At 45.9% G+C, this 143,191-nt stretch overlaps 8 protein-coding genes across 13 annotated transcripts; 3 read left to right on the top strand and 5 right to left on the bottom strand.

Moving 5' to 3' along the window:
• Positions 1-1,752: 1,752 nt before the first annotated feature.
• Positions 1,753-13,607, top strand: LOC133347826 (tetraspanin-9-like). The gene is made up of 7 exons (XM_061560481.1): positions 1,753-1,907; positions 4,286-4,573; positions 5,396-5,467; positions 7,250-7,348; positions 7,630-7,728; positions 9,657-9,740; positions 11,055-13,607. Exons 1-7 carry the CDS (start codon positions 1,854-1,856, stop codon positions 11,163-11,165), a joined length of 807 nt encoding a protein of 268 aa, XP_061416465.1. The 5' UTR covers positions 1,753-1,853; the 3' UTR covers positions 11,166-13,607.
• A 4,625-nt stretch (positions 13,608-18,232) lies between these two features.
• Positions 18,233-26,393, bottom strand: LOC133347825 (ER membrane protein complex subunit 8-like). Of its 4 annotated transcripts, none has more exons than XM_061560478.1 (7): positions 26,261-26,393; positions 25,349-25,496; positions 24,030-24,233; positions 23,851-23,927; positions 22,767-22,836; positions 22,053-22,147; positions 18,233-21,596 (listed from the first exon to the last, which is right to left on the bottom strand). In XM_061560478.1, exons 2-7 carry the CDS (start codon positions 25,424-25,426, stop codon positions 21,443-21,445), a joined length of 678 nt encoding a protein of 225 aa, XP_061416462.1. In that variant the 5' UTR covers positions 25,427-25,496; positions 26,261-26,393; the 3' UTR covers positions 18,233-21,442. The 4 variants fall into 4 exon arrangements, with proteins under 4 accessions (XP_061416462.1, XP_061416463.1, XP_061416464.1 ...); XM_061560479.1 differs by having other exon boundaries at positions 26,143-26,262; XM_061560480.1 differs by lacking the exon at positions 26,261-26,393 and adding an exon at positions 26,006-26,118.
• Positions 26,394-29,594: 3,201 nt separating this feature from the next.
• On the bottom strand, positions 29,595-56,662 carry LOC133347408 (doublecortin domain-containing protein 2-like). The gene is made up of 10 exons (XM_061559653.1): positions 56,503-56,662; positions 53,170-53,490; positions 46,740-46,806; positions 46,054-46,130; positions 44,932-45,063; positions 44,227-44,373; positions 42,202-42,247; positions 41,703-41,778; positions 33,681-33,784; positions 29,595-32,786 (listed from the first exon to the last, which is right to left on the bottom strand). Exons 1-10 carry the CDS (start codon positions 56,574-56,576, stop codon positions 32,235-32,237), a joined length of 1,596 nt encoding a protein of 531 aa, XP_061415637.1. The 5' UTR covers positions 56,577-56,662; the 3' UTR covers positions 29,595-32,234.
• Positions 56,663-57,034: 372 nt separating this feature from the next.
• LOC133347824 (poly(U)-specific endoribonuclease-A-like) lies at positions 57,035-66,047 on the top strand. The gene is made up of 7 exons (XM_061560476.1): positions 57,035-57,183; positions 59,254-59,353; positions 61,295-61,406; positions 61,704-61,833; positions 62,264-62,371; positions 64,387-64,540; positions 65,164-66,047. The coding sequence occupies exons 1-7, from the start codon at positions 57,137-57,139 to the stop codon at positions 65,440-65,442; spliced, it is 930 nt and encodes a 309-aa protein (XP_061416460.1). The 5' UTR covers positions 57,035-57,136; the 3' UTR covers positions 65,443-66,047.
• A 162-nt stretch (positions 66,048-66,209) lies between these two features.
• Positions 66,210-75,660, bottom strand: INTS12 (integrator complex subunit 12). 2 transcript variants are annotated; one of them, XM_061560474.1, is made up of 7 exons: positions 75,524-75,660; positions 73,734-73,965; positions 71,963-72,085; positions 71,149-71,414; positions 70,751-70,910; positions 69,695-69,856; positions 66,210-67,972 (listed from the first exon to the last, which is right to left on the bottom strand). In XM_061560474.1, exons 1-7 carry the CDS (start codon positions 75,580-75,582, stop codon positions 67,247-67,249), a joined length of 1,728 nt encoding a protein of 575 aa, XP_061416458.1. In that variant the 5' UTR covers positions 75,583-75,660; the 3' UTR covers positions 66,210-67,246. The 2 variants fall into 2 exon arrangements, with proteins under 2 accessions (XP_061416458.1, XP_061416459.1); XM_061560475.1 differs by having other exon boundaries at positions 75,520-75,654.
• A 717-nt stretch (positions 75,661-76,377) lies between these two features.
• SSNA1 (SS nuclear autoantigen 1) lies at positions 76,378-82,155 on the bottom strand. The gene is made up of 3 exons (XM_061560473.1): positions 81,963-82,155; positions 78,762-78,961; positions 76,378-77,674 (listed from the first exon to the last, which is right to left on the bottom strand). The coding sequence occupies exons 1-3, from the start codon at positions 82,012-82,014 to the stop codon at positions 77,573-77,575; spliced, it is 354 nt and encodes a 117-aa protein (XP_061416457.1). The 5' UTR covers positions 82,015-82,155; the 3' UTR covers positions 76,378-77,572.
• Positions 82,156-86,044: 3,889 nt separating this feature from the next.
• Positions 86,045-131,680, top strand: LOC133347821 (transforming growth factor-beta-induced protein ig-h3-like). The gene is made up of 16 exons (XM_061560471.1): positions 86,045-86,193; positions 89,563-89,661; positions 98,062-98,126; positions 102,714-102,871; positions 104,015-104,179; positions 105,146-105,292; positions 105,906-106,047; positions 113,328-113,546; positions 116,017-116,154; positions 116,950-117,098; positions 118,393-118,532; positions 126,199-126,329; positions 127,984-128,114; positions 129,418-129,514; positions 129,689-129,792; positions 130,009-131,680. The coding sequence occupies exons 1-16, from the start codon at positions 86,078-86,080 to the stop codon at positions 130,093-130,095; spliced, it is 2,088 nt and encodes a 695-aa protein (XP_061416455.1). The 5' UTR covers positions 86,045-86,077; the 3' UTR covers positions 130,096-131,680.
• A 6,763-nt stretch (positions 131,681-138,443) lies between these two features.
• Positions 138,444-142,291, bottom strand: LOC133347820 (3 beta-hydroxysteroid dehydrogenase/Delta 5-->4-isomerase-like). Of its 2 annotated transcripts, none has more exons than XM_061560469.1 (4): positions 142,248-142,291; positions 140,951-141,213; positions 140,012-140,173; positions 138,444-139,326 (listed from the first exon to the last, which is right to left on the bottom strand). In XM_061560469.1, exons 2-4 carry the CDS (start codon positions 141,156-141,158, stop codon positions 138,503-138,505), a joined length of 1,194 nt encoding a protein of 397 aa, XP_061416453.1. In that variant the 5' UTR covers positions 141,159-141,213; positions 142,248-142,291; the 3' UTR covers positions 138,444-138,502. The 2 variants fall into 2 exon arrangements, with proteins under 2 accessions (XP_061416453.1, XP_061416454.1); XM_061560470.1 differs by having other exon boundaries at positions 142,244-142,275.
• Positions 142,292-143,191: the final 900 nt, after the last annotated feature.

Raw genomic sequence — 143,191 nt, 5'->3', positions numbered from 1 at the left:
TGTACCAGGCTAGGTGCAGTTTGAAGTCAGGTCATGGGATAAAACCCAGGTGTTATGGGTTTACTGACCAAGATGACTGTCAAATGTTTAACCTGCGCCAACAAATCCACACACATCACACAAAACGTGTAAAAATATATTTGTGCATTATGCAAAAACATTAATTCCAGGTCGCCATCAAATTACATGTGAGTAAATTTCCATAACATTTCCATTTCTGTACCACTGCTGCCTGTGAGTTGGTCATATTTACTCAAGTTTACTTCGTAATCACGACCCTGGATCGCGTAATCGTTGCACCTGTAATGTTTACCAAACGCTCAGCAGTGAGTGGCAGTGCTGTTATATTGATACATATGTTAATGGGAAATGCACTGGCAGCATTCTTGACAGTTCAGAGCACACCCTCAGCTGTCAATACAGTCACGCACACTTGGGTAATTAATTATAAACATTGCATGAAGCCAAAGATACACCCGTATAGTCTTCTCAGGCTGTAGTGGCATGCGCAATTGGCCAGCACTACACGCCCGTGCGCCTTTACACCCCCAATGCTGATGTTTATACACTGCATCAGGTACTCAATTGAGGCCGAGTCAGAGCAGAGGCGGGGGGCAGGACCGGTTCACAGGTGGTCGAACTCAGGACGCTCGGTTCGCAGCGGAGTGCTCTCACCACTACAATGCCGGGTCCTGCACAAACACATTCGCAACAATCAACACTCGCCGTTCGCCACTAAGTGGAGGTGACGTCACCACGGCGCCTGTGCCAGGCCAGGTGCACTTTGACGCCACGTGAAGTGTCGAAGGCTCGCCAACATATCACGGGACAGACCCAGCAGGTACCATGGGTTGACTCACTGAGATGACTGGCAGATGCACCAGCTGTGCCCTCTACTGTGCCAACTTGCTGCGTTTTAGCTGCCCGGCACAACGCTCGTTGTTGTGAGCGTGGGCTCATCTGCCCTCCGTTGTTGTTGAAGGGTGACTGCCTCCATCTGCCCAGTGGTGTCCTGCACGAGCCTCCTCCAAGCACACCCAGACGCACGCAAACCAAACCACGCAGCCACATCCTCCACTAGACACGCAGACACAGACATCCACCCACGCAGGTTCTCACACGCGCTATCTCGTGACTAGCCTTCTCTTAGTTCTGTGACTCACCAAGTGGACCTCTTTTTGTTTTAATCTCCGAATATATATATTTTTTATCGCTTCAAAGTATCAAAGATAGTAGGGGGGTTTTAAAAAATGTTTTTCTACCCCCGTAAACTACCCATTGACCCTGAGTTGACTCTTAGTGACATGTTCATGACTCATACAGAACAATTGACGTGTTACTTCCCCTGCGCTATTCCTTGCAGTGCACACCATTGGTTTACGTCAAAGATTAAAAGCGCTGAGAAGCAGAAGTCAGACGCATCGAGGGGACTTTTTTCCAGCAACGGATTGATCATCGTTGACGATGATGATGATAAATTTCTATCCGTCTTGTCCACTTTGAAAACGTTGAGCCCAATAAATTACACTTATTAGAATTCAAAATTTCAGTTAAGACCACAGGAATAGAGGGACTTATCACCTCGGGGTTACAAAGACGGTGGGTAGAGAGGGAACGCGGAGTGAGAGGGTGTAGTAGTATGTATGTTAAACTTCTTTCGTGCGTAGCCAACCGTGCGAATCGGAGGGGGAGGAGGGTAGGAGGGTAGGAGGGAGGGGGAGAAATGTTTCGTCACGAGGTAGAGGTGAGGGAGGGAGCTGTTTAGGCAACCCACGACCCTTCCTATATTAATCGCCGATCCGAGCTCACTTCACTATTCGCGCTCGCAGAGACTCGAGGAGAGACAAGAAGCGATGGGGGTGTCCAAGCTCACGATAGCCACGCTTCTGCTCGGACTGGGTTTAGCGGTAAGCAAGCCTACTACTACACACCGCTCCTCGCCATAATTGGACACTTTAACTATGCCTGCTCAATTAACATCAATTATCTAAAAATGCGCCCGGGTGGCTTGCCGGTTAGAACACGCTCTGATCATAACATTAGGAAGGTGGTGGATTTGAAAAAAAACATTCTTCAGAGCCGTTAAAATAAGTGGCAATTTGTTGGGAAGGAAAGAGCAGCGGTTATTTTTTAATGGACTGGCTGATTTCGAGCAATTAAAATAAGGAATGTCCACCACTAATTCGTTTAATACATATCTCGTTGTATAATTAACCAGGCGATGGAATCAGATTGGTAAAATAATGTTGCCTGCTTGAGATTTTCCGGCGTTGCTGCTCGATCATTTAAAATGGTTTGTTCGTGAAAATGTGATAATGATAATAGGTCATAATCAGCGCTCGCTCGCTCGCTCGCATTGCTCAGCCATTCAGTATATCTAGAGATAAAATAGAGGCATGTCGTTTAAAATGTGCTTAGACCGTACATTGCATTTCGAATGCTACTTCATTTGGTCGAATCTTTGTGGATTCTAACTTGGCTGAGGAATGTCGACGTCTCGTCCGAATAAACATTTTCAGGAACAATTCGCTGTAACGACGACGTATTGAATGGAGACGTGTCTCGGTGCGTGCATGTGGCGCGTGAATGTGATTGTGTGTGCACTATATAGTACTGTATGTGTACATCTCTACAGCCACGTAATATTCAACAATAGATGCATATTTAACACGTGGGCTTTCGCGACTGATAGCATCCATAATAGAGGTTTTTTGGGGTTATAAACTAGTTGTAATTGCTGGCGAAACGTCGTACTCAGATTGTAAATGTTGTGGCTTGGCTCTCCAACACACCGGTTAGTGCTGTACTAGTGACGAATTGGCACGTTCTGTTTACGTGACAACCCTTACTAGTTGGTTGTGTCGGGTGGTGGCGGGTTTTAACGACACATTTATATATTTACGCGATCTAACCCAAAAAAAACCTCGATTATGAATATATGCCTATGTTTGACGTTTCATTTTGTATGTGAATCAATGTGTGGTCTGTGAATATATGTATTGCGTAATTGACACTCATAGTTTCCAGTCACATTAATCATCCGCTGTTGAATGAAGGTTCCCACCCGCGCGGGGAGAGTCTTGGGGATTATTTGACCAAACTTTTCAACGCTGATCACTGCGTATGAGAATAGAGTACAACAATAGTTACATTGATGATTCTATGGGACATTTTTTTGGCAGTTTCAAAATAATGAAACAAAAGAATAGGCTTTTACCCTTTCCGGAAATAATACTATAAACTAAGCTAAAACTATTTTTTTATTTTCTAGGTAAGGCCCGCTGAGCAATATAGCTATTTTTCAGAAGAGACTTGGCCACAAATTATAGCTCAACGAAGTGGCTGATCACGTGGAAATGTATAGCAGCCAAATACGCTAATAGCATGATTCGAAATGTGGAGGGAAACCCCAGAGGGCCCGGGTATAAATCCACACGACCACAGGGAAAACATGCAGACTCCAAATATACAGGCGTCAGAGTTGGGATCGAACCGACGACCTCCTATAAACCTGGCGAGGGAATTAACATCTCGTCACTCTGACGCCCCAATGTCAAAACACCAAATAGACACCCATTACAAGGCATCAAGTTTTCGTTAACCACACACGCTTGTGGCAAAACATGCAAACAAACATGCTCTGATTATAATATATGCGTTTTCTTTTAAACTAATTAGCCCACACCAGAGCCAGCCTTCTATGTGACCTTGTCTCACCAGTGCTCGACCAGAGAACGCCAAAAGGCGAACAGCACAAAGACAACGCAAATATCAAAGCATTAATAGCTCGCGTTGAGAAGTTATATCTATGGGACTCACAATCTGAAGGTGGCGATTTCAAATCCCGATTGTGAGAGCGAACTTAGCGCATCATTCCTCTGGGGTTTATGAAAGCACTAATGCCATTTCATTCCAGGTCAACGGTGGGTTTTTTTTATTCGAGACTGGCCATGCTATAGAAACGTAAAATTTCCACAGAGTATTATCTCATCTTGCGTGAATGTGCATGTGACACTGAATTAGTCACTGGTGTATACACAGCTCTCATATTGAAACAGCGTGAGCGGGGCCAAGTGGGCTGATAAAGGCCCTTGTGTATAAAGGGGCTTCCCCATCTAACATCATAGCCAATCTACACGTATCATAAAAAAAATCCCCTATATACATTAAATAAGCTGTTGAGTTAAGTGTTGCTTGCAAGCACATATTAAGGATGCTGCAAGGGTCAGTAATTTGAACAGATAATAACGTGCGTGTGTGTACGTGTGTGTGCGTGTGTGGGTAGGTATGCGCGTGTGCGCTGGTGGGCGTGGGCGCCTGTCTGCCCGTGCATAGCTCAGTACTGGAGACTCTGCTGGGGTCAAAGATCCTCATGTCGGGTAATAGTTCTGACATTCTGGGGTCAACCTCAAAGTTACCGGCGTCAGGATCGTTGGGCTCAGGATGGCTGACGTCGGAGTCTCTGGGACTGGGGGCCCGGGTCGCCTGTCTTGGAGGTGCTGCTCTTCTCAGCCTCATCGCCCTGCTTCTCGTGGTGGCCGCCTGGTATCAGCTGTGGCCCCTCCTGATCCTGGTGAGTGCACCTATGCGGAGAGAGGACATTAATAAAACACGTGCAGACGTTTCCGGCTATTAATTCTAGATTTGAAGCTTTCGTGACTGCAAGGATTCATATTCTTAGGTTTTTTCGGTAAAGTCACGTAGGTAAAAAAATTAAATTAAAATTAATTTAATTTTAAATTTAATCGGTAAAGTCACGTAGGTAAAAAAAATTAAATAAATTTAATTTTATTTTTTTACCTACGTGACTTTACCGAAAAAACCTAAGAATATGTTTCCGGCTATGTTCGGAATCAACATCACGATCGTCGTCAGCATCATCATAGGCGCCATCTATTCTAGTCATCATCATAGTCAATATCAGCATTGCTGGGTGTAGGAGTGATTTAGCAACTTGGAAGTGAGTTGGCAACTTGGAGGTGGGGGTTGGTGGATTGCAAAGATACAGAGCATGCGTGGTCCTTTCAGGGCAATGCAGCATGTGGGTTCACCGGAGTCAAAACTGTATAGGGAAGTTGGAGTGATCTAGTTTTCGTGTGAGGTTCTTTTTAAGGTAAATGCTGTTTTCATTCACAACTAAAATATGTTTAAGGGAATTAGCAAAACATCCAAAAGCAAGGTGCTTCTGAATAGATGTCGTGAAAAAATATGATCAGAAAGACAAATCAAAATGGACTAATATTTAGCTCTGATTCTCGGAATGATGCAGTATGGCCTAGCATGCTTCGGGTCTGTTCTACAATGCTTATGGACAGAGCATGAATCATGTGTTACCAATGGCAGTCGGTGATATCACTGATGACACCTGGTGATGCCTGCGTAATTGTGTGTGTAGTTCATGGCGATTGCTGTGATCCTGAGTTTGTCTGCAATCGTCGCTGCTCAATATTTCATCCCAGACACCGAGGTAAGTTCATTACAATAACAATTCTAACAACAATCACTGCCATGATCATGATTTTTTTTTATCTACATGAACACCAGCTAAGCAAACACGCAGACAGACGCAAAGGATAAATATACACAAATACCATATAGTTTACACTAAAGGAGAATGATTATGGAAGCACTTAATAAAAGTGTAACCACACAAACACAGGCCCACAGTTACTGTGACGTGTTATATATGGCAAATTTTACGTCATCACTTTACGAGGATCAACCTTTTGCCTTAACAATTGCACGCCTCTGCCAAACTGGCACTCACTGTATAATTTTGTCAGATATTGCATCACAATGAACACAGCAAATTAGTGACGGAGGGACACACCTTGAAAACACAACATAGTAGGTAGATTAGAAACAAACTAAATAAATAATGAGGTGATTGATGTCAAGTAACAGTGCTTTTGGAAAATTACACTTGATAATGAACAATGCATCTGAGTAAATAATTGGGAGACCCAAGTTTGATTTCTCGCCAAGAGTAACGTCAGTGGCGAGTAATAACTGAACCATTCCTGCCACCCCTCCTTCTTTTACCAACCCACACTGACCAGTGTAGTGAAGATTGGTCAAACAAGCCCACAGTGACTGACATAGATGGGGAGGCCTTCATCCATGAGTGTAGGGACAAGGCTGTAAACCCAAACTCAGACAATAAATGTACCATCAATCCAGTAAGAGCGCTCGACTCACAATCTGAAGGTTGCAAATCCAAATCCCAATTGTGAGGGTGGACTTTGCGTATCATTCCTCTGGGGTTGATCAAATAAGTACCACTTTGAGGTCAGGAGTGGTTGGATTTTTCAAATGGAGAGACTGGCACTGCCAAAGAAATGTAAAATTTCCACCGCTGTCCCACCAAGAAGCACTATCCCATTGTGCATGAATGTGTTCATTCTAGATTTGAAGTTTTCGTGACTGCAAGGATCCATACTCTTGGTTCTTTCGGTAAAGTCACGTAGGTAAAGAAAATAAGAAATAAAAATAAAATAAAAAATAAAAGATACAAATAAATAAAATTAAATCACAACGTTTCGATTGCAACACAAGCAATCATTGTTGATCATTAATGATTGCTTGTGTTGCAATCGAAACGTCGTGATTTAATTCTATTAATTTTTATATTTAAATTTTTTATTTTATTTTTATTTCTTATTTTCTTTACCTACGTGACTTTACCAAAAGAACCAAGAGTATGAATGTGTTCGTGACTTTCCACGCGAGGTGGAAATAATGTGTTACGTCTTGAGGGCTCAAATATCGAAAAGATATCGCACCTGGGCTTCTGTTACCGGTTTTGAAACGACAACACTGGGGTTTTTTTTTATTAAAGGAAGCCATGGATGATATCTCGCGTCAGAAATGTGTCGTGGCTGTTTGTGGTCACGGAGCAAGAATGGAATTTGGCGAATGGCCATGTGGGCGGCTAACTAGAGCACAGAGTGCGTATATCGAGAACTTGGCATCAAACCGGGTTTAGCAACTTCGGTATGGCGGGGTGGAGGGGGAGAGACATTTTTTTGGTGATGTTTTAAACACACAGTAGGGGTCAGTGCTGGATGGCGATAGCTGATAAATGTAGAGTGCGTTTAATGCGTCAGCATGTAAGTATTCTGCGATTAAAATAGATTCTACTGCTCACAATACATGCAACTAAATGTGCGTGCCAGAATAGGTGGTCACAAACAGCACTTGCCAAGTCATCTGCCAGGCTAACAGGGTTTCCTGTGATTCGTGTGTGCAGCTGATTGCCTGGATTCGGGCGCGGGGCTCAAAGCTTCTTCGGCACGAGTTTGAATCCAACCTCGTGCTCGCGTCGGCATGGAACCATGCAATGTCAGAGGTACAGCGCGCACCTATCTATCCAGACACGTGTCCATATACAGACACTCACGAACATAGACACATGCACAAAATACACTCATGCAAACAGACACAACCGTTCCTGCATATCCACACACCCATTATGCACATGGTAATACACGAGACAATTGCCGCCGATTTAGTGATCATTCAACCCCAATTACCATCCTAATTCATGTCAGCCCGAAAGGCACTGACCTCACTCGTCCTGGAACGATGTAAAGAGTTAACCATTGTGATTGTGTTTTCTCCTCTCTGCAGTTTCAGTGCTGTGGGGTCAGCAGTGCCTTAGATTTCGACACCATCCCCAAGGCCTGCTGTGGGCCGCATCTCAACTCAACCTGTCAGCCATACCCACAGGTGAGAGGGGCAGCGGTCATGGTCGGATTCGGGTTGGTGCCAGGATTAGGTTAATTTGGATCATGTAAATAGGTGATTGTAAGAGATAATTTTCGTGTTATTGTTAGAAATATGGCTCCCATTTTTACATGTTCAATAGTGCTCTATTTATTAACATAAACATACAAAAAATACTTTGATGTCGAATATAATTGCCTTGATGATGATAAAGTCTGTTCCTGTGTCATAGATTTACCTTAATGTGTGTCGACCTCATGTTAGGGTGGAGACATATGTGGGATCATTGTTATTGGCTATTGATGCCTTAGAGGCAGCACCTGTGCATCCAGAGGCATGTGATACTACTGCCTTCAGTTTTGATGCCGATGCCTTGATACTAGTGTAGTGTCAACGATTCAGAGACAGAGTTTATAGGTGGCACTTTATTTATTAACAACTTTCACGGCCTTGTCTGCACACTCTCCACAGTAGCTCGGCTTAGCCTGCACACAACACCAGCCGTCTAACACTGACGGCACTGACTGAGACAGCCAACTATTATCTTTTGTAGCGCAATATCTAGCGGAGACGTTTAGTGACGACGGCGACGAGACGACAGCAACGATGAGACAAGTCCATTCTCACAACCCGCACGGCCTGGGTCCGCCCTGACCATGCCTCCCTTCTCGAACTGCTAGCAGGTTTCAGGGGCCTCCAGACAGTGTCCTCCGTGAGCCTTACCCTAGTTCTTCCCCTCTGCCAACCTACCATGCACACCCTCACCTGCGTGTCTACTATCTGTCCACCACAGTTGCCGCTGCTGTCCACCAGAAGGCTCTATTACACTCCACTGGAATCAACGATACAATTGATACTCTTAGTTATTTCGGTAAAGTCACGTAGGTAAAAAATTTAATAAAAATTAATAAAAATAAAACAATAAAAATCACGACGTTTCGGAGGCAATACAAGACGGAAGCTTGTGTTGCCTCCGAAACGTCGTGATTTTTATTGTTTTATTTTATTAATTTAATTAATTTTTTACCTACGTGACTTTACCGAAAGAACTAAGAGTATGAATCCTTACAGTCACGAAAGCTTCAAATCTAGATACAATTGATATCTATATTTACATATTCCAATACCACCACTGTAGAGTGTTTATATCGCTTGTTGATTGAGTCTGAAATATGTATGTGGTGTTTTAGTGTCATCCAATATGCATATGAAAGAGCGACGTTTCAGTTTATTGGATCAAACCCTCTCAATGTTTCGGTGTTGATGTTAAGTGCTGAAAATGTCATTTTAATTTGTTCACATTTACAGGTTGCTTAGAATCCCCTCGTCTTCTTTGCAGCAACTTCGGGTTGAGCAACTTGTAAATATTGAGGATTGTATATTAAGCTTCAGCTTAATAGGCAACTGGATACAACCAGGAAAAGTGACCTTGAGTGGCATCCTAATGTGATGTGTAAACATCAGAACTAGGGAGACAAAGGCAGATGGGTATGGTCGCCATGCCGGGCCTTTGTGTCCCATGCCTGTCTGAACGGGGGGCCACAACATTCTCAGGTGTGTGGGGTCATGATAGCCGGTGTCCACCACCATCGCTACTGTTCATGCATATTGCCCAAATTATCTGGAATGTGCCCGACCTTGTCAGAGCTCAGACGTTAAGCTGGATTGAGTTCTTGGATAGGTGACCAACTTGCATCAAACTTGGTTTCGTTGGGAAGATTAGGGCAGTGCAGCAAAATAAATTATTGCACTGTACTTCTATGCCCCCACGTATATGCTCCGTCTTCACCAACCTGCACTAATCAACGCGGTCAAGTATGGTCAATATACTTGTACAAGATTAGGGTGAAGTCTCATTTCAATGCCTAATCTTTCCCCCCCCCCCTCTCACCCATCCCCTCCTGGCATGTATCTTGTTTCAACTCTACTAGGGCTGCCTGGACAAATACATTGACATCCTGCAGGACCACAAAAGAGTCTTCATCCAAGTCGCCATAATCTCTACACTCATGCTGGTGGGCACAGATACAATGACGCACACTTGTCTCCCCGGGGTGTGGCATGGCTGGCATGGGCCCTGGTGCAAGGAAAGAAACTCGAACCCCTATCTTTCTAACCCAGTACCAATGGCCATCCGACCCGTGGGCATCTCTGTGCAGTTCCATTGTCTGCACACCAGAGGTCGCAAACAGGTTTTAATTCCTTACCCTTACCCGGCCGCACCAGGGTCGCAAATGGGTACCTGTACCCGGCCGGGTACGGATAACCGTTCCCTACCCGTACCCTACCCGAAATGAGTAACAAACGGCTACTCACCAGTGACTCACGGCCTACCCGTACCCGTACCCGGCCGCACCAGGGTCGCAATTTTCTACCCGTACCCGACTGGGTACGGGTAGCCGGGTATCCAGTAGGGTACGGGTATCGGGTACCCGGTTGCGACCTCTGCTGCACACTCGATAGCTGGGCCACTGCTGAACACAAACACCATGGGGCAGGCGTGATGGTACAGATCTGTGATCCAGTGCTTTGGAAGAAAGGATTGGTGGATAATGTAGGAAGTTGTGAAACTCTAAAATCTGCTGCCCTGCGAGATGGCCAGCAGATGGAAGCAGGGTAGATGAGTTCTTAAATCCTTCTGTTTGGAACTTTGAGGTTTATTCCATTGTTTGTGTTGTGGGTTTTATCCGGTCATTCTGGTGTCTTCCCACATGCAAAACACTCATTAATGGAATTGGCTAAACAATCCAATACAGGACCTTCTTGGAAAATAGTCTTCAGAGTCAATGAGGCTTTTCTAAATAAATACATGGCATTATCGTTGTCATGACAAATACTCCATCCATGTCACAACCCTCTCTCTCACTTGACAAACATCTCACAGCCTCATCACCAACACTGAAAGCTTTTACTTTTTGGATGTTCACCAGGGACACAGTGAACTGGCAGCTCCTCCCGATGTAAGCCCCATCCGCTTTTCAATAATCACGCCCACTGCACCGCTAGCCCCGCCCACACAGCCAGTGGCCTCACTCTTTCTGAGATTGAGCCACCTACTGGTCACAGGCACTGCACACTTTTCTGTCAACCCCACCCACTACACAGGTTGCTCTGTCCTTTGTATTATGAGTCAAGCAACCTTGGAAAACATCCTTATTTTCTGAAATTCTTAAGGATGTTGCAGCAGCCTATCTGAAACCGTGACTATGGTTGCCAAAGCAGACATTTGGTAACTTTAAAACATTACCTTAAATTATCATAAGCCTGCGCTCTATGCTTAACACAATGCCCATTATCCAGTATTGATGTCTATGATGTTGTTCCTGCAGGCTGTTGCAGTGGTAATGTGCAGCCTTCAACTCTACAAACTCAGCAAGGAGATGACGAAGTCTCCGCGAGACGTTTATGTGTCCTCAGAAGACGTAGCTCCATTGCTCTAACGGGATTGCCTTCCCTACGCTCACATAAACAGTTTTAGATGGCGATTGTTTGTATGTTATGACCAAAGACCATTTAAGGTTTTTCGCAATTAGATATGTGTCGTATTATATGATTAATACATAATTTATTTCTAATCAATTTCTTCCCAAAATCAGTGATTGTGTATTACAGTGTTATTTTATAACAGTGTTATTTTATAACACTGTAATCACTGAAATACATTAGCTGAGTGTGTGACTGTAGTGGTAATCGATTATTGTTTTGTAACAATCGATAGTTTTACATTCGATATGTTGCACAGTGGTTAGAATACTGTGATATGAACCCGGCAACTTGAGTTCGATCTTTTTGATTTCGATAATATACAAGTTGTTTCATAATACGTACACAGACAGTTAAAATATGCCATTTGGTTTGTACGCTCTATTAAGGGCGATTTGGGGTGGTGACATGGGCTAGTAGTAGCGCGTTCGCTTGTTGTTGCAGATGTTCACAGTTCTAATCCAGTGGCCACCCTGATTAATACTGCAGGTCTATTAGCCAAAAGCATGCTCCATCTACTTCACAGTGAATGTTGAAGAACCCCTGATGTAATTTGCAAGTAAATTGATTGATTTGTATTTGTTTACGTGGGTAAGAAACAAACTATTCTACAATAATGTCCCGCAGAGTAGCTTGGTGAAAAATTAAGTTACAGCAACGTATAAAGCATAACATTGCAACAGTGAGTAGCAAACACACTCAAGAAACACGGCCAACACCTAAAAATAACACCAACACGCACAGGGTTCGCTACCCAAATTTACAGGAAAAGGGAAATCTTAAATCAAGGAAATATTTTTTAAAGGTTAGAGAAGGGAGGGATTTAAGCTGAAACCACAAAGTGAGCTTATTCCAAAAGTGAGGAGCGGCAACATGAAGACGAGGCGCTTGTGTGCCGACATAAGGGTAAACATTTACCAACAATTCAAAAATGACGCAGCAAACTACTCAATTGGGACTATCCACAACAATCATGCCCCCACCCTGTTCTGCCAAGTTCGTGGGGGGAGGTTGATAGCACCTCGGCCTCCACCTCCCGTGATGCTGCCTGTGGTGCGCGGGTCACTGTGTTATAATTCGTGTCCAGAGACTCGACTGCAAGAAGCAGTCAAGACTAACTTAACGTTGATTCCACGACGCGAGGTTTTGGAATTACTATCCTGAGGCTCTGTCTCCAGGAGGTGTAGTTTAATCATCAGTGTATTGAGATGAATTTGACAATGTCCTCAGCCTAATAGGACTATAATATATTTGCGTTTATGTACAATAATACCCCGATCTTGATTTGAAGCTTTCGTGACTACAGGAATCCATATTCTTTGGTTCTTTCGGTAAAGTCACGTAGGTAGAAAATGAATAGATCACGACGTTTCGACCACAACACAAGCAACCGTCATCTGGCGAAGCAAACACAGCAGGAGAACTGCTACGTCACAAGTTCTCCTGCTGTGTTTGTTACTATTAATTTTCTATCTACGTGACTTTACCGTCTTCCCCTTTTTAAATCCTTTATATTAAGTTTGCTTGCGTGCTTGCTTGCTTGCTTGCTTACGACCGTGCAAATCTTTCGGTCGTTTTTTAACCCACTTCCCGTGATCCAATCGAGCTGACATTTTCCACACAGACTCGTTGTGCGTGACAATACATTTTCGTGAAAAAATTTTCCAAAATTTTACACTGTTTAGGGAATTTTGTAAAAAAATATTTAATTACCAATTGCTTAATGCTGGCAGACAATCATCTGACCCATAGGTGGCAGCCATCTCAAGCCAGAGGACGAGAGGACTCTAGCCGCCACGTAGATAAAGGATTTAGAGTGAAATCTTTGTTTTTACGGGTAAATTTTACCTTAATACCACTACCTGATTTCCGTCGTCTCAACCCACACTTACGTCGCTGACAGCATCCGGTCCTTGTATGCATCGCTTCGGCCTTCGCTTCCACCTACCCTGTACATTACTTTGATTGATGTCGTTTTGATATTCGTCCTCGCACCTTTCACGAACATTCCCGAAGTAAACTGGAGTATTACTGAACAATAGAGCGGCTTAGTTCCTCTTTGTAAATATGAATGCAGTCCTTGTATATGTTTTAATTGCCATGAAATGCAACCATGTAACAGTGTTCTTAAACCGTGTATTTTGTAACATTTGTAATGTTAACTTTAAACATGTTAAACCACGATTCCCTTTTTATTCAGGAAAGCCTGAATCAGAGCTCTACTTTTGAGAATGTGTTTTTTTTATTCCTTTGATTGTTTTGCATATGAACTGTATTTATGTTGACAATAATCACAAGTGTGTATTATGACTTGGCAATTTTGATATTTTTTTTTACTGTGATGAAACGACTTCAAATATATGGTTTCTTACCGAAAATTTACTTTCGAAGAGAGTCTTTGTTTCGGATCGCATCACATCGACACATTATCCTATCTCATTCATCGTCTCATCTCATGGCCAGGGGTTGTGTTATGTCCGTTCTATATAACTGATGATCAAAAAAATTATTCTCAAACTCAATCTCATCAGTGTATCTCCTTATCTCATTATTACCAATACCTCATCAATAGGTCATGTGATATTCCCACCCCATCTGTTGTTATTAACATATAATGCTCATTTCTCTTTAACATGCTAATTTTCACCTGGCAGCCCTTTGATTCGTGGAAAACCAACCACCGTCGGGGTGGCTGCTAGGCCTCAGCAAGGTAAGGTAAAAGTGTAAAAAAAACACGAGCCTACCTTTACCCTACCTTTTACCTGACCACAATACAATCACTCTACCCTACCTTGTACCCTTTAGCAGGTAAGGTCAAAGGTAAAAAGCAACGAGCCTACCTTTACCCTACCCTTTACCCTTACCCCTTGGCATGTCGACACCTTTACCTTTACCCTTTTACCCGGTAAAAAGGGTAAATTACCGTACCTTGCCGAGGCCTAGTGGCTGCCGACCACTTACATTATCATTGGCTGCTGACATTTGGGCTTCGCCAATTTCAAACTTTTATAAACATTTTGCTTTGGAAGCTAAACCCTCCTTTTCCTGAAGACGACCGCTTGTGTTGCCATCGCAATGTCGTAGTTTTTTTGTTATTTTTTGTTATTTTCTTTGAACCTATCTACGTGACTTTACCGAAAGACCCAAGCAGATGAATTCCTGCAGTCACGAAAGCTTTAAGTCAAGATTTAGGTGGTATTTTGTCTGCTCTTCCACAAGACGTCTTGGAAGAAGTGGAATGTCCAAATACTTTGTTCCACTACACGTGACCTGCCGAATGTCTTACTGTGGTTTACTCATTTCTACTGCCGAGTGGACAGATGCGGGGGTATTTAAGGAACGTGTTCCATTATTTCAACTGCCTCATCAAGAGAACAGATCAGACATATGCGTGCAGCAAACAGTTAACCGGTTTTTACCGAGGTTTTTATTCTGTAACCAGTATCGCAAAAAATACTTAAAGACGTGACTTTACCGAAAGAACCAAGAAGATGAATCCCTGCAGTCACGAAAGCTTTACATCGAAAAATATACTTAAAGAACTCGAGTCGTGAGTTGAACACTTTTAACACCGTGCTACCCAGCTGGTATACGAATTAACATGGGGATTTATTTGTGATGTTGAATTCTATACTGACTGCATGTAGTATTTTATATTTTGTGTACGTAAATACTTTTTTTGGTTTATATCGCGTAAATATTAATGCCATTAAAACCGCCACCACCCGACACAGCCAATTAGTAAGGTTTGTCACGTTAACAAACTATACCAATAAGCTACTCCTTCAGCACACCCGTGTGTTGGAGAGTAAACCCACATTTACAATTTGAGCACAAAGTTTCGCTGGCCATTACAACCAGCTTCATTATGCGAACTAACCCCCAATAAGTATAACCAGTAAAAACAAAGTTTTTCACTATAAATCCTTTATATGCGTGGCGGCTAGAGTCCTCTCGTCCTCTGGCTTGAGATGGCTGCCACCTATGGGTCAGATGATTGTGTGCCAGTATTAAGCAATTGGTAATTAAATATTTAATTTGTTTTTCCTAAACAGTGTAACATTTTGGATTTTTTTTTTCACGAACATTAATTGTCTCGCACAACGAGTCTGTGTGCAAAATGTCAGCTCGATTGGATCACGGGAAGTGGGTTAAAAAACGACCGAAAGATTTGCACGGTCGTAAGCAAGCAAGCAAGCACGCAAGCACGCAAGCAAGCAAGCGAACTTAATATAAAGGATTTAAAAAAAACCTTTTTTATGGATATTAGTCGCGACAGCCCACGTGTTAAACATTTTATGTACTTCAAATTTACAAATACAAAAACAAGCAAGTGCCACGTACTTGCTCACACGTGTATGTGGCTCGGAATTTAGTCGTTTGGCACGATGTACATTGCCCCAAAAATGCAGCTTACTGAGCTTAACCTGCAAATCATGTGCAGATCTGACATGTTGGCCTCGGGCGCCTGCCCTTCATGACAAACTGGCATGATCACATTGGCCATTCCATCCAGATACCTGACACAGAAGGTAACATCAGCACATCACTGATGCATACAAATTGTAACCAACAACGGAGCGTATAATCAACACTATATTATTAATAGCTGATGATGCATGATGATCCATTGGCTGATAACAGCATACCAGCCGCTGTGTTATTTACTGTGTGATGGCGTTTGTTGTGCACAACTGTCAGCTTCTGGGCTCAATCACTGGCAAAAAATGTTGCTCAGCTGCCAGTACTTGAGAGTGCAGAATGAACAATATTTATTGTGACTGGAGACCGTTTGCATACGTTGCAGACTTTGGTTAATTGGCAATAACAGAGACTCGGAGCGCCAGACCGAAACCCTTAGGAACTTTGTGTGTCTATGTTGTGTCCCTCGCTCTGCTTGTGTCTGTCTGTGTGTCTCCGTGTCTGTGTTTTGTCTCTCTCTCAAATTTAGTTCTATCTGATGTCGGTTTCTTGTGTAATGTTCTTGCAGGAGACGGAGACCTCTTAGAGGCCACACGCTTTTATTCACCAATACTTGCTACACCTAACACAAGGGGTATACGGTCCCCTTACCCGTTATCCTGAGGAGCTACAGACTCCGGACTTGCCGGCTATCTCCCCCGCTAGCCTAGCGTCCTCCGGCTGGGACCTAGGGGAGGCACACTGACCCGCTGCCGGGCCGGCGGGTCCCCGACCTCTTGTCGCTCGAGACCTTCGCCCTCCCAAGGGCGGGAAGGCTGGGAGCCAGGGTCCTATCCAGGACCTATCTCCCCTGACCACTGGTGACACTGAGCCCCAGCCCTGATAAGGGCGGGAAGGCTTGGTCCAGGGTCCTAGCTGTCTTCAGCCGACTTGGGTCTTCGTGTAGCAGAACTTAACCTAGAGCTCTCAGCGCTCCGGCTTTTATACCTGTTCGTGGCCGGGTTAACCAATCCCCGGCCACCTCTTGGACCCCTCCGATTGGTCCTTCCCAATCTGGCGTTTGGATCCTACCTCACCCCATTTGACCCTGTTTGATTGAGCGAGAAAACCTTGTTTACCAACTGCTCTCTCACAGCTTGCGAACAGCGAGTAGTTATCACCACTACACTTGTGTTGCAATCGAAACGTCGTACCCTATTACTTTATTTTCTTTCTACGTGACTTTACCGAAATAACCAAAGAGTAATTCCTGCAGTTGTTGTTAATCCCTGAGGCTCTAGCCAGAAATAATGTCACGTCCCTAGTGAAGCCTAGTTCACTTTGAGCTTACTTGCAGTGCTCGGAATGCTGTGGATGCAGCTACTGGGAGCAAGCAGATTTCGGTGTGGGGTCTGGAACTGCGAATATAAACTGGCATCTGAGGAATCCACTCCTGCAATCATGGAGTTACAAATATTGGTTTTACCCTCTCTGGCAATAAAACAAGGGTTAAGATGTTGCCAGAAAGGTAAAACTAATTCTTATATTTTGATACTGGCAAGGTCCCATATTCAGAGTTCTCCACCGAGTAGGGTTCAAAGTCGGAGAGCAGTGGTGATGGTACTGTGAGTGGCAGCGCCTCCAAAATAACATCGGGGATGAGGCATTAAGAGTCGGTCGCCACTCAACTGAGTCTCCACACAGCAATGTACATTGAATAAAGTGTGTTAGCCAGGTTAATTAATCAATGTTTCTATAACCAATTTAGCGTAAATAAAATATCAGTAAATTACACATTCCTTTTAGCAGAGGCAAAAAAATATTTTCATAACACAACCACTGTTGACTTCCACAATGCAGTATTCATGATTTGGACATGAAATGTAGAGCCAAGCTCAGTTTCCCTCAATGAGATTCTCTATCAGATGAGAGTTCGGTCTTGTAAGAGATTGGGAATGTCTTTTATTACGAGGTTTATGCTTGCCATTAATAGTAACCTGTTTAGTTAACGTCTCTAAAAGACAAACATCCCCAGGACCCTATTGCGTGTTTCCTCACCCCGTCATTCCTGCCAACCTCCTGCATGCAAATACATTATTTTATAAAGCTAAACATTAATTGCACTGCATTCCACTGGGTGCTGCTGTGGTTGTGCTCTTCATTCGTATGAATGAAAAACAGCAGATTAAAGATGTAACTTTAGATTTATCCTCTCAGTTATTTGTTTATAAGCAGAGCGGTTCTCATCCATTCCTCCTTGAAAGGAGTGAAGACAGCTGATGTTTACAATGTGGTCAATTGTTTGGGATTCATGGCTGCACCCGCAGGCCACCGAGTCTTTGATGTGTTATTTGTGGATCAGGTGGCCGCATTGGTCATGCTCGGTCCTGATTTGGTTGATGATCGACCATTGGTGGCGTGGAAGGTTGAAACCCGGTAGGTTAATAGTACTCCACTCTCACTATAAGGGTCCCAGTTCAAATCCCGATTAAGTAAACAAATAGCTCATCAAACCAAGGAAGGGAAATAATGAACATCGCTTTCTTTACTATTTTTGCCCCCCTCAGGGCATAACCAAATGCATCTTTCTGCGATGACATCCACACCATACGCAACCGACAAGTCAAAACAGATCAAGTTTATTAGTCTAGATTTGATTGAAGCAATTCACATACAATAAACCTTTCCAAACATTTGCAGAATAATTATATGGAATAGAAAATAACAATTTTGATTACCCGACACAGGACCTGTTGGTCAGGTGTGTTGGCAGATTCACCTGGAACACAGCGACTAGATTTTGGCAGTGACACTATTTAACGTAGGGGTGGGAACCTTTAATTTAATGACCATGTAGGAATTTCATCTATCTTTGGCAGGCCACGCATTACCACACCTTGTCACTGCAAGAGACACTTCTTAGAAGTGAAAGAATGTGCATTAATTAGAAACTGTTGCGAGAACGAAAATATTCCCCTTTAGTACTCGAGGAGGCTAAGATGCTTGCAGTGACAAATATAATTTGAAGGCTATTTAGAAGTGGTAGACCACATAGCCGCTGGCCACATGATATGAAGTTGTGGACCAGGTAGTATGGTCCACACCCCTGGTTTAATGAAGAGGGGTGGGGGCTGACTGATCGTGGTTCAGGGCAGGGGGTATAGATGTCACTGCAACGTGTTGCTTAGTGCTATGAATAAAAACGCTTGTGGCTAAGCTGACACTGTATCCCAGGGGTGGGAAACTCGATAGCTACACTTTGCATACCAAGGAGAAGGTTAAATAACTTTAATCTGATTAGAATGTGCTTTTCGTTAGTAATTTAATCACATTTTTTTTTAAGTGGTTTATTGAAAAAAATAATGGATCGTAACTCGGTGCTAGGTATGTATGAATATTCCTTCCTCAGGATTCCAAACACCTTTCATAATTCGGTGGTTGTTATTCAATTAAATTATCTCTTATGAGTTCACATTCAGTTGCATGCATAACCGTTAGCAGCTTCAGGGTTTGTGATCCAATTATAACATAGAAGTTAAAATAAGAGATCTCATATGCATTATTTTCTGCATGCATCGTAAGCATAAGAATCGATTTTAATCAATTCATCTATGCATCATTATTCCTGCCAGGTATCAAACTCGTATGCTTGGCATGTCAAGTGCGACCCTTGGTGTTTCACCCCTCGACTAATCCAACTCTCATCTGCTTTTGTTACATGAACTATGTATAGTTCTTTACATTGTGAACTTTTGATTTTATCAGTAAAAAGTACAGAATAAGTATATATTACATTCAGATTAAGTCCACTGGCTCCTATACTACGATAGGTGTAATAATGCATACATTGAATTCAGCCAATGTGCTTAGGTTGGTGTGTTCAATGGGTTCACGCCACTGGTGTATCCACTAGAGGTACATCCACTAGTGCTACCATTCACTACAATGTTAATAAAAGGAAAAGATGATTTGATCAAAACCATGACCATTCATTGACTCACCGATTGGAGGTCGGGAGTGAATCGTTTAATCTCTGAGTTTTCTATTTCGGGATGAAAGCCCCACAGTAACCTCCCCCAGGTTGCCAGGTGAAAAGATGGTGTGGAGCAAGAGACACCCCTGAACCACCACTTAAATGAAGAGGGGTTGACGAATCATCCTGAGATGGCGATTGAAAATGACAAATGGATTGCAGTGAGTGTTCTCTCCGTGTGAAATTTCTCCAGGCACTACAATGTATTTGCTCACAAAAATACCTCAAACAGAAAGCGGCAAATCACTCCTGCAGGAATTTGCTGAAGAGTCTTGAAACCTCTACGAGGTATCTGAGTTTAACATGGATAGAAACAGTGGCATAACACGGTTGGCATTGGCCCTGTACAATGAATGAACGGGTCTGGGACCACTGCCCAATTTTTCCTCCTTTTCATCACCTGGGTCCCTAAAGCTTGTGGGCCCTGGTGCAGTTGCACCAACCGCACATTCGATTAGCTAAGCAACTGAATAAAAGTATACAGGAAATGTCCCTCCACAACGATGATCCAAGTCTTTTTTGAGATGAAAAACGTGAATGACCTCTCACTGGCTTAAATAAAACATATACAACATTAACGGAATCAAAGAAAACATCAAATTATCACCCAAGCTAGCACTAAATTATAAAACAATTCGATCAACCTAAAGGTATTAATGACAGAATCTGCCTAGATGACTGAGGTCCCTTGTAAAGATCTCCATTACAACCACAATTAGGCACGTAAAGATTCATTGATTAAAACTGATTATGTTGCTCATGATGCAAGGACCAAATCAAATGTGTACATCGAATATTTACGCTTATTGCAATTTTTACGCAATTGTATGCGCATGTACATTTAGACTAATGGAAGGGAGAAGCGATATTGAGACAGACAGAACATTGGAGTCAGATAGCAGAAATTAGTATGAAAAAGACAAAAGAGCACATACAGTACAAACAGGGCAGTGGCTAAAGAGAATTAACATATCAATACAAAATAATCAACTCTTTGATTGAATCATAACCAAAATCGTGGCAGTTCTTCAATTTACCAGAGGCAGCGACACATTACATGCCCAATCACAATCATCTTTATTGTCACCACTGTCAATGAGATTAGAACTGTTCAGTCTTTTGGACAGGCAGTTCCACCCAGGTTAGATGGCAAATGGGCACAATTTAACAAGTAGGGCTTTCGTGACCAATATCATCCATAATAGAGGTTTTTTTGGGTTAGATCGCGTAAATATAAATGTGTCGTTAAACCCGCTACCACCCGACAGCCAATTAGTAAGGTAGGAGCGGTCATCATGTCAGGACACTTCAGACCAAAGGCTTTGGTTGGTACCCTCCTGATGTGGGCCAAGTCATTCAGCATGTGACCATGTCTCAATTCAAATAAATTCTTACTCTATAGCTACATGCACCGAATCATGCGTGTAACAAACAATTGTTTCAAAATTTGTGGATGTTGTATGTAATGGGTTAGTGTAATTCCTGCAGCCATACAAAGTGCTACATTTACCGCAAAACATATGTTTTGAAAAGAAGAACGGAGTCTTTAACGGCATCAGGACCATGATCGTGATGGGGAAAAAAATTGTTAGATGCCTACAGGTTGCATCTTGTACAGTCAGCGGGAATGTAGGAAGAGGTGGTTGTGAGTGAGGTCAGATCAGTTCATGAAGAGTTCATGTTCAGGTTGTTGAAGGTCCAGTCAGGCCAGACCAACAACTGTCCAGTGTGGGTCAGGTGTGGGTTGATTAATTGGATTAGAGGAAGCGAAGGTTTAGGGACAAGTCAGGTTAGCTCTGGTCAGCAAGAGTCGAGGATGAGGCGGTTGAGCACTGGGTTGGCCCAGTCGAGGGTTGGGTTGTCCAGGTGGTTGTCAAAATCCATGAGCTGCACGTGCGCTCTCTGTATCAGCAGCCCCGACGCCACACCCAGGCAATCGGGCTCCAGACACACGCTGCGTATGGAGAGCATGGTGATGGGGGGAGCACAGAGAGATGAGACACATTGAGTACAAATTAACGCAGGAGACAAAGGTGATACAGGAAGTAGGGGACATGGAGTGAAAAGAGAATAATCAAAAAAACAATATTATGCTTTTCTGCCAATAGGCAACAGTACAGCAAGTGTAATAATGCTGATGATCCATTTTTTTGTAAAAATAGATGAGATGTGGGGCGTGGGAGGTAGGAGGTGGTATGCATGAGGTGAGAGCTGGGATTGTGAGACATGTGAGGTGGAAGTTGATAGATATAAGGTGAGATATAGAATGTGGGACATAGGTCATATGATGTGCAATGTGGCAGGTGGCATGTGGGTTGTATGATGTGGATTGTATGAAGTAAAAGCTGGGACTATGAGATGTCTGAGGTGAGGTGAATGAGATGGTGTCGAGCTGAGAGCTGTCACGCACAGGCCTGGCTGCTTGTTATGCCACTGTCCACCCGAGTTGTGGTACACGTGCAGTGCCGACTTGGCATGGTCACGGATCATTTGACGATTTTCAATCTGCACACAAACATATCGGTCATGACATCTATCAACTTTTAACTCGTACAATACCACACGCATACCGAAAGAGCCAAAGAGTAAGCATACATACTCATGCACTGTACGAATATACTGTATTGTACATATACCGATTTATTAAACACTGAAGCAGGCAATGGTTTGCACAATTGTGCAAAATATCACAATTACGTGCATACTAGGCATGTTCAATTCCCAAGTTATTTTATGACTTTAACTCGATTCCCCAATTATTGTATTAATATTAATGATTTTGGGTCATCATTCAATTCAATAACCTTTTACTCTCATTTGTATATTTTTTGCCATCTCGTTGACGTTTTAGCTTTATTAAATGATCCTGTTAATGAGATTAAAATAGCCTGTGCCTCTCTTAGGTTGACTCAGCCAAAACACAGTATCTGCTGTGGTGGGTTAACATATGCATTGCAGAAACAAAGATGGCCCTGTCTATGCTGCTGGTCACATCATTCTGACCTTAAGAGATGCTCATTGACAGAACTTACACTGACAGTCCATAAAGTGAAATGGTAGACTACTGTGAATGTAACTGTATGTGAGAGTATGAGCCTGTGTGTAAATGAAAAATTCCTCTCACCATGATTAAAACAGCATCACTATAATTCTCCAATATGAGGTCAGAGATTTTGTATGCGACCTGGTTAGGGCTGATATAGAGGCAGACAGGGAGAAGAACACATATAGACACACAGATGGATATTATTAGATTCCATGAATTACCGCGATTCAGGATCCCAATTCAATTAAAAACTCAGTCCCATCTGTTAACATTGTGATGAATGGTAATGCCTCTTGTGGCCGCAGGAGTGACAAACCCATTAGACACAGCATATATGATACGAAGAACAAAAAATATTACACATGCTATTCGATGCATGTATCGCAAACTAAGGAAAGATTATGACCGACGTATTGAGAGATCAATCCACCAGTACTCGCAAGTGAGGCTTGGGTGACAGTGGTCGTGTTTTCACCTGCATATCTATACATATAAAAGGGAAATTTGTGAATGTGTGTCTGTTCAAAATGTTTAGCATACTTGCCGACATGCAACAAACTTGAAATTTGGCATGTGGGTAGCTTCCAGACTGTACACAATGCAAAAAGTATATTTTGGGGGGGGGGGGGGGGGTTGCAATAATGGATATCTTTTGCACGGCAAGTGAGCGGTGACGTCACATCTGTGATGTCACCCGCATGCGGCAGCGTCACAAAGTGTGCCTGCTGACGTCACGCATCCCCCCCCACTCTCCGCGTAGGCCGTGTATTCATCCAAGACAAGAATCCAAGTCCCGGGCGAAACCGGGTAGTAAAGCTAGTAGATTTAGAAATTGGTGACACTTTCAAATACAGTGCAGCACTAATGCATAACGTACACGTACAGCCCTTTTGTTCATCCACTGCTGAATCAGAGCTGCCTCTCACTGTCTGGATCGTGGTGGTTATTTACAAACTTCGGTCATGGGGGTGAGTGCGGCTTGGTGAAAGGGTGACCCAGAGCTGTCCAGGATGAGTTCAGATATCAATGGCCACTGATGTTAGCGATGGCTGGGAATCAAAACTCAGTTGGGTTCAAAGCACAATAAGCAAACCACTGCAACACCGCTACCCTATCTTTTGTATAGAATATCAACCTCAGAGCTGAGCTGGGGGGTTCTTACCTGACGTCGGTGTAGCTCTCGTTAGCTTGGTAGTACCCAGCAATTACAAGATCTTTCTCTTTGGCCCACATGTCCAACTGTGAACCAAAATAAAATAAAAAAATCAACATCAGCAACATCCCCAAGTGAGGTCTTCAACACCACCATTTCTATTGCCGATGGAAAAACAGGGCCCTCACCTGGGCAAAGGCCACCTCAAGCATGGGAGCGAGAGGCAGCGCCAGGTGAAACAGCGGCACGCAGTCCGTGAGCACTACGCGTCGACTCCCGGCCAGGCCACCTCCACCACCATCGCCTCCTCCGGCTTCACTGCCCCGCCGACTGCTCCCGCGACCTGGATTCTGCTCAGCCAGCAGCAGCCCACTGATGGCGCGCGACGGGTACTGTGACCACACAGACACATGCCACTCAATTTGACTCAAGAGTCTCGGGTGTGGACCAATCAACTTCAAGGACAGTGCATATCATTATCATCATCAGAGTTGTTTCTTTTTGTTTGCATTTTGACTGCTTGAGTTGTGGTTATTGCAAACATGATGCCTTGTATAAAGGTGTCAGTTTTTGTACCAGTTGAAAGGGTAAAAACCTATTACTATAATCAATTTTTGTTTAGTTTGTACATATAATACGATTGTCGTCTCGTTTGCTCCGTTAGTCTAAATATAATATTCGCATAACATGCGTAAATTAAAATAATTTCATTATTTGATGCCTGCATCTTAAGTGTAATAACTAATTGTAATATATGAATCGATGCATTGTTACTGGCTTTGGGTATGCGCAGGAGCTGTTTGCAAGTGCCTATTAAGGCCTGCAGAGCACATGAGGGAATGGTATGTAAAACACCACTTGTTAAAGTATTTATTCACCACCCGTGGTTCACAGCGTTTCCAGCTCACACGCTGTGCATTTGGAACCACACAGCAAGACTATTCTAAACCACCACAACGTTTTCCTCTCTTTTAAATAACTTTAAAAGCATCTTGGAAATGGGCACTACAATGCACTAACAGTGCAAGCATAATATGTCAGACATCATTTAGTGTTAGAAAGCTATTTGCATGTGACAAGAGTAGTACTGGATATTCTAAAGGTGGCCATATCTGGCATACGAAGGCTTTTGAAGTGGCCCGCCAAGAAATAGCTCAGCAATAGATATGGCTTGCTGAGGAATAAATATAAACATTAATGAGAAGAGATAGAGGTAAGGGAACTGTAGACCAGAGATGGAGTTTAATGAGATGAGTGAAATAAATAAACCTTGAGATGAGAGACCTGGAGTTAAGAGGTAAATATTGGTAGTCATATTTATGCTATACACTGGAATGTTTGACAAATAACATCACGTGGCCTGTCAGAATATGCTTATCATGCAAATACTTGAAGAAACCTTTAAGTAGTAGTAGTAAAATATGAACACGATTAATCGGCATAGCATCTGCCTGTAGAAAAAATTCATAAAATGTTGGCCAGAGTGAAAAGTGTGGAGATTATTCACCTTGGCGGCGTGAAGGATCATTTTGCTGTAAGCTTGCACAGAAATCTCAACCTCCGCTTCACCAATGTTGTTCTGCATTTTCCCTTTTGCGTAATTAACTTAACATTAAAAAAAGTTGAGTTTTAGTTAAATGTCCGTTCTGTCTTGCCTGGAGAATGATCAATACAAAGTCATATCAGGTCAATAAAGACAAGTCAATATAATTATGTACACACACCACACACATCCATGCAGTGGCAAGTACACAAACTTGCATACTGTGTGTAAACACATGCACAAACATTCTCCCCAACACATATATACACTCGAATGTAAAACAAAAAACCAAAGATAGTCAGCTTAACCTTAGAGCTTAACTCCACTATAGCATTTAATAGACCAAACACGCTCACTCATGCACCCTCATTCATTCACTCTCTCCACTCGATGCGGTGTCGCCAAGCTTCTACGGCACACGAGGTTGATGTGCAAACCAGGCCGAGTAGACCTTGAGGAGACCCAGGACAGGTTCAGATGAATTGTCACTTCGCGTTGGCCGTGAGCGGGAATCGAACTTTGGTTACCGGGTTCGTAGTGAAGCGAGTTCGCTGGTAACAAAGACAAAGATCCCCCGTGTAGCCTTCACAGATTGATGGGGCAAGTGCTGTTAGCGAGCACCTATTAAGGCCGGCACGGCACACGAGGGGGTGGGTGGCCAGCACCACGCCCGACCGCCTTTGTCTCCCCAGTGCTGGCGATGATTACTACACACCGCCTCGCCCACGGGACACTCCACCACCCTCACGCCGTCTCACCCCGCACACTCTCATCGCCCTCGCAGCCTCACGGAGTCACCCGGAGTCACCCTCGCAGCCAGTCGCACGTTCACCGTATCACCCCCTCACACACACACACACGCCGTGCCTCTCTCACCCTCCCTCAGCCCCTCCGCCTCCTCTCGCTCCAAGCAGCAGCGGGGCGAAGGCGTCGACCCGCGGCCTCCTCCGCAGCGCCGCGTGCGACTCGCGCGGCGCACGCGGCGGCCATGTTGGGTGGGGGAGCGCCCCGCCCGCGTCTGTCCATGACGCGCAAACGCCCCCCCCCCTCCCCCCACTCCACCAACCCCTCCCCTCTCGACCCCCCCCCTCCACCTCCCCCTCCACCCCCTCCACCAACCCCTCCTCCACCAACCCCCCCCTCCACCAACCCCGCCCCCTCCACCCCGCCCCCCTCTCCACCAACCGTCCCCCTCTCCACCAACCCCCCCCCTCCACCAACCCCTCCCCCCCTTCACCAACCCCCCCCCCCTCCACCAACCCCTCCCCCCCCTCCACCTTCCCCTCCCCCACCACCAACCCCACCCCCTCCACCAATTCCCCCTCCCCCTCCACCAACCCCCTCCACCACCTTCCCCCTCCACCAACCCCCCCTCCACCTTCACCCTCCTCCACCAACCCCCTCCACCAACTCCCCCCCTCTACCACCCCCCTCCACCCCCCTCGCTCGGACGGCGCGACTCCCCACCCAACATGGCCTCCGTCTCCCCCTGGCCCCGCCCCCTTTGTATTGATGACGCAACACAGAAATAAAACTTTCACCCGAGCTCACGGGTGCGAGGGTCGAAAGGTGCTGCGGTGTTGTTATTTACTTATCAACAACTTATCAACAACTTTAATCGGCTATAAAAGCGGGGGCCGTTTTGGTGGCGACTTTATTGACGTTGCCTTTTATTGATTGAGCTCGGATATAGTTGCAATTAATGTTCTCACGCATTTTGAGGACCTTGAGTGAAGCTTCACGTAAAAAACAAAACTAAATAACATTTCACGCCTTATAAACCTTTATTATCTTAACTTAAAATAACTACCATTTGTGAGCTATCCATTACCCCCGTTTTAAACTTAGTTGGATCTATGACATTGCTTTTATAACTTTATTTTGGTGATTTCGAAAACTTTTGGCTTAGCCATATTTGTTTGTTGTAGTACAGAGTTCGACTGATAACTTTTATACTTGTAGGAACCTCCTGGTTCCACCAGGCCACACGGGATTATTGTATCCGTCCGTCCGTCGTGCATCCAAAAATAGAATTTATTGTGTTTTATTTTTATAAAACAATAAAATAATATAATAATATAACATAATATAACATAATTTATTGTGTTTTATTTTTATTATTTTATTCCCTTCTACGTGACTTTACCGAAAGAACCAAGAAAACTGTACAAAGTGTCTTGGTTGATATTCTTAGGTTTTTTCGGTAAAGTCACGTAGGTAAAAACATTAAAAAGTAAAATAAAATAAAAATCACGACGTTTCGGAGGCAACACAAGCTTCCGTCTTCAGGTGGAACCGTCACAGCACGACAGCTGCATCAAGTAAATGAGAGATTGCAGGAGCTACCACTGCGTTTATTATTATATAAACGTTTATATTATTATATAAACGCAGTTTCCAGCGTCAGGTCGGGGCGCCACGGTGACTAGGAGATGTCAACCACCTCGCCAGGTGTACAGGAGGTCGTGGATTGCGATCCCGACCCTGACGATGCCTGCTGCTGGAGTGTCCCTCCAGTTTGTCCCTGCACATTTAGAAACACGCGTTTAGAGTATTTGGCTGCCGTACATTTCCACACGAATAGCCACTTCGTTGAGCTGTGGCCGGGTCCCTTCTGAAAATGAGCTTTATAGCTCAGTGGGCCTTGCCTGGTAAAATTTTTTTTATAGATTTTGTTAATGAATGACGTCCATTTCGCCAAGATGACGGTATTGTGGTTAAAGTAACAAGAACACATAAAAGGTCGAGCCACTGCGCGATGGCTACCACCCATCTCCCACCCGCATACTGTCGTCTAAACCACCGCAGTCTGCACCGCCTTCAATGGAGGAACGGCAAAACGAAGAGGAATTCTCTCACGAAGCCATCTTGGTCGTGGCTCACAGACCTCGTGCATGCAGCTCCTGAACATTTGCCACACGCAAAAGTAGACACGTCAGGCTTAGCCTCCCCGGGTGGGTGATGGTGGCACAACAGAGATCAATTTACTCCGCTCCGGGAGGATGCGGTTGTGCCCATACATGTCAACCCATACAATCTATCCGTATTCTTGTACTGAGAAATTGAGCTTTCAGGTCCACAGGGTGTACAGCCGTTTCAATACGTGTTTCTCCCTTGTGATGGGACTTTGTAGGATTAACTTTGAGATTTGTAAGGGCACGGGGTGACCAATCAGGTCTATTAGTATATGTTGGTACTGGCAAAGGAGGTCCCATGATGTAGCTGCTCACCCCGAGCTCTCATTACTCTGATAGTGCGTTGTCTTTGAATTGTGCGCCTTTTGGCGTCATCTGGTCGAACACCATATGAGACTAGGCTCTAAAGCAGGGGTCGGGAACCTTATTGCCTGGGAGAGCCATAAAAGCCAAATATTTCTATATATATTTCATTGAGAGCCATATAGTATTTTTAACGTATAAATTAAATACGTCTTACTTTTAATGCGACTTCTGGTGCTGCGTAATTTTGCTGACGGCCTTGTAGTCTGGTTCGTACGCGGTGGTGAGGTTTGAGCTTCGTGCAGGCGTGACCCGTGAACTTTATCTTCAACCACGAATTTCTGTTTACTTTAAAATGACGCACTATTATTAAGCAATATCACAAGTATTTTAAAATCAGTTCCAAACTGATTTTTTTTCAACTCAAAATTGTCTGGGAGTCATATGCCGTCACCGGAAGAGCCATATATGGCTCGCGAGCCATAGGTTCCCGACCGCTGCTCTAAAGAAATCTGTCTCTGGTGTGGACCAATCCGTTTCAAGGACAATGCACACATCAGAGTATTGTTTTTTGTTTGCATTTGACTGCAAGTATTGTGGTTAATGTCAGCATGATTCCTTGCAAAAAGGTGTCAATTTTGTTGCCAGAAAAAAGGGGGAAACCCCTATTAGTATAAGGTCTGGATTGGTTTGTAATGAGGTAGGCACTAGTAAGGGGTTGACAGGTATGTATACAGTACAGTACTGCACAGTTTCGATAGATCTAGGGGACTTTGTCTGGGGTTGGTCTATAACGAGCAGCAGCTTCACATGCTGGTGCAGTCCAACAATGAAAATGTTTCAATTGCAATCAGTACTTAAACATAATTTACGTGCTTACAATTATAAAGGGTTTAAATCTTTTATTTGCGGAAATACTTTTTCCAGGGGAAAAATCCACCACAAGCAAAGAAACGTTACGAGTCTACATGCAGCAAACCAAAAAACTCCAGTTGGGACTATAATGATGCATAAATCATTACTAATATCGGTTCTTACACTAATATGTGCATCAAATCATAAGTGTAATCATGCAAATGATATGCGCACGTTACATTCAGGCTAACAGAGTTAACAAAACTGGACAAACGACACGGAACATTAAACGATATAAATGAGACGGTAATAATGGGACAATAATCAATTCTTCAATCAAACCACGACCAAAATCGTAACGACTCATCGAATCGCTGGGAGTGTGAATCTATACACAACCAACATTGTGGAGCTGAGACCAGAGGAGATAGTGTATCCTTAAACCCAGTCAGATGAGTCCCTGCTAATTGTTTTTGTGTGTCCAACAATGCCTCAACGCAGTGTATAATGTGGATTTTCACTGAACAGCCAGTCACCCTCCTTCGCTGTCATTCCAGCTTGCTCTGCTCCCCCCCCCCGAGCGTGTGTGGTTACTGCCACCTCCACCCACGGTAGCTCTGAATGTAGCCCTGGTGCATCTTCCGTAGTGGTGCTGCCAACGCGGATGCCAGGGCGCTAGTTGCATGACAAGCATGCATTGCTTTGAATTTTTTTAAGCCACAGCCAATCACCGGCTGCTGCTAAACAAGAATGGGAATTTGTTTTTTTTATGAGTAGTCGTTAAGCTCAGACCAGATACGTCACTCGTCGGTACTAACTGAGGTGACACAAATATTGTGTGTCCAATTTCTTGATGTGGCAAATACAAGTGAATTAAGTGATAACAATTTGAAAGTGATTGCCTATCAAATAATTCACTCAGCCATACTCGCAACCGTTTACCCAGAGCACACCACAAGAGCCAAGGGAATTATGTAAGGAAGACAAAGGACGGAGAAAAAGAAAGTGCAAAATAAGAGGAAAAAGAAAGTGCAAAATAAGAGGAAAAGGAATGGAAATTGTAGACTACGAAGGGTCAGGATAGATGGTAGGGAAGAAGAGGCTACCTAATGTCCTGGATACTCCACAGCCGTGTCCGTTCTCACACGGGACGTGGAGAAGGGAGGGAGTCAGTATGGGGATGGTCGCACATGTCACGTGATTTATGGGAGGCTTGAGCTAACGTATGTTCAACATCTTTCAACAACAATTTTGCTTTGGCCCATGATCTGTCGTGGCCGATAACTGTGGCTGGAGCACCCGGCTTTGTGTGAGAAGTCGCAGCAGTGATGAGCTTCACGCCCGTAAAGAGTATGTGTTCAATAACAAGTTTGACAGTCACTCATGATTAATACATATTTAAATATAAATGTTTCCACGATACCACAGTAAATATTGCAGCACTGCATCTCAGAGAGTAAATAATTATATATGTATAGCTAGTTAAGACACGTCTCTTTAAATAGCAGACCTTTTCATTAGACGTTTTAAATATATTTTGGAATCCATAAGTAATCAAATTTGGAAAAGCTCCTGCACCAGATGGTATAACAATGCACATCATCAACGAGTAAGTGCTTGCTCTGTATGTATCAATTGACATATTGGGCACCCTCTCAAAGCATTATTATCCAGAACAAATATTTTGATGACTACAATAAAAATCAGGGCCGTCTGGAACATTAACAGATTTGTTCATGGCATGTTTACACTTAAATGACATACCACAATCATGGAATGATGCCTCAAACATTTGCAGGTTAATTCCATAATTACAACTTTTCAGAAAAGTCTTGGGCAGGACAATTTGCTAGAAGGTATCATGGCCAATGATCAATAATAATGGCCTGGGAAGCCAAGGAATCAAATACATCTGATAACACATCCACTGAGAAGATGGGAGGTATGAAGTCAAATGTGCAGGTGGATCTTAGAATCAGCCATGAGAAATCCACGGCTTCAGCAGTGGATTTCTCATGGCTGTTAATTATGACAATGGTTGTTCAAATAATGGCTGCACTACGCGGTTACATCCTTTTACAAGGGCCAAGGGTTTGCCAAGTGAGAGGAATGAGCCAGCGCCATTGAATTTTGGGTTGAAATATTTTTTATTGGTTCCAATTGTGTTGTTATATTGGCATCATGTTGTCACGAGATGATGGAATAACTATTCAGAGCTTCACAAATAGCAGTGGAACATCACCCTGTTAGGAGAACAGCCTTCAGAAGATGGACATCACAGACATTCTAATGAGATCCCTTCAATGCATATACTATTGGTGGATAATATATTAATTGCATGGCATTCATATGGAAATATTTGTTTTCAGTGATGGAATGTTTCGTGCCAAATTAACTAAAAAAACTGTGTTTTTGTACAGTTATTGGTGTTTGGGATGAGACTATAATCTATACTTGAGATCCGAGATAAATCTTGGGTGGCTTTTACCAAGATTTTAACCCAAGATCTCCAGAAATACAGCTCAGTGCTCTCAAGCATGATTGGCCCCAAGCTATACAGCCGCCTCTGGGCTGAAGTCTGTGTCTTCGGGACTGTCATAAAGCAAGGAGCCAGGAATCAAGTGTCAGATACATTAGCGAATCATTTAGAGTGAGTGGGATAGTCTCGGCCCATTCATCATCAAGAAACATAACAACTAACCCATGAAACAATACAATTTGAATTGTAGTTGATTCAGTTCAGTGTTGGCCATTGTGGACCGAGTGAGGAAGACACATCAGTACACGGAAGAAGCGGCGCTGACGGGGCGAGAAGGGGAATCACGTAGTCCTCTTCTCGGAGAGTCACGCGCACGCTCACGTGGGGAGCTACGTGGGGAGTTGCATGGAGACTCACGCTGTGCCCTAGGAGATTCACGTGGATATTCACGTGGGCTCCTAGTAGGAGAGTTATGTGGAGACTTCTGTTGGGAGTCACGACCGTTCCTTTTCGGAGAGTCACGCTTGTGGTGATGTGGGGAGTTACGAGGTGAGTCACGTGGGGAGTCACCTGGGGAGCTACATGGGGAGTCACGGAGACCCCTTCTCGGAGAGTCATGAGCGCGGTTATGCGGCGAGGCACGAGCGTTGTCACGTACGGAGTCGCGTACAGAGTCGCGTACGGAGTCACGTAGATAGTTACGAGCGCAGTCTTTTGGGGAGTCACGTGGGGAATTAGGCGGGGAGTCATGACGGGGTCTGGCAAGAGCGCCACGTGCGAGGTGACGTGGAGATTTCCGTCGGTCATGACATTCCTCCTCCATCTCCTCTTCCACAATCTCTGCCACGAGCTGTCAACGCAAAGTGGAGTGTTCATGAACGCAATCACTGCATGGGAGGCACTGGCAGTCACGAGTGTGCAAAACTTCCATTACTGCCATCCACGTCACATCATTCCAGCATTAATGGGCATTTGATAACAGTACATGCTCCCACAGTGAACCACAATTAACTTGGTACTGTACTTTTGTTTTTGTGGAAGCACAGTGTATTAATTCTAGATTTGAAGCTTTCGTGACTGCAAGGATTCATACTATTAGGTTTTTTCGGTAAAGTCACGTAGGTAAAAAATATTAAATTAATAAAAGTAAAATAAAATAAAAATCACGAGGTTTCAGAGGCAACACAAGCTTCCGTCTTCAGGTGGAACCGTCACAGCCACGACAGCTGTATCAAGTAAATGAGAGATTACAAGAGCTACCACTCCGTATGTATGTTTACTTGTAACCATACTGGGCTTCCCTGCTTTCTATCGGCTTCAGCATTTCACTCAATAGGGTGTTTAGCATGAGACTTAGAGAAAATGTAGAGAAATGTAGAACTTTAAGCTGGTCTTGACTATGAGTGAAAACTGTCATTTTTAGAGGACCAAATTCGCGAAATTAGCTTTTCAGAAATATTCCAGTCATAAGCACACTCGACTATACCTGTGCCAAATTTCAGCCTTCTAGAAGTTCTAGATCAAAATAAAAATTCACATCTCTCAGTTACGATCAACTAAATGTATGGTATAATTGTGGCCATTCGTGCATGCAGGGTCACGTGAACTAATGTCATTAAAATATACAAATTTAAAAAAACATCAGTTATTACAAGCACAACTCGATTAATATATTGTGAGCTCAATAATTTATATGAATCGATGATCTAATGCATCGTTACACGTGTGTTAGATATATATGTACCTGGTCAATAGGTAGTTCAACTTTTGTGTCTTTATCTTCTGACACCTCTGTAACTTCGTTATTATCTTCTCTGCTTTCCGATGCTTGGAAGACACTTCTGTCTTCTGAAGAAGGGACATGTGTTATCATCATCATCATCATGTCATCAACATCTTCATATCAACACCAGTGACAATGAGAAACCACCAAACAAGATGTGTAGCTTCAAAATAATGTCATAATTTAAAGTAATTTTAACACGTAGGCTTTCGCGACCAATATTATTCATAAATCAACGTTTTTGGGTTTAGATCGCGTTATTTATAAATGTGTCGTAACCCTCCACCACCCGACACGGCCAATCAGTAAAAAAGTGTCACGTTGACAAAGGACAAATAGTTCCCTGCTTTAGCCCACCGGTGTGTTGAAGCGTGAAACCACAACATTTACAATTTGAGTACGACGTTTCGCTGGTAATTGCGATTTAAAGGTTTTTATTAACTTCTCAGCGGGTACAAGGAAAACCAAAGAGAGTACTGAAAACCGCTCCTTCGCGGGCGCCCCGTTGGCCCCTTCGAGTCTCCGTCACATCCGCGGGCTCCACCCACATACAATGCAACAAAAAAAAGCTCGCCGCCATAACGCACACCGCCCCGTTCCCCTTATTTACATTCATCACCACCATTCACCCATGCGCTGCTCCATCACATCGCCTTCCCCCGATCGAACACGTACATTCCTTGCCCACACGACTTAGCAGGCCGGCTAAAATGTGCATGGCCATCCTTTACTATCCCTTCCCTATACCCGCCGGTCCCCTCGCTACCCCACCCCGGGTAGGGGCCACTTCCACTTCACACCTGCGGCCTTGTATCCCAGCCTAACCCGGTCTACTTCCATCACCCTTTCTAGCAACCTCCTTGCCCAGTAGCACACCTCCAACGGTGATATAGGGGACCCATCCAACTCTTTTCTGCGAGCTCCCCACAAGGCCTCCTTTGTCGCGCCTATTATGGCCCACATTCGATCTCTGTCATCTCCCCGCACCTCCCTTAAGACTCCCCACATAATGTCCCGACTTATCACCTGCGACGGGTAAAACCAGGACAACAGCGGACTGCTCAGTCTCCACACCTCCTGTGCGAAGGGACACTTCACCATGACGTGCACCGCGTCCTCATCTGTGTTGCAGCCCCTCGGGCATTTGGGCGAACGCGCCATTCGGCGAGAAAACATGAAGCCCCTCGTCTCCAATCTATCCCACACCGCCAACCAGGACAGATCTCTCTGTTCTTTTGTGAGCGCCGTTGATGAAGTGTTCCTCCACACTTGACGGTACATAGTCCTCTTCGCGCCCATCACCCCCTCGCAGGCCTCCCCTTCGTTTACTTTGGCCAATACCTCCTTGGAGTTCCACGGTCCCCCTCTCTGACTCAAATTGTACACTTTTATGTAGTCACCCACCGCCGCATTCAGCCATCCTTGTGGCCAGGCCAAGGGCGTGCCCGCCGGTAATTGGGTCATCCCAAGCCCCCTCAGGAGCCACATCAGGCGATACCTTAAATAACATGCGGCCTTCCCCCGGGGCTCTTCGGAAAAGAATAACCTCAAAGTGTTGCACACAAAAATTGAGGACAGCACACGTGCAATATTTGGGGCACCCTTCCCCCCGTTCTCGACGCGTTTACACATCACCACCCTCTTCACTCTATCCATCCCGCCTCCCCAAATGAATTTAAACAACAGCGATTCCAGGATTCTTGCCTCCCTCCTACCTGGCGGGTACACATATGCGAGGTAGTTGAGTGTTGGTAAAACCACCACCCTCACTACCAGAATCCTCCCTTCCATCGTGAGCCGTCTCCCGGCCCACTTGCCTAACTGTCCCTTTACCTGCTTTATCCTCCCGTCCCAGTTTCGTTCCGCCGACCTCTCTCGGCAAAAGGACACTCCCAAGACCTTGACTTCTTCCGTCTTTATCCCCAACTCAGGCGGCCGGCCCTCAAATAGTCTCGGGTCCCCGAAGGCCATCAATTCGCTCTTCCTCGCATTCACCTTCAAGCCGGAGGCCAGGCCAAAGCGGTTTGTCTCCTTCATGGCCCCCCACACTGATGCCACGTCCCTACATAGCACGACTACGTCATCCATATATAGCGCCACCTTCCCCTGTTCCTTATTCCCGGGGATGGTCACTCCCTTAATCTCCTCATTGTTTCTTATTGCCTGTGCAAGGGGTTCCATACACATTACAAATAGAACCGCGGACATCGGGCACCCCTGTCTCACCCCTGACTCTACTGGAATTGTCCCTGAGAGCTCCCCATTTATCAGTAGTCTGGTCTTGAGCCCTTGGTAAAGACGCCTCACCCAATCGACCAAGGGTCCCCTCACTCCTATTTTTTCCAACACTGCGAACATATACTCGTGCGAGAGGCAGTCGAAAGCCTTCCCAAGATCCAGGCTAAGAAGCCCTAGGGGGCATCCCCTCTCTCCTTCTACCTCTATTGCCTCCCTTAATAAAATCAGGGAGTCCGAAATCCTTCTTCCTGGCACCGCACACGTCTGGTCGGGTTCGACTACTCCCTCCACCACCTTCCCCAGGCGCGTCGCAGCTATTTTTGCCATAATCTTGTAGTCCGAGTTCAGGAGCGTAACTGGACGCCAGTTTCCCAACTCTCTCCGGTCCCCCTTCTTATACATCAGTATGATGAGCCCCTCACACACTTCTTCTGGCACCAGTCCACCCTCCAGCATTTCCCTATACATCTGCAGCATGTCCCCTGTCATTAAATCCCAGAATGTAATATAGAATTCTGCTGGAATTCCATCCAGTCCTGGCGTCCTATTCTTATTCTGCCTCCTCACTGCCTCCTCCACTTCCTCCATCTGGATCCTCCCTCCCAGTACCTCTGGGTTCTTAACTTCATGTCTTAGCTCCCCTAGTAGTGCCTCCCTTATTCCCCTATCCGTTCCCTTCCTCCCATACAACTCCCCATAGTACTCCTCCGCTATCTCTATCATACCCTCTGTCGTTGCCTGCCTGCCTCTGACCGGACTCACCAATTCCCTAAGTGTGTTGTCTCCTGCCTTGCATTTCTTAAAGAAGAAACTCGTACATTTCTCTCCCTGTTCCGTTGCCCTGACTCTTGCCCTGTATGCCATTTGTTTGACTCTTTTCTCCAATACCGAGGATAACCTTCCCTTCAATCTCCGTATATCCTCACCCACCGGGAATCCCAGCTCAAGTAACCTGTGCTTCTTCTCGATTCTAGCGTTCCACAGCTGCAGTTCCCTGTTTACACTCCTCCTACTATGTGTCTGGAAGAGGGCCTTTATCCGGCCCTTCACCATGCTCCACCACTCCACCCTCGTGGCAAAGCATTCCTGCAGGGTCGTCCAGTCTTCGTACTTCCTTACAAAGTCTTCCACGACCCTTCTGTCTTCCAACAGGCTTACATTCATTTTCCAGGTTCCCTTCCCCATCTTCAGGCCACCTGGAATACCGAGCTTTGCCTTCACCAAATCGTGATCTGACAAGGGGAAGGGTTCCAGGTCAGCTCCATCCACCTTCACATTGGCAGACACAAAGATGAAATCTATTCGTGATTGCGTTCTACCACCCTTATCCGACCACGTGTATCCCGGTCTCACCGGGTGTACCTTTCTGAAGGTGTCAGTCATTTTAAAATTCTCTATCAGCTCCTTCAACTTCCTAGAGGAAGGGTCCAGCCTCCTCCTCCCAGCCACCGATAATAGGTCTGCCAGGCACAACGGGCAGTTAAAATCACCCCCCATTATGACTTGCCTTCTCGTCACGAGCAGGGTCGCTACATTATTCCATAGGTCCACTCTTTCTGTGCACGTCGTGGGGGCGTACACATTTATTAGTCTCAGGTTTGCCTCTCCATAAGACACGTCCACATAATGGAGGCGGCCCGGGATCACCTCTTGGGACCCGACTATCTGTATACCCCTCCTGCCTAGGAGGGTAACCACCCCCGTGCATCGATTTTCATTACTCCCGGACCAAAAGTAGTAGCCATCCCAGCTCTCCAACAGCTCCTCCCGGCCCAGGGTGTATGGTAGGTGGCATTCCTGGAGGAAGACCACCTCCCATTTGGTAGCCTGTAGCAGTTGTATTATTGCTCCTCTCCTCCCCTTTCCCTTCAAGCTCCTCACATTTACGGACGCCATGGAAAGATGTGTCTCAGTCCGAAGCGGCCTTCTCCGCTCGCCCTCCATAACCGCCTTCATTCGCCAGTTCCCGCAATTTCATTTTGCCCCTTGTTCTCAAGGGTTTCCCCCTGCGCCGGCTCTCCACCCTTTCCTCCATCCCCTCCCTCGAGGCCTCTGTGTCCAGCGAGGAGTCCGAGGATTCCGTGCTGCCTAAAGGGGCGCCTCTTTTTGGGGCTCTCCGTATCCTCCTTTTCCTTCCGATTGGTCCCTCCCATGTCTCGCTACCGCCTTCCTCCTGCTGTCATTCCCCTTTTCCTTCATCCTCCTCCACCGCCTCCGCCCAGTCTTCCACAGTCGTCTCGGAGATGCTGCCCATGCCGTCACTCCCCTCCCCCGCCAGCCCCTCTTCCTGCTCGCTCGATGTTGATTCTGCTCTTTTTGCATGCCTCTCCCCTTCTCCCCCTCCATCCGTCGCTGGTGGCTGCTGCTCAGCCACCTCCCCACGTCCTTCCCTCACCAGTTCCTTATCCAGGTCCAGTTTGGTCCCACCCCCTTCCTCATCCCTCGCTCCTCCTACCCTATACGCCCTAACCTTGTTGGCGTACGACTCCGGACAATTTTTGTACAGGTGTTCTCGGCTACCGCAGAGGTTACATTGTGCCGGAACACTGCATTCTTCTACCTCGTGGTCCAGTGCCTTGCATCTATAGCAGACTTTTGTCTTGCACACTGCAGCCAGGTGACCGCTGCCCCCACACCTCCTACACAGTTTAGGTTGTCCGGCATACACCACATATCCCCGGTTGCCTCCTATGTTCAGGGCACTCGGGATGTGTCTCAAGGTCCCTCCCTCTGTTTTCAGCCGCACCCTCCATTGTCTTGCCCCTGTCCATATCCCCACTGAGTCCCTCACCTTTTTACAGCCCGACAGTACCGAGCAGTGCTGTCTTAGCCAGACCTCCACGTCGTGGTCATGTAGGGCTTCATTGTATAGGAAAATAGTCACCACCTTCGTGTCCAGCTCTGATAACAGTTGTAGCTTCATTGACATCAATGGCTTCTCCTCCGCCTTTTCCTCGAAGCGGGTCATAAATCTTTGTAGCAGGGGGCTTGAGTTGAAGCTTACATCAAACGCCCTCCCTCCCGGCAGAGTTATCAAACAGTACAAGTCTGTCGGCTCTATTTGTAGCAAGTCCATCATTATTGACCGTACAAAGGTCGCTCGGTCGATGGTCACTTCTTCTGCTACCTCGTCCTTCATCATTACTCTGACGCAATTATGTCGTTTGACATGAGGTGGTGTTAGACTCACCCCTGCCCCGCCTCGCCATTGCCCGTCTCGTTCCCGGGGCCTCCCAGCTCCCACCGGTCCAGCGTCCACTGTCGCGTTCTCCCTCCGGGCCTCCCCCTGCCCCAGGGTTGCTGGCGTCTCTCTGGCTTCGTTCCCCACCCTCCGCTCGGGGGCACCCGCATCTCTGCGTCCGGACGCCGTACCTTTTTCTCCTCGGCCTCCCTCACCCACTCCATCAACTCCCGCCCTCCCATCCAGTTCCTCCATCCTCTCCTTCTGCCGTGCCTCCGCCACGTTCCCCTCCATCCATCTCCATGCCTCCTCCACGCATCCCCCTGCTGCCAGCGGGTCGGTCTGGTTGCCCCAGTCCCCACCGGCAGCGTAGGTGGTGTCGGTGGCCCTCTGCTTTCGCCGCGTCTTCTTCTTGTCTCCTGCAGTCACCGTCTGGCCGACTCTGTCGTCCCAGGCTCCCTCAGCATTGCAGGTGGCATTCATTTCTTTTGACGCACTCCCTGCTTCCTTTTCATCTGCTGCGAGCATAAGCTGGGTGGCTCGGTCATCCCGGTCTCCTTCAGCAACTCGGGTGGCCCTCGTGGTCCTTGACTCTCGCCATTTCCCCTCTTCGTCTGTTGCGATTTTCGTCTCCATTCTCCAGCAGTCCCCACTTCTTGGCAGCGTGGTCATCCCTGGCCACACGGTCAGGGCCCTCGCAGGCCTCGGGGCTGGTGGCTAGGTCTCACTTGAGATCCGGACGGGCTGGAAGGATCACCTCGATGCTCCTGGTGTCTCCCCTGGCAAGCCAGGGCGGTTTCCCCCTCATCGGGCAATTCGCCAGAATGGCGAGGCTCTGCTCTGTCTCCCGTTCTTATATAGAGCAGCAGCAGGGTGACGTCATCATTAACTCATTAACTCATCAGGTGCAAAGATTTGAGGGGGGGTTATTGTAATTATATACTTGATTAGTAATCAGGATATTGTTACGATGCGAGTTGTAAAGATATTTCTCAATCTACTGCTGGATGAAGTTCTCCCCACACCTTTCGGCCACAGGGGTTGTTTGATCATATTTCACCACACTGGTTCAATGTGGGTTGATAAAGGCGTAGGTGGGAGCCAGAACCATTTTGGATATCACTCGTCGCAGATTTTACTTGGGTCACTGGTTTCATAGGGCGGTGTGTTAACCACTGCACCACCGCTCCACCCACACAAGATAGCTAACAGTCATAGAACAGCACTTAATGCTATACTCCATTAGCATAACTTGAACTGGGCAATTCCAGCAGGAATCATAATTCGTCAATGGGCGATTCCATGTAAAATTGACATTCACTTGAATAGGGTTACAAGACTGAATCACCCTGAATGCAGTCGTCTTGTCGGAACTCAGAATGTAAACAGGTTTGAGCCTGGTTATTGCTCGGATGGAAGACTGCCGAGGAATATCAGGTATTGTTGATTGTGATGTGGCTAGGAGGTGCCACTACAGCAATATATTCTTGAATATATTGCTGAATATATCTTTGAGAGTATGTGTGGTGGGTTTTTTTTCTGGATAGTCCTCGAACATTCCAAACACTCAGCGTAGGTATTGATCAAGTAGCATAATCCAGGACCCGAGTGAAAAAAAAGAGTTGTGAGACTCAGTGTGACTTTCCTGACCAATACAAATTATTATTACAATTGGGATCACCATTGAGTTGAACAGCGATCTTATCGCAGGGGTCTTCAACTGTGCGCCAGATGTGTTCTGCCATTGCTCTTGTAGCGGCCCGCCGATTAGATTAAAGAGAAAAATGAAAAAGAGATGACATGAGTGACCTCTCAATTCCTGGCTACCTTGTAGGCCAGTGAGTGTGGACGTTTCACAAATCCGTGTGATCCACCAACATTCTGCTCTCGAGCTTAGGATCACAAGCGTTTGCCACCACGCACCACTAATGCGACCACCAGGAACTTATTCACTCATTATGCAGTGATAACCAATGCATGTGTTGTTACATGGTGCATAGTCTTGACATGGCTATTATTAGCCTCTGATTAGGGACAATAATACACCTAAGCCTCAACACACGACACTCATTGTTGCTGACACGAGCATTAAGGGCATGGTACACAAAGACAATTTCAGGACACTCAGCTTAGGCATTCGTCACTGACAGGTTGCCGTATCATTTAATATTGTAAAAAAAACATAGCTATCCAAATTTGGACAAATCGCTGCTGGATTGGTGCTTCCTCCAAGTCGGCAACAGGGATGGCACCTTCCAGTCAGATCATAGAGAGAGACCACATGACTACCCGGGGTTGTGTGCGATGTAGACGACTCTTTTTACATTCAACACAATTGTATAAATACTCAATTTTAATTGGTTAAAGGCAATGACGTCTCTCTATGCCATTGGAATACTGTACTAAGTTGCCATAGCTGCTCAAAGTATACAGGAATGTTACGGGTGATGCCCTACGATGGTACTAGTTTGTCATGACATTCACGATCCTCCTGAGAGACTGAGGCAGATGACAACGATGCCAGATAATTACGATGAAGTGATATGAAGAGGGTGGATTCTCACCGTCACCAGAGAAAGCTCCCTCCCGCTGGGAGGATGTCTCCCTCAAGTTAGCGGTGTGATCAGATCTCCCAGACGTCTGCCAAGGGGAGACACACGTGCATCCTCTTCATCACCATCATCATCTCCATAATCACCATCTCCATCCATATCACCACTAGCAAAATCATCATCATCACCACTACTCGGTATATAACAATTCAACCCCTCCAGCTATTGAATGGATTTTTATGATTCGGGGTCATGATTTGATTCAGGAATTTACTTTTTTCGGTCTCATTTATATTGTTTTCCTTTTGTTACGTCTCAATGTTTGTATAGTTTTATTCACTTCATTGGCTTTCCAATAACTGTATCGTCACCATTATGACCATCAGTATTATAATTTTTACTCACTGTGCCAATGTCCTTTCATCTGCTCTGCCAATGTTACACCTCTAAACACAAACCAGAAATGATTGGTATAAATATGTATAGGCATTACAATGTGCACTCCACTTACTCTCGATAGCTTCTTTTTAATTGGAGGCAGGAACAGAGGTTTGGGCCTGCAGAAATAACAGATTCCCACAAAAGAAAGTCAGGGTCACAGGGCATAGAAAATGTTAATGTTTTTAGGGCAGCCGAGATGCTCAGAACACTTAGACACCACACTAAGCCAGTACCTTCGAGGGCCCGGTTCAATTATATATTGGGCCTGGGTGTCTCAATGAACTCACAATAGCCAAATTGGGGACATTAATTAGAATTGCTGTGACCCTTCATGTAGTGCTTTTTAACTATTTAGATTTTTCATATTACTTTTGACTACAATTGTGCTATTGTCATCATGCATGAGATGAAGGGTCCATTGGGAATTACCGTAGAGCTGTGCATCGCACCGTGTGGCTGAGAGAGGGTCACGCTAAAGAAGTTAACTGCTCCTGAGGTTTCATCAAGTTAACTTTTCATATTCACACACTTTGTATGGGTCACACTTTTCCATATACATCCTGCGATGTATATGAAAAATGATAAGAGGTTTTACCCTTTTTGGCAATAAAACAGGTGTTAAGATGTTCAAACACTAAATAAATACCTTTTGCAAGGAATAAAGTCTGCATTAACCACACGTACTTGTGGTGAACATGCAAACAAACATGCTCTGATTATAATATATGCATTGTCTTTGAAACTGATTGGCCGATACCAGAGACAGCCTTCTTTTTGTGTAGGCCAGTCAGTGTCAAAGACAATGCATATATTTTTCGATTTAAAGCTTTCGTGACTGCAGGGATTCATCTTCTTGGTTCTTTCGGTAAAGTCACGTAGAAGGGAAGTAATAAAATAATACAAATAAAACATAATAAAATAAAATAATAATATTTTATTTTATTATGTTTTATTTTTATTATTTTATTTTATTATGTTTAATTTTTATTATTTTATTACTTCCCTTCTACGTGACTTTACCGAAAGAACCAAGAAGATGAATGCATATATTATCAGAGCATGTTTGTTTTCATGTTCACCACAAGCACGTATAGTTAATGCAGACTTGATTCCTTGCAAAATTATCTATTTGGTGTTTAAACATATTACCATAGTACCCCGGCTCTCACATAATGTCCGTGATGCAGTAAAGTTTAGTCTGTTGATGGTCGGCGATGCGGCAATCGACTCATCTCGACGAGCTGTGCACGATGCACCACCACGGTGCGGACGAGCGTTTAGGGTTTCAGCGCAATAATCGTCTTCGCTGCGTTTCGACATCGCGGAGTAGCACCAATTTCGGATTGATTGGTACCCCAGTCGTGGAAAAAATGGTGTCCCAGAAATAAAATATTTAATTGCCTTGGCCATTTAGTATTATTTGGTACCCCAGAGAACCGCCATAAGGATCACTTGTTTGATTGCCAGAAAGTGTAAAACTTATTATTATTTTTCATACTTTGAAACTGGCAAAAATTCTCATGAAACATCACTATATGGCAATGAAATTGATATTCTACATTTGTAGAAGTGGAATTGACCTAAATTAAGTGAAAAAAAATAGTTTATTTGATAGGTTATTTTGTTGACTGAGTTGACATCAACTCAATAAATGTAAAAACCAGTTTAATCCTGACCCCTGAGTCACCCGACCACATTTTATTTACTATTTGTATAAACCCAAATATTGATATCAGGTTTCCTTAACGAACGGGTTATGCTATTTTGTGATCTTTATTCAAATAACACCATGTATCTGGACTACAGCTACCATACAGCTGTCGTTAGTGACTCTCGTGTTGCAGAGGAACATTTCACTTACTGGGGGCCAAAGGTAATCTTATATCATCTTTGGTGGGGTCATACTTGACACGATACAAATCTTTGATAATGCTAGGTCTGTATGCATTGACTGTGAGCCTGCGAAATATAGAAACATAGTGGTTACAGGTCCAAAATATTCCCCTCTGCTACCAAATTAGTGCACTTAAGATGCTTGCAGTATTGGGTACACATTGTTTTTGTGTGCGTGCATGCATGTGCACTCGCCACGCACCCGTTCGCTGGCTGGGGGAAGTATTTCGGGTGTGGAACTTCCCCGTAGGGAAGATTCCGAAACTTTTCTTTGCCGACGGCAACATAATGGAGGCCACTCTCCAGGAAAGATCCGCTCAGGACGGCGGTGCCGTCCAGAGTGCACAGCCTAAGGGACACCAAGAGGATGGAGGTGAGAGGACATAGGCCAGGGCGATCACCACTGATGATCAACACTGGAAAAGCATGCTGCTTCCAGATTCCGCGCCCACACTCATAAAACACACCACCCCAACACTCCGACAGTTCATCTGGCTTCCGATCCAATTAAAAATCACAACATCTTCAAGTTCCTACATGGTCTCGTCCGTGCCTACCTTTTTCCTCTCATTGCACTCTACTCCCCTCCACTCACTCAAGCAGCCAAGACTTTCAGTAGACAACTTTTGCTCAGTGGCAGGTCACTCGTGTTCCTCTGTTGACCCGAAAGTTTGGAACTCCCTTCCCAGAGCCATCCGTGCTTTTGGCTCCCTGTACCTGTTGCAGTCCAGGCTCAAGACCTTCATTTTTTCTCTGCTTATCACTTACTGCCTCTCTAAAATAAATATTCACAGTTACTCTACAGTGTCGTGTGAGCTTACATGTATGTGCGTACATATGTGTGTGTATGTGTGTGGCTGTATACGTGTGTGTGTATATGTGTGCATGCATGTGCATTTGTGCAGACCTGCGAGCAGCCCCAGTGCGTAGGTCGACCCTGTCTGTCACGACCTTGAGCACATTCTCCCAATTACCCAGAATCCTCTGCGTGAGGAGTATGCGGACTGCAGGCCGGACTGCGTCTCCGTTAGTAAACACACTGCATACACATACACATACAATGATTAGCCTGGCCGCCTTTGTCTACCCAGTGGCAATGTTTACACACTGCACCAGGTACTCATTTTAGGCCGAATTGACCAAGGGGAGGCCCAGAACCAGTTCAGATAATCATCACTGGTATTGGCTGTGAGCGGGAATAGAACCCAGGTCACCATGTTTGTAGTGAAGTGAACTAACAGCGACAACTCCGGTTCCCCACACATATAAAAGAAAGACCCCCCCCCTACCCCCTAGTTTAAACAGACTTTTGGAGAAAGTGCTGTTAGCGAGCACCTATGAAGGCTGGCACGGCACACGAGGTAGTCGGTGGCCCTCACCACACCCAGCCGCCGTTGTCTCCCTAATGACAGTATTTGCACATCACACCTCATTTGAGGCTGATAGACCTAGGGGAGGCCAGGAAACCAGTGCAGATAATGGTCACTGGTGTTTCCGTGAGCGGGAATCGAAATTTGGTCGCCGGTTTCGTAGCACGGCGCATTAACCGCTGAACCACTGCTCCCCACACACACAAAGAGACTGGTCACTCATCAAGTGAGCGGCTATTACGGTGAGCAAGGTGGTACATGTTAATAACACAATAAATAATTAAATGGGCTAAACCACACCAGTGATGAAGTCATATATCAAACATGCTGTCAATTATTGCAAAGTCATTTTTGGAAAGCACTCATTTTATAGGTAATAACAGTTATTTATTTAGAACTTTAATTATTGTGCTTTTGTTATTTAATAAATATAAAGAAAAAACATAGAGGAGCCGAGATAAGCACTATATAACAAACTATTTTCTCACGATAATAATATCGTAGACTTTATATCGTCGGTAGATCATTGTCATGCCAAATCATGGCAACCCTGGATTGAACTCACGCCCTTATTGGGTGTGGGTGAGTTTTCTGGGTCGCACGACCTCTGCTCGTGATCGACATTCAGCAATTAAACTGGAGCCAGTCAGTGTCCGTACAAGATGGTGATAGGCTCCTCGGTCGGCCTCTTCCAGCGTGAGGAGACGACACGGCGGCGAGGCTGGGGCGGCAGCTCCTGACGGAGTAAAGAACAAGCTGATAGGATTTACAATCATTGCGCGAACCACTGCACCAACCGCTCCACCCTCAGGCATCATTATGGGGTTCTGCAAAATGTTGAGGAGTGTGCAGTGGGTCTCAGGCACCGAGTGCAGGATTTGTGTTAGATCTACACACTCACACCCCACTTCATGAGCATCCGTGTGTTATACACTGTGTGTGGCGAGTGTATTTCACTTTACTGTAGAGTATAGGGTGTTCACACAATGTGCATCGAATAGCATACTGTGCATGGGTGTGTTGGGCGTGCATTAGGAGAGCAGTGGCACAGTTTGTTAACTCACTGCGCTACAAAACCGGTGAACCAAATTTGATTTGTGCCACGAGCAAAACGAATAGCGAGCATTATTATATCTAGTCTTGGAACTTTCCTAGATTGACGAACGTTACATGGATACCTGATGTGGTAAGTTAACATCAGTATTGGGGAGACAAAGGTGGCAAGGCATGAAGCTGACCACACTACTCATTTGTGCACGTTTCCGGTTGTAATCAGTGCTAATCACACGGGGGGGGGGGGGGATCTTTGTGAGAAAGAGACAGAGTGTGTGTTTGAAACACATACGGATTTTTCCTCTGAGTTTGTCTCCTTCCGAGGAGGGTTTTCCTTCTTTGCTCCATTCTGCTTGTACCTGCACAACGCAAGCACACACCACATGATGGGTCCTATTTACAAACCACGCCACACTGATGTAGCACCGGGTGGCATATATTTTTCCTCAACTCCAGTCCCAATGACCCCTTGCCAACGGTACAGCTTTCCATGATCACCAACCATCAGGTGCATGCAATGTGATGGAGCCTATTGTGCATAAAAAAGATTGATAATCATGAAGAGGTGGACTGTGGGAATTTTCGAGGACTGGAGTTGATAATCGCTGGTCTTGAGACAGTTTTGCTATTGGAATCATCCCATGAGACAAAGTGTCTCTTCGCAATTTTCGCAGGGTGGTGCATTACCCCGTGTGAGAGAACGGCTCGTGGAAGAAAGGCAGATATCACAGAATTTCCGAGTTCCCTTCAGATGCCCTCTTTTATACACAATCGAGGCAGTGAAACCAATATTTGTCATTCTGAGAGCTGGAAATGGGCTAAATTAATTGAAAGACAAAATGAAAGTGATGTTTTTGTGTAGTCATTGGTGACTGGCAGAGAACGTGAGCTTGCTACACTCGAAAACGCAGTTTAGTCACGTATGGCTGACATCCATGTTTGAATGAAGGATGTCAGCGATGCCAGTTCTGTGCTCTTACCACCTCTAGCGCTGTTTTTAAAGGTAACAGTGGGTGGTCGAAAGGGAGCACTGGATAGTGAAGCACAAGAGAGATGGGTGGCCTAGACTCTAGAGGGAGCACCTATGGGTTGAAAGTCACAGAGGTGTGGACTCGAGTCATGTGACTTGGACTCGAGTCAGACTCGAGTCATGAATTTGATGATTTCAGACTCGACTTGGACTTGCATAACAATGACTTTGTCCCACCTCTGAGGTGTGGACTCGAGTCATGTGACTTGGACTCGAGTCAGACTCGAGTCATGAATTTGATGACTTCAGACTCGACTTGGACTTGCATAACAATGACTTTGTCCCACCTCTGGAAAGTCACACCTTTAGACACCGGTCCCAGGCCTCAAATTCAAGTCCTTAGAGAAAACTGACTCAATTATCTGATGACATGCCCATTATAGGCCCGAGTGGCACCTAGTTGTATTAACTACGAATAATTGGTAACCTTCTCAACTAAAACCAATCACTCTCCAGGGGTTGATATTCGAAATATTGGGTTATCACATTCATCTAGTTATATGCATTCACTTTATATTTCTACCAAACTTGATCTTCGAGCCCTTCTAGAACATCATTAGAATATGCATCACTCAGTAATGATCGTCTTTACATTTTAGTTGCAGCCTTTGTTCAAACCGTCCAGACATTGGCTCTTTTAATTAAAATTATTGCTCAACTAATTCTCCTGAAGGTGACCACAATTAGTCATTAGGAACTGGTCCCCTTCCAGTGTCATTCATTAAAAACAAACACTGACACAAAGAGACGTAGTTAAGCACACAAAGCCATCTCGGATTGTTTTCCCGTCATTTGATCTTTACACGCATCACTTAGAAATGTGACACGAGACACCTGTCCGAGTGTTATAATGGCCGTGTCCTCACAAAGCACGAGCAGAGCCCATACTCTGTGAGGACCAAGGTTGGAGTCCTGGTGCTGGGTGTCTCTGTCACTCAGGGGCTCATATAGGCGACAATGTCCGAGGACTGAGACAGAAACCTTGAGGCAATGTCTAAGCGTGAGGGCCAAGAGTTTATCCCTTAGGCTCCTGGTAAGGTAAATGTGAAGCCCTACAAAATCTTGCTCATGCTTCTGCTGATGGAAGGGCGCCTCCACTATTAGGAGCTCTAGAGAATTCCTTGAGCGGGTATTTGGCCTACTCTTCCTTGCTGGCTCGAGGTCTTGGAAGAGGAAGGGATATCTACATGTTACACCACCATATGCGACCTGCCCATCGACTTTGGTGTAACCATTTACACTGCTGGGTGGTCAGAGGTAGGGGAATGTAAGAAACTTGACTATTGTTTAAAGAGCTATATTGGGAAATCTAACCAGCAATGTCCAGTGTGCTTACCATTACACCTCAGCTGCATTCGTAACCATAGGAGGCAGCAAATGTAAATGGTCAAAGCAGACTCTTAGAAATAATCAAAACAAATCTCCAATATGATGAACATGTACAGAGGACGAGCATTGGTGACAGGATGCCACTGCACACGGTGCTGCGAGGATGAGCAGAAGGTTGAAGAATAGATCAAGAAGAAGCCGGTCAACTGATATTACATTTAGGCTAATGTAGCAAAGGACATCGTAACAAAGCAGACAACAAAACACAATAAACACCTTAAAGGAGGCAATCAAAACGAATCGCATCTATTAATCGTGAAAATCGTATTGCTTTGGCAGGGTGGGGAGGCGGGGGGTGGTGAATCATTGCATGGCTATAATAATTTAAACACATTCACGAGTTACTTGAGAATGGAAACCCCAAGAAGGTTTGCGGGGGGCGGGGGGGGGGGACGGAATTTACCGCCTTCTCAGCCCAGCTCCACGATCCACTACCATGGGTGACTAATGGCCGATAAATAATGCACGTGGCGGGGCGCCAATGGCGTGAAGATTGACGCGAGGCTTGACATGGCCCCGGCATCGTCTCCTGAAAGGATGATACCTCCAGGCCTCGATATTGAGATACAGATCCAGTTTCACTCGCGAGAAGGGCGATGCTGGGGAACTAGAGTGATGGCATGAGCGGGTAGAGTGGATTCGGAGGAGCTGTGCCGACCTCCGATGCACGGGCCCCGCTCTGGAAATCCTCAAGGCACCTCAGCGAGCCCTTTACTGTCAAACGAGCCATCACATTAACCGTGAAATTCGTGCCATATATCTATGTAATGATGCATTGAGTCATCGATTAAAATCTATTCTTACGCCCAAGATGCGTGCATTGAATCGCGTGTGTGGGTATTGATTATTTATAGTTTTTGTTAATTATAAGCAAATGTAATGCTTTGGAAAACACAACACTGTCTAGGAAGTGTCTTCACTCTTCTACCTTCATGTACATCTCAACTCTTTATGTGGCTCGTGTCATTTCACCTCATTCCCTGCTTTAAAACCTAAAACATGTGAACGATGTTTAAACGCCTCTAAACACAAGACGATCGTGTTACTTTATCTGTACGGCATCTTTAGATGCGTCCACATTTCGTCATTTCATGAATTAAAATTGTATTGTATTGTACCTCGTATCAATAAACACATATTAAACTTTCAAACCAATGAGCGAAGTAACTGACTTAAGTATAAAATAACGTTTTTAAGTTTTTCACTTTCTTTCAAGATCCTACCCGCCCCTTGCCCAGGAAAGGTGCTCCCTCCCTGGGTTTATAACGAGGCCAATATGCGTGAGATAAAGGAAGGTTAGCGTGGGAGCTAAGCAGCCCACGAAGACAGGGGGACGTGTCATTTCACATCAAACAAGTAAACCCGTAAAAACAACGTTTTTCACTATAAATCCTTTATATGCGTGGCGGCTAGTCTTGAGATGGCTGCCACCTATGGGTCAGATGATTGTCTGGCAGCATTAAGCAATTGGTAATTAAATATAAAAAAAATTCCCTAAACAGTGTAAAATTTTGGGGAAAAAATTTCACGAAAATGTATTGTCACGCACAACGAGTCTGTGTGCAAAATGTCAGCTCGATTGGATCACGGGAAGTGGGTTAAAAAACGACCGAAAGATTTGCACGGTCCTAAGCAAGTACGCAAGCAAGCAAGTACGCAAGCAAGCAAGCACGCAAGCAAGCAAGCAAGCGAACTTAATATAAAGGATTTAAAAAATGCGGGACTTGCTGTGCAGCACGACGTTTTACGAGGACCGCATTAATATTTGCCCGTGTGCCATCACTTGATTTACGTCCACGTTGTCTGCCTACGCACGACGCTGGTCGCATGTAATTATTATCGCTCCTGAAACGTGACCTGAACAGAAAAGAACACAACAGCCTGGCAGGGACGAGCCGGGTTGGATCGCGCCCAGTATCGGGCCGTTCCACGTTTCTGTGCGCCTCCGAGGCTCGATATGTTTACGCGTTGCTAAGCAAGGAACGTGCCAGACCCATCACTGACACGTGTCTCCTCCTGCATTACTTATTCACGAGGGAGGCATGGGGAGGGAGGGGGGGGGTTAAACGCGTAACTGGCGTTTCCAGTCACACTGCTGTAGATGCGTACCCCGGACAAGGGGTCATTGGCAACGCGACCACCGCAACCACGACCTCCACGGTGACGGACAACCCAGCAGCATAAAATATTGTCGTGGGTGCTGCGGGATCTGTTTAGAGCCTGGTCTTGCCAACTCTCACAAGTGGAACATTGCCTAAGGAACAAGTTGCTCGATGCTGCTAGATCGACCTTCTAAAATCGTCAACAATGTCACTTAAAAATTTACCAAGCACTGCGCAAAATAAATTGATGCAAGATTCTGAATACACACCTGGAATTGTGGCTCACCAGACAATTTACCGAGTTTTACACATAGTGTCTACTGACACAGGATCCTTAATAAATGTCTGTAATCATGTCACTCACTGATCATTCCACGAAACCAAGCACTACGCAGAGTAAACTGATACCGGATTCTTATTACACACCTGTAATAGCTCCTAAATCTGCCATCAGTTCATTGTCTCGGAACGTCGCAAGAATTGACAGCATATAGTTTCGAGGTAAATCCAAAAAGTCGCTAGAACTAGCAACACAATCGATAACTTGGCAACACTGAACTCAAGAACAGATGAATGCCTTTGCTGCAGTGACTTTATAAATGCACACGAACATTTGGTGATGGAAAAGAGTGTAGACGTCTCCGCAGCCTGTATGAACTTCACTGCAAGGGAAATTGGAGCCATGCCTCCTCTTATCGGCACTGATGGGGCACTATTGGCGAAGCCTGTTACCCACGTTTATCCACGCAGTCAAATGTCGATGAGTGTGGATCAGAGGATGAATCTGGTGCAATTTGTGGATGATTCCTCTTATCTGCATTTTCACAAGGAGACGAGGATAAGAGTTTGCAGTCACGTGTGATGATAGACCGGGTCCTCAACACGAGGGGAGGAATGGGCGAGGGAAATACACAGGCACCGAAACCATCGTCGTAGCGCCAGAAGTGACAGTTGAGTGAGTGACTGGAGTAACGGTGGTAGTCATGGTAGTAGTAGTAGTAATGGTAGTAGTAGGTGGTGGTATTTATGGTAGTAGTAGTGGTGGTAATGGTAGTAGTAGTAATGGTAATAGCAGGTGGTAGTAATGGTAGCATTGGTAGTAGTGATGGTAGTAGTAGTTGGTGGTAGTTATGGTAGTAGTGGTGGTAGTAATGGTAGTCGTAGTAGTAGTGATGGTAGAAGTAGTTGGTGGTAGTTATGGTAGTAGTGGTGGTGGTAATGGTAGTAGTAATGGGAGTAGTAGTTGGTAGTAATGGTAGTAGTAATGGTAGTCGGTAGTAGTAATGGTAGTAGTAGTGATGGCAGTAATAGTTGGTGGTAGTTATGGTAGTAGTGGTGGTGGTAATGGTAGTAGTAATGGTAGTAGTAGGTGGTAGTAATGGTAGTAGTAGTGATGGCAGTAGCAGTTGTTGGTAGTTATGGTAGTAGTGGTGGTGGTAATGGTAGTAGTTATGGTAGTAATGGTGGTAGTAATGGTAGTAGTAATGGTAGTCGGTAGTAGTAATGGTAGTAGTGGTGGTAGTAATGGTAGTCGTAGTAGTAATGGTAGTCGGTGGTAGTAATGGTAGTAGTAGTGATGGCAGTAGCAGTTGGTGGTAGTTATGGTAGTAGTGGTGGTAGTAATGGTAGTAGTAATGGTAGTAGTAGGTGGTAGTAATGGTAGTAGTAGTGATGGCAGTAGCAGCTGTTTGTAGTTATGGTAGTAGTGGTGGTGGTAATGGTAGTAGTTATAGTAGTAATGGTAGTAGTAATGGTAGTCGGTAGTAGTAATGGTAGTAGTGGTGGTAGTAATGGTAGTCGTAGTAGTAGTAATGGTAGTAGTAATGGTAGTAGTAGTGATGGCAGTAGCAGTTGGTGGTAGTTATGGTAGTAGTGGTGGTAGTTATGGTAGTAGTAATGGTAGTAGTGGTGGTATTAATGGTAGTCGTAGTAGTAGTAATGGTAGTAGTAATGGTAATAGTAGTGATGGCAGTAGCAGTTGGTGGTAGTTATGGTAGTAGTGGTGGTAGCAATGGTAGTAGTAATGGTAGTAGGTAGTAGTAATGGTAGTAGTAGTGATGGCAGTAGCAGTTGGTGGTAGTTACGGTAGTAGTGGTGGTAGCAATGGTAGTAGTAATGGTAGTAGGTAGTAGTAATGGTAGTAGTAGTGATGGCAGTAGCAGCTGTTGGTAGCTGTCTCTGCTGCTCAGTGGGACACTCACGGGAGCTTCTTGAAGCGCTCGGTACCCGTGGCCACGTACTCGCCGCCGCTGCTCAGCTCGCCAAGCGCTGAGAGTCGGTGTCCTCCGCGTGGCGTGAACACAGAGCGCACCGCACCAAAGTTGGCCCCGAGACCTCGAGTGAGAACCCCCAGGAGGTTCTCGTAGGAGCCGACCTGCTTGGCGTTCACCACGAAGCGCCGGCCGGAGAAGTATGCATCGCCGTTCTTGTACACGGTGATGTGCTTCACAGCCGTCGTCGACTGTTGCTGTTGTTGTTGTTCAGAGGAGGAAGCGGCTGATGAGATCTCGCTCATGGTTGCGCTGAGAAGATCGAAAGTGGACAGCGAGGAGTGGACACAGAGACGCGTTCAGAGGATTGCCTCTCGGCGGTGGTCTACGGATTCACTGACCCCGCGTTTCAGGGTCGTTAACGCGTGCCAACGTATACATTTAGAGATATACATAAGCAAATGATAGATTATTCTGAAATAACTTGTTTGGGATTATGAACAGCAAGCATCGACCCCCTCCTCCTGCGAAAAAACCTGGCAGGACCCTCCTGACAAAGAGTCAGAAGACTCATTGAGACTTTCCTGAGTAAACGAACATTAATATTAAAAAAAAAAATCATACACGCACCATTCCATACCTGCTAAGATCATTTATAGTCATCGATGACTTACCACATCGTTAACCTCTTTATGAATAAACCACCGTTACCTCTGTAAGAAGGCGCATATGCCGATGCAGTCCATTTTATTTATTTAAAACAAATCTCATAGCTTATTGTTTGTGAGGGAGTTGCGTAACGCTGTGTGGAAGCTCCCTGGTATGTCGCTCTGCACGAAGCTTCAGGTCTTCTCGGCCACAGTCATTCCCTCCCTTCTCTACGCTTGCGAAACGTGGACCCCCCCTAATGGAACATCTTCGCCGGTTAAAAACATTTAGACTGGCCTGCCTACGATCCATCCTGGGTTTAACCAGGCTGGATTGTGTGAGGAGCTCACAAATCCTTTAAAGATCTGGACAAAGTCCCATCGGTGAGCTCCTCCGGCAGGCAAGGCTGCGTTGGCAGGGTCATGTAGCCCGCATGCCCAGCCACCGCATGCCTAAACAGCTTTTGTTCGGCCGGATCGAAGGGGCTAGAGAAGAGATGGAGTGATGTGGTACAGGAGGACGTGGAAGCTGAGTGGACTTGCCGATGACTGGTGCCAGCGGTGTCAAGATCGGCCTCTGTGGAGGAGACTCGTGAAGGACGCTACTGGGCAGTTAGAGGCAGTCGCCCTCCAACAACAACGGAGGGCGGAGGAGCGACGCTCACAACAACGAGCGGAGCGCCGGGTGGCTAAAGCACAGCAAGTTGGCACAGTAGGGGGCACAGGTGGTGCATCGGCCAGTCATCTCGGTCTCCTCAGTCAGTCGACCCGTGGCACCTGCTGGGTCTGCCCGTGACCTCCTGCCAGCGGGTGTTTGACAGTTCACGTGGCCTCAACGTGCACCTAGCCTGGCATAAGCGTCGTGGTGACGTCACCACCACTTAGTGGTGAATGGCGGTTGTTGTTGTTGCACAGTGGTCAGCACACTGCACTATGAACACACAGACTCGAGTTCGCTTCCTACCCACGACTAACATCAGTGGCAAGCGATGTATGAATCAGCTCTGCCCCAACTCCCGGTCTCCATCCCCCCCGCCCGCCTTCACCAACCCGCACTGACCGACGCGATGAAGTATGGTAAAACAACAACCCCAATGACCGATGTGATGTGTTGGGAAGCTCTCATCATTTACTACATTGATGAATGGCTGTAAACGACTGTCAGCGAACACGAACTCAGCGTTCCTTTAACGAAGGGATCGTCAGTGTGCCGGACACCACGAGTGTGAAGGTTCGAGACCCGCTCGAGTCGCCGCTAATCTCCACGCGGCTTTATCATTACGTTACGCGAGTAGCCAGCAGCGTGTTTTTGCCCGCTCTCTATGTGCGTTAACGTGACTATCACCATCATAGTCATAGTGATAGTCAACCGCAGGCAAATTACTCCATTTACGAAGTTCGCTGATGATGCGTAGCGTCTATTTGTGCAGTTTATTTTACGACGAGACTTTACGCAATGTAGACCTTTATGCTGACTCTGCCCTATGAGTGAAAGCAATCAACCTCGGGGGTCTTAATTGTTGGTTTTCGATGACATTTCTCCAGTGATAAGTATAAATTCAACTCGCTACGCAAAATGTTAGCTATCTGGCCCGCCTAAAACACCATTAGAATTGGCATCGGTCACGATCACCGTGATGAATTACAGTTTCAGCGCGAAACATAATTCGGGACCATATTCACTCGACAAAATTTCGCGTTTCCAAGACGGAATAAACCCCTTTAGTACGCGACTAGTGTGGCTAAAATGATCTCTTCGTGATCCATCAACCCTGCCTGATAGAGCACTGCTATTGGACAAAATGTCAAATATAAACGAGCCGACGACGAAGCAGGCGATTTAAGGCAACACACACAACACTGTCGCGCTCCAAGACCACAGTGATCCCAACACATTGGCGGACCACTCTGGTTACCCGGTGGTGTAACGTCACCGTTTAAGCGTACACGTTTGATGGAACTATTTTTTGTTGTAGATAACTGTGACCAAAAGATATTACGCATGCGGTTCTTGGTGTTGGTGAGCTGCGTGGTAAGTCGTGGCGAGAGGTTCGGCATGATTGTAGTGTTCGTGAACACGAGAGAAGAGTCTTGAGAGGTACGTAACGTCTCATCATCACTGCCTGTCAGCTCCCTTGAAAACACCGCGTGTCGCTGCTTTTAAAATCAACAATCATCAACGGACTCTGTGATATAGAAAACACTTGCATGTCTAAACTCTTGACTGGACAAAACTTTTATTACAGTAAGTGTGTGGTGATGATGATTTTTATGATGAATATGACTATTTTGATGACGATAGCGATGAGAATAGAGATATGGCGTTTTTAAATGTGCTGCTGATGGTGGTGATGAAAACACCCAATTTGTAATCATGATAAATAGGGGGATTTTTTTCATCACTTGTCTGAAATTGTCATGGTGATTTCACGGTGTTGATATCAATGGTGATCAAATTACTGTATGGGTATTGGTGATTTTCATGATGCTAGTGATAGTGGGTGATGTTCAAGGCAATGATGATGCTGATAGTGATAACGATGCTGATGTTCATGATGTTCATGATAATGATGCTGAAAAATGCTAACCTGGTCGCTGTTCCTGATAATGATTACAAAGATATTGATGGTAATGTTGACGATGGTCGTGAGAGAGGTGATCACACACACACACGCACCTCGTCTGGGCTTGTCCCGATGTGGCAGTGCTGAAGTCTGGACAGCACCCGTCCTTTAACATCATCGCAATCATCCTCCAGCACAGAGTGGGGGGGGTGGGGGGGAGGCTCCAGGAATAGGGGCGGGGCTTCAGTTGAAGTAGGCTGGGCCTCGACAGGAGCCTATCTCAATGGGTAACTAATAGGTAACTCTTCACTTGCCAGTTTAAAATAACTGTTCATCAAGGCACACTTTGAAAATGTGATTCTTATCAGACCACATGGTGTAAAGTGCAGCCCCCAACTCTTCACCACTCTATCTCTCTAAAGGGTCATTGCCCGAAACATCGCCGATTGTTTTTCCTTTTTAAGGCCACGTGCTTTTTGTTTGACTGAAGGGCCATTGCCCGAAACATCGCCGATTGTTTTCCTTTTCAGGCCACGTGTTTTTGTCTCATTTGGCGTGGTCTCGGGAAGGGGCGGGACAGAAGTGGGCCGGGGTCTAGCGAAAGGGGGCCGGGCTCGGTTTGTGGGGCGGAGCTTAGGGGAAAGGGGCGGTGCCACATAAAGCTTCTTTTGCTTCAGATCATCATCATCGGCGTCCGCTATTCCCTATCCACTGCTACATTTGAGACAAGAGGGCGTTGAGGAGTGTATGCACACGCGACAGTGCCTGGCACCTCCGCTAGCTGTAATGTCAAGGTGAGTTCGTCTTCTCTGGTTCTGTCACAGTCCTCAACTCAGAAGTTAATGAGTGACATGCGTGATGATGACAACGGTCGACGCACTGAGCTGGTTTGATTAGTAAATGAAATGACCATCATGGCCATCACCGGGTGTGCCGTGTCTGAGTCGATGAGCCGAGAAACAGGACCATAATGGCCATCATGGGCTATGCACTGCAGAGAGTCCGATTGCCAAATTTAGAGTGGGCAACTCAAAATAGACCAGGCAGCCGCCATGCGTGCGGTACGTCCCATCTGTGTGCACGTGCTGTTTGTGTCTAGACTGCAGAGGATACATTATACGGATGTAACTTTCAACAACTTGTCAACTTCATGATGCACTAGTACTAACTGGTAACGCACTTCTCCGCTTTCAATTGTATGTAGCGTCACACTCCACAGAAAGCGAATTATTTAGATTATTGATAATTAACCAATATGAGAGTTCGATTCGCCGCTAATGCCCGCATGGCATCTTGATTACTTTCAAGCACTATGCTAATTGCAAAGTGCTGTGCCAACTTTTGTTATCGGCTCAACTGGAAGAGAATCTCTGCAATTACTGATGATGTGAGCAGTGCCTTTGTAAGTGTCTAACACGAAACGTAAGCAAAGTATAACTTTAGGTTGACCCTGACCGATGAGTGAAACCAATCAACCTCCAACCTAATATTAGTGAGCCCAAAGACTAAATACATGTACCGGTAGTTATTTTTCGGGCGGGTCTAGTTATTATAATATACTCGAATGCATTTTTGCCAGATTTAATATTTCTAGCCCTTCTAGAACGTTAGAATGTACGTTGTCGATACTTGCAGCGGAGCAAAGAATCCATTCCCTGCAAAGAATACAATGCCAGTAAGTGGAACGTGGTCTGAAAGTCACCGTAAACGTGAACACAATCAGTTAAGATCCGAAATGATTTATTACGTCCTTCCAATGATTGCTAAGCCAGAATCCATCTTCTCGGTTGAAATTGTCTCTGTGTTTGTATATGTGGATCGCCTCATGAACGAATCTCTCATGGTGCCAAGCCTGGTGGTGTTCATTCAGACGCTGTTTTTCTGATAGACCTGTTCTTCACCTGAGGACGGCTGCTTGCGTTGTGGCCGAAACGTCGTGAGAATTATTTTATTATGTTTTATTTTTATTATTTTATTATTTCCATTCTACGTGACTTTACGAAAGAACCAAGAAGATGAATCCCTGCAGTCACGAAAGCTTTAAATCGAAAAAAAGACACGATAGTAGTGCAAATTACAGAAAAGGCAAACAAATCACCCAAAAACATGACAAAACTAAACCATCCCCGTCTTACCAGGAAAGGTTCACTGAGGTATTACCTTATTTTTCAAAAACGACCTGGTCACAAAGTGGCTTATCATGTGCAAATGTATAGCAGCAAAATAATCTAAATAATTTCAATGCATGTTTCGAAATGTGGAGGGAAAAACCGGAGGACTCGGAGATAAAATCCAAGCGACCACAGTGAGAACATGTAAACTCCTAATATACAGCAGGCGTCAGGATCGGGATAAAAACCCCCACCTCCTTCATACCAGGCGAGGAAGATAACATCACACCACCGTGGTGGCCCTGAAATAAATACTATATACATATATATCAATTCCCAAGTTTGGAAAAGGCAGTAAAACAACAGCAACAACAGTCCCAGACCACATCACTTACAATACCCGCCTGAAATTGAGTTGAGGAATTCGCTTCCCTGCGCACAATTACGCAGCCCTTTTGACAATCCACTGCAGGACGAGGGCCGCCATACGCCGTGCGGGTCGTCTGGGTTATTTGACGATGCTTCATCACGCTGGTCAGGGCAGGTAGGCGCATAGTATAGCACAACAATGGATTTAACTCCACTCCCCTCTGCTGCCAGCAATGTGGCGGAGCCCTGCACACCCGATGGCAACCAGGCTCACATTTGCTTAGCTTGCGAGTTCAGACGAGATCTGGTCATAAGGCTTGCTATAGGCACAGGGCTCTCGTGTATTGAAGAGATATGTAGAGGGTCTGGGTGTGTGCATTGCAGCCGCGTGCAGCTGTCCGAGCTGGAGGGGGTGCTGAACGAGCTGTGGAAGGCGGACGCGAACCGTTTAACTCCTGGCACTCACTACGCCATCTCTCCACAGGTGATAATACCTACATAGACTCATCCAGGGATGTCTGTCCTTAACGCTCGTGACGTCACTCAACATCGACCAGCCCCCCTAATGAATATTCATGAGTAGATGACATCCTCCAAATGGACACCCCCCCCCCTCCATTATTATTAACGACTATAATGAGCCAAGGATGTCTGTGTGTAACGCTCGTGACGTCACTCCACGTCGACCAGCCCCCCTCATTAATAAGCATGAACAGGTTACGTCTTCCACATGGACCCCCACCCCTCATTAATAATCATGAGCAGGTGACGTCACTCCACATCGAACAGCCCCCCTCATTAATAATCATGAACATGTGACGTCCTCCAAATGGACACACACCCCCCCCCCCCATTCATAATAATTAGCGGGTGACGTCACTCCACATGACGGACCGAGGCGCCTCCTCCCCCCTCCTCGGCGTCAACTCACAACCCTCACTACAAAGAGTAATCCCTGCAGTCACGAAAGCTCCAAATTAAGATTCCACACTACAAAGGCAGAACTCTCACGTCACGCGATCTCTGTCACGCTGTTGAGACATCAAAGTAAACAAGTATAACCCGTAAAAACAACGTTTTTCACTATAAATCCTTTATATGCGTGGCGGCTAGAGTCCTCTCGTCCTCTGGCTTGAGATGGCTGTCACCTATGGATCAGATGATTGCATGGCAGCATTAAGCAATTGGTAATTAAATATAATATTTTTGTCCAAAAAAGTGTAAAATTTAGGGAAATTTTTTTTCACGAACATTAATTGTCACGCACAACGAGTCTGTGTGGAAAATGTCAGCTCGATTGGATCACGGGAAGTGGGTTAAAAAACGACCGAAAGATTTGCACGGTCCTAAGCAAGCAAGTGAACTTAATATAAAGGCTTTAAAACAGTGGTTCTTAACCTTTTTGGAGGTACCGAACCCCACCAGTTTAACATGTGCATTCACCGAACCCTTATTAATTGGAAAAATAAAATATGATTTTTTCAAATTCAAAACATATGTTTTACTGGTGCACAATCATACGAGTCGGGTGTGTGTCTTAACCTCCGCCGAACCCCTGAGACTGACTCACCGAACCCCTGGGGTTCGATCGAACCCAGGTTAAGAACCACTGGTTTAAAAACACGTCGTGATGAACAAGGGATTATAACTTTTACATAAAATCAGTCTGTCACCGGGGCATTACAAATTGCACACGAATGCAATGAATGTCACGTCGCAGTCTGCTTTTCGCTTGCAAGTTTCAGATTTACTGCAATACACCCGTCCCTGGAAGGTCAAAAGGCTAGTAAATAAATAGGGACGCAAGGGAATACAGTACGCAAGTTATCACTATTCAATTATAACGTTGCGCATATGTGCTAGATCATACAGTACATTTAATGCACAACACAGAGCGCTTCATAATCATGTATGGTTACCATCGTCCACCATCAGTCATGATCAATCCACTGCTAGATGGTTCTCGTCAAGCCCAATTATAACACACATTTTTACCTGACCTGAATCTTCCTTTGATGCTGGAAAATCTTAAAAGTCAAAACTAAAAATCAAACATTCAGAAATACTGCATAACATTGTTGCTTTAGTTGTGTAATCAGTTATTACGCATTAACTTGACGTTTGAGGTGTTAAGTATGTATTTATATATATTTTTTTATTATAAACCTCATATGCTGGTAGAGCAACACGCACAGTTGATAGGTCTGGTAGGCGTTACATGACAAAGGGTTGGAACCACTGGTCTACACTATAGACTAACCACTGCGCCTTTTAGAGTGAGCATGTATGTTTGTCGTACACGCTTGATATCAATGTGCTCGACTGTAAAGATAGACCACTGGTTGTTCTAAGCTGTAGTGGCATCGCTGTTGTGAGGTCTCGTTGGGTTCTGTCGCGCTGTGTATCGGGATGTGGTTTCTCACAGGGCAGAGCGGGGTACGTTCCTCCAGGGAGCGACTCTGCAAGGGACTGTGCCGCTCGCCCTTTGTTCATCTTCGTGGACGAGGCTGCGCTTCAGAGCCGAGACACCTACAGGAAGTGAGAGCCCATGACAATAAGTACACGTGCTGCCCCTACCTTATGTCGTGCATTAAGTGTTTTTTTTTCTAATTGTCAGCCCTGCTTAAAAGTTTCTGGACAGCCCACCCCTCCCCTCCTCCCACGTGACTTGGGAAGCTTTTAGCTCTGCTTTTGCCTTCATAGGTGCTCGTGACGCCACTCTACATCGACCAGCCCCCCTAATGAATATTTTGCCTTAATAGCACTTGCTCCAAGAAGCTGTATAAATATTGGGGGGGGGGGGGGTCTTTATCTTTATGTGCGTGCACTGCCAGCTTTCATCGCATTACTCGACAATTACGAGGAGCAAACGGGCACCACCGAGACGGTGACGGCCGAGGAGGTGCGGGAGAACCATCGCTTCCTCGACGCCGTCATGCAGACGGCCGTCATGAAGGTGGGAAGGCCCGCCGGACTGGGGGTTACCAGCAAATGTGACATCACAAATTCATCGTCAACCGTGACTAATCCACTGATGGATAACATACACAATACAATACAAAGCGTATTATGTTGAAATAGCGGGGATGGCTGGAATGGGGGAAAGGAGTTATAGACTCCGAGGGCAGCAGAGGAGGATAAGCAACCGCCCGCTGAACAAAGGTTGACTGCGAGATATGACAGAAATAATAACGGAACGCAGCGTGGTTTCCATTACTTTTAACGTAAAACAAAACGAAACGCGCAGTTGTTTTGGGCTGTCATCAGTGGGAGAGATGGTTGAGATGGAAAAATTGCTTCTGTATGAACGTCAGAGTAATGGGGACAAGGTTAATTTAACGAGAGCCGAGCGTAAGAACACGTGGAAATGTGTGCGGATGCAATGCTTGTGTAGATTCGCCCACGAGTTCCTGGCGAGCAAAGGCATGGCGAGCAAGGATGCTGGAAAGTTCAAACAGCACCTCTACCGCATCTGGTTTGAGCTGTACTCGCGTGGAGGCTGGTGAGTGGACATGTATGGATTAACCGATTAATTAAAAATGTTACACTCATGTGCGTGGATCTAAACCCAGGGATATTCCTATTCCCATACTATCGGTGGTGCAACTTGAAGCTACATTCTTTTTTGCCATGACCATTTATTTTTTGGGGAAATTTCCCCCAATATTATCCCGATTGTGTTCTTGGTGTCATGTGATGTGACACTACTTCCATTTGGATATCTTGCAGAGCAGTTCAACCCTTCGTGTTAAGAGAGTGATCTAAATAAGCAAATACCAGAACTACCGGTGATCTTTTGATTTAAAGCTTTCGTGACTGCAGGGATTCATATTCTTGGTTCTTTCGGTAAAGTCATGTAGAAGGGAAACAATAAAATAAAAATATAAAACAATAACATTCTCACGACGTTTCGATTGCAACACAAGCAATCATCAGGTGTGAAAACCACAGCAAGAAAATTTGGTTTTCACACCTGATGATGATTGCTTGTGTTGCAATCGAAACGTCGTGAGATTTGTATTGTTTTATATATGTTTTTATTGTTTCCCTTCTACGTGACTTTATCGAAAGAAACAAGAATACCTGTGATCTATTCAAGTGACCTGTGGTCCACACAGTCGAGGGCAGTACATGGCCACCGACTATACATATGATGTTCGTCACGTGACAGTGAAACCAAAATATTCTCAGCAATGGAATTTAGCCAAATAAAGTTGAAAAGCAAATTTTATCTCACGATTGTTGTCGTCACTTGTGAGTAGGCTGAGACCATCAGAACCGTTTTCTTTCTGTCAACTCCTCAAGTTGCCCACTCTCTCGTGTTGTGTGTACATAATTGCATCTCCTTGGTGAACCCAGCGTCTTGTCCTCAGAGACGTTCGGTGGCAGTCTACACTGCTAGGTGGTGGGACATTAACGCCTATAGTGGGAAGCTATCTGTCTATTAATGGGACAACTCTTCTCGTAAATTGTCATCACGGTTGAAATTATGTCTGTGTTTGTATATTGGTTTGTACACGAAGCCATACAAATATAGAAACACAGAGATAATTTCAACCGTGATGACGGTTACAAACTGAGTAATCATTGGAAAGATGTGATTAACCATGCAAAAAAGATTTAACTACACTTATTTGCCAATCTTATTCGACAGACAACTATTACAGGTTTACCAGGTTTAGTGGTTGTCTCCTTGTCACAGGTTGAGTCACAAACCGTACCTCTCCATAACAAAGCCTCACCCTCTTAAGCCTCACCTTACCATATTAATAAAAAGTGTGCTGTATTTGGCCCTTACCCCCCCCCCCTTCTCCAACCATTATATAAACGGAGTGGTAGCTCCTGCAATCTCTCATTTACTTGATACAGCTGTCGTGGCTGTGACGGTTCCACCTGAAGACGGAAGCTTGTGTTGCCTCCGAAACGTCGTGATTTTTATTTTATTTTAATTAATTTTAATGTTTTACCGACGTGACTTTACCGAAAAAACCTAAGAATATGAACCCTGTGCACGAGTTAATGTTATCGGCCCATCTCTGCAGTGAATTTTTCTTTTGGCATGTTTTATTAGTCCACACACCCACACTGCACGTACAATTAAATTTCCGGGAAAGTTTAGAAGGGGCATTTTGGAACATCTGGCACACAGCCCAGCAGGCCCGTCCAGAAGTTCATAACGGCTGAAGCACAAGTGAATTCCATGCGAAGCCCCTTTCATGAGTGGCATGAAACCAGACCGTTGCAGGGTCCTATATACCCGGGGCAGACTTCCCCCTTTGCCTCCTACTCTCGACGGCCCTGCAGTCTGAACATAGCCACTTCAAATGTGGACGTTTGTGACTTGTTGATACAGGTGTATGTTAGTGGAGAGTGACTGGACAAAGTCGTCATGTGGATGCAAACAAATGTTCTCTGAAAATAACTACCTATTTAAACACCCGTCCACGTAATACGGACTTTCAACGACATGAATAAAATCGCCGTCATCAAACTTGTGTTTATTTATGCTTGTATTAGCGCCGACTCGAGTGGCTTCGAGCACGTGTTTGTGGGCGAGACGAGGCGCTCTCGAGAGCTGCTCGGATTCCACAACTGGGTGCAGTTCTACCTCCAGGAGAAGCGCGGCAACGTCGACTACAAAGGCTTCGTCGCCCGCAGATACAAGGACAAGGTCAAGGCACAAATCCGTACACATGCTGGTATAGAGCAACAGCCAGTGCTCGAGCCAGACCGGACAACCCCGGGAATAAGATCTATACACTCCAGGGCTACCTCGAGCGCAGTCCACGCATACCACACAACCCTCCCCGATCCATGTTTTTCATTTAAATGAAAATGTTATTCATGACAAACTGCACACACCCGATGGTTTGTATGATGGAAGGCCATGGGGAGGGGAAGTGAGGTACCGACATTGAGTACTTCTCTCCACCACCGAGTGCTACCACTGGACCTTTCAGTGCTAACTCTAGTTAGCACAGCTCGAGCTTAACCTATCAGCCACAATGATCCCCCTTATCTTACTCCATGCACTCGGCACTTAAAATCTCCCTCGTCTATGCCCATCTGTCAAGCAATGTTTCCCCGTTATCTGTCTGTATGTCCTCATTTCTCTCACTGCATCACCTTTTATCAATTTGGTCTCACTCGCCCTTTTGTTTCCCTTCGGAGGTGATGCCAAGCGGCGTCATCTACATTGTATTCGCCATAACCTCTTGACTTTTTCTTCTTCTGCACCCCAACTCTATTCTTACCCCTATCGTTTTTTCCTCTCTGCTCCCACCCCCCGCTCAGCCTGATGAGGACGACCACCTGCTCACCCTGCAGTTCAGCTGGAAGGCAGCTGTAAAGCCTGCGGGCAGCTCCTTCATCGGCTGCAGCCCCGAATTTGAGCTCGCCACCTACACACTGTGCTTCCTGGCTGGCGGAGGCAGCCGGGATGGGGAGCGTTCATCACGATATCCCCTACGCCTCGATGAATTCCGCCTCGAACTCGTATGCCACCGCCATGGCTCACACATTGGCACAGTCTATCCGGTGCTGCTCGAACACAACCTTGACACTCAAGCCTGAGACACGCAGACTCCAGAAGGCCAGATCTTAGGATCAATGTCTAGGGTCAGGGCTCCAGGGTGAGTGTCTTAGGGCCAGGTTTGAATTTAATTGTTTTGCAATTCGACTACTCATGATAGGGTTCGAGGAACTAAATATTTCAGAGGAAAATGGGTTTCAAGACAATTATCTTAAAAAAGTGTACATTGAGACCTGAATATATGAGATGGGGTTTCAGAACCAGGGTAATGAGACGTATCCACAAAGAACCAGGATTTGGACTAGGCTACAGGCAAACAACCAGCAACTCTTCAATTTCTGGCTCCGAGTAAAGTTTAAACGATATTCTGACATATGGCAAATTGATGGTCCCAGCCCAGCCTAGTTAATACATGAAGATGGACAATCACGGTTATTAGGGTGTATTCACGATGGGGGCATAACGCATATTTTCATGGTTGTGGCAAGGCAGACCTTGGAAGGATGTTTTCAGAAGATATATGATTGCTTGGGACCCCGGTTAGGGGAACCCAATCTTGTGGTTGTTATAAACTACCCTTGAAGGATGTGGAGGAGCAAGGTCTATGCTATTTCACTCTGCTGTCACTCGATAAACGTAGGAGTTTTTAGAATACTTTAACCTGTGCCCAGATGCCAACTCACAAATTTAAAATGAGTGTAAAGTTGCTTATAAAGTGGAGATGGTCTATTAAAATCAACCTGTCAGCCCTTCCTCTGGGTGTAAATACAAATGTTGGGACTGGTAATCGTAAATATTATCAACACGCATTTCATTTCAATCCCTTTTTGTATTTTTATCACAGGACAATACTTGATCGCTTATTTTGGCGACAAAGTAAAGATTGTGCCATAAAATTGTGCCACTGGTGTGATGGCTGGAAGTGTGTGTTAGACTCGTTACCAAAAACGATGCATTTAATTAAGTCACAATGCTCCTTAAAGTACAACTATTATATGGGCCTTTATCGGTGACTTATCAGTGGGAGACTGCAATGCCATTATTTTATGACTAAATCTCAAGTATATGACCAACAGTCTCTGGACATTTCAGATGTCCTTTACTCAATTGTTATTATTGCAATCAGGTTGTCACCTGGCTAAATAAAAGGTGTCATTCGTCTAATTAAAGGTTGTTCTGAATGCATCTGTATAATCTTTCAAGCTTTCCAGGTGTTTGTTTTTCACTTGAAAGGTGTCTTTGAGGTGGCAGACATACAAACTGGTAACTTTACAATGGCGAATACCAATATTAAAATACATCCTAGCAGACTCGAATATAGTTTTATCATTACAATAAAAGTTGACGCAATTGCCTGAGGATGTTGCATTTCATTTAGAGTCCCAGTTTCCTATGCAGGAGATAAAATAACAGCATTTTTTTACTAAGTTCCTACAGAGTAGTCTTCTCCTCCATCGCAATACCATTCTCTTTCAAGTTGGCTCATGGGATGAGACCAAGAGAGTGCGTCAAGTCGACTGAGCACGGAAAGAGGAGTCAGAGAGAAAAATTTAAGAAAGATTAGTGGGAGTGATAGTGTTGAGTGTGAGCAAAAACGAATGCAGGAGAGTCGTAGTGAACATGAGAAAGGTGAGAGGATATAAAAGAGAAAGAGAGATGTAAATGGAAATTAGAGAGATTTTAATGTCTGAAGGAGAGAGCATGAAAGTTACAGCAAACCAGGCTGAGAAGGTGATAATGAGAGAATGAGTGTTACATGGAAAAATAATATGAATGGTGGAAGACAGAACGGAGTGTGAGTGCCAACCGGAGATCTTTTGCGCTACCCGACCAAGCGCCATATTTTCACTTCTTTAGCTTCTTCTGAGCCGCCTTCTTCTTCACGAGGTGCAGCCTCCGCAGGGCATTCATCTGCGACTCCTGTGACGTCGGCGCCTTCCCCGCACCATTCCCCGAGCTGCTGCTTCCCCCACTGCCCGCAGTGATTGCCGAACTTGGCGCTGCAATCACTGTAGCAGTAGCTGCCCCCACTGTCGCACCAGCCCCAATGCTACCAGTTCCAACACCGGACATTCCCGCTGTGCTGATGGTGATGCTGATGCCACCGCTGCTGTTGCCGCCAGCACTAGTTTTCCCCAGGCTGCTGCTGCTGCTGCTGCTGCTTGATTTAATGGACGGCACGGCCATGAGGCCTGCTGGGGACACCGGCCCACTACCACCTCCTGTTGCTGCTGCTGCTGCTGTTGTTGTTGTCCCCACTGAGGAGGCTGAGGGCGACGCCTTGAGGAGCACCTTGACAGAGGGCAGCTTAGAGGCCTTGGTAATCTGGACTCCAGGAGGGGCAGCTGTGGAAAATGACGAAGAAGAGACTGAGGGCATCTGCGATGACGTTGATGACGACGATGGTGACGACGACGATGACGACGACGTTGAGGATGACGATGATGTCTTGGTGTTGAAGTTGGCGGCCCACCCCGCGAGTCCACCTGCCCCCGTGGGGCCGGCAGCCGACGCTGCGGAGCAGGAGGCTGGAGTCGACTGCAAGGGGGCGACGGCCGAGGAGGACGTACCCTAAGTGCAAAGGAACACAGAGCAAGCCATCCATATATACAGGCAGACACAATTTTCACCGAGAGGATGGTTATAAACTCAGCAAGATGTCATAAACCACTTTGGGTCATGACATGATTTGTGCTTTCTTGTCAACCTCCAATGTCAGCAGTGTGGGTGTGTGTAGCGAGATGCAATGATTGCCTGGCGGCCCTTTGATTGATGTAGTTGCTTGTCTTCTCCTACATTATTAACAACTTCCCCGCCCATGCTGCTGACACACTTGGGCTACGCCCATCTCTAAACCTTTATAAACAGTTTGCCTTTAGAGGCTAACCCCCCTTTTCCTGATGACGACTGCTTGTGTTGCGATCGAAACGTCGTGGTTTTTGTTTTTCATTTACTTTTTATTACTGAAAGAACCAATAATAAGTCTACATTATAGACTGGCAGTACGCTCACTCAGGTTAAGATCCAGGCTCCAGTTTACATAATAAACAGCCAGTACACTCACCTAGGTTAAGATCCAGGCTCCAGTTTACATTATAGACTGCCAGTACGCTCACTCAGTTTAATAACAATTGCTACAGTCTACATTATAGACTACCGGTACAATCACCAAACTTAATAACCAGGCTACAGTCTACATTATAGATTGCCAGTACACTCACTCCGATTAAAATCAGGCTTCAGTCTACATTAGTGTTTTTGTTTATTATTATTTTATTTTTATTCACTTTATTTTTTTATCATAAATTTTCTATCTACGTGACTTTACCGAAAGAACCAAAGAATATGAATTCCTGCAGTCACGAAAGTTCAGTCAAAATTTAACGCAGAGCAACATAAGAATCTTATTTCTCACAAGGAACACCACAAAGGTAGGCAGGTATTGCAGGCTTGAGACTGCGAGGTGGCCAGAACAGGAGATGGCCCTATAGCAATGGCTTGAGTCCACAGGTTCAACAGATTGGATGTATCGACAGATTGACTCTATGAGCGGAGTTTTCTGTATTACCCCTTGTTTGCATGCCTCTTCTCTAAGTACACTGGTTTCCTCCTACATGCTAAAAAGTTCATAATTCAACTGGGCAAACATCCCAATGCAGCACATCCCAAACAACTACAAAATCTTCTACAATTAAAAAAACTAGAAACCTAACAACATTAGTCAGTTCTCATTAACAAAGCTTTATACTCGTGTCAGACAGTCTGGGGCACAAAGCCTAGGAATGCACCTCGAACACAATGAGCTCTTAGTTTTTTTTTAGATTGTGCTTTCCTTATTAAAAAACATTTTTTATAAAAACTATGCAATATCACATTATGCCTCATTATCTACAGGTCCCGCAAAAATAACAATGCCATGAGCATGTTAAGTTCATACATTATTTCTCTGTAGGAAAATTATGAGCATGTAGATGTCGCAAAAAAAATCCTGAATAGTTTAATGAGAAAAGTTCTGTTAACTCAAGTGAGGCAGCATGGAATGTGAGCACTCGTAGAACAAGATGTGGCACACCAACATATAAGTTGACAATTTAGACATTCAACTTCAGTAAGTGGTGTGTAGTCTGAAGATTACAAAAGTTGGTGTGCCCCTTTCTGTTTAATTGTAATGCATCTGTTTACTTGTTTTTGCCGTAACCAATGTAACACGTCCATGGAATTACCCAAACACAGTACAATACTACGTATCATACGCAACCGTAAAGGTGATTTGGTCAGCTCATGGCAGTGCACCTTGAGTTCGGAGCGCTTGAAGGCCTGGAAGGAGAAGTCCGATGGGCTCTTGTTTTCTGGCTTCTTCACGGCTGCTTCCTTGCTCACGTAGGGGCTCGGTGCCGACGACAGCGACATCGAAGCTTTGGCCACCACCTTCTGCAGTTTGTGGGACTGCACGGCCTGCAGACGCACCCACCGCACGCACACACGCAGGCACACGTGTACTTATAACCTTACACACAACCATCACCATCCGTTACGAGCACGCAGTGGCAAGACATAATGGGCATGGGCGCTCTTGCAAACAATGAAATGGGGCCCCATGTCTTAATTTCTTATCTCACAGTAGCTGGTGCCTGGGCCCCTCCATCCCTTGGGCTCAAGTGCAGTTGAACTGCCTGCACACTTGATAGCTTATGCCAACACGTTCTCGCATATAGCCAAATCTGTACGAGTTAGTCGTCATGCACTCCTAAAATTCAGTGAGCTGAATGTTTGGAATGGTTCATCACACAGAGATATAAACATTAATAATATGCATGTAACAAAGCTGTGATTAATTGATTATGATGAATTCTCACAATGCTAATTTAATAGTTAGGAATATTATATGGAAATTACATTGTTAACAAGTCTGTATAAAGTTACGAAATAACACATTAGAAATAATACAAATTTAATCATAAACGTGCGACCAAAAAGGAAACTCCTGAATCGAATCGTGACTCCGAAGCGAATTAACTGATCGTTCACTTGTGGGGGCAGGAAAATCGTTACACGATTAGTGAACATTTTTGAGACATGCATCTGAAAATATACATTAGAGGTACATATTTTTTTAACATTACATGCACATTAAGAGTATATACAGGTCGTGGCAGTCCTGGCACTCAACCAGCTGGAAAAAGTGAAAAGTGTGAATGTTAAAATGAGATTTCACCTGCAATAGATTCTTATCATGTAATTAAATGTATTTGTCAAGACGGCAACAACATTTTTTGTGGACGTGTTGCTCCACCCTCGCTGTTCTGCGTGAGAGCATGTGACCATGTGAGAGTGTGTGGGCGCTCGTACCATCTTCTTCATCTGCTTGGTGCAGCGAGCACAGTACCATACAAGGCGGGGGTCAGTAGCCTCCTTGTCGGAGACGCCTGGGCGGTGGCATTCCTGGTGATACAGGTCGTGGCAGTCCTGGCACTCGACCAGCTGGTTCCCCGGGCTCACCGTCATCTGCCTGCTCAGACGCAAGCACACCGCACAGATAAATGAACTCGCGCTCTATGGACGTGTGTAAAAATCGCTACTTAACCCTCTGAACAGGGGTGAGGAATCTTTTCCTTTCAGAGCGTCAAACAAGACTTTCACATACCTTTGGTGGGCTACACAATAACACATCTGACCAACTCGTGACGAGTTTGTTAAAAAATATACGTATACAATAATAAACTCCACAATCCCCCTCATACCCTCACCGGCACACAACGCATGCCAGTCCCATCTCCATGGCAAAATCGTCGGCGTTGGTTTCATCAGACAACTCGGGGCCTCCGGTGACGGGGGCTTCCTGTGCCGGGATGTCGGCCACACGGCTCGGGGCCGGCTGCTGCGGCGCATGCAGCAAGGGCAACAGCGCAGGGGAGTTTCCGCCGCCACCAGCGCCATTCCGGCCACTGTCTGCTCGCTCCAGCTTCGGCTTCTTGGGATGCTCATGAGCCACATCCAGCCCCTCCGGCCTAGCCTGTACAGTCGCATCCAACACCATTTCACTTGGTGATGATTCATGGATTAAAAAAAAAACATTTTAGAATCGATTAATTTGTAGGCATTTAACATGGAGAACACAGGGCATGCGGCCTCCTAAACATTCAGAATTCACTGCAGTGCGTGGCCAGCGTGACACAGTGATGACGTGATCAATCCTTCCTTACCTTGACCTCGGGTCTAGTGCCATTCCAAAGCTTCACTCAAGATTAACCAGAGTAATAGTAGCAACTATTAAAATTACTATCAACAAACTCTTGCACTTAAAACACATATTTGAAAATTATATGTGTAAATTGTTAATTTAATAAGGCAAACACTATATGGAAATTGCATGATTAAAAAAAAATGCTTCATTGATTGACTTGACCAATAATAAAGTCATTATTTCAACAGCTTAAGGTTGCTGCTTTGAGAATTAAATGAATATACATCCAGTGCACGTGGGTCCTCTGTATGTGCGTGCTGTGGGGTGCACGTGTGTGTCCCGTGTATTTGTGTGCGACCCGTGTATATGTGTCGTACCCTGTCCGTCTTCCTGTCCCCGTCTCTCCTGCTCTTGTCCGAGGGCGGTCGTGTCCCATGTTTTCCCTCGTGATGCTTGGAGGACGAGTGTCCTTTGCTTCCTTTGACCACAGCTTCCAGGTCCTGCAAATGACAGACTCGATCTCTTGGCCTGCAATCTAAGGGAGTCCGGTATACACACTCGGCCTTCTGCATGATAGTTTGTATTCGCATCAAACAAAATGCACATGTACCTTTGCACAAATGCAACATACATTTTCAAAGGTGGAGACATAAATTACTGCAATGTACTTGACACCTTGGCATCAGTGCCATGTTTATTGCACGTCCTAACCAAGCATCCATATACACGTACATAAGTGTATAACCGTACACTTGCACATACACAAATACACTTATAACGAACATGTTACATAGGAACACAATCCAATACAAAAAGACTGAGATCCCCCATACAGCCAGTAAAGGGCGTGACCTACTTTCTAGCAGCATGATCGTCACACTCCATGGGAGGCAAATTGTTTAGCACAAGACTTAACGCAATTTACAATTTTAGGCGAAGCCAAGACTTTCAAGTAAAACCAATCAACCTCCAGGCTATAATTCCTAGGAACCCACCTTTCATAATTTAAATTGTATACTAAGAGTTACATAGACTCGTCTTTTGTGCCAAATATCAGAGAAACATTCTTTAACGTCACTAGAATTTACATAAGTCACTCGCTCATTTTGTCTGTCAGAAGCATATAATATGATGAATGTGATATTACCCATGGCATTAAGCTAGTGTTGGTAATGGGTGTTGTGGATACATAATACTGATGAGAAAAGTAAAGCTTTGGGTTACTTCCAATGTTGATATTAATTGACAGCAGAGTTGTAAGACGTTGCTCTTTCCTACTTTGCTGTTTCTAAATGTATATTATTCCTCAATCTGTAGATATACAGTAAAACCTTGGATTGCGAGTAACTTGGTCTGCGAGTGTTTTGCAAGACGAGCAAAATTTTTAAATAAATATTAATTTGATAAACGAGCGAGGTCTTGCAATACGAGTAATACGTATACACTTTGTCTGCCGAGCGTCACGTGATCACAACTGATATACGAGTGCTTTGATATACGAGTGCTTTGGATTACAAACACGTTTCCGGAACGAATTATGCTCGCAATCCAAGGTTTTACTGTAATTTGTTGTAGAGCAATTACTTCCAGTGTATTATCATTGTTTTGTTCCATAGAATATATAGTATTCTATTAGCAAGGAAGTAATATGCATTGCATGCGATTGGTGTGATAAAAGTTCAGTGCAACTTTTTTTTTTAATCCTGGCTCACCACATTTCCCTGCATCCTTCCAGAGAAAAGAAAATTAAGTGCTGTGACTTAAGTGTATATAAGACAAAGATAAAGATCCCCCGTATAGCCTTAACAGACTGTAGGGGCAAGTGCTGTTCGCGAGCACCTATGAAGGCCAGAACGGTACACGAGGGGGTGGGTGGCGAGCACCACGCCCGACCGCCTTTGTCTCCCTAGCGGCGATGTTTACATACCGCACCAGGTACTCATTTGAGGCTGAGTCGACCTAGGGGAGGCCCAGGACCGGTTCAGATAATCGTCACTGGTGTTAGCCGTGAGCAGGAATCGAACCCGGGTCGCCAGGTTCATAGCGCAGCGCGCTAACCGCTACACTACCGCTCCCCACATTAAGTGTATATATATATACACACACAAGAAGAGGACAATTATGAGGGGGGGGGGAGGGGGGCCCAACCCTGTGGGGGATGCGATTGCCCGGATCTCCCGAACTGCGTGTCAGGGCGTCATCAAGCAGCGTGCGGAGCCGCTCGGCCGAGTCGCGCGAACGCGAGCGCAGGTACCCGAGGGCGCGCACGAACAGGGGGTCCAGCTCCCCCGCCAAGACTGGCACTGCCAGGGGCTGCACCATCTCTCTCGCTGGCACACCAGGGAGCTGGGGGGGGGGGGAGAAACCCCAAAAAGCCCACCTATGGGGGTGGAGAGAAGAGAGTGGGGAGAGGCAAAGAGAGGCAGTGACACGAGAGTGAATAAGTAATGTTGAAAACAAACTTTTTTTAAAACACGCTTTAATGAAATGTACCCTACTAGTAATGGAAGAACTCCACGACTCCAGGAAGTGGCCCTGAGGCTTGCCATAACGTAAGGAGCCGTGGTAATTTACAGCCAACGTTAGTTGAGCGTGGACAATTAGACCCGAGCCGAAACATAACATATAAAAAAAGATTGTTTACATTTTTCTTTAACATTATTTTATGATAGAATATAGTATTGTCATCAGTATGACATAAGTTACCAAGTTTGCAGTCGATACCACATTGGGAAGTGGGTTAAAATTGAGTTGCAATATTTGAGGAAACAACAACAGAGTGAGTTAATAGAAAGCGAGTAAAATAAAAAAAATAGTTGCAACAATCCATAAATTAGTTGTCCTTGACATTGACTTGGTCAATGCTTACAATAACTATGATCATTCCCTTTATCCAGCAAAGCCACACTCAGTCTCTGCATTGGGATGTTTGGCCAATTATAGAAAGATAAAAATACATAAATGTATAATCTCGAGAATGTATTATTAGCCACCTGTAGTGGTTATGATTTTCCCTCATACCATCATAATGTTACTGATGTAAGTATATGCTGGGGTCTTTCGATGAACTCACAATTTGCTAGCAGGGTCTGTAAGGTTAACAAGTCTCTCCTTAGAAATATTACAAAATGTTGCCACTTTAGAAACCTAATAAAAAGCCTGTTTATCGGACACACACATTAAACACTGAACACCTTAAGGGTGCCTTGTGTGGTTTAACGGTTGGACAATTAAATTGAACCCAGATTATTCTAACGGCGTCTTCGTCGTATTCAGAAGCCTTTAGACAATTTACACTGAATCCAATGAACACTATGGCAGTCTTAGCCTGGGTATAGGTGCTTTAGTCTGCATCAATGGGCTTCAGATACGAACCCTATGCATCCTATGAATGCCTTAATCTCGACCGATGAGCGTTCAGTATGAAAAGTGAACCACACGAATCCAATGCATTGCCTTTCGTCTGGTTCAATGAGCAATGAACATGAAACAAAACCCCCATAAGGAGCCGTCGTGTGAAAGTCCGTCTCTCCGAGCCATAGCAATGTGGGTAGCTTCAGCCTGACCTCCTGCTTTCCTTGATCAATGATAATTATTCCCAAATATTCGATCGGCACCCCATTAGCAGCGAACCCTAAGAATCGCAAGATGTGAGGCCTGTGAGCTCGTATGAGCGACAATGAAAGACATTGCGAACAGCAAGGCGAGATCGTGACAATACGATACACGTGTCCTACCACGGACACGGTTTCTAAGTGTAACTAAATTGCACGTTTTAATTTAAAAGCACAAACAAATTAAGAGGTGTGCGTTACACGAGGCCTACGTGGAAGACACCTTCCCCCCCCCCCCCCCCCTCTCGACTAGCTTCAGTCGGAAAGCAATGACATCAATATATTATAACGTGTAGACAAAATACTACGTTTGAGCTCACCAACCGTAAAGAGAGACTTTGTTTGAGCAGCGGAAACCTTTTCTCTGTTGAAGTTGTACTCATTAAACGCGTCCCTTCTCTAAGCTGTACAACATCTTTCGCTCGGAGCTCAACCACCGACCGACTGACCGGCTTCACGAATGGAAGGTAGCGCCGGATTGGGCTGTGCCGATTCCAAGTTTAACAAAACCCCCCCCCCAAAACGCAAGTGGTACATCCCGGGTGGACGGCTGCACGTGGCCACAGCGGAGCGAACCATTGACACGCGGGGGTGTCAATGCGCTCAATTACAGCGAAAAACAATGGCACGTTCCAGGGTTGAATGACCTACAATCGCATAAACGACTGCCCCCCCACTCCCAATCATGATTCGTTTCCAAGATAACTTTTTTTTAGTGGTGCATAGTGGACTGACTGCTTCAAGGGCTTTCATGACTGCAAGGATTCATACCCTTTGGTTCTTTCGGTAAAGTCACGTAAATCACTAGTGATTTAATTTAGTGGTTTTCATTTGTTATTTTTTACCAACGTGACTTTACTGAAAAAAAAACAAAGAGTAGTTATTCCATTTCCGATTTCAACCTGAATTGGAAAGCAATAAAGTGAAACCATTACAGCTATCAGAACCGATAGTAATCAAGGCGATCGGGGATAACTGTCATGTAGGGTAGCAGGCAAATCAAGAACAGGTTATAATAATTCTAGATTTGAAGTTTTCGTGACTGCAAGGGTCCATACTCTGCTTTTTTCGGTAAAGTCACGTAGGTAAAAAAAAAGGAAAAATTAAATCGCGACGTTTTGGAGGCAACACAAGCTTCCGTCTTCAGCTTATAATAAAGCAAGCCACAACATTATTAATACAAATATAAGACTTTATTACAATGTACATTCATATCGGATTTTAACTTTGAAAAATGTATGTCAAACAGCTAAATACAGAAGTTATTAAAATCACGTGTTGGATTTAAAATGTTCTAAATAGTCCCGACAGCATCACACACAACACACCTATAAGCAGGGTTCCTCCTGTAAACCTCGACAGGTCGTCAGCTACTGTTAAAAACAAGTACATATTAAGGGTGGCATACCAAAATACACGGTGGAGACGCCACATTCCCCCTCTACTCTTTTGTCTCTTGTACTTGTTGGTGTTGACCGCTTGGAATATTTAATAGGGTTGCCATATTTTTCACGGTACATGTCAAAATACGAAATAAAAAAATTACGAATATTGCGGTACCAGTTTCCCATATCTTAGTGCTGCAATTGTATTTCACATTTGTATTGTTTTTGCACTTTGCTGTTCTAGAAATATGAAGATTACTTTAACTGCAGTTCACTCAACATAAGCCTGCCATAATTGTTCTAATCATTACGAGCTACTATAATTATAACAAATATTGTCACACGAAAAACAATGAAATTAATTAAATAAAGTATGGAAATTACATCATATAATCGCCATGCCATCTATTACTCTGGATATTTATCAATGAAAATATTTTCTAGGTTTTTTTTACAACTTTAATCATTGGGATTGTTATATAATTGTGAGGAAATACAATATTTAGAAAAATGAGGAAAGATAAACACGAAATATATTTTGCAAAACGGACGATAAGATTGTGGATATTGTAGCATACGCATATCGTAGTATTGCAATACCAAGGCAACCCTAGTGATCAGATTTGAGATAACTCCTGCGTTGTGCCAGGAATTGAACCCGCAATGCAGGTCATGTAACACAGCAAAGTAATGAACACAACAATTCACAAATTCACACTTATTAAACCGCACACGCACACAATTATACAGTCTTCAGATACACACATTCTAACTCGTTTAATCCCACACATGCTCACTATCATCCACACTCATGCACACTCCCAACGCCAATCCGAAAAATAAAATACACTCAAGAGCACATACACATTCCTAGAGAAACCCATAGCCCGTATGCATAGGTGTATGCGTGTAATGTTTAGCCTGACACATCAGTGTGGTGGTGATGTTACTGCCACTTAGTGGCAAATGGGGCTGTTGTTGTGTCATGTCAACAGTCTGTGCGGGGGCTGCCCGTGTGCTCTGTCAGGCGGCCCAGGCCACCCGTCTCTTGCTTGAGCACTGTGAGCAGCGTTTGTGAGCTCTCCAGAATCTGTTGGGTGAGAGGATGAGAAGTCAGTGTTGGGAATAAACAGGCAGGCAAGGGGAGTGGGGGGGGGGCATGAGGATTGTGCACATCTCAGATTGTGTAGTGGGTGTCCATGTGTGTGAATATTTGTATGTGTGGGTAAGCATATGTAAGTACACAAATGCAGTGATGAATGATTCATGTTGCGAGTTTTATTATGCATGTTCTCATTATTGTTTAAGGAAAACCTCGTGCAACACGGTTTTATCGAATGTGTGTTTTGGCAAATACATGGTTTACCTAATGAGGTCTGTTTTCCGTAATACAGGGGTCATGTTTCAGTTACACGTAGTTTGACACAACTCAAGTTTTCCATCTCCTTGTCGAAAAGTTGTGCGTGAGAAGTGCTGCATCCATTGGAAGGTGTGAATGAATAACTGTGAGAACAAAATATTTACCATACATGTTGTTGCACGTGTATATTTTTGTGTGAATGTAATGCAATCAATGCGCACAAAAGCAATAAGCAAATGTTCACATATTGCCGCAAGAATCTAGCTGTTTACTTGTTGAGAACGTTAGTTCATATGGACTAGATGGTGGATCATTAACACCCAAGTGACGTTCGGATTGAGCATTGGACGTCAGTGCCGCAGTGTGCGAAGAGTAATGGGGATGGGTTTCTTGTGTTGAAGTGAAATTGAAAAACAACGATTGTGCGAACACACAAGAAATGTAGAGAAACTCTGCGCACTCTAGTGCAATAACAATGGTGGAAATTACGTGTAGTTAGTTAAACAAAGAGCGTGGGGGTGATCATTTTGGACCCAGGAACACAACCGTATTTTTCCCATGGAAGTTAATTATTTGTCGAAACCGGTTTTGCCCAATGCGGCATTTTTCAGAAACTTAACCCCTGCATTCAGCAACGTCTGCCTGTACTTTATTGTCTACATGCATGTATAGTTTATCGTATGTGGTTTTATTCAGGTATTGTGTGTGCTGTGTGTTGTAATTACTGTGATGTGGTGTCTCAGTGCTGTGGAAACTGCATATGCTTTCTGAGTACTGTGTCTTGACGATACTTGTGTGTATGAGTGTATCCTCTCACCTTGGTGTACGCAGCTTGGGTCTGTGCGATAGTGCGCTCATACTGGTTGCGTGTATGTGTACGGGCAGCGAGCGTTTCATTTGTGCGAGCAAGACGCTCAGAGATGGAGCGCAGCTCCCTCTCCAGCTCTGTCTTCTCGCGCTCTGCCTCGGCCACCTCGCGTGCCGCCACATCGCGCCGTGCGCACAGCTCCTCCAGGCCTGCACACACACACACACCACATGCACAGAGACAGCGATCCTCGTTAGGTCTTATAGGCAATAAGGACAAGTGCTGTTAGTGAACATCTGTGACATAATATATCAGGCTTCTTCAACTATATATTTCAGCAGGTTACATCATAAAATGAGCATGTGCTGGTGGGCCAAGAGACATCAGACATGTATAGCCGTTATGACTCAAACGTCTTTGTGATGGTATGATATCCGTACATGTGATTACTAAATTGTACCTTGTTTCCAGGTCTCCCACCTGTATCTTTTTATCTATTTCATTCATCTGTATCTCCGTGTCTCGGCAGGCCAAAGCTCAAGTGGGCTACTACAAGAGCCTTCCGGGGGTTGAAATTTGAAGAACCTTGCACTACATATATTTATTTCACACACTTAAACATATACATGCACGAAATATAATTCTCATTGATGCATGCATTCTTATATATACACACACACACACAGACTTCTACACTCAGATATGCTGCACAAACACTAGCTACAGACATCCCACGTTTGGCCGTATAGACTGCAAGGACAATTCCTGCAAGCAACCATCGAAAGGCAGGTGGTGTGGCAATCACCATCCCTAATCACTTTTGTTTCCCCAGTGGTGATGTTCACATATCGCACCATCTACTTTAAGAGCAAGTTGACATAGGGGAGGCTTATGACCGGTTCAGATATGTATCTTCCAAAAATGAAACCCAGATCACTGGGTCCACCACTCCCGGATCTGCACATATAATAGAGACAACCACACACACACACGTATACAATCACATAAAAACACGTGCACATAACCACACACATGTGTATACACTATACACTTGGATATAAAGACGTGTGTATATACAGTATAGGCATATACAACCATATACAGTGACATTTATCCAAAATATACACACGTACACATTCGCCCCCATCTCTCCCTCTGATTGCCTTGCTCCCAGTAGTCTAACGAGCGTGGGGGCAGGGGGTGCCTCCTGGTGGCCAAAGCTAAGAGTTGGGGCCCCTTTGGCAACCACCATGGGATATATTTTCAACAATAACAAAACGTATTTAAAACGGAGTGCCCCTACAGCATTCCGTTTTCCAGACCATGAGCGAAATTACGTGATTCGGCAAGAGGAGCCGCGATATATTGCCTGGGTGCGACCTTGGGAGACAAATCAAATATTGGGGCCCCACCTCACCGGTTGCCGCACCCCCTGAGTTGATAATGTTGCCCGCTCTGTGTATCTTGGTGATATCTGTCTGCTTATATGTCTGTCTATAATTTTTTCTGGTTAGATTTTATGTCGCTATTTCATTATACCTGACGATGATTGCTTGTGTTGCAATCGAAACGTCGTATGCTATTATTTAATTTATTATTTTTTCTTTATACGTGACTTTACCGAAAGAACCAAAGAATAATTCCTGCAGTCACGAAAGCTCTAAAGTTAAGATTGATAATGTAGAGTTAAGCCACTGCTTGCTGTCTAAGTCTGCCCCCTGAGCCTCCCCAATACCCGCTGCTCTGTTTGCTTTTATTGGCTGGATGCCCTTGGACGCCGGTTCCTTAACACTTAAGCATCTTTTAAACGCGTTGGGTTTTATCTCACGTTCTAGCTATGCTATCGGCGTCACATCATAGTGAATATATTTACATCTCTCACAGGAAGCAGAATACAACCTTGTTAGAGAACGGCCTTGGAAGATGACATTGTCTACTTTTGAGGTCTCTTCATTCACACTAGGCGCACATCTCTCAAATGCTCTGAAACGAGTGTCAATCACATGTCAAAACATTGTTTTACACACCTGGAATATGCCAGTACCACATTCAAATGTAATGGTTTCACATGTGGGGTCATTTCCTGACGTGATTGAGACCATCGGCTCACTACACCTGTAAACTTGGCTTTAAGCAACGGGTGGCTGAAACTCGAACTTGAAACCATATTCTCAGTAGCATCGCCTTAATTATTGGACTTGACCATTATGAATGACCTGGTGACCAAGATGAACAAAGACCCAGGGTTAAGTGTACAGTACTTCTTGGTTCTTTCGGTAAAGTCACGTAGAAGGGAAGTAATACAATAAAACATAATAAGACAATTCTCACGACGTTTCGGCTACAACGCAAGCAGCCGTCTTCAGGTGAAGAATGAGACACTACCAAGCTAGGAGTGTATATATATACAACCCAGCTTATATATAAGCTCCTAGCTTGGTAGTGTCTCATTCTTCACCTGAAGACGGCTGCTTGCGTTGTAGCCGAAACGTCGTGAGAATTGTTTTATTATGTTTTATTTTTTATTATTTTATTACTTCCCTTCTACGTGACTTTACCGAAAGAACCAAGAAGATGAATCCCTGCAGTCACGAAAGCTTTAAATCGAAATTTGTACGGTACTTGTTGAACGTTTCTGATACGGCCAAGACCACGAGCCACCTCAGGGGTGGCGAATGTGAGCGGCGTGGCCTTAGATTCTACGAGCCGCCGAGTGAAACCCATACCTGTCAAACCTCTCATCATCTTATTACAGACTTATTCATACCTCATTGGACACCCCGTGCCTTTACGAATCTCAACGTTCATCCTACAAATTCCCATCTAAAGGGGAGAAACACAGACATTTGTTTGCCCGTATTGAAACGGCTGTATGCCGCATAGACCAGAGAACTACATTTCCCTGTACAAGAATACGGGTAAACCCTATGGGTTGATAGTATGAAAACCTAAGGGAACGAACGCCTTTGTCGTCTGTCAAACAGCTGCTGGATGAGGGCCTCCACACACAATGCGGGTTGCCGGCGTTGTTTGACCATACTGGTCAATAAATGCGGGTTGGTGAAGGTGGCGAGCATAGCTATACAGTACAACATTGCATTTTGTAAACAAAAAAACCCATGAAAATGTTATATGGGCGACGCACAACGAACGGTTATTACTGTATTACAGTCCTATATGACCAACAATAGTAGACACGGAAACGCGTACATTTCACGAGCTCGTTGTTGTAGTTCTGCAACGCGGCTCCCTGCTGAGACATGCCTCTTCGCAAAGTGGAACGTAATTTAAAGAGATGATTAATAAACGTTTGCAAGCGCAAAAGATTTGGTTGTTGTTTGTTAACGGAGCCAGCCGCCTTAACAGCAAACCACGCGCCGAGCGGTGATCTTGACGACACGCCGGATGTGACGTCACCCTCCACAGGAAGTTAAACTATTTAAACTTTATTTTTTTAACGACTTAATATAAATAACATTCATTGTTTGTAGTAGTACTAATAATAGCAAGGAAAGCGATACGGCAGAAGGTGTGATGATTTTTCGGCTTAAAAATTGAATAGGAAAAAAAAACAACTGAAAGAAGCGAACCGTTACCATGACGACAGAGCCTGAGGCGACCGTTTAATTTTGAATACTTTAAATAAACATTGTCATGAATATAAAGCGAGCGAAGGTTAAAATCATTAGTGTCATAATTAAAATATATACGAAAAATGATTATTGTATCTTGGGAAACGACCAATAAATTTGTATTATTAAAGGTATAAATGTATCAACGTTAAAACATGACTTTGTAAATTAAAACGAAATACTGTACACATCATTTCAGTAGCCTTCTTATTAGACTAACGTACGCGAAACACAAGTCATGATAATGCATAATACAACCAATTATCTGTCAACACCTTATAAGTGCCCTAACTTATTACAGACAAATTCAGACCTTATTGGTCACCCCGTGTCCCTTATAAATCTCAACGTTCACCCCACAAAGTCCCATCACAAAGGAGAAACACAAACAAATAGACAAAAAAACATGTTTTAAAACCGCCGTACGCCGTATCGAACAGATAACTCAATTTCCCTGTCCAAGAATACGTCTAAACCGTATGGATTTACAGGAATGCAACAATCTTCGTCCCAGTAAACAAGGAATATTGGGCCAACGTTGGGCCAAACGGTTCCATTTACGGTGGAAGTATTTTAAACACGTGAAAGCCCATTGAGTTAGAGCATCTCTGCTTTGTAAGCAACAGTTAGAATTCGTGTATTTAAATATGTACGTGTATTTCAGTAGGAGGTTTTTTACCCTTGTACCAGTTGAAAGGGTAAAAACCCACTACTATATTTTGACACTGGTAAAGGAGATGTCTCATAGTAAGTGTATTTCACTTGAGTTACACAAAAAGTCAGAAGTACTGTGTAAGAGCAGCGGTTTTCAACCCGTGGGGGGTGGCACGCTGACCCCTGGGGGGTTAAATACGTGGCAATGCACCAGAGGTCATTCATAAATGCGTGAATTTGTATCGTACATGAGAATCACTGGTGAATAATCACGTATGAATCTGCCAATGTAAAATAACTACGATAACATTTAAGTACGTATGGTAACCTTGATCGATATAAAAGGCATTTCTAAAGCAAAGTGGGTTTCCAAGAGTAACCAGCGAGCGCGAACAAATTACACCGTGGATGCAGAGCACCCGTTGAATTGTTCTATTCGGTAAAGTCACGTAGGTTAAAAAATAAAAAAATAAAAATAAAATAAAAATATAGAAATAACTAAAATTTAATTTTTTACTTTATTCTTATTTTATTATTTTCTCATCTACGCGACTTTACCGAAAGAACCAAAGAGTATGGATCCTTGCAGTCACAAAAACTTCAAATCTAGAATAGTTCTATTCGCTTGCTAGCTAGTTAAGGGTACCTAACAAAATGGACAATTGGTTAAAATATTGATGTTCATTATTCATACATTTATTTCTCAGAACCATGTTGAGCCAGGCAAGGGGGTTCTCGCTTGAAACAAAATTCAACAAGGGGTAGAGTAGCCAACAAAAAGGTTGAGAACCACTGCTGTCGTGGATGATTCAAGCGATGTTTCTGAGCAGCGTGGGGACGCAGCTATCAAAGTCTGAATTGCTTTGCTCGCTGTTCAGATTTTGAGATTTGAGAGTGCGAATTTCACTCTCTTAACAGTCCACGAAGGTGTTGAGAAATGTCAGTCTTCAGCAAAAATACAGTAAGAACTGGTCGATTATATATCCCAAACAGTAATATACTCATGATTACAGCCGTCTCATCTCAACTTGTCCAAACATAGCCATATTGTAGCTTACCAATTGGCAAAATTTGCCACTTTATAAATGTAACCATATCTCAGCTTAATTTTCTAAAACTATTTTACTCTGGCATTTAGCACTCTCGTAGTTGTACGTTTCGCAAGGTAACCGATATTTGTATTTTATCATGTGAGACGTGTGCCACCTAGCGACAAAATCTGGAGAGGGAAAAAGGCACTGGCGTAAACAATCAAGTTCACGAATCCTCGAAACACTACTTCTTGTAAATATGCAAAACGCGACTATAATGCTGACATTATTAGCGCACATTTATTCGAGCATTTTCTTGGAACTAGAACAATTAAAAAAATGCATTTTCATAGGTGAGGGAGGGTCAAGGTCAGACTAAATATCTATATTCCCTTGTTTTCTGCTAAACATTAAAGAACAAAGACTATGAATATTTTCACATTATATGTTCCCATAATAAATGAATGAATTAAATCGACTTCTGTGAATTGGTTGATGGTGCACTGTGCGTGCTGGAGAGCGCAGAAGCCATCGGACAGCTCGGTGGCATCCACTGATGGACAGGGAATGACTCCGACTGCTGTTCATAGAGATCAGCTTCACCCGGGTTCATTCACCGCTATGCTCCTTGGTTTCCCTGCCTCTGCTCTCACTCCCCTCCAAACGATTCCGCACAGGTTAGGGGCCGTCCATAAATGAGGTCACGCGATTTTGGACGATTTTGGACCCCCCCCCCCTCGTCACACGACGTCACAACAAGTCAGACCCCCCTCAAATATGACGTCACAAAGCTCTGCCCCCCCCCCCCCCCCCCCAATGAAACATGCTTCAAATCGCTTTAAACTATTGTCATTGTAGTGCGTATTTAATGTGGCGTGGTGTATTCCGCAAATATGGCCGACTGTGAGGACGGGCACAAGCCGGCGTGAGTAGGTGAAACGTTGAGTTTTATAAGGGCACCACGGGGTGACCAGCCCTTCCCTACCCAGCCCCTCCCCACCCAGCCCCTCCCCACCATCCCCACCCTCTCCACCCAGCCCCACCCCTCCCATTTTTGGATGCACGACGGACGGACACAATAATCCCCTGTGGGCTGGTGTAACCAGGAGGTTCCTACCAGTAACATTCCCTCTGTCCTAAATGCATTTATTCAACATTCCGTTCACGAGTAGGACAATATAGTTTTGTTCCTTTGGACGGATCTATATTTCTCACGCCTATAACCAAATCACCCGCAATGCGCTCGATCTCTTCGGATCCCGCAGGATAAGTCGGCTTCAGCCTGGATGTCATTCGAACGAGGGGCACCACTGCGCGCCTGGTCATCAGACAACTTTTGGGGTTCTTTTGCGTTTTGGTCAGCAGGGAGCAGTGCAGCAATATTCATTGTTGTACTGTGCTTCGATGCTGCTCGCTTCACCAACTCGCGCTGACCGACGTAGTGAGAGATGCTGAAATAACTTTCCATAGCCTATAATCTTAGGTTCTTTCGGTAAAGTCACGTAGGTAAAAAAGTAATAATAATAAAATAAAAATAAATGAAAGGAACTCAAACTAAATCCACAGCCCGCACGGCGTGGGGATGCCCTCATCCACCAGCGATTAAGTTCATGGCCAAAGAGGGCTGCACGTTGTCTATGCGCACATGGTTACGCTATTTAATGATTTGGAACCCTTCCAGGAAACTAGCACGCGACACGTGCGCGCGTTGCGTGTGTAGCGTGCGGAGCAGTGGCGCAGCAGTTATCGCACCGCGCTTCGAAACCCGGTGACCTGAGTTGAAATCCTATCCACACCAACTTGGGCCGGCTAAACAGTTATTTTCCCCAGCAATCTAATCCGCAAGCTATAGGGGAGATAGATCTCGGTCTCTGCATGTGACGGACTCCAGCCAGCCGCTCACTCCCACATCCCGCACCCCCCCCCCCCCCAAGTCGTTCCCGGGTGCCGCCTCCCATAAAGCCGGCGTCCGACACGGCCAGGTCCCAGTGCGGGGTCTCCAGGGAGGATGATGCTGCTTGCCGCGTACCTGCTGCTGCTGGCCGCTGTCACCGTCGTCCCCTCGGAGGGATCTGCCTTCGACAAACACCTGTACCACAGCCGTGTGCGCGGGAACAAGCAGGGGTAAGGTGTGTGAGTGTCTGCGTGCGTCCGAGTGTGTGGTTTTGGCTCTTACCTAGGTCGACTCAGCATTTGATTAGTACCTGGGGTGTAAGACATCAGCATGGAAAATGCGGCCAATGCATGGCACACCACTCCCTGCTACATAGTACCGGCCTTTAAAAAAAACTAATTTGTGCTCGCCAACAGCACTTTCCCCAATAGACCGTATAGGTTATACGCGGATATTTGGCTTTGTGTAGAAGTATCAATACTGTATAGGGAGCGGTGTTACAGAAATCCGGCGACCAGATTTCGATTCCGGGCTACGGATATCAGTGGCAAGCGGCATCAGAAACTGTCTTTGGCCCATCCTGGTTGACTCAGCCTTACATAAGTATTTGATTCAATATCTAAAACTGGAGAGACAAGGACGGCCAGGGTGGTGCTGTTCATCTATCCCCTCCTGTGCCATATCAGCCTTCATAGGTGCTCGCTAACAGCACTTTCTGCAAAAAGTCTGTTCAGGCTATACGGGGGATCTTTGTGTCTGTGAGTCTGTATGTATGGGATTGTGTGAATTTCGTTGTGTTTAGTAGTTGTTTTTATTTGGGTGTGTGTCTATGTCTTTATGCATGTGTGTATCTGTATGTAACGCTGTGTGCATGTGTCTGAGTGAGTGCTTGCTTCAATGTATGAGTCCTATGGGCCCGTGTCTCTTTTCGCCTACGTGCGTACATGTCAAAGTGTCGGTGAGTTAGCGTGATGTATGATTCACTTGTGTGCCCCAGTCGCTTACACACATAAGTGCCGATCCAAAAGTTTACTCAGTCTAAATATGGGATTCTTATACTGGCACGAGAGCGGGACGGTGTGCGTGAGAGAGTTGGATTAATCTACATACCTGTGTCCATGGTGTCGCCTGCATGCGTCATTGTGTTTATTGGGTGCAGGGTGAAGCGATGGTGTAGCTTTTAGCACACAGCCCTTTGAATCTGGCCCAGCTGGGTTCGATTCGTGAACACGGCTCACAATCAGTGGCGAATACCAATAGCGGTTCTAGGCATTGCCTCGGTCAGATGAGCCATCAATTCGTATTTGACGCTGTGCCTAAACATCAGCACTAGGGAGACAAACGTGGTCGGGCGTGTTTATAACCACACCACCCTTTTGTGCGGCGTGCCGACCTTAATAGGTTCTCGCTAACGTCACTTGGATTACAGTCTGTAAAAAGTCTTGACTTAGGTTTTGTCTTTGTACGAGGTGTAGTGAGGCAATAGACTCCTGCAAGACCATCATGCACATACCCTGCCTCAACATCAATGCTGGGGTGACAAAGGCGTCACCCCAGCGCGGTTCTGGTCACACCACCCACTCGGGAGCATTAACGCGCACAATTGCACGTGGCACAATTCTCTCCAGAATAATAAACGGGAATATGGGGGATCTTCACACATATTTGAACTGAATGGATTTCATGTATGGACAGGTAAAAAGAGAAGCAGACACTTGGTGACCAATTATTATTTAACTGTGGAAATAGCCACAGGTCTTTCTCATCTGAAAACTTGTTTGTGAGAGTATGGGATTTGTTTTTGCTATACATTTGTATCATTGTTCCTCCATAATGCATTATGGTTCCATATTTCTGGGCGTCATTCTAGCCACACCACCCTCCCATGCGCCGTTCCAGCCTTTTCATCGTTGCTTACTAACAGAACTTGCTTCAACAGCCCGTGTAGGCTATGTGAGAAATCTGTGTCTTTGTAAATGCATTTGCCGGTGTATGAAACGGGCAGAGGAGATAAATTAATGTACGTGCAGGAGTGAGATGAATTGTGGAATCGCAATGCCACGAGGGGTGGCGACGGCGTAGAGAGTGGAGAGCTTCATCTTGCAGCGGATAGATCATGTTTCGACAACGATGGAAAAATCCTTCATCCAGCAGCGCATGAATCATGGCACTTGATGCTGATGGGCCAACATTTATCCAGCAGTATATAGACCGCGGCCGACGATGATAGAACGTTTGACACGCATAAGACAGGTTATTGATGCAATACGCCTTTGGTCACGGAGCATCGTTCGTTCCACTCGCTGACAAGGGCTCACTTTGTGGATGGAGGCGCCAGCTTATTCACACAACCAGCGGGCATTCCCAGACGGCGGACCATGACTATTGCGTGTATATTTATGCCTCGTCTGGACAAATATATATATATATAACTTGTTGTGACCCATTTACTTATCGGAGATCAAAGACAATATGCCGTGAACAGACATTTGTCAAATTTTTATTTAAAGCTTTCGTGACTGCAGGGATTCATATTCTTGGTTCTTTCGGTAAAGTCACGTAGAAGGGAAATAATAAAATAATACAAATATTTGTATTATTTATAATAATACTAATATTGTATTATTTGTATTATTTTATTATTTCCATTCTACGTGACTTTACCGAAAGAACCAAGAATATAGACATTTGTCAGTTCAATTGTACGTTTCTAATTTCATAAAATATCTGCATATTCTGAGTTGCATAAATGGGAGGCTGGGTGGAGAGCGTTGGTCCAGCGGTCAGTGGATACCGCTACCTTCCTGTATTCGAATCCCGGCCATAGTTAGCATCAGTGGCGAGAGATATATGAACCGGTCCTGGGCCCGCCCCCCTTCACCAACGTGGTGAAGTATGGTCAAACAGCCTCCATGACCTCCACGATGTCGGGGAAGCCTCGATCCAACAGTGGCTTGATAAAGAGCTGTAAATGACTATAGTTACGTATTTTAAACTGTCGGTAACGATAATACTGTGTACTGCATAATGTTACGCGTTAATTGCTTTCATTCGCGACTTTATATTCACCAATGAGTGTTACACTTTCCGCGAATCGTCCAAAGTCGTGGTCTGTTATTCGATGATGAACGCAATACAATTCACGCCAGGCTATGGGAACAATTCCCATTCTCGCATCTCGTATTAAATATAACTTAAAATAGTCATGAGCCTCGTTGTAGAGACTATAAATATGAAAACAGATCAGCATAAAATATCCCTTGACGTAAAAATAAAAGCATTCCTCACACAACCCATTAGCCGCACGGCCTTCTGGAAGCGCGTACATTCAGCAGTATTGATTCAAGACAAGCAAACTCTGAATCTGTTTTAACACACAGTATCTGAATATTCACTCCAATTTATTGAATTTAGACTGCATCTTCGACGTCAAATATGACATGCTCTTATCGTCAATTCCTAAAATAGAACATTTTTAAAATGGTCTTTGTGATCGCATTAAGTCACGTAATCGTGCGCTATCGGTGTCAAATCATGGACGGGAGTGTCAATTCGGAAATCATCAGTGATGGTGGTTGCACCTTTTCCTTCTCCTACAGACCCAACGTGTGCGCCGTGCAACAGATCGAAGGCACCGGCAAGAAATACTACTCCAGCTGCAAGCAGTGGTACGCGCGGAAGATCTGCGGGCAGCCCACGTGAGCGAAGGGACACGCGGGAGGACACCATGGGAAACACGGGGGCGAGGCATTGTTGTAGGACACAGAAGAAAACTTGCACATCGTGGGAAGGAAAGTTTGAAGTTAAAACCGTGACATTTCACGGGCATTTTCTGGCGTCTAATGCGTCCTAAATAATATTAACGATAATATTTATACATCTATCCTTGGCACCGTTCCATCACCATGTCAGCTGTTAGGAGCGGAGATGACAGCACTTTATTTTGAGCGTTCGCTATGCACTGCTGTAACGCAAGACTTAGTTCCCAACTGTAGAGTTGGGGCTCATCAGTGAGATGTAACCGCACAAACCAAATACACAAAGGGTCTCGACTTTTACGAAAGGAGTCGCCATGTGGCAATGGTTCATGAGTTCGTTCTTTGTAAGTGAGACTATAATTACTCTTACGAGGATATACAAAAACCTCATTCACCAAAAATAGTTAAGTATAACGTGAAAAATTATGCCCTTTAGAAATTACAGAGAGCTTACCTGAGTCTCAAGACTTTATACATGAGGATAATGCACTGAGATGTTTGCCAAATTCCTAAATGAGTACAGTATTTTACATATGGGATGAAATTGGAGTACCCGAAGAAAACCAACACATACGAGGGGGTAACAATCAAAGTTCCACGCTTAGATTCAATCATTTGCTGTACTGCCACCTGATGGCAAGCTTGCAGTCAGTCCTACAACACCTAGTGTTCCTCGGTATTCTCTCATCCAAGTACTAACCTGGCTGAAATCTAATCATAGGTTTTTTCCATTTTTCTCTGGCAACAAAACTGAAACCTTTTTTGACGAGGAATCATGTTTACGTTAACCACAATACCAGCGGTCAGAATGCAAACAAAAAGGTTTCAGTTTAGTTGCCAGAAAAAAGGGTAAAAAACCTATGAAATGTTGGTACTGGCAAAGGAGGCCTCATGATGAGGCTGAAATCTGTTTAGATTTTTTTTTATTTGATGAGACCAGGTGCATTCAGGGTGATTTGAGCATCGAAAAAATATGTGAACTGATCTAATGCGGTACATTTTTTTAAAGGCATGTAATTTTTTCCATGATATCACTTTTACAAACCCTTTGTACACGAATAAACAATTCTGCTATTTCAGCTGCAGAACCAATCAGAAACTTTGTGTGGGCGTGTAAAACTTGTCCAAGGTTGCCTTGTTTAATAAACAAGTGACGCTTTGGAATCTATCATCTGGAAGAAGTCTTTGTTGCAAGATCTATTCGATGACATGCCCTTTCAGTCGTTAGAACAAACTTCGCCAGCTTTATTTATTTCATTGCAATAAACACATTAATTCATCCATATCACGGGAAACGGTGCCAGCGTGCGTCACGCTTTATCGGAGCCCAGCCCCGTAGCCTCTATTTCTTCCATAAGCAAGGAACACGCGAGCACAGCGGGCCATCAATCGGGAGTATTCATCAACCTCCAGTGGTGCTCTACATGCACAGCCCTTTTGTCAAACCTCTACCGGATGGGAACATTTCCCCCACGCAGTGTGTATTGTGCAGGTTATGAGCTCATACTTCACCACGACGGTCAATGTGTGTTGATGAAGGGACGTGGTACAATACAAGTGGATGTTTCCACACTGCCCTCTGCTGACGATGTAGCCGCGGTGCAGTCTATGACACCTGTTTGTGTATGGTGGTCACCCACCCAAAGAACGATCCAAGCTCAACCATTCTTTTCTCCGGAGATCTGGCAAAATCGGGCACACTCACGTAAATCAAAATCTTCGTGGACTTTTCATAAAGATTTTTTAAAACATAGAATTGTGTGTAGCCAGATCTTCCTTGAAGTGGTGTGTTGGAACCCTATCTCCAACCTTAACGCGAAATACTACAGAGGCCCACACTAGTCAGAAACCAAATAAGATGCTCTTCCGAGTACCCACTCTACATTCGTCTAATTATTTGGTGATATTGTATTGGGAGTGCTGAACAAGCACACGTAACAATAAACTCAATACATTTGTCGTTTATACTGCCTTAAAAGAAATCAATTTCCAGAAGAGGTGATTTGTGGGTAATGTGCCTTCTTCATAGCGCATACATAGAGAGAGAGAGCGGAGAGGTCGAGTGACTCTTTTTGACTCTACATCTTTATAGCCTCTATATTTATATTCTGTTTTGAAGGGCCATTGCTGGATACATCGCCAATTATATGTTTCCTTATCAGGCAGTGCCACACTAATCAAGTGTGTGGATCCATTATAAAACAGTACCCACACTAGTTTGACTCCCAGACTAGCAGGACTTTACAACGTTTGTATGTAGAAATACAAAAATGAAGTAGTTTCATTGATTTTATTTCGGCTGACAAAAGCCCGTCATTGAGAGAACGTGCAATCATCAATGACATCTGGTAAGTGAGCAGTATTTGCTTAGCATGTCTGACTGCTGATGAGACCCAGAAGCTTGAAACAGTCGTCCTGAGTTGGCTTTCTTAAGCATAGTCCAAGTTAAAATGGGTCTAGAAAGCCAGTAGGCCAATAGACAAAAGAAGTGGAGATACAGAAGATAATTTAAGTAATGTATTGACCCATAATGCTCAAGTATGGTGCATAAATAGTTTTACACTAATGTCAACATGAGTCAGGGCTGCCACAACCTTCATATACCTTCTCACATCACTACTCGCCCTCCCCCAAGTCCACTCTGCTCCAGTAGCCAAGGCCTCCTGTCAAATCCTGAGTCAAAGTCAATCCTCACTCAGTGGATGGTTACACCTTCTCTGCTGCTGCTCCCACAGTCTGGAAGTCTCACTTCAATCTGTCCACATGGCTGACTTCATTGGTTTGTTCAAGTCCAAGATAAAGATGTTCCTCTTATCATCTGCCTGTGTTTCTTTCCATTAATCTGAATATATTGTTTGGTACAAACCAGCACTCTCCATTTGCTAAGTCCCCCTTCCAATAAGTAAAAATCGCTTCTCATGGTGGCCAGCACACTCAGAGGTCAAAGCGTTGAGCTGGCACTTTTGAGATCCTGGAATTGAATCCAGGCAGCCACCGGGTTCTCAATGGTTCATGGTGTCAGCTCGGTCAACATTGCCTGCACAAAAATAACCGTCACGTGTCATTTGGTTCTGCACTTAATTTGGGTATATTTCAGTTTGGAAATGTACTAATAATAGTTTTGACTATTGTGTGTCAAACGTTACTCTCAGTGGAAGATTTAGTGGGAAAGTGTTGACCTCTACTTTATAGGCCAGAGGTCACTTGAACGAATCTCAGATGTAGCTCTGTGACATCTGCTTCCACAGCTCATTCTCTTAACATGAAGGGTTGCACTGCTCTGCAAGAGATCCAATAAACATTTCTTCATCTCAAGAGATGACGTTGATAAGACAATCACTAACATGGAGAGGAGGGCAATCCTCCAAAAATAAAAAATAAAAATGTTCACCGCAATCTCATGCAGTGAGTTTCGTTTTATTCAGATTTTTAGGATGCAATCGCATTGAGATGCTTTAGGAATTCCACTCAATTTTAATACAGTAATTTGTAGTAAGTCTTAATTCCGTATTAATCAAGAGTCACTGATGTTTTGTACTGCATTTAAAAGCAGATGTTTGACTGTATGACACTTGTAAAACATTTTCAATAATCTTTACATTAATTTCAGTTGTTTTAAATAATCTACTTCCATGTATTCTATCATATACAGTGACATGGGAGACTATACTATGGAGCAGTGGATAGAGGCTGTCATCACCAGCATCGTGAGCCAGTCTGTCGGTGTCTACTGACATCGATTAGCCAGTTTATAATCATATAGCGACAGCACTTTATATATATACGCTGTGACATAATTGCGCCGGAATTTTCTGGCCAGCGGATACTGTAGTTAAGACAGCGGATGGGACACTTATAGCCCGACGAGTAAATTATCCGAGTTAACGACAGACACACACGCGCACGCGCGCGTACGCACATGCATACACGTACATGCGGGCAGACGCCCTCGCATACAACACGCATCGATATTAATACACACACGTATTCATATATCCCCTATCACACACACGGAACGTGCCCGTTGTAACGTGCAGTCACTCGTGGTGGGGCGATGCGTCGACTCGATTATCACTGTCGATTTTTTAAAGAAAGAAATTATCATTAATCTCATGCTACACGTATTGAATAGTCGTAACATGTGTTATGGACAGCACATGGCAGCCTAGCAAAATTAACTATTGTACCATGCTTTTCTGCCGCCACGTGTGAATGAGCTTGCAATATATAAATGAATACTGCGCACTCGTAATAACCGAGGTTTTAAGAGTTGTGTGCGTATTTTTTCACTCTGACCAGAGTGGTGAAGTATGGTCAAACAACCCGCACAGCGAGAGGAGGCTGTCACCAGCAATGGATTGACAAAGGGTGGGGGGGGGGCTGTATATGTACACATGTGGAATGGAATATGTAGCAGATTCTGCTATTATATTCCTATGTCAGGGGTCGGAAACCTTTTTGCCTGGGAGAGCCATAAAAGCCAAATATTTCTAAATATATTTCATTGAGAGCCATATAGTATTTTTAACGTATAATAAATTAAATACGTCTTACTTTTAATGCGACTTCTGGTGCTGCGTAATTTTGCTGACGGCCTTGTAGTCTGGTTCGTACGCGGTGGTGAGGTTTGAGCTTCGTGCAGGCGTGACCCGTGAAATTTATCTTCAACCACGAATTTCTGTTTACTTTAAAATGACGCACTATTATTAAGCAATATCACAAGTATTTTAAAATCAGTTCCAAACTGATTTTTTTTTCAACTCAAAATTGTCTGGGAGCCATATGCCGTCACCGGAAGAGCCATATATGGCTCGCGAGCCATAGGTTCCCGACCGCTGTCCTATGTCATTGTATGGAATGGCAATGCCCCACACACTTCGACCATTCTGGCTGGCAGCATCTAATACATTCACCTGAGACATTCGCCCTCAACTGGCACACCAACTTCGACATCAACACACAGGCCTGTATAGAACGTTGCTAATCACCCTGCCAAAGGATAAAACAATGCAATTTCTCACTAGACCTCTGCAGCTCCAAGAAGCACACTACCAGTCAGCGCAATCCATTCATTTGAATCGCGATAAGGGGCCGTCCATAAATGACGTCACGCACCTGGGGGGTGCGGGGTCAGACATTTGTGACGATGTGTGACGAGGGGGAGGGGAGGGGGGTTTTGAGAAATGTGACGTCACATCAAAATGCGCAACTTTAAATAAATATAGACAACACGTTCTACTTAATTAAATAGACTTTTTAATAAATGTTTTCTCCTACAACATCAGCGTGCAGCGCCACATGAAATACGCACTACAATGACAACAGTTTAAAGCGATTTGAAGCACGTTTTATTGGGGGGGGGGGCAGAGCTTTGTGACGTCATATTTGAGGGAGTGGGGGTCTGACTTTTTGTGACGCCGTGTGACGATGGGGGGGGGGGGGGGTAATAATCGGCCAAAATCGCGTGACGTCAAATTCAAGTTCATGTATTAGGTGTAGCCCTGTGAGCCATTCGGCTCTTGAATCGGGTGCAACCGCAACAAACAAAAAACAAAAACATGAACAAGAAAACATCTTAAAGTTATTTATGGACGGCCCCTAATTATTCGATGAATCAGTGTCTGTGTGGGGCAGGGTGGTGAGTCGGTCCACCACCAATATTCACACACCTACACACAGAGGCTTTCACTTACTACTCGAGCATAAGGGTCACATAACCCACACCGTGACATAAAAGGACAAACATCCCCCGTGTAGCTTACAGACTGTTGTGACAAGTGCTGTTAGCCAGTACGTATGAAGGCCGGCACAGCACACGGGGGGGGGGAGGGGGGGTGTAGTAAAACCACGCCCGCCGCTTTAGTGTCCCTGAGTGGCGATGTTTATACCTCGCGCCAGGTACTCATTTGAGTCTGAGTCGACCTAGGGGAGGTCCAGGACCAGTTCAGATAATTGTCACTGGTGTTGAGCGTGAGCATGAATCGAACTCGGGCCGCCGGGTTCATAGCGCAGCGTAGCGCTAACCGCTACACTACACATACACACACACCTGCAGCAGTCACACACACGCAGAGATTAACATTGCCGGTTGAGAAAACATCAAAGCAGGAATTTTAACGTGATTATTTTTTACCGATAGAAACATTCTCGTTTGATTGCTGATTAACCTGCTTTTTATTGTGCAAGATCACTGAAGTGGCAAGACTCAGTGCACAACCGTGTGCCCCACCAAGCTTAGACGAGACACATTCACGCAATTCCTTGCACGATGCGTTGCACATATTCTCAAACACATGCACACACGCTCAAAGAAGTATGCCGTTTGTCGATCCACTGGTGGATATGAGCTTCCCCAGAGCAATCCCTAGGGTATGTCTCGTTGTGGCGGCCGCCCAGGACCCCGTGTGTTGGGGGGCCCCGCGCTTCGACGTTAAGGTGTCAGATGTAATACTTGTGGTTTGGTTTGAAGGCGTCGTGGGGTCCACACGGTGCCATTTATCCTAGACGACCCTGGGCCTCCCTACACTGGCTGGTTTGTGGGAATAATTTGGCCATATTTCTCCATGCTGGTGAGAGCGGGTTGAAGGTGGACAGCAGGGTCGTGGGAGCACAGAAGTAAATTACAACCATGAATGTAGCTGCACTGCCCTTTGCTTCCCACCGCGTAATCCCACAGCAGCCTATAACAACCGTTCATGTTGTTTACCCATCCAAGCACTATCCAGGATCAAGTCTGTTAAGTTTCCAAGACCTGACAAGATCTGGCACATTCCGGGTGATTTGGTCACAGGCTGTACAAATATGCACATGCCTACAAAATAATATACAGACTCCAGATACGCATGTGCATAGGTACTATACAGATATACTACAGTTATAGATACACACATACAATGCCAAAGGCCATGCTGTAAGCGAGCACGTATCTTGCCACCGCAGGGAGCCACGGTGGCGATATGTTAACTACCTCGCCTGACGGCTGTAGATTTGAGTTTGCATGTTCTCCCCGTGGTCGCGTGGATTTTTTTCCAGTGTCCTCCCGTTTTTTCACCCACATTTAGAATAATGCATTTCGAGTGTTTGGCTGCTATACATTTTCCACATGATAAGCCACTTCGTTGAGCTATGTGGCCAGGTCGCTTCTTAAAAAAAGCTTTATAGCTCCGTGGGCCTTACCTGGTAAAATTTAAATACTGTAGTTTAGTTTATTAGAGCTTTGCCTAGTAGAGGAGGAGGTCCACATTCGGTCACTTTTGTCTCTACACCATTTAAGGCCGAGTCAACTTAAGGGAGGCCCAATACATGTTCTAATACCACTTGCAACTGATGTTATCACATGATCACTGGAAAGACAAAGGTGGCTAAGCATACATGATACTGGCCTCGTCGTTCAGTCGAAGACCTATTCCTGGCAGGTAGTAATAGATTTCACTGTCTCCATTGGCTATAAAATACCCCATGTTAAGGGTGACAAATACCTGATCACTACCAACTCAAAGACAACCCAGTTCATGCTTATATCACCAAAGCTAGATGTCAATTCAACTATTCCTCTGGTCACATTTAACAATGCTAATCATATCCCTAGTTAATCCATCAATCTGCTTAGCACGACCATTCAATGTGAACTGTCACAGAACAGCTACATTAATAATAATCTGGTTAAGGAGGTGTTGAAGACGCTTGGATTTCGTTTTAGAGCCAAAGCTTTCTTCACCTCTGATCACTTACTGACACTGTGCAAAGCACAAGTCCAGCTGGAGTGGGGAAACTACAGTGACATCTCATTCTGCTCTCGGCTAAATACAGTACAACGTGAAGTGGTTAAGTTGATTGACGCTCCCAAAATCACCGATTCACTCCAATAACTCCATCAGTCTATTCCTTTTAACTCTTATATCGTTACTGCCGTATGAATGTATGTATGTTGAACTTCTTTCGCACCGTACATAGCCAACCGTGATAATCATGAACCCCACGTCTCAATCTCTCCACCAATGTCAAAGGACTCGTTCACCAGATTTGCTGTTTTCTAACATGGTCAACAACCACAAAATAGCAAACAACACTTATCCGAGTCGCTCATTCATCTTACTGCTCAACTTTGGAAATCCCTCATAATGTAGCTTTCCCCGAGTTCACAGCACCCTGCACAGTGTAAGAAACCAGTCAATTCTTATCTGCTGGTCTTTCATAATTGCTCTCTGTTTCTGGCCGCTCCATAGGCCTGTGCTCTGCAACTGTGAAAATAATTCCAACCACAACAGGTGCTGAATAAAAGCATTTGCTCCAATAATCTCAGAAGCTAATTGTGAATATTTGTGTTTGCATCTCGAACAGAGTGGTGACATATGACTGCTGCCCGGGATATGTGAAGGTGGATGGCATAAATGGCTGCTCTGCAAGTAAGAGACCACAACCCTAACCACAACCACCACTGTCACGACATAGCTACAACCTTAACTGCATCCACAACAACGTTAGTGCGATGCAAGTGTAATGACAGGGTGCATCTGTTGGCCAGGAGGGATAATCGCGGGTATGGGTGCGTGATATAATAACCAACCTATAAGGGCAGAGACTCGGAAACCTGGAAAGGCGTACTTGGAAGGCACGGCATGGGCAGCTGCAACGGCAATGGACGCTTGTACTTGAACTCTGTGCGGAACAGCAGCTTTCCATTACCAACACCATCTTCCAGCAGAAAGACAGTCTGAAGATAACCTGGATGCACCCTCGGTCAAAACATTGGCATCTCATAGACTACATCCTTGTGCGGCAGCGTGACCTAAAATGTCTTTCACACCAGGGTAATGCCCAGCGCCGAGTGTCACACAGACCACCGTCTTGTCCGCTGCAAACTCAGATTTCACTTTAAACCCAGACCAAGGAAAGGTGGCGCCCCGAGGAAGAAGCTCAATGTCTGCAGCCTTCAGTCTGCCGCGGTCAAAGCAGCTTTCCAGAAAAGCCTATGATCTAGGCTAGAATAACCGAGCTGCCTAGGAGACTCGCCTCCGGTTCCTGAAGTGCTGTGGGACCACATCAACACTGTTGTTCTGCAAACATCTGAAGATACCCTCGGATTCTCCACGCAGAAAAACAGAGATTGGTTCGATGAGAACAACTTAGAAGTCCAGGAGATGCTGTCAAAGAAGAGATCAGTACACCAGGCCCACCTGGCCCGACCATCCTGCCCGCACAAAAAAGCAGCCTTCCGCCTGGAATGCAGCACCATCCAGCGCAAGCTTCGAGAGATTCAGAACGAGTGGTGGACCAACCTCGCAGTAAAAACTCAGGTTTGCGCTGATACTGGCGACTACAGGGGATTCTACGAAGCTCTAAAAGCGGTATATGGCCCATCGTACCAAATCCTGAGCCCCCTGCAGAGTGCAGACGGGAAAGAACTGCTCACCGAAAAGGACTCAATCCTGAACCGCTGGTCTGAGCACTTCTACACGCTCTTCAATGCTAGCCGCTCAGTCCAAGAACCAGCGATTGACCGCATCCCACAACAACCAGTGAAAACCGAACTGGATGTGGCACCAACATTACAAGAGACTGAGGAAGCCATTAAACAGCTGAAGAGTGGTAAAGCTGCAGGAGTTGATGGCATCCCTCCTGAAGTATGGAAGAACGGAGGCACAGCACTGCACACCAAACTCCATGAATTCTTCGTCTGCTGCTGGGAGCAGGGTAAACTCCCTCAAGGTCTCAAAGATGCAGTCATCATCACCCTGTACAAGAAGAAAGGGGAGAAATCAGACTTTTCCAATTATCGTGGCATAACACTTCTGTCCGTCGCCGGCAAAATCCTCGCAAGAGTACTGCTGAATAGACTGGTACCTGCAATAGCTGAAGATCACCTCCCAGAGACCCAGTGTGGCTTTAGAGCCAACCGGAGAACCACAGACATGGTGTTTGTCCTGAGGCAGATTCAGGAAAAGTGCCGGGAGCAAAACAAAGCGCTGTACGTCACCTTTGTGGACCTGACAAAAGCGTTTGACACCGTGAGCAGGCAGGGACTTTGGAAAATCCTGGAAAAGCTAGGCTGCCCACCGAAGTTCCTCACCATGATCGTCCAGCTTCACTGAAGACCAGCTTGGACAAATCAGACATAGCAACAATCTCTCGCAGCCCTTCCCTATTGCAAATGGCGTGAAACAGGGCTGTGTTCTTGCTCCCACGCTGTTCACCATTTTGTTCACCATGATGCTCCAGCAGGCCACAGAGGACCTCGACAACGCTGATGGCGTATACATCCGTTTTCGTCTCGACGGGAGCGTGTTCAACCTGAGGCGTTTGCAGGCCCACAGAAAGACCATGGAGCAACTGATCAGGGAGCTGCTTTTTGCTGACAATGCCGCCCTCCTTGCTCACACAGAGGCAGCTATGCAGCGAATTACGTCCTGTTTCGCGAAAACAGCTCAGATCTTCGGCCTTGAAGTCAGCCTGAGGAAGACTGAAGTTATTCATCAGTCCGCACCCCATGAGGAGCACCCTCCACCAAGCATCTTCATTGAACAAACAGAACTGAAAGCTGTCCACCAGTTCAGCTACGTTGGGGTGCGTGATCTCGTCTGACGCCAAGATCGACAACGAAGTCGACAACAGGCTGGCCAAGGCAAATAGTGCATTTGGCAGACTATACAAATGTGTCTGGAACAACAACAACCTTAAACGAGCCGCAAAAGTCAACGTCTACAAAGCTGTTGTGCGAACCACTCTCCTGTATGGCACTGAGTCCTGGGTCACGTACCGTCGTCACCTGAGTCTCCTCGAGCGTTTCCATCAGCGCTGCCTCCGCACAATCTTCAATATTCACTGGAGTGACTTCGTCGCTAACACTGAAGTCCTCAAGTCAGCGAAGGTCTTCAGCATCGAGGCCATGGTCCTCAAGACACAGCTTCGTTGGGCAGGGCACATCACCAGATAGGGAACCACCACTTACCTAAGATTGTGCTGTATGGGGAACTGTCCTCTGGCCATCGCGACATAGGGGCACCACGAAAGCAATACAAAGACTCCCTGAAGAAGTCCCTCACTGCTTGCTGCATCGATCACCGTCAGTGGGCAACACAAGCAGCTGATCGCAACTCCTGGCGGCACACAGTCCACCAGGCCACCTCCTTCTTCGAAGATACCCGCAGGGCCCATATAGAGGACAAAAGGAGGAGGAGGAAGAACCATGATCCCTCAGCACCCATCCCAGATCAGACCTATACTTGCAGCCGTTGTGGCAGGACCTGCTTGTCCCGCATAGGCCTCGTCAGCCACCAGCGTGCCTGCAGAAGACGTGGATGTCCTTCCTAGATCTTCGTTCGCGAAGCCAAGCCATGATAAGGGGACGTAACTGGGCTAAAGGTTAACGGCAGGTTCAGTCGGAAAGCTCCGGGAACCTGCTCGAAGGTTCTAGAAGGGGGCGTGGCCGGGGGCGGGGCCTGGCCACGCCGAGGAGTATATAAGAGGGACGGGACCAGAGATTCGGGGCTGTCGTGGGGTCCGGGTCCTGGCTGCCGTCACTGTCTTCGCCGACATCTCTCTTCATCGTCCGGCCACATGGCCGATCCGCTGTATGGCTATCATCATCGTCGTCGCTATATTAGTTAGCCAGCTATATAATTAGACGCCGACGATGGGGCTGTGTGGATGGGTCAGCGATGCGTAGTCCTATGTATATATATGTCGCTCAGTGATTGTTGTGCCTGCAAGTGTTAGAAATAAATAAGAAGCCCTCTACACGTCGTGTCTGGAAGTCGCTCATTACACAAGTATGGCCTTCACCCAGCAGTGGATAGATCATAGCTGATGGTAATGATCAAAATGTCTAACAATAATAATACAGTCTCGTAAGTGTAAGTCCGTTGTAATGTACCACGTGGTGACTGAAAAGTACTATGTGGTTTGAACGTTCTTTACAAATATTTCACGGTATTCAGTTGTTGATTTATACACTATGAAATTGATAATCAAGTCCAAACCGATTATGAATAAATGAATAACCATTGCTAAATCAATGATCGGGTTGGGCTTTAATAATTATCAATAATCGTTTAGAATCCTTATGTGAGATATAAGGATTCATACCCTTCCACAATAATTGAGACGAATTGCCATTATTTCGGTTTTGATTCGATTCGAATGTTGGCTTTTTTTATTGTTTATGATTTGCTATGTCTAGTTTGTAGTCTTGTTCACTCCTTTACCTATATGCAATAGCTTATAATTTCCATAAATTAAAAGTAACATATGACCAACTCAATTGGATACATGCGTTGTGAGTTTAAGAATCGTTTTCATCCCATTAATAATTAAACCTTTAAATGGCTATTACGCACGGGACGGACCCATACAAGGGTTCAGTATTTTTCCGGCTTGGTGTTCACATGCCTTACATGCTAGCAGACAGCACTTAGATTAGTCAAAGCGATTAGAGTGCATTCATGTGGAGAGCAATTGGGCACGAGTGCGTCGACGCCGATGCTATATCTCGTTTGCAGTGGCCACGATGCAAGACTGGAATGCCATGTTAATATGCAGCAATCTCGCCCACATTTAGAGCCACCGAATCATCTTATCTGCAGATTTATAAGGGCTACAAAGGACAAAGATTCCCCATGGAGCCTACATAGACTGTTGAAAATGGCTGTTTGCGAGCACCTATTAAGGCTGGAACAACTAGCGAATGGGTGTTGTGGCCAGAACCATGCCCAACTGCCTTTTAAAAGGGATACGTACACTCGCGCACATTTGTATAGTATGCTCGTACACATATGTATACGCTCATACACTTGCATAAACGAGCAATGGAGCAATGCCCTACGGCTTTGGAAGCCCTGAGCTAGTGGTGGAAATTGCACATTCCCATGGTTGGGGTCAGTATCTGTAGGATAATCAAGAAATATGTTGGCTAAAAGCACCCTCCCCAATATCAGCAAGGACAAGAGAAATGTCACTGTCTTGACCAAATGTAAGCCTGGATTATCTGCTGGCAGTCACACCCATGGAGAACGTCTACAACACCATGGGGTACGTGGAGGCCATGTCCACACAGAGCTACTTCAACACTTCTGGCCTGAGGCCCAACGTGGAGTCCTCGGGGATCTACACAGTCTTCACGCCCAGCGACGAGGCCTGGGAGGCTCTGTCTGAGGTACGGCCCATACATGAACCCAGAATATGGCTTTACAAGGCATTGTGTGTCTTTACAATTGCTGGCACTGTGGCCGTCATCGCTTTGGGTGGTTAAACATTCACAAGCACCAATCATCATCATCATCATCACATCATCATCACAATCCATGGGCAGATAGCCCATAGGTGTCCATTGCACATTTTGTCATGTTTCCACTTTCTTCTGTCTTGTGCACGTAATGCATGTGCACGTAATGCACATCTTCCTGGCACCAACCTCTTCTGTTGTCAAGTCATTCTCCGTTAGGTCTTCCTCTCTTTCCAGTTCCTTCCATTTTTCCGAACAACACACTTTTAATTTTACTGTTGTTGTCCATCCCACATATGTGTCCAAATAGTGACAATTTCCTTCTCATCAGTGCATGCATCAGGCCTTCTGCTATGTGCAGTCGTTTTCTTACTTCTACATTGGGCACTCTTTGGGTCCAGCTTAGATGCACTATCCTTCTGTAGCAATACATTTCTAGTGCCAATATCTTATCTGTCAGTCTCTTTTTAATCTCCAAGTCTTGCAGGCAATCAAAGCTGTACTGAACACGCATGTTCTTAAGACGTTCAGTTTGGTCTTGTAGCTGATTTGCTTGCTTCTCCAGATGTTATGTAATCCTGCCATTTTTTCCGTTTGCCTTTTTGATCCTCACTCTTATGCATTTCGTGCAGTCGTTGTTCCATGTCAGTAGACTTCCCAAGTATATTAATTAATTTACATTCACAATCTTGCTGCTTTCTATTATTACTTCTTTACAAGCACCAATATAATAATAAAAAAATAGGCAGCACTTCAGCATTTGTTATTTAATACTTTACAAAAGTTTGTACAAAAAATAAATGTCTGGACTTGGGATACAGGTGCTTGCAGATTACGTTAGGAAGCTCATGGAAGGATAGGGTACGCAACGTGCAGCTTTATTATAGCACATGGCTCTTTCGCTCGGACAATTGTATCCCCTATCCAGTCTCCACTGCACCCATTTACCTCTTGGCACTGTGTAGACCATGACCATGGCTTCTGCACCACCACGGACTCCAGCAATGCTTCCAGTGAGCCCATGCCTATGATGTCCCCTTTCCTCTCCTCCGTCTGCCGCTTTCCTGCGGCCAGGATATCAGAGAGGCTCTGGTGAGCAATGTGAATCTGGAGCTGAGGAATGCCCTGAGCTACCACATGGTTTCTCGTCGCCTGCTCACAAGCGACCTCCGAGACGGACTCGTCCTCACCTCCAACTACGAGAACCAACCGCTCTTCATCAACCACCACAGCAATGGGGTCAGGGGTCATGCAGACGACATGTGTGTGTACATGTGTGTGCGTGCGAGTGTCTGTCTGTATGGACGTGTGTGTGTGTGTGCATGTGGGTATCTGTGTCTGGGTGTGTGTGTGTGTGTGTATAGTCATTTTTATTGATGTTTGTGTATACAGTCATGTGTGTGTGCATGTGTGGATATCTGTGTGTATAGACGTGTGTGGGGAGCGGTGGCGCAGTGGTTATCTCGCTGCACCATGAACCTGGTGACCCGAGTTCGATTCCCACTCACGGCCAACACCAGTGACGATTATTTGTACCGGTGGTGGCCTTCATAGGTACTCGCTAACAGCACTTGTCCCAACAGTCTGTTGAGGCTATACGGAGGATCTTTGTCTCTGTATGCGCATACATGTGTATGTGTATGGGAGTAGTGACATGGTGGTTAGTGAACAGTGCTATGAACCTCGTAACCAGAGTTTGATACCTGGCCAAAGCTGAAATCAGTGCTGAAAATGTGCATTGGTCCCAGGCCTCCCAAGTTTGACTCAGCCTAAAATGAGTAACTGGTGCAGTGTGTAAACATTTTTTTCATGTCCTGAGTGTAACTGTCTGTGGTTCGTGTGTCAAGCGTGGCTTATCACAATTTCAGTCTCATTCACCGCATCCTAAATGTATTTATTCAACAATATTTTGGACAAGTGCACTTTTATCCTGTTGAGTCATCTTCATTCATCCTATCCATTTCCTACATCACTTTAATTGTCATACATGGCACATATTCGATACTTTTTTTCTCTCATAGAAACCCCATCATGTGTCTGAGCCATTACCTCCTGACATCGATGCATCACAGTTTTATATGATCTCTAATGACAAATCGGAGATGTAGAGCGGTGTGTGAATGATGCTTCTTGGGAACTGGTGGCAGCTGCCCTCCAGCAGATTCGTGGTGATGGCAAAATGATGGTCGTGGTTGTTTATTTCAGGTGGTGACAGTAAACTGTGCTCGATTAATTCGTCCAAACTTCCTGGCCACAAATGGCGTGGTTCATACGATCGACAGAGTCATCGTTCCTGTCTCAAACCGCATCTCTGAGATTGTGGAGTTTACCGCTGAACTGGAGTCACTGAAGGTACTACGTACACTCAGGCACAGACACATGCATAGAAACACACTCGTGCAATACATTCACGCACACTCTCATGCACACACACGCATACACAACTCACGTACATTCACGCACACTCTCATGCACACACACGCATACACAACTCACATACATTCACGCACACTCTCATGCACACACACGCATACACAACTCACGTACATTCACGCACACTCTCATGCACACACACGCATACACAACTCACATACATTCACGCACACTCTCATGCACACACACGTATACACAACTCACATACATTTACACTTATCTAACCAGCCAATTGCTGTTGTCTCGAAATCACCTGCGGTCTCCATAGCCATCGCCCCACCTGGCATCTCCTTTCTGTAGGCCACGCTGCCAAAGGGCCTGACTAGTGTCTCTCCTGTATTACAAAATGCAATCTCCTTGTTTAGTCCACCCTTAAACTCAACATAGACTTTATATCACCTCCTGTTTCCTTCCCCAATCTTCATGTTCACTTCGTGATCTTAGCATGACCTTCTATTGTCCCCATGCCCCTTGTCCCCAGGTCTGCATCTCCGGTGTTCCATGCTTCGTGTCTCCATGTCTCCGTGTGCAGGTCTTGATGGAGAAGGCTGGGATGATGCCCCTCCTGTCATCCGAGGGGCCCCTTACGCTCTTTGCTCCGACAAATGAGGCCATAGAGAAGGTTCCAAAGGAGACGATGGATCGCATCATGGCTGACCCCAAAACCCTCAGGAGTAAGGCAACGTTTTTCGGGAATTCTATGGCATAGCGGGCACCACGAGGTGGAGGGAGGGGAAATATTAGCCCCTTACTTGTTGGACTGAGGGGCCTCACAAGAAATTGCATCCCTCCAGCTAAAAATCCTCATGGTATGGGGGTAGGAGCAGGTTCATTCAATACTATCAGTCAAGTAACTATGATATTGTTAAGGCATTCTTTTCAATGTTATAATGAATTGTATAATGATTTTGTACAGCACCAGTAATCAGATACTAGAGGGGAACATATTAAATTTGTGTTTCAAAGTTTTGCCCACTCAGTCACTGCAAAGGCCTGGTCGACATTCTTACCTTATTATTGGACAACACAAAGGAATGTGTTCATGTGTGTGACTCACCAAAGAGATTTGAAAGTCCTATTGAACACTCGTGCTCGAGTATATTAAAATTAACAATCAGTGAAGAGGTATTGTAACCAAGAGAGTGGGTTATAGACAGTTCTGTAGAATGTAAGACAGGGATTCAAACCCCTTTTTAAATCCTTTATATTAAGTTCACTTGCTTGCTTGCTTGCGCGCTTACGACCGTGCAAATCTTTCGGTCGTTTTTAACCCACTTCCCGTGATCCAATCGAGCTGACATTTTCCACAGAGGCTCGTTGTGCGTGACAATTTATTTTCGTGATTTTTTTTCCCAAAATTTTACACTTTTTAGGAAAAAAAGAAGATATTTAATTACCAATTGCTTAATGGTGGCAGGCAATCATCTGACCCATAGGTGGCAGCCATCTCAAGCCAGAGGACGAGAGGACTCTATCCGCCACGCATATAAAGGATTTATAGTGAAAAACTTTGTTTTTACGGGTTAATTTTTAAATCCTTTATATTAAGTTCACTTGCTTGCTTGCTTGCGCGCTTACGACCGTGCAAATCTTTCGGTCGTTTTTTAACCCACTTCCCGTGATCCAATCGAGCTGACATTCTGCACACAGACTCGTTGTGCGTGACAATTTATTTTCGTGAATTTTTTTTTAGAAATCCTTTATATTAAGTTCACTTGCTTGCTTGCTTGTGCGCTTACGACCGTGCAAATCTTTCGGTCGTTTTTTAACCCACTTCCCGTGATCCAATCGAGCTGACATTTTTCACACAGACTCGTTGTGCGTGACAATTTATTTTCGTGAAATTCCAAAATTTTACACTTTTTAGGATTTTTTTTTATACTTAGTTACCAATTGCTTAATGGTGGCAGGAAATCATCTGACCCATAGATGGCAGCCATCTCAAGCCAGAGGACGAGAGTACTCTAGCTGCCACGCATATAAAGTATTTATAGTGAAAAACTTTGTTTTTACGGGTTAATTTTTTGTTCAACTGATCCGTATAGTGTCCTACCTCTCAGCTCCTAAGCAAAGGCAATGTCGCTCTCTCCTGCTTCAAATCCACAGAATCACCTTAGCCCTGCCTCCACTGCCCAGCTCCATGCACCTCCAGCTTCTCTCATGAACCCACCACCAGCACACATCGTCAGCTAAGGGCTGTAGAGACAGGGGGCAGGTGTGGTAATCTGCTTTGGGCACGAGATCTGCCAGGCCTCAAAAAGAGCTGAAGGGGCTTCAGATAGGGCCTCATTTGATATTTTGCCCAGGGTCTCCAAAAAAGCTAAAACAGCCCTGGTCTAGATTTACGCATTTGAACCTAGCCTGGGCACCCCTTAAACGGACTCAGTCTTAAATGAGTAATATAGGGTGCGTGCGGTCATGGGGTTGGATTCACATCCTGAAGAAACGGCGCAAATGCATCACTTTCATGATTTTTCCATTTGCTGGTGATGAAGACATCGTACATTTCCACAAAAAATCAGGAACAATCGAAAATTTGCCAGCAACACATGAATCAGATATTTTAATACCGGGGAAGACAAAGATGGCTTAGCACACGTTTGTATGTAATTATGTTGAACTTCTTTCACACTGTATGTAGCCAAACGTGCTAATAAGATGTTTGGTGCTATTCAAATGACCCCCCCCCCCCTTGAAGCACCATGCTGACTTCCATGAGGTCAACTGTAAATCTGATGTCCCATTTGTTGTTTGAACATCAGCATTGGTAAGTCATATGTGGCTTAGTGTTATGCAAGGCCACACTCCCCCTTGTGTGCTGTGCCGGCCTTAATAGGTGCTTGCTAACATAACTTATCCCAGCCGTTTACAAGGCCAAACGGCGGATGTTTTGATAAACCTTTGAGTGCTCTCATAACACAAACGTCCTTGTCTAAAACAACATTTCCTCTCTATACTCATCAACAAATGACCCCATGGGAATCTGTGGCAAACTATTCACAGTTTACTTAGGAGCAGTATTTCCTGTATATTTGCAGTTTACTGAGCTTTTGTGTTGATTTAAAATTTATATTCAGAATTCCAATGCCGTAATTAAATGACTTATTCATTTGCTAGACCACGGGGCAGACAGAGTTCATTACGCCGGTGTTGCAGCACCGAGCCAGCACTCGAGAGGTTGGGCTCAGTTCCTGGGGCCCGGGTGCATCTCATAGCTTAGACTGTAGCCCATAGAGGTTCTTGCTCCGAGTGCCTCCTCTAACATGGCCAATATGAGCCTCTGAGAGAAAGAGCAAGAGACCCAGGTCTCGGGTTCACACACGCAATAGCATAAGAAAAAAAAGTAGTAAATAAAATACATAACTCAATAAACAGGGTTACCTCCCCCCCCTTACATTTTAGATGTTATGGGAAGGCAAGTTTGAACAGATGTGTATTGTACAGACCACAGAATTGAGAAACACTGGGCGTGTTTCGGACGTCCAGTGGCAGGGTGAACCAAATTTTTGGGGCTGCGCTTGAGAAGGCCCCATTTCCCACCAGCGGTGACTGAAAAATCCTCGACTCGGCAATTCTTTCCATTTCCATGGAACGGAGTGTGTGTGCGCCTGAAGATTGCAGGGAGAAGTGGTTTTGCGGGTACAGTAAATAGTGGCCAAGCCATGCAGTGCTTTATATGTGAGAAGAGTAACCTTGAATTGAATGCAGAAGCAGACTGGTAGCCAGTGTAATGTGTTCAAAACGGCTAACCCGCCTGATCATCTGGGCAGCTCCATTCTGCACTAACTGCAGGATCTGCACCAATTCCAGTTGGTAGCTCTGCGTAGAGGGCGTCACCATAATCCAGGCGTGTTGACACAAAGGCATGAACTAATGATTCCAGGTCTGGAGCAGAGAGGAGCGGGTGCAATCCTCGGAGTGTTCGGAGGTGGTAGAAACCTGCTCTGACCGTAGCTGCGATCTGCGAATGTATAGTCAAGCTTCGATTGAAAGCTTCTTTCGTGACTGCAGGGATTCATCTTCTTGGTTCTTTCGGTAAAGTCACGTAGAATGCAAAAAATAAAAACAAGACATAATGAAATAATAAAATAATAAAATAATAAAATACTAAAATAATAATGTAATATACTAATATAATTAACTACTTTTATTATGTTTTATTATATTATTTTATTGCGTTTTATTTTTATTATTGTATTATTTCCATTCTACGTGGCTTTACCGAAAGAACCAAAAAGATATAGTCAAGCTCTATACGTTTCAGAGCATCCAACAGTGATTTACAATGATTTACAATTAAAACACAATAAGGAAATCCATCCAGATTGAAAATAGGCTAACTTAAAAAACGTGTTTTTTATTTGATTCAAAAGATTAAATTGTGCCAGCATCCCTGATATGACTTAGAGGATATTTCCGGAGGCAGGAAGCATACCAAATGAAGGTCCTCGCCCCTCCTAATGTTAGACAACTGCAAGAAGCTTCCGAAAGTTCCGCAAAGTTAGTCAGCAAAATGTTAAAACAGTCGTGAAATGTACAGGAAACCAGTGTGCTGAATAAAGGATGGGAGTGATATATTGCGAATGGCATACGCGAGTGAGCACTGTCGCTGTTGAACCAGTTGGAACCGACACAGTGTAGAATGAGACACGTTTAACAAACAAAACGCCACAGTATTCTAACTCAGAAATTTAAAAAAAGCATCGACTGACATCTCAGAGTATCTTTGTCAGATAGAATGGACCTAAATATTCAGTGTGAACCCATGCCGTCACCACAGGGGGCTGTTTCACTGTCCTACTACGGTCAGGTTGAGTCTCTGAGAGAGGCACAACATAGCCCTAATTATTGAACCCAGTCCAGAAGTGCTAACTTAGGCTGTTAACAGAGCCACTATGAGCCACGAAGTGATAAGGATGCCCATTCCCATGGTGTGAACGCATGTCCTTAGTGGTCCTGGCACGGGGCCACGAGGGCCACCTCACGGGGCACAGCAGTTTAATCTCGGCACGTGGTGAAGGATTTATGATGACGATTCCTCCAGTTTCTGGGAGTGGCTGATGGCCTAAATGAGCGTGATCTAACTGGAAAGCACATGCTGGGTAGCATCAGCACCACTGGTGTGGACATCAACGATGGTCCTTGTGTACTCTGCAGCTGAGTACTGTGCACCAGTGTGGACAAGAAGTCGTCACACTCGACTTGTTGATGTCCAACTGAACACCGCAAGTCGACCCCAACACCCAAATCTCTCCCCTACCCATCTGCCGCAACGCTGCAACTCTCTGGAAAATCTTTCCCATTCATCAGGACCTCAATAACGTCCCCCTTAATTGCTTGACGTCATGCAAACCCTTTTGGACCCATGCGATTAACCGTCAACAATGCGAGATCAACCCCGATGAAGCTTTGAGAGCTGAATGGAGTTCAAAAGGACTCCACGAAGCTCATGGTCCACCCTAAATTGCATCTGCACAAACCATGGCAGATTCATAAGTGGAAAATTAAAAACTCTCCAGTGTGCGACTGTTGTCATCCGGAACAGACCATACAAAATATAACGACGCAGTTCCTGGTCCGCAAATACGAAGGAGACATCACAGCGATCCACTTCGCTACTCCTGAAGTGGTGATATGGCTTGACTACTTGATTGTGAAATTGTAGTTGTTGCTCTGCATCTACACCAGCCATACGAAAGAAGAAGATGCGTCAGGGGAGAGTGCAGGGAACAGAGAGATCAATCGCAAGGGATGGAGAAATAAATCCACAGAGAAGTTAGGGAGGAATGGGTGAATGGAGAGATGAATAAAAGGAAGGTATAGTGGATAATCACAATCAGAATTAGTATTTATCCTGGAGAAATCCAATGAGCTATTTGTAAAATAGATAAAGTGCAAAAGTATGTAAATTCCTGCCGATTGTTAGCGAATGAGTGAGTGATCAATCATTTGGGTGGGCGTGAGTTATTGTGAGCGAGTGAATGGGTGCATGGGTGAGTGGATGAATAAGTTGGTGGCTAAGTGAATGAGTGAGAGGTTGAGTGAGTGAAGTGGCGATGGGTCATGAGGGATATCACATGCGTGAAAGAAGGGAGATGGATGAAAGCGAGGGAGGGAGATCTGTGAATCAAGGCGGAGAGAGGGATTGGAAGAGAGAGTGTCAGTGGGACATTGGAGAAGTGAGATGGAGCAGGAGGGAGAATGTGAAGGCAGGGATAGAGAGGGGGAGAGGAGGAGTGCGATGCAGGCTGCTGTGTCGGCGTGTTGTCGGAATGTTGCCGTCGCTATATTTGTGTGGATGCTCTTGGCATCTCGAGGATTGCGTTGTGCGATATTTAACCGGTGTCAAAGAGAAGATGATGTTTCTACCAAAACATGCTCCATGTAAGGCTGCTTGATGGAAACCCTATGTTCAGAGGGGAATACAATTTATATATGTTTAGAACTATATATGTATATATATACCCTACTAGTAACTGTCAGCAGGCTACACTAACTTTATATCAAATTTAGCATCACACGCTCAACAGTCAAATTACTTGGTAAATCGATCACACAGATTAAACATGTAACGTCTTTATCAGGGCACTTAGAGCAATGTTGAACTTTAGGCTGACCCTGCTCTTTGTGAAACCAATCTACATCCGAACTACAATGTTTTGCGGCCCACATTTTTTAAATGTTCGGTGATACAGTAGTAGACTATTTGTTCGACATTCCTTCCCTCGGGTCCTTATAAAACATTATTTATGAGAATCATGCCCAATAATCTACATTTATTTCTGTTTTCTTCCCTTTGTCAAATCATCCCTGCATCAAGGCATTCGACACTGTGCGTGTCATATGGGTCATTTGACTATACTTCACCCCATTGGTTAGTTCAGGTTGGTGAAAGTTCAGTTCCCAGAAAAGTTTCAGATAACACTATCCATTGGCATTGGCCGTGGCCAGGAATCAAACTTAGGTCGCCACGTTCATAACGCAATGCACTAACCACTGCGTCACAGCCTCTTCCCTCATCTTGGATTAGACACACATCACTCAAACCGAATGGTCCTGTGGTCAGAGGCAAGCGGAAGGTCACACGGTCAGGAATACACACCGCTGATAATCATCCCTCTCGGGTTGTTGGGTATGAGTGTCATTTGTGAGAAGTGTACGGTGGTGGATTTAATAGGTGCATGCTGGCAGCACTTGCCTCTAGAGTCTAATATATAATATAAATGCCCGTAATAATTTCATCATCAGCCACGTTATTTGTTTAGTATATCAGCTCGTGTGCAGGTGCCAGCGGAAGTTCACACGGTCAGGAATACACACCGCTGATAATCATCCCTCTCGGGTTGTTGGGTATGAGTGTCATTTGTGAGAAGTGTACGGTGGTGGATTTAATAGGTGCATGCTGGCAGCACTTCCCCCTAGAGTCTAATATATATAAATGCCCGTAATAATTTCATCATCAGCCACGTTATTTTTTTTATTAAATCAGCTCGTGTGTAGGTGCCAGGTTGATTATCACATCGCAGCATCGTGAGTGATGGCAGTGGCTTCGGAGGGCCTTCATTCAGGAATGGATTGAGGAGCGTGGTTGATGATGACGATTTTGTTTAATTGGTTTTTTACCCTTCTATCTGGCAACAAAACTGACACCATTTTTACAAGGAGTCATGTTTACACAGACCACGATACCTGCAGTCATAATGCAAACAAAAAACATAAAAACATTTGTTTGCATTATGACTGCAGGTATTGTGGTCGATGCAAACATGACTCCTTGTAAAAAAAAAAAGGGTGTCAGTTTTGTTGCCAGATAGAAGGGTAAAAAAACAATTATCCTATTTTTTACTGGCAAACGAGGTTCCAATTGGGGTTGACGATGTTGTCACCAGCGATGTCCTTCCTCACGTTGTGTGCTCCTCCCCGCCAATCCCTGCTCCTCGTCCGCTGTGCGCAGTGGTGCTCGAGGGCCACATGATGCGCTCGGTGATCTGCTCCGAGTCGTTGCTGGGAGAGGAGGTGCTCCTGCCCACGGCCGGGGGGGCGCCCGCACTCGTCGCATCGTGCCAGGGCTCCTCGATCCGCCTGCGCGGGGGCGGCGAGGTGACGCGGCGCGACATCGTGACCACCAATGGCGTCGTGCACCTCATCGACCAGCTCGTGCTTCCCGACTCCGGTGGGGATTTTCGGACGCCCGCTGGTGCAGTTACCGAGTGCGCAAGCAGTGCCGCTGCACTGCTACCCTACAGACCGGAGGGGCCCAGGTGCCAGGATACACAGAGGAACCCAGATTGGACAGGGGGAGGCCCCATGCCAACCACGCTATGCCACTGCATATACGCCTATGTGCTATTAAAGGCAAATGCAATGGAGAACACAAGCTGGCTAGCCAGTTCATTGGGTGTGCCTCCATTTGATGGGATTCGATAGTGCAGAGTGAATCGTGCACAGAAACACGCAAATGCGCGAACACATGGGCACGCGTGTTCTAACGGACTCTTACCCACACAAACGTGATCTAACGCACACATTTACATCTGCACGTTCATGTTCTAAATATTGTTGACAGTTCTGTTTTTTTGTTGATACAGATGTGGTTAGTGATATTGGTGAATACTATAGAGAATGGTTTGGAATTTTCCAGTTTTCGGGAAAACATGGGGAGGTGTGACGCAATGTGTGAGCACTGGCATCGAATCGATTTTCAACAAAATTGCCCAACAGGGATGTTAAGTGTTGCAATGTGAATGCCTGAAACTTGCCTAGTGGTGGCAACCAAGATATCTTATACAGTACTTATTTCATATCAAAGTGTAATTGGATGAGAAGAGGTGGTTGATATTCAAGATTTATGAGCCTGTTTGTTTTTGACTTTCGTCTTCGCGTGCGTGTGTGTGTGTATCCAGCTTATGGTGAAACGTTATGGCCCTTCATGTGTGTGACTGCCGTGCGTGTGTGGGTGTGTTAAAGGCCCTAATGCGTGTGGCGATTCACCAATCTGTCACGGTGGGCCAGATAGACGGATACAAATGACTCGTGAATCTGGCCTCTGGTGTTTACAGCAAAACCTCCACATCAATTGAAAATGATCTATTCGAGACACTGAACGCAACTGGCCCTTCAGAACAATTCATCATCATAGCTCTTATAAATCATTATTACCCTGTTCACTCTTATGGTCACCAACAGTATGACTATCGTCGTCATTATAACTTATTATCTTGACTATCATAGTCATAATATTATTTTTGTGCTTTTCCCTGAATTTTGTCGACTTCCATCCGGCAATAAAATTCACCCGGGAAATAATAAAATGCAGCCTCTCTTTTTGGGCATCAGACTGCCGATTAAAGGGAGATAAACTATCAACAGCCTCACATTTGCTGTACACTTACAAATAAACATTCCTACTTGCTAAACTCACTGTGGCCACACCAAGAGAGCAGTTCAATTTCCACAGTTTCGTTGCCTCTGTCACTTATGCAGTGATGATGGTCAATTAAGAAACAAAAGCAATGAAATGAGGGGTTTCTCTACCACTCAAGAACACTGTGCCATACCCACACCAACTTGGCCTGTTGGTTGAACGGACCTTTGAAACAGTGACCAGTCAACCGAAGGACACAACACAGGGTTCCATTTGTATTCACGTAACACCAATGAAATGTTGCCATTAAGAAAGAACCCTCCACACCATCCAAATTCTCAAGAGTGACACAAACACTGCGATCATTGTCAAGGAACCACCTCCGCACCCTACTTGGCTCACGGCTCGATGATGTGAGACACGAGCGTTAGCAGCCAACTGGTCACCTCCTCCGCAACACTTGCACCTTCACAATAGCAGGCACGCTATTCGGAACAGCACGAATAGGAACAGCCTACATCGACTGTGATGTGCCATAGGTTCATGAGTAGAGAACCTCACTCGGCTTGGTCCCCGACCTCACCTGCCAATTCAGCAGTTACCACTGCACGGATGCATGTGCACAGGCTGCTGTGCTTGTACACACCTGGCAGTACAGTCCCTGTTGTTTGACTAATCACTATCAACACGATTGTTATTGCCACGATTATTGATCATTCGACGAGTACAGATTCACTGCCTCTCCTTCAGCGAAAGTGATGACCTGCCAAAGTAAGAATGCACCGGATCTTGTCAGATCTCAGAAGCTAAGCAGGTTTCAGCTTTGGTAGTGCTTGGATGGGGAACTACTACCATGCACACCAGGCCGGTCATAGGTGGCTGCAGGGCTCTGCTACGGGTGGTCAGCAGAGGACAGTGCAGCCAGCTGCATTGTCGTTGTTGTTCTCAAGGCTACATTTCTCACAAAGCATGTTTTGGGTTGCCAATAAAACTGGAGTAGGCAAGTGAGTAGTAGCCACAACGTATAATTAGTAGCCACAACCGTAGAGATGTACAGTATACTGAAGCTCATGTTGTGCTGTACTTCTATATGCTGTATTTCCCTCATCACCAACCCGCACTGACCAGCATGATGAAGTATAGTCAAATAACTTCCAAAACCTGCACAGTGTGGGGAGGGCCTCCACCAGGAGTGAATTGCCATGTATGTCTTGCAGTGTTGAAAAGCGATATTAAATCCCTGACCATCTTCTCTGTCGTTTCTGCCTCTCCCATCAAGCCAAGGACGTCCTGGAGGTGGCTGAAGACAGTGGCGTCAACATTTTCATGGATCTGCTCGAAGAGTCTGGGGCAAAGGCCCAACTCCATCGCGAGGAGGGCTACACCCTGCTCACAGTCAAGGACAGCGCCTTGACTGGTAGACCTCGCCCTGCCTTGAAATAGTCTGACCTATAACCACACTCATATAGCCCTTACCACGCCCACTGATCCCTCACCGTGATCACCGAGTCCCCACCACGCTCACCAAACCTTAGCTACCCTCAAACAAACCTTCACCACCGTCACCCAACCAACATCATCCTCATCCAGTTCTCACCTTCCTCACCCAATTTTGACCATCCTCACCGAAACATAACCACGATCACCTAGTCTTTACCACCCTCACCGTGACCGCATGTAGGTGTTATACTTACTCTTCATGGAAAACCTTTCACCCAGAGGAACTGTGTGGTGATGGGCTGATGAACCCAGGGTCTCAATGATGGCAGCTCACTGTCACTGAGAGAAAAAATCAATCCGAAGGCTTGATCCGAGGCCTTCAAAGAAGGCGAGCAACACTGAAATTAATTCAACAAATAAAATGTATTCTTAAATTCAATTAATTGTGCATGCGATGATTATTATACTGTGCATGACTTGTATAAATTGTTAAATAATTACATGGTTATATTAAATTTAGGCTAATGGAACAAATAACACTGTTCATTAGAGACAAAACTACGAGAAACAATAAAACATGAATCGTGACACTATGGAATCTCTAATGGGGTGTGTGTGTGACTCATTACGTACGGACTCGAGAGCTCTTGTCGTTGTGCTGTGACGTGACGATGATGATGAGCCCCTTCAGGGGAAGGGAGAGAGCGAGAAACCTGCCAGAGCTGATCGTCTTGTCCTCTCCCATGTCTCTTGTGACCCCTCGCCTCCGCAGAGTCTTTCACTGCGGACAAGGGAGAGAAGCTGAAGCAAAAGATGCTGGCGTATGTGGTGCGCGGGCGCTACCTCTCCGACCGCCTCTTCCACGGCCAGCGGCTCGAGACGCTCGCCGGGGGGACCCTCAGAGTGTTCATCTACCACCGGGTGACTCCCGCACTTGGCCACGCACTCGGACCTCGGCGAAGAGCCGCGCAGTGTGTGCTCGGAACACCGGGCTCATTTAGGGCTGGGTTCCCCCCCCACCCCCCACCACTTCCCCCGATGTATCCGTGTCCTTAACACCGCCACCCCCTCGCCCCCCACCGCCTCTATAATTTCCCATGAAAAAAATGATGTGCAGCTTGTAATGTTATTCATATTGCTTTTTTAAAATATATAAAACATAAATAGTAATATAAAAAACCCAACATACTTGAAATGACAAAAACATCACGAACCAATTCTGCAATGCATGATTAGTGTATCTAGGCTGTGTACTTAGGCTGTGTACCTCGGCTGTTACAGAGTATCAGGACTGTTGGAGTGTTGCAATCGAAACGTCGTATGTTATTATTTAATGTATTATTTTATCTTTAGACGTGACTTTACCGAAAGAACCATAGAGTAATTCCTGCAGTCACGAAAGCTTCAAATTCAAGATTGTAATAAAGAAGTTACCTCTACAAGTGTCTCCGGAACCCGTTACACATGCACAAGCCAATACTACAGTAGAGTACTAAACTGGGACTTCCCAGCGAGGAAGGGTTATGCACAGCGTGGACCATTGCTCTGCACCATTTCCATTGATTTTTGGGAGTGTAATGTTTGATTTGCATCGTAGTGATAATTGTTCAGAAGACTTTGGCATTGATAAAAACACAATCTTCTGCAATGTCTCATTAGCCAGATTAGTAATATAGCTATTCCATAACCTGTTCTATTCGATGTGTGCCCGAAGCAGATTAATGATTCTACTTTGGTCAAAAATAGCACGAAATATCATGGAAGGAACTCTGGTATAGGGGCATTTTTTGTTGTTGAATGTGTCCCGCCAATTATGCAGGTAGCCCATATCATGAGTTGAGGATGAGGCCGTGAAATATTTAAACAGCACCTTACCATAATAATAAAAAGTGGGCTGGTCCTCCCCCCCCCCAACCATTATATATACGGAGTGGTATCTCTTGTAATCTCTCATTTACTTGATACAGCTGTCGTGCTGTGACGGTTCCACCTGAAGACGGAAGCTTGTGTTGCCTCCGAAACGTCGTGATTTTTATTTTATTTTTATTTTTTATTTTACTTTTATTAATTTTAATTTTAATTTTTTACCTACGTGACTTTACCAAAAAAAACCTAAGAATATGAATATAAAAATCCCAAAGTTTATAAATTTTTTGGAACACTGGGACAATCTTTCTGAACTAGAACTCTCCCGTCCATGTTGGTCTCACCGCAGGCTCTGTGCATCGAGAGCTCGTGTGTGGACACCAAGGACAGGACGGCGCGCAATGGGGCTGTCTTCGTCCTCGACAAACCCCTGCCCCCCCCTCCCCGCAGCACCTTAATGAACATGCTGGAAGCAGACACTCGATTCACGTGAGTAGATGGGCGAGGAAGTCTATATAGGTGAGTGTGTGTTGGCATGTGTGTATGGGTGAGTGTGGGGAGCGGTAGTGGAGCAGTTAGCGCTGCGCTACGAACCCAGCGGTCGAAGTTCAATTCCTGCTGACTGCCAACACCAGTGACAATTATTTAAACTGGTCCTGGGCCTTCTCTAGGTCGACTGAGCCTCAAATGAGTACCTAGCGCGATGTGTAAACATTACCACTGGGGAGACAAAGGCGGTCGGGTGTGGTGCTGGCCACCCTCCTCCTCATGTGCCGTGCCGCCCTTCATAGGTGCTTGCTAACAGCATTTGCCCCAACAGGCTATTAAGGCTATGCAGGGGATCTCTATATGCACGAGCGAGTGTTTTTGAGTGTGTATCGGCGTGCGTGTGTAACGGGTTCCGGAGACACTTGTAGATGTACTTCTTTATTACAATACAACACTCCAACAGTACTCCAACTCTCCAACAGTCCTGATACTCTGTTACAGCCTAGGTACACAGCCTAGCTACACAGCCTAGATACTCTACTCTGGCTACGCTCCGGAACTCGCCCTCACAAGGTCGTAGAGTCGGGAGTTCCAGAGTCCCAGCGCTGGCTCTCACAGCATCCCAGGGTCTTCAGATGGCTGGTCGTGGGTCTTGGGTCTTGAGTTACAACTCGCCCCGATCGTCCAGGGAGCTCCGCTTATATGCCCAGTCCCCAACGAGGGGTGGGGCCGTGTGCGCCACCAGACATCCCACAGAGCACACACAGCCCCCCCCGTTGGCGGCGCCCAGAGGCTTAAGCGTCTGGACCCCCTGGGAACCCAGCGCCTGGCGCCCAGGGGATTACGCGTCTGGACCCACCTGGGAACCCAGAGCCTACAGCAGCCCCTCCCTTCTTATGTCACTACATTACCCCCCTCTATGTAGCCTCCAGCCGTCCCGGCTGTCAATAATTAGAAAGTTTAAATTAACGAAAGGGAGAGAGAGAAGAAAAAAAATACGCGAGCTTCAACAGGAAAAGAAAAGAGAACAAGAAAGCAACCATAAATACCATAACCAACCTGTACAACTCTACACTATATACAAGCATCAATCAACAAAAAGGTGAAGCAATAACACGTGAACAAACGACCCGCGGCACACCTAGCCCTCCTCGGGATTCGCATAGAAAACGGGGAATTAACAACAACAAATATACAGATTCCGACGCGTTGGATGCACAACCAACACCGGTAATCGAACCGAAATCACACAACCACCGCATGGATGGCAGGGATCCACACCACTCTGCCAGCCTCCCATCAGTCAGGTGGAGAGAAGGCGAAGACCAACATGTCGAGCATCCCTCTACACACACTTATCTGGACGTCTGTCTACGTCCCGGGTCGAGAAGTCGTACTTCAGGGCCGACCCATGTACTGGGCAAAGAAGTCGCACTTCAGGGCTGCTCCAGTATCTACATTTTTAAATATATATATAAAATTTACATGACACAACCAAAATAAATCTGCCTGCTCCTGTCCATAAATGGTGGCCGCACGCGCGAACCGCATCTCCAAGGCATCCCATGCTTGTGTCCCAGCAGCCCTCAATGAGGACCACCACCGACATTACATGTCAACCGTTTGCACACCCCGCCTTTCCAACGTGGCGTCTCCATCCTAAAACCGCGCACGTCGGCCATATCGGGGGGGACTTCAACCCAGTCTCTCTCCAAGACTCGCATCGCAGCATATAGCTGTACCGACCGATCTGAGACCCAATCTCTCTCCAAGACTCGCATCGCAGCATATAGCTGTACCGACCGATCTGAGACCCAATCTCTCTCCAAGACTCGCATCGCAGCGTATAGCTGTACCGACCGATCTGAGACCCAACCTCTCTCCAAGACTCGCATCGCAGCATATAGCTGTACCGACCGATCTGAGACCCAACCTCTCTCCAAGACTCGCATCGCAGCGTATAGCTGTACCGACCGATCTGAGACCCAACCTCTCTCCAAGACTTGCATCGCAGCATATAGCTGTACCGACCGATCTGAGACCCAACCTCTCTCCAAGACTCGCATCGCAGCATATAGCTGTACCGACCGATCTGAGACGACCCATTGTTCACTCCCTGCACAACATGCACCCTAACAACTGAGGGATACAGTCCCAACGTAACGGGACAACTACACCTGAACACCACGAATCTCCAGCCCACTGTTTCAACGCGCCTCGGAGTGTTTCAATCTCCGGGCTGTCAGGGCGAGCCTACAGCTCCAGACGTACCACGGAGGGTCTCAACCTCCGGGCCGTCAGGTCAAACCGTCAGCTATTCTATGACGGGACCACACTCTCCGAGCCCTGTGAGCGTGCAGCCCACTAGGCTAGACATGCCACGGAGTGTTTCAATCTCCGGGCTGTCAGGTCAAGCCGTCAGCCATAGCATGACGGGACCACACTCTCCGAGCCATGTGAGCACACAGCCCACTAGGCTAGACATGCCACGGAGTGTCTCTATCTCCGGGCTGTCAGGTCAAGCCGTCAGCCATAGCATGACAATTCCAATCCTTGGCAGCATGTCACCATCTCAAGATAAATGCCCCATACAGTATATACATCGTTAACAATGACAGCACAAGCTATACATTAACAATCACGAACAAAGCTCAATATAAACCATACATTGTTAACAATCACAAGCAAAGTTTCGCACACACATTGACAACACTCACGAGCGAAGCTCCACACAGTTTACCCAACAACAGTCACGACTCCCCGACGACAACGAAGAAAATATCAACAAAAAAAAAATCATTAATCCGGAGCGCGTAAATGTACGAAATGTCAGGGGCCTGGTCTCCCGACCTCCAACCTTTGGCCAGAGCAGCAAAGGCGGCGAGCAGCGAGTCGGTCCATGTGCCGGCCCCGGCGCTGGTTACAGTAAGAATGGCGCCCTCACTGTCCGGTCGCAGCGCTGATGACGCGGTATGCTAGGTTGCCAACAGCTGTCACCCGGCGGTGAGGGACGCAGCGCTGATGACGCGGCGTCGTCGGGTTGGCACACGCTGGGCCCGGAAGTGACGTCGCTCCCAGCGGTCACTGCTCCTCTGGTGGAAGTGACGACACACCCGGAAGTATCCCTCACATCCGTGGGGGGAATGGCGGCGGCGGGCTCGGGCGAGCGCCGCGCCTCCTCTCTCCCTCCCGCCATCGGCCGCGAGCACCGCAGCTCGCCCCGGAGGGAGGCGGTGGCGCAGAGCAGCTCTGCGAGGCGAAGCAGCGCCTCCTCCATCTCTGCTCCCGACGCTGGAAAGGGGACGGTCGGCGGAGCAGACAGCTGCTTAGCCGGCGGTGCGGCGTTGTTGTCGGCCGGCGGTGCAGCGTCGCTGTCGGCTGGCGTTGGCCGCCCCATCGCTGCCTGCTCCTCTTCATCGCCGTCAGGACTGAAGGTACGTGGCTTACTTCTTGTCTCCATAGCCACTTCTAACACCAAATGTAACGGGTTCCGGAGACACTTGTAGATGTACTTCTTTATTACAATACAACACTCCAACAGTACTCCAACTCTCCAACAGTCCTGATACTCTGTTACAGCCTAGGTACACAGCCTAGCTACACAGCCTAGATACTCTACTCTGGCTACGCTCTGGAACTCGCCCTCACAAGGTCGTAGAGTCGGGAGTTCCAGAGTCCCAGCGCTGGCTCTCACAGCATCCCAGGGTCTTCAGATGGCTGGTCGTGGGTCTTGGGTCTTGAGTTACAACTCGCCCCGATCGTCCAGGGAGCTCCGCTTATATGCCCAGTCCCCAACGAGGGGTGGGGCCGTGTGCGCCACCAGACATCCCACAGAGCACACACAGCCCCCCCCGTTGGCGGCGCCCAGAGGCTTAAGCGTCTGGACCCCCTGGGAACCCAGCGCCTGGCGCCCAGGGGATTACGCGTCTGGACCCACCTGGGAACCCAGAGCCTACAGCAGCCCCTCCCTTCTTATGTCACTACATTACCCCCCTCTATGTAGCCTCCAGCCGTCCCGGCTGTCAATAATTAGAAAGTTTAAATTAACGAAAGGGAGAGAGAGAAGAAAAAAAATACGCGAGCTTCAACAGGAAAAGAAAAGAGAACAAGAAAGCAACCATAAATACCATAACCAACCTGTACAACTCTACACTATATACAAGCATCAATCAACAAAAAGGTGAAGCAATAACACGTGAACAAACGACCCGCGGCACACCTAGCCCTCCTCGGGATTCGCATAGAAAACGGGGAATTAACAACAACAAATATACAGATTCCGACGCGTTGGATGCACAACCAACACCGGTAATCGAACCGAAATCACACAACCACCGCATGGATGGCAGGGATCCACACCACTCTGCCAGCCTCCCATCAGTCAGGTGGAGAGAAGGCGAAGACCAACATGTCGAGCATCCCTCTACACACACTTATCTGGACGTCTGTCTACGTCCCGGGTCGAGAAGTCGTACTTCAGGGCCGACCCATGTACTGGGCAAAGAAGTCGCACTTCAGGGCTGCTCCAGTATCTACATTTTTAAATATATATATAAAATTTACATGACACAACCAAAATAAATCTGCCTGCTCCTGTCCATAAATGGTGGCCGCACGCGCGAACCGCATCTCCAAGGCATCCCATGCTTGTGTCCCAGCAGCCCTCAATGAGGACCACCACCGACATTACATGTCAACCGTTTGCACACCCCGCCTTTCCAACGTGGCGTCTCCATCCTAAAACCGCGCACGTCGGCCATATCGGGGGGGACTTCAACCCAGTCTCTCTCCAAGACTCGCATCGCAGCATATAGCTGTACCGACCGATCTGAGACCCAATCTCTCTCCAAGACTCGCATCGCAGCATATAGCTGTACCGACCGATCTGAGACCCAATCTCTCTCCAAGACTCGCATCGCAGCGTATAGCTGTACCGACCGATCTGAGACCCAACCTCTCTCCAAGACTCGCATCGCAGCATATAGCTGTACCGACCGATCTGAGACCCAACCTCTCTCCAAGACTCGCATCGCAGCGTATAGCTGTACCGACCGATCTGAGACCCAACCTCTCTCCAAGACTTGCATCGCAGCATATAGCTGTACCGACCGATCTGAGACCCAACCTCTCTCCAAGACTCGCATCGCAGCATATAGCTGTACCGACCGATCTGAGACGACCCATTGTTCACTCCCTGCACAACATGCACCCTAACAACTGAGGGATACAGTCCCAACGTAACGGGACAACTACACCTGAACACCACGAATCTCCAGCCCACTGTTTCAACGCGCCTCGGAGTGTTTCAATCTCCGGGCTGTCAGGGCGAGCCTACAGCTCCAGACGTACCACGGAGGGTCTCAACCTCCGGGCCGTCAGGTCAAACCGTCAGCTATTCTATGACGGGACCACACTCTCCGAGCCCTGTGAGCGTGCAGCCCACTAGGCTAGACATGCCACGGAGTGTTTCAATCTCCGGGCTGTCAGGTCAAGCCGTCAGCCATAGCATGACGGGACCACACTCTCCGAGCCATGTGAGCACACAGCCCACTAGGCTAGACATGCCACGGAGTGTCTCTATCTCCGGGCTGTCAGGTCAAGCCGTCAGCCATAGCATGACAATTCCAATCCTTGGCAGCATGTCACCATCTCAAGATAAATGCCCCATACAGTATATACATCGTTAACAATGACAGCACAAGCTATACATTAACAATCACGAACAAAGCTCAATATAAACCATACATTGTTAACAATCACAAGCAAAGTTTCGCACACACATTGACAACACTCACGAGCGAAGCTCCACACAGTTTACCCAACAACAGTCACGACTCCCCGACGACAACGAAGAAAATATCAACAAAAAAAAAATCATTAATCCGGAGCGCGTAAATGTACGAAATGTCAGGGGCCTGGTCTCCCGACCTCCAACCTTTGGCCAGAGCAGCAAAGGCGGCGAGCAGCGAGTCGGTCCATGTGCCGGCCCCGGCGCTGGTTACAGTAAGAATGGCGCCCTCACTGTCCGGTCGCAGCGCTGATGACGCGGTATGCTAGGTTGCCAACAGCTGTCACCCGGCGGTGAGGGACGCAGCGCTGATGACGCGGCGTCGTCGGGTTGGCACACGCTGGGCCCGGAAGTGACGTCGCTCCCAGCGGTCACTGCTCCTCTGGTGGAAGTGACGACACACCCGGAAGTATCCCTCACATCCGTGGGGGGAATGGCGGCGGCGGGCTCGGGCGAGCGCCGCGCCTCCTCTCTCCCTCCCGCCATCGGCCGCGAGCACCGCAGCTCGCCCCGGAGGGAGGCGGTGGCGCAGAGCAGCTCTGCGAGGCGAAGCAGCGCCTCCTCCATCTCTGCTCCCGACGCTGGAAAGGGGACGGTCGGCGGAGCAGACAGCTGCTTAGCCGGCGGTGCGGCGTTGTTGTCGGCCGGCGGTGCAGCGTCGCTGTCGGCTGGCGTTGGCCGCCCCATCGCTGCCTGCTCCTCTTCATCGCCGTCAGGACTGAAGGTACGTGGCTTACTTCTTGTCTCCATAGCCACTTCTAACACCAAATGTAACGGGTTCCGGAGACACTTGTAGATGTACTTCTTTATTACAATACAACACTCCAACAGTACTCCAACTCTCCAACAGTCCTGATACTCTGTTACAGCCTAGGTACACAGCCTAGCTACACAGCCTAGATACTCTACTCTGGCTACGCTCCGGAACTCGCCCTCACAAGGTCGTAGAGTCGGGAGTTCCAGAGTCCCAGCGCTGGCTCTCACAGCATCCCAGGGTCTTCAGATGGCTGGTCGTGGGTCTTGGGTCTTGAGTTACAACTCGCCCCGATCGTCCAGGGAGCTCCGCTTATATGCCCAGTCCCCAACGAGGGGTGGGGCCGTGTGCGCCACCAGACATCCCACAGAGCACACACAGCCCCCCCCGTTGGCGGCGCCCAGAGGCTTAAGCGTCTGGACCCCCTGGGAACCCAGCGCCTGGCGCCCAGGGGATTACGCGTCTGGACCCACCTGGGAACCCAGAGCCTACAGCAGCCCCTCCCTTCTTATGTCACTACACGTGTATGGTGCGTGAGTATGCGTGTGCGGTAAATACGAGACAAACACATAATTGATTCTTGAATCAAATTGTAATCCCAAAGCTGGTGTAATCTAATCAGTGGGTTAGTGACTTGTTACAAGCCTAACAATTCGTAGCAACACAACCCAATATTAAAACACCTTCCTGCGGAGGGAGCTGGTAGAAACGTTGGTTTGCTCAGTCAATGGCCAGGGTCAACGGCGGCGTGGTGTATTCCACAAATATGCCCAACTGTGAGGGCGGGCACAAGCCGGCGTGAGTAGGTTAAACGTTGAGTTTTATAAGGGCACCACGGGGTGACCAGCCCCTCCCCACCCAGCCCCATCCCTCCCACCCCCCACCCAGCCCCACCCAGCCCCTCCCCACCCTCCCCACCCAGCCCCTCCCTGCACGACGGACGCAATCATCCCCTGTGGGCTGGTGTAACCAGGAGGTTCCCACCAGTAATAAATGCTCATCAAATGACAATTTATACCTGAACTCGGCAAGCCACACGTCGCGATGAGACGAGTGGAGGAGGCCACCGACGTGGGGTCCGCTCGCTGACCTGCATGCCTCATGCCCGTGCCGATCCCTCGCAGGACGCTGGCGTCGCTGCTGCGCACGGCGGGGTTCGCGGAGAAGCTGTCAATGCCAGTCGACCTCACGATCTTCGCTCCGACGAACGAGGCCTTCGGGACCCTCCCCGTCGCTGAGCTTGCCCGCCTCAGCCGTATGTTCCAGCGCTGCCGCGTGGCGCTGATTTCTCTTTCACAAAATACACATTCCTCCAATCGTGAATTGATTTTGGGTTCGGTGTCGGTAAAGAGTGGAGTATAAAACCATGCGTAGCATGTCTTTGATATGCGGTGCTAATTCAGGTTTGGGTGCCCCTGGCACATCAATTAAATTTACAACACCCCATTATATCCATGGCGGCATTTTTTGTTGTTGCCCATTTACAACTTGAACTTTCGTGTTTGAGTTCTCAGAAATTCGTTTTATATTAAAACACAAATAGTGTTGCATCCTAAGGTATAAAGCAACTTTCACTTATATGCTGTACAGATGCGCATGATGTTCACTGCGTGGTGTAGACTTTGAGGAGGTGCAGCTGACGTGAAATCAGTTCTGCTTCGCACACTGTCCAGTTCTTGACCCTCAGAATTGCGATGTTTTTTTTTCTTTAAAAGTTTTCTGGGACCTCCCCAAAAATACGGTATATTTCCTCACGCTATTTCGAAGACAAACTGTATGGAGAGAAAGTTGGAATCATCCCCTGCCCATTATAGTAACTATCTATAAGCATGCACTAATTATCGATGATTCATTGCTTTGTAATGAACGTTCGTAAATTGCCAAGAATTAAACTTGCATCATCATTATCCATTATCTAATCACTCTTGGATGAAGACCTCCCACGCCATTTCCACCCCCCCCCCCAACGCACCCATAGCCTTTCAATTCCACAGTCCATCTCGCTCCCGCACGTGAACTTATATCATCACTCCGTCTCTGCAGTGATCGTCCTCTCGGGTGCGATTCGCAATTCTTTACATACAACTTTTTAGGACGATCGTTTATTTTAATGCTCACGATCTCATGCATGTATCGTGAACATCAGAATTGATTTTCATCCATGAATCTGTGAATTGTTACACGCCTAATGATCACCAATTAAATACAATTAAAGACAAATACAGGTAATTATTATAACAAAAACGGTCAATAATTACTTTCAATCGAATGTTATGGTTTATTTAATTCGTTTAGATTTTTCGACTGTGATCAAATCAGCCAGATATCAGAAGCTAAGCGGGTTTGAACCTGGATAGTGCTTGGATGGGTAACCACCAGAGGTGGGACAAAGTCATTGTTATGCAAGTCCAAGTCGAGTCTGAAGTCATCAAATTCATGACTCGAGTCTGACTCGAGTCCAAGTCACATGACTCGAGTCCACACCTCAGAGGTGGGACAAAGTCATTGTTATGCAAGTCCAAGTCGAGTCTGAAGTCATCAAATTCATGACTCGAGTCTTACTCGAGTCCAAGTCACATGACTCGAGTCCACACCTCTGGTAACCACAGTCAATAAACAGGTGCTATAGGCTACCACATGGCTACGCTGTGGGCAGCACAGCAACATACAGTGTGCTACTGTACATCTATGCTTCCACGTATATGCTTCCCTCCACCAATCTGCACTGACCAGCTTTGTGAAGTTAAGTAAAATAACCGCCACGACCTACACAGCATGGAGGGATATGGCCCATCAGTGCATGGGACGTAAAGGATGTACATTTAATCTGCACTAAGGGCCCATCTGAAACAATAACAGTGTCAAAGCTTCAGCAGGAGTCGAACTCTGTGAGTATGTGTGCGGCGTAGGGAACTCGAGGGAGCTACAGGAGTTGCTCTTGAGCCACGTCAGCTCGGGGATCCTCGTGAGAGGGGGCCTCATCCCCATCGGGACCAACCTGGTGATGGCGCTCAGCGGCGTAACCATCGACGTCATGCAGGTGCCGCCTCCCACCTCCGTGCGCGTACCTCCATCGCTGGGTTTAGGGGGCCCAATTCACGTCTCTCAGAGATTCACATCGCAATAAACATCACTAATCGCTGACATTTACATCTCTCAGGAAACCTCACTAATCGCTGAGATTTACACGTCTAAGAGATTCACATCACTCAGGAAATCTCACTGAGCACTGAAACGCACATCTCTCAAGATATTATGGTGAGGGCTGAGCCATTACCACTGAGACCATGAGATCAAGTCAGGCCGCCTCTGATTAAACCGGGTTCTCAAGTAAGATGATCCTCAGCCTTGTCACCAATGACTTACATTGAGACATATCATAGAGACCCACAAACTTGCATAGAGACCCATGTAATTATATAACGCAAATGAAAATTCCACTTGCGGAATAGGACTGTCAGAGCAGATGTTGGAGGGCCGGGATGAACTGTTCAGGATCTTGCAGAAGGTTGGAAGTAATGGCAATGTTTGTACCATCATTGGTATTGGCCGTGATCACTTCACCTCAAATTGAGTGCCCCCCAGCTGCATCTGAATGGGGGGCAAACGGGGGAGGGGAGTATTGCTGTTCCTTTGTGCCCAATAAATAGCTACTATTAGGTAACTATTAACTTGCCGATTTAAAAACTGGTCATCAGAATTTGTTTCATGTAATTCTCATGAAGCCCCATGGTGTAAATTACGATCTCCAACTCTTATGAACGCTATCTCTCTGGCCTCTCTATTAATATACTATGAAAAAGGGTAATTGCCTGAAACGTCGCTAATTATCTATATATTTCTCATAAGGCCATTGTTATTAATGGGTGTGTTGAGTTTTTTGTTCTTTTGTGTGGCATTTTCCCTCCTAATCCATCTTGTTAAATTGCCACAATGATGATGTGGTGATTGTGATGATATTAGCCTGGGGCGTGCCATTCAGACTCTGTCGTCTCGACAGAACTGTTCTCCACCTGAAGACGGATGCTTGCGTTGTGGCCGAAACGTCGTGAGAATTATTTTATTACGTTTAATTTTTATTATTTTATTATTTTCCTTCTACGTGACTTTACCGAAAAAACCAAGAAGATATTAACAATAGTGGTAATGACAGTGACCACGTTGACGGTAGTGGTGATGGTGATTCAAACCATGCTGATGATGGGACATGCAATAGATACTGATGCAGCTGGTGGTAATGGTGGTAGTTGTGATGATGCTGATATGTTGAGAGGGTAGCCTCTATGGTATTGATGGTCCCACTAACGCGACCGTCTTCCCCACGTTGTACCCCCTTTTTGCAGAAAGGTGGAGTGATGTCCATTAACGAAAAGCAGACGGTGATCGAGGCCGACCTGATGGCCACAAACGGTGTCATACACGTTATTGACGGAGTGCTGGGTGAGGCACACATAGATTCAAAGCACAGACAAACAAAGCAAAATGAATTGCTGTCATCTCCTGACCACCTCGCAAGCCAACAGCCCCTCATGATCAAGGCTGGGAACCATGACCCACATCCTTTGGGTTAAGGTGAGTGGCAGAGGGCTGATATTGTCGATTCTCTTTCCCCAGGCCAGAGACCGTCGCGCCGGCGCCATGCCCTCGTGAATTTCGGCCCCGGTGCCCCCTCGGGCCTCGAGCTCTACCGTCGCCTTACCCACAAGCCCTTGCACTGGGTGAGTGCCGGCGTCACTTCCAGGGTTAGGGATTATTTTCCTTCTGAGGGCCCAATAGGCAGACAACAACACATGAATATTCACCTCCATCACCAATGCCTAGGCCTTTTCCGATTTATGTGGAGTTTACGTTACACCCGTGCTCTGGTTTGACATTCACATTCACTAACATTCTCTCTGCCCCCGACACCATCCTAACCCTGTTCCTACCCACAGAAACGCCCAGGGCACACTGTGTCCTGGAAGAGATCGCGTGGCTTCGTGGACAAGTCCTCACATCGGAAACAAGCTGGCAAAGTCTAAACACACGGCCACGACTCGTTTGTGGGCATGTGACAATGGACAATGTGGCCTCTTGAGTCAAAGAATTGTAACGATTCATTTTCTTTTTAACATATTGTGCAAATGTAGCACCCTCTAGTAGCTACAGGGGTCATAAGAATCAATTTAATTGATTCCCAGATGCACAATTTGATGCATGTGTTGTTGGTGCAAAAATGTATCTTAATAAATGAACCAGTGCATCCTTAGGGTGTGATTTGGAGACTAGTTAAGGTAGTTCTGTGGTTAGTGATAATTATATGGTTAGCCTGACTGTAGTGATGGAGGTAGTGTTGGTGTTGGGGTTAGGGATATGGTTACTGTTTCGGGTCAGGTATTCATGTTTGGAATAGGGTTATTGTTAGTGATAACAATTGAGCTAAGGTTAGAGAGATCGTTCATTCTAGGGAGAGAGTGAGAGATTCATTTAATTCTATAGGGTTCATGTTAGTGACAATATTTGTGCTGGGGTTAGAGATATGATTAGTGTTAGAGATAGTGGGAGGGTTAATGCTAGAGACAGGGTGTGTGGTACAGATAGGGATAAGATTATTGTTAGACAAAGTGTTAGAGTTATGGATTGTGGAAGGACTATGAATATCATGATACAGTGGTGGAATCAGTGACTCTAAGCAGTGTTCGTGATTGGAGTAGTGTTCTCGTGAAATGATTAGAGTTAGAGCTAGTGTTAGAGTTAGTGTTAGAGCTAGAGCTAGTGTTAGAGTTAGAGCTAGTGTTAGAGTTAGAGCTAGAGCTAGTGTTAGTGCCAGGGAAACGATGAGTATTCGTGTCAACATTCAGGTTGGGGAAAGTTATGGTTTAGGATTGGGTTTGTGTTGGAGTTAGAATTAAGTTTTGAGTTATTGTAGAGCAAATTCTCAAAAGACTAATACGGCCAATGTTAACGTTAGTGGTAAGGATAGGGTCAGGCCCAAGCAAACTTACAAAATCATAATATTCTATAAAAATCCCTCATTGGTAATTGTTTCAGACATATATTTTATGCTTACGTGCAATCAAAAAACAGCTGTTTCCATTAAAAATACTGCAAATATAACCTTAACTTTTACCTTGGTGTACATCGTCCCATTTATTATCTGAGCTCAGGTCTGCTGTGCAAATAAGCCCTCCCTATTTTTATTGGGCTCTCATAGCTTTTAACTTTTCAAGCATAACATTGAAAGTTAACATTTCAAAATATAAAGGCTTTGGCAACTACATAGTAAATGTTTACTTGTGTGTATCGTTTATTTTTCTTTATCACATTTTATCTCAACAAAAAACATCATTTTGTGCGTGTGCGTTTGTGTTGTGTGCGAGTCTGGACCCATGTTGTAATGTTTCGCGTGCTGCACCACATTTATAGCCACGCAATGCAATGACATCGCATGGTGATGTGACAAAACAATTGTACAATTTAACTCGTTTTCTCTATGTTAAATCCCTAATAGCAACACAACTTCATACTACAAATTGTGTTCGTTATCGTGATCCTGAGCTACGGGACAGATGAACAGAGCGAATGTATTCCTGCTTTCGACTTTTATTAAATCGAATCATGACCTGACTTGTGACGAGTAAAGAGGTGCCCTGGTAGAATCGTTACAGGGTTAGATTTGTAAAAATGTGTGTCTGTGTAGAGGTGAATGAAATGAAACCCGTGCTAGATGCTACCAAAGGGAAACTCATCGCTGCTGTGATTTTGTCCAGGGGTGGTGATGGATACATCGTCTGCCAAGTTAAAAAAAAATTTCAGATCAAAATTAAGATTCACCAACATAGGAATTTTGCAATATGTTTGCTTTTAAGATCGTATCTGTAGTTTTTCATCCAAGATTGTTTTAACTCATAGTAGCGCGTAATGAGTTGTTACCATCATCACATTTTGCATGGCCATTGTGATGTGCATCGATCACTTGCAATCTTTAACGAATTTTACAAACATCTGAATGCGCTGTCAAAATCCGGGTTACATTATTCTTAAAGCAAACCTAGATATAATTGCAGTAAATGATCCAGATGAAAAATGTCCTCCATCTCAGTGCAATGCTTCCTTGCCTCTTGGTGAAATCAGTTCCGACACGTGTCATTCCATCCCCAAACAGCAGACGGCGATGTGGAACCTATCGATGTCAGCGTGACACGGGGGAACGGCGTGGCTCCAGCTCATTTTGTCTCCCCATTGCTGATGTCTACAGCCCGCTACAGCTACTTATTTAGGGCCGAGTAGACCCAAGGGAGACCCTGACCCGGTTCTAAAACCACATTGAGCGGTTGGTTAACCCAGGGCATGGCCGGGAACCCGCGAGGTTCGTCGAATGTTGCGCAACCCATTGCGCCACTGCGTCCGACACTCACGAGACAAAGATCTCCTCTTCTCCCTTGTCGCCGAGACAGACTGCTTGGGCCAGTGCAGCACTGTTAGCGAGCACCTACGAAGGCCGACACGAGGGGATGGGTGTCCAGCACGTGCGCTCACGCACCAACGTGCAAACGCCGTTCGCCACTCAGTGGCGGACTAGCGGCACCACGGCGCATGTGCCAAGCCGGGTGCAGCTTGAAGCCACTTGAAATGTCGAAGGATCGCTGGCAAGAGAATCACGGAACAGATCGAGGTGCCATGGGTTGACTCAGAGCCGGCCCTAGACCTTTGGGGGCCCTAAGCAAAATTTGGTTGGAGGCCCCTTTGATGTATGATTTTTTTCACCCACTAGCTCGCAGTGACTCAATGGGGCCCTCTGCTGGCCACGGGGCCCTTTGCAATTGCAAGGGTCGCTTAGTGGCTGGGCCGGCTCTGGGTTGACTGAGATGACTGGCTCTACACTACCACCTCGCTACGTTTTAGCCACCTGGCGCTCCGCTTTATATCACCTCGCCCCCATGCCGGACTTGATATGTGTTCGCTAACATTACTTGCCACAGCTGTCTTAATACCTGCACGGGGGGACCTGTATTTGTTGCGGGTATGCACATTCAACCAGTATGAGTCTCCAGAGAGACAGATACACACACGGGTGCATAGAGACAGACAGATACAGAGATAGACACAGATTCAAATAAAATGGCACATGGAGGCAAAAACGGAGAGGTATACAATGACAAAGGGAGAGATACAGAGGCCGATACACATACGACAGTGATCACAAGTCGTTGTTTTCTTGAATGGAAGTGTTGTTTCAAACCGTTGATGGGGTGCAGAATGACGGCAATAAGCTGCAATACAAAGTGGCATGGCTAAGGAGTGGGCAAGCAGTGAGACTGCACCGGGGACCACGTGGAGGAGGAGCTCAGACGCCGGGCTGCAAATGAGAGGGACATTTGTTCGAGTGGGGCACCAGTACCCTTGTCAGCCACGTTGCGCCACTGGCTGTACGAGCAGAGAGGCATTGCGGTGTGCTGCAGTGAACTTGATTATGTATGGCTTTAAACGACGTCTAATGTTTAACTGGTTAATCACAAGATTACATTTTGCTATGCCCTATACTTGGAAAGTTTGGTTTTCTATATGAACCTTAGCAAGTGACTCTACAAGACAACTTTTTAAAAACAATTTAAGGCTGTATTGGGGAAAATATTTATGTGTGTACATTTGTAGACACGATACAATCCCACAATGGACTATGGTACATACATGCTCACGAATTGGTAAAATCGGTACAACATTTGATTTGAATCACATTCTAGCAAGATCAGAGAACACAGTGGGCCCTCCACGAAGCCAGTTACCACTTGGCCATTAGTTCAATTCCAGCTTGAGCCACCACTGAAACATTTCTGACCCATTTGTTACATAATTAAGCAAGTAATTTAGTGATGCTGCGTTGGCAGTGGTGAAAAAGCACGATAACAAAAACAACTCAACACATTCGTTAAAAACACCACCTTAAATGAATTTTTTTTCCATAACATTCAGAGCATAGTACAATATGTGTTGAAGAACACTTGTTCCTCCTCACCCAGATTCCAAAGAACACAGGATGAGATGTTACTATCCTTTGTGCAAGCACTTCCAAGAGTTCATGAACAGTGAGCCTGGTGAAATTTGGGGAGCGCATCGTCAGTAGTGACCCTTTGGTTCCTAGGGTGTTTCGGCCTTTCATACTATACACCCTCCCCAAAGGCGGCCAGCGACAGGGTGATCAATCCTACGCTTGCGTCCCATTCCCAATTAGTCATAGGAGTTGCCTTGTTGTTGGTAGCCAACATCCCATGGGACTATGCATGGCAGGGGCGTCCTCCTACCTGAGTCAAGCATTGTTGACTGCATTCCTCCTGGCCCTCTCACTTTGGGGCCCAGCTGGGGTCTTTCCTCTTCATCCAGAGCCACTGACTGCTGCCTTCTGCCGCCTCCGATACAGCTTTGATTGCCGAACGCTGGCTCTGGCCCTTAATTCCCAGGTCTCTAAGCAGTCTGGTTGTAGATGTTGCCACAAAACCTCTGCAGCCCACCTCCACTGGTCGGACTTCTGTGTTCCAGCCATGATGCCGTGCTTCGGCAGCTAGATCGGCATAGCGCAGATGTTTTCGCTCATAAGCCTCATCTACTGAGTCCTCCCAGGGTACTGTGAGCTCAATGATGAAGACCTTCTTGAGCGAACGGGACCAGAGCACCATGTCAGGTCTTAGGGTGGTGGTTGCGATCTCCGGAGGAAACACAAGTTGCCGGTCAATGTCAGCTAGCATTTTCCAGTCGCGGGCCAAGCGCAGCTGGTCTCGCTCTATTGGTGTAGAGCCGCTCTTCGGTGGTTTAGCCCCTTCGCGGACAAAGGTCGTCCGTAAGGGGTGTGATGCTGCTGGGGGTGGTAGGGAGTTGGTGGCAGCTCGCTTGTCCTCCAGGGTGGAAGCAAGGTTTTTAAGGACTTGGTTGTGACGCCAAGTGTAGCGTCCTTGGGTGAGGCTTGTTTTACACCCTGTGAGAATGTGCCTGAGGTTTGCTGGCATGGAACAAAGGGCACAGTCCGGATCTTCACCATACCATTGGTGAAGATTAACTGGTGTTGGAAGGATGTCATATGTTGCTCTGATGGAAAAGCTCAACCACCTCGCTTCCATGGCCCACAGATCCTTCCAGCTGATCTTCCTCTTCTCCACACTGTCCCATCGAGTCCACTGTCCTTGTTTGGCAAGAGAGACTGCCTTAGCCCACCTTGCAGCCTCCTCCTGATGGCGTACTTCCTGCACTACCATCTTCCGCCGCTCTGGTGCAGTGGCCTTACTCCAAGCAGCACGGCTAGTTAGCCCAAGGCCTCCTCTCCCTTGCTGAACATGACCCACAATGTCAGCATGTCTGAGGGCTGCTGTTGCCTCCTGGACTGCTTTTCCTGGCCTCCATTTGCGCCCAGTTGCCAAGGTCGGCGCGTTGTTGCTCACCACTGGGTCTCGAGATTCATTCAGTGTCATCTGGAGCCTGGTTTTTGCACACTTAAATTCCTCGGTTAGACTGGTGAGGGGCAGCTTGAGGACACCATCTCCATAGAGGCCTATGGTGGTAAGGCATCGTGGAACTCCGAGCCACTTCTTTAAGTAGCTCGTGGCTCCTCTTTCCATCTTCTCCACTGTTGAGATTGGAACCTCATACACTGCTAGGGGCCACAACACCCGGGGTAGGAGACCAAACTGCAGACACCAGGCCTTTCACTTTCCAGGTAGCTGGGTGTTGTCGATGGACTGTAGGCTACTGCTGATGTCTTTGCGCCGCTGTTGCACCTGGTCTTTGTCCTTCAGGCTTGCATCATACCACCTTCCAAGGCTTTTTACCGGCTGCTCAGACACTGTTGGGATTTGGTCATCTCCGATGAAGAATTTCAGGTCACAGAGTACTCCCTTCACAATCGAGATGCTGCGTGACTTGGATGGTTTAATCTTCATACGGGCCCAGCTGATGTTCTCCTCGAGTTTTCTGAGCAGTCTCCTGGTGCATGGGACAGTGGTGGTCAATGTTGTAATGTCGTCCATGTAGGCTCTGAGTGGAGGGAGGCGAAAACCAGAGTCGACTCGCTGTCCACCAGCAACCCATTTTGAGGATCTGATGATAACCTCCATTGCCATTATGAATGCCAATGGAGAAATGGTACATCCCGCCATTATACCTACATTCAGGCATTGCCATGAGGTGGTGAACTCTGAGGTGGTGAAGCAGAACTGCAGATCCTGAAAGTACGACTTCACCAGGGTTGTGATGGTGTCCGGTATGTGGAAAAATCTGAAGGCAGACCACAGGAGTTCATGGGGCACAGAGCCAAATGCATTGGCGAGGTCGAGGAAGACTACATGGAGGTCCCTTTTCTCCACCTTGGCCATTTGGATCTGGTGCCAGATCATGCTGGAATGTTTTCCATAACATTCAGAGCATAGTACAAGATGTGTTGAAGAACACTTGTTCCTCCTCACCCAGCATATAATCCTTATTTCATAACGTGGAAAACCTTTTAGTACCTTGCTCCTCCCCTCCCCTCAACTATATAATCGTCACAGCCATCTCTTTGACATACTTTAGCGATTGTTTCGTCGCTGTGGTTGTCCACACCTGAGGACGGACGCTTGCGTTGCGCCCGAAACGCCATGATTTTTTATTTTGTTTTATTTTCACCTACGTGACTTTATCGAAAGAACCGAAGAATATGACTCAGGCCCGTTTCCGTGATGACACTGGTGACATCAATGCAGTCACACACCAGTGACTAAACAGGAGCACCAGAGAATCACTTGGATGGGTTTTTTTTTCTTCTCAATAACAGAGAAGAGTGGAACAATTGCCGGCGTGTCTCGCTAATGAGCGTTCTTTACACGTGAATTCACCGTAAAGAGACGTTTAAATTTTGACCCAATTTTTTGCAAAAAGAGCTAAATCTTTGCTTATCGAGCGGAGACCGATCGACGAATATGCGTCCTGTGGAGGCAGGGGGCCCAAGGTGGCCTGCAGCTGTTTGTTTACCAGCTGCCACGTGCCGTGGCCCCATGTGGGGGAATGGGCCCTCATAGTGGCACTGTAATCGGTGGGTGGCGGGAGGGGAGCGGTAGCGTAGCAGCTAGCAAGCGGTGTAACGAACCCGGCGACTCGAGTTCGATTCTCGCTCACGGTCACAACCAGTGACGATGATCTGAACCGGTCCTGGGCCTCCCCTAGGTCGACTCAGCCTCAATTGAGTACCTGGTGCGGTGTGTAAACATCGCCACTAGGGAGATAAAGGTGATCGGGCGTCGTGCTGGCCACGCACTCCTCATGTGCCGGTCTTCACAGGTGCTTGCTAACAGCACTTGGCCCAACAGTCTGTAAAGGCTATACAGGGGATCTTGCACTGTGTTTTTTTCACGTACCGTGTTACATTTATTATCACGTGATAATTTGGATTTCTCACGTTAAAAAAGTTGTTCAAGATTGGAAAACTTTGGGGCTGAAATGTAGCTCAACTTTTTAGATGGGCGTGAGTCAATGGGAAAACGATGATGGTTTAACGATTTTCGCTTACCGAGCTAATTTCATGGAACATATCTCGCTCGTTAAGCGAGACACACTTGTAATCGTCTGGGAGTTTCCACAAATTAATGTGATTCAGGATCATGAATCCTGAAAAGAATAAAACACATTTTTACATTGTTATGAATGGTAGCGCCCCTCATGGTGAAAACAAAGGTGACATAAACCCACATTTTAAAAAATATATGAATTCATACTCGGCCGATTCAATGCATTTATTAGACTTAAGAATTAAAATGAATTGATGAATCGATACATTCTTCCACCCCTAATGACAAAGCATTTACACTACCTAGCGACACAGCCTATATAACTAGCGTAGTTATCAAGTGTGCAGGCAGGGCTTCGAAGATGGGGTCAAAATTGGACAGCTCCATTTTATTCCTTGCACTGGGGCCCATGCCAACCAGCCTACACTCTAGTGGGCTAGGTAACTAGCCACAATAGCTATTTGCTCCTCGGGTTGCATCTTCTTTCGACGGCACGTTATTTTTCTTAGGTTTTTTTTTTCTCGGTAAAGTCACGTAGGTAAAAAAATGTAAATTAATAAAAGTAAAATAAAACAAATTAAAAAATTCACGACGTTAACGGAAGCAACACAAGCATCCGTCTTCAGGTGGAACCGTCACAGCCACGACAGCTGTATCAAGTAAATGAGAGATCACAAGAAATACTACCCCGTATATATAATGGTGATCTCTCATTTACTTGATACAGCTGTCGTGGCTGTGACGGTTCCACCTGAAGACGGAGGCTTGCGTTGCTTCCGAAACGTCGTGAATTTTTTAATTTGTTTATTGTACTTTTATTAATTTAAATGTTTTTACCTACGTGACTTTACCGAGAAAAAAAAAACCCTAAGAATATGAATCCTTGCAGTCACGAAAGCTTCAAATCTCGAATTAAGGCACGTTATTTCTTGCTTTGTTTCAGCTCAGCCTCGATCAAAGGCACCTCCTTGGTAAGCCACTCGCTGGTGCGGGCGTGCGCCTCCTCCCACGAGAAGCGGGGCTCGTATCCCAGCTCGCGCCGCGCGCGCTCGTGCCTGAACGTGAAGTGCGTGTTGACCATGACCACGAGCTGACGGTTGATTGACGGAACGAACTTGTAGAACGGTCGCAACAAGAAGCGGAGCAGCTCCAGCAGGGCCGCCATGGCGTATAGGGCGACGAACGGCATCGGCAGCCGCTTCTGAATGTCGAAGCCAAGGTCGCGCGCCACCGTGTAGTTGAAGTCCGAGTAGCTGACGGGCGGCGTGTCGTCCGACACGTAGTAGACGCGCCCGCCGGGGCGACGTCGCTCCGCCTCGGTGCCGCCCGTCAGTGCCAGGCGTGCCGCCAGCACGTGCGCGTGCGCCACGTTGCCCACGTAGACGGGATTCACGAGGGCACTGGCGCGCGACCCGCGCAGCAGCACGCGCCCGTTGATGAGGCCGTTGGTTATGTGCAAGCGCAAGAAGCGGCAGCGCTCGCCGTAGATGTACATGGGGCGCAGTGCGCACGTCGTCAAGGTGCCGCCGCCCGGTAGAGCCGCGCCGTCGTAGGATAGCGTGAGACGTTCGGCCTCTGCCTTGCTACGGCTGTAGGTGAAACAGAGGTTGTGCTTGTAGGGGGTCTCCTCGTCGCCGTTGACGATGGGGTCACCCTGCCCGTTGGGCCCGGCCACCTCGACGGAGCTGGTGTAGATGGCGACGCTCACTCCCTCGTGCACGCAGGCCTCCAGTAGCACATGCGTGCCTGCAGTCAGAGCATCGGGCAGGAGGGGCAGAGAGAGAGACAGCTATATACACTCTATATCAAAGTTCAGTCTCATGGAATGTAGTCCTTAATGGATTCTTAACACGTGGTTTGGTGGCTCAGAGGTTAGAGCACTAAACTGACACCACTGAGAATCTAAGTTAGAATCCTGGTCTCAGAGCAGTCACGATTGACGACAGAAAATATGATGCATTCACATTGAACATGCGCCTCCTAAACACTGATAAAAAAAACGTGCAAAACCTTGGAGCTGTCATTGACCCTGAGCTCTCGTTCTCTTCTGATATACACCTCAACTCTGCAGGACCTCATAATCCCATCTGCACATATTCCACATTCGTATACAGTACCTGACACTAAGACCCTTATCCACTGGCGGAGCCAGTGGGGAGGGGGGGGCGGTGGAATGGCACGTGCCCCCCCCCCCCCCAATGATCCGATCGAAATCCCTAAATTCTATCAGAAATAATTAACCACGTCATGCTGGATGTGGCTCGTAGGGAATTTCCCACCTTCAGGAGACACGATGTGAGGGCTGCCACCATGCTTAAATGTCCCTGATTAATTGACCACGAAAGAAAATAGTACATTGTAATGACGTAGTTGGATAATCGACTTAATCGAATAAAGATGCCAGCTCGAGAAGCGTAACCCCCGATCTCACCGTGCTGGTTCACGGAGAAGATCTCGGTCTCGCTGTTGCGGTCCCACACGTCGATGAGTGAGGCCGTGTGCAGGAGGACATGGGCGCCACGACACGCTGCACGCATCGCACGCTCATCGCGGATGTCGCCCTGGATCACGCGGATCTTGCCTCGCACGGCCTCTGCACGCATGCAAGCATAGAAAGGAGAGGGCATAACTGTTGCCAAGAACACTCGGAGCTCCGTATGCATTGACAGGCCAAGCAGCTTCCACACGCACTTACGTTGAAGGGAATTGTTCGTCAAACACAGACAAGTATGTAGGTCACTTGTAGCTTGTGTACCTTGAGGTGCTGGCAATCTGCAATGTGCGCTGTGAGCTAACAACCTCAAAACGCATTGACAATCACGACACAGCAGAAAACCATGAACTTGTCGGAAAAAGTGTGAAATATTCTCCTGGTATTTGTTGGGCAGCAGGAATATCTGTACGGAGTAACCACACATGTGAAGCGTTGCAACTTTGTGACCAAAGAGCATGCAACTGAGAAAACATGACTCGGCTTCTGAATGATTTGGAACATGGACAAGGAAAAAGCATTGTGTTCATGCGGGAGAGATTCATAAAAAAAAAATAAGGAATTGTCATCTCGAGAGTCGATCTACCAAGTTTTCAAGAAAAAAGAAGTCGTCGTCGCCACGGTTGACTACAAACAGCTGTCATAGACTCAGAAAGAAATCAGCACAACTTCAGAGGGGGAGATCTGAATAAAATTATTACACAAACAGTACGCTCTGCTGATCGTTGAGCTTGAGAGCAATCAATCCAAGATTAGTCACGCACCATTGTCAGCAAAAATATGAGACCTTCACCAAAACACCGTGCACGCACACAACACACCATTCTTGCACACACACACACACGGACACCGTGCCCATTGCACAGGAACTCGCAGTACCTGGATAGGACAAAATCTCATCGCCCTTGAAGGCGCAGTCTACGAGTCGAACTTCAGCGACCTCCTCCCCGAGCTCCAGCAGCTGAGCGGTCAAGAACCCGCCCAGGAAGCCCGCTCCGCCCGTCACCACGTACACGTGCGGGGGTGGCACGGGGCCCGGCTCTCCCTGCAGAGGGCCCTGGTTCGTGGGCGCTGTGGGTCCCTCCATGGGCTCTGGATGTGCGGCGGTGGCAACGGAGATCTTTGAGCAGTGACTCGGAGAGCTGCCGCCAAACATTCCGTAGGCCAAGTGCAAGAACAAGAAATGACACCGCGAGTGCAATTGAATACTGCGCTACACTCACAACTGCTGTAAAACCTCTCAAACCGGCAATTCGAAATGAAGCGGTTGTTAGCTGTAAACCAGAAAAAAGGAGACGTGGGTAGATGTACTGACTAACAATTCTGAAGCTGTTACTTGCGGCGTACTTATATTACTTCTGTTACTTGCGGCGTACTTATATGTTCATCTTCTTGGTTCTTTCGGTAAAGTCACGTGACTTTACCGAAAGAACCAAGAAGATGAATCCCTGCAGTCACGAAAGCTTTAAATCGAAATTTACTGAAATGTTGCGTGCAATTTGCTCCTTTTGAACACACCTGCCTCTGAAATGTGATATGGACAGCTGTTCCCGAAATGCCCTTATTACGTTTTTTACTTTAAGGCAGTGTTATTTACCGTTTATATATTTGCACGTAAACATTACACAAACCCTTCCGCTTATGATGCTAGGTTGTTATTGCTGTTCGTTGTGCTTGTGCGGCACCGCCAACGAAGCAGCAGCAGCAGCAGCACCAAATAATTCGCTTTTTGTTTTCGTCGCTCCCTCGAGATTTTTTTTTAAACGGTATCATCACGTTGTCCAAATAAACCAAATACATTCTTCTAAATATATTCTTCGTGCCTCTCTTGGTTGCCATGTCCAGGAATTGAACTCGGGCGGCCACCAGGGCTCATGCAGCAACACCATCCACCGTTACGCGATTGCTTCATCTATATCTATGGGAATGCAAGAGTCCGTTGCGCTCTGTATCTCCAAAACTGTACGTCGGAGGAAAACATTAAGCCAGCCAAAAACAGCGTCTCTTACCGAGGAGATTACCACAAAATTGCTGGCTTTCTGAAATTCGCAAAATTTTCAAGAGTGTGTGTGTATGTGCGTTTGTAGGCAAATGTGACGCACGTGAAAGTGCGTACGTATGCGTGTGCGCACGTGTTATGAGAGGAGGGTGAGGTTTTATTTGATGGCTCACTTACTGCCGTGTGACTTGCGCGGCTCGCTCCCCTCCCTGGCTCGCTCCCCTCCCGGCTCGCTCCCCTCCCTGGCTCGCTCGCTCTGCCCTTGCCTCGCTGGTGCTGCTGCTCGCCGCCTCACTCGCAAGTTTTGGGTCGCGCAAATGCCGTTTCGCGAGACTTCACTCGGCGCGAGCTACTCCCCTCCTCCCCCCTGGCCGTGGTCGTCTTCTCGCCGTCCCGGGTTTATATGGGCAGCGGAGTGCGCACACGGGGTCTGTGAAGCCGCGTGAAGACGCGCGTGTTGGACCGGTGGGCGTGACCTCTGCGCCCAGCAGGGGCTGGAAGAGCATGCCCGTGTTGATGGAAAGAGCGCGGCGGAGGGAGATGCGTTCTTAGAATTAGAACAACAAATCTAGATACAATCTAGATTATAACAACAAAGACGTCGCGTGGATTTAGAGGACATAGAGGAGTTAATTGTGTATAACTATTCGTTATATTGACCGAGTAAAACCCCGCTGAGCTATTGACTCTTTTTTGCAGATGCCACCTGGCCACACGTGTGGCTCTTATCGTGTGTGGACATTTACATCGGTCAATGAATCTAAGCGCATGTGTCTAAATGTAGAGGGCAAAACCGGAGGACCCGCAGAAATGTCCTTGCGACCACGCGACCGAGGGAGAACGTCCAAATATCCAGGCATCGTCAGGGTCAGTATCGAACCAACTTCCTCCATGCACACCAGGCGAGGGAGATAACATCTCACCACCGCGGCAGCCACCGCGGGTTCATGGCATAATTCAACCCGTATTCAGAAAAAGGTGGGATTGGTCAACGCAAGTCGGGAGATAGAAGGGATGATGATGGCTGATGGTCAAGAATAATGAGGGATTAACAGTCAAGGAGAGAAGAAGCAATGAAATCAGCTTGCGCACAGATGCAAGGTAGATTAATGTCGAATTTG

Source organism: Lethenteron reissneri, chromosome 26 (assembly GCF_015708825.2).
Source record: "Lethenteron reissneri isolate LAM-NWPU_2019-01 chromosome 26, ASM1570882v1, whole genome shotgun sequence".
In the NCBI taxonomy this organism is placed as follows: Eukaryota; Metazoa; Chordata; class Hyperoartia; order Petromyzontiformes; family Petromyzontidae; genus Lethenteron; species Lethenteron reissneri.
The sequence above is the reverse complement of the archived record's forward strand: the minus strand, read 5'-3'. Positions and strand labels throughout refer to the sequence as shown.

What these genes read in the sequence shown, in the direction of transcription:
- LOC133347826 (XM_061560481.1), top strand. Translation starts at nt 1,854, where the DNA reads ATGGGGGTGTCCAAGCTCACGATAGCCACGCTTCTGCTCGGACTGGGT. An exon ending in TGTGGCCCCTCCTGATCCTG is followed by an intron (nt 4,574 to 5,395) that starts GTGAGTGCACCT and finishes TTGTGTGTGTAG; the next exon opens with TTCATGGCGATTGCTGTGAT. An exon ending in GGAACCATGCAATGTCAGAG is followed by an intron (nt 7,349 to 7,629) that starts GTACAGCGCGCA and finishes TCCTCTCTGCAG; the next exon opens with TTTCAGTGCTGTGGGGTCAG.
- LOC133347825 (XM_061560478.1), bottom strand. Translation starts at nt 25,426, where the DNA reads ATGCAGAACAACATTGGTGAAGCGGAGGTTGAGATTTCTGTGCAAGCT. An exon ending in TGATCCTTCACGCCGCCAAG is followed by an intron (nt 24,234 to 25,348) that starts GTGAATAATCTC and finishes GTGTGGTCACAG; the next exon opens with TACCCGTCGCGCGCCATCAG. An exon ending in GTGATGCTGTTTTAATCATG is followed by an intron (nt 22,148 to 22,766) that starts GTGAGAGGAATT and finishes GTTTGTGTGCAG; the next exon opens with ATTGAAAATCGTCAAATGAT.
- LOC133347408 (XM_061559653.1), bottom strand. Translation starts at nt 56,576, where the DNA reads ATGATTGCGATGATGTTAAAGGACGGGTGCTGTCCAGACTTCAGCACT. An exon ending in GAGGAGCCTATCACCATCTT is followed by an intron (nt 45,064 to 46,053) that starts GTACGGACACTG and finishes ATGTGTATGCAG; the next exon opens with TGTGTTTACTAACGGAGACG. An exon ending in TTAAAAAGAAGCTATCGAGA is followed by an intron (nt 41,779 to 42,201) that starts GTAAGTGGAGTG and finishes TCCCCTTGGCAG; the next exon opens with ACGTCTGGGAGATCTGATCA.
- LOC133347824 (XM_061560476.1), top strand. Translation starts at nt 57,137, where the DNA reads ATGCACACGCGACAGTGCCTGGCACCTCCGCTAGCTGTAATGTCAAG. An exon ending in GCCGTCATGAAGGTGGGAAG is followed by an intron (nt 61,834 to 62,263) that starts GCCCGCCGGACT and finishes ATGCTTGTGTAG; the next exon opens with ATTCGCCCACGAGTTCCTGG. An exon ending in CCCGCAGATACAAGGACAAG is followed by an intron (nt 64,541 to 65,163) that starts GTCAAGGCACAA and finishes CCCCCCGCTCAG; the next exon opens with CCTGATGAGGACGACCACCT.
- INTS12 (XM_061560474.1), bottom strand. Translation starts at nt 75,582, where the DNA reads ATGAGTACAACTTCAACAGAGAAAAGGTTTCCGCTGCTCAAACAAAGT. An exon ending in AAACAAAGTCTCTCTTTACG is followed by an intron (nt 73,966 to 75,523) that starts GTTGGTGAGCTC and finishes CCACCCCCATAG; the next exon opens with GTGGGCTTTTTGGGGTTTCT. An exon ending in CTGGCATGCGTTGTGTGCCG is followed by an intron (nt 70,911 to 71,148) that starts GTGAGGGTATGA and finishes GCGTCTGAGCAG; the next exon opens with GCAGATGACGGTGAGCCCGG.
- SSNA1 (XM_061560473.1), bottom strand. Translation starts at nt 82,014, where the DNA reads ATGTCTCAGCAGGGAGCCGCGTTGCAGAACTACAACAACGAGCTCGTG. An exon ending in CAACAACGAGCTCGTGAAAT is followed by an intron (nt 78,962 to 81,962) that starts GTACGCGTTTCC and finishes GTGTGTGTGCAG; the next exon opens with GCCTGGAGGAGCTGTGCGCA. An exon ending in CCCAAGCTGCGTACACCAAG is followed by an intron (nt 77,675 to 78,761) that starts GTGAGAGGATAC and finishes CTCACCCAACAG; the next exon opens with ATTCTGGAGAGCTCACAAAC.
- LOC133347821 (XM_061560471.1), top strand. Translation starts at nt 86,078, where the DNA reads ATGATGCTGCTTGCCGCGTACCTGCTGCTGCTGGCCGCTGTCACCGTC. An exon ending in TAACCATCGACGTCATGCAG is followed by an intron (nt 128,115 to 129,417) that starts GTGCCGCCTCCC and finishes CCCTTTTTGCAG; the next exon opens with AAAGGTGGAGTGATGTCCAT. An exon ending in CCCACAAGCCCTTGCACTGG is followed by an intron (nt 129,793 to 130,008) that starts GTGAGTGCCGGC and finishes TCCTACCCACAG; the next exon opens with AAACGCCCAGGGCACACTGT.
- LOC133347820 (XM_061560469.1), bottom strand. Translation starts at nt 141,158, where the DNA reads ATGGAGGGACCCACAGCGCCCACGAACCAGGGCCCTCTGCAGGGAGAG. An exon ending in TGAGATTTTGTCCTATCCAG is followed by an intron (nt 140,174 to 140,950) that starts GTACTGCGAGTT and finishes GCATGCGTGCAG; the next exon opens with AGGCCGTGCGAGGCAAGATC. An exon ending in CTTCTCCGTGAACCAGCACG is followed by an intron (nt 139,327 to 140,011) that starts GTGAGATCGGGG and finishes CTCTGACTGCAG; the next exon opens with GCACGCATGTGCTACTGGAG.